Genomic DNA, 144,179 nt, shown 5'->3' with positions numbered 1-144,179 from the left:
TTATTCAAAATATTATCCAGATTTCGAGAATCCAAACATGTGGCTAGGAATGGAGAGGTGGGTCCCACCCCACCCCCCTCATATTCCGATCGGACCATGGGTTCCCCATTCCTTTTTCATTTTTTTTTTCTAAACAACATGGCAACATTCCATCTTTCTCTCCATAATTTCACTCAAAAACCCGAGTTTGTAGCAAGAAAACCGAGGTAAAAATCGAGTTATTTACGTTTCCATCTTCGTTTCTTTAGTTTATTTGCAAGAAAATGAGGTTTCAAGTGAAAAAGGGTGAAAAACCGAGATGAAAACCGATTCTTGCATGATCAAGTGATGTATACGGGTTATACAAGGGATCTTGGTCCAAGAAATGAGTTAAACGAACCAAAAACGAATTTTTACGGTTTAAACTTTAGTTTTGAAACAATAACCGAAACTATAGTGTAAGAGGCTTGATTGTGAGTGTAACTTGCTTGGTATTGTGGTATGATGGTTGTAGGTTCTGTATTTAGTGGTAGATAAGGCGGAAAGACGAGTTTGTAGCTTGTAGTGGCGGAAAACAAAAGGTATATTTGGTTTATGTTCGGTTATGGAATTTTGGACAGATTGTGGATGGTTTAGAGTTGGGTCATGAAATTTTACAGGGATGTTAAACACATGAAAATATGAGTTCTGTGAATTTTTGGTAATTTTTGGACAAAGGATGAATATTTGGTGAATTTAATGCCCGGTTTTGGCTAAAAATGGTGAAAAATAGTTAAATATCATGAAAAATTCTGGAAAATTTCAGATAAGTTTTTTATAACATTTATAAGTGACACACAAAATTTTAGGTCAGTTGGAGAAGTCTATGTAGGATTTTCGGTTAAACAAGTTCTAGGGTTTTCTAGCTCGGTTTTAGTGAAAATGGCATATAAAAAGAGATTTTGGTTCTGGAAAAATTACAGGGAACTATGGGGATGGCAGGGGTCATCTAGGAAAAATTGGGATTTTTCTAAGATCGTTTAGTATTTACGACATATTTAGTGTTTAAATGGTGTTTAAAAATAGATAATAAATTTTAAATATAAGAATTAATTCTGGAAATATTTTTATAAAATTCCCCACTGTCAAAAAGTGATTTGTGCAAAATTTCAAGATTCGGGATTAAACGGATAATTATTTGTGCTAAAAAGAAAATAAAAACAAACTTTAAAAGCTTAAAACGCATAAACCGGTAAAGTTCGCATAAACAAGCTGACCGGTGTATAAAAACCCTAAAAATGAACTATTTTCATTTAACTAAGTTAAACAAATAAAAAAAAATCATCCGAAAATAATTCGGATGATTTGGATAATTTTAGCCGATTAAACAGTTTCCGGTACGCCAAACACGGAAACGGGACCCGCGGCCAATCGGGGCGTCTAAACCGAGCCCTAATTTCACATCTTTACTTAAATTATCAGTCAACCACTATTTTCGGGTCGTGTGTGACCAAACTCATTTTTGAAACGTAAAAACGGATAACCGTGCTAGGCACGCAAAACGGGGAAACGAACTAATGTTAATTTTGACTATTGAACTCTAAACGAAATCACAATCTGAGTCCGGAGAAGTGTTCTGGGTTAACATTGCCCCCGGAACGAGTACAGTACTGGGTTAACAGTGTCCCTAGATGTACCGGTTGATACGGTTAAAGATTATATAAACTATAATTGTATAATAATGATCGTATGGATCATATTACAGATTGGACGTGTTAACTAATAATGACTGTTGTTACCTGCTTGCATGTGCTAAGGTGAGTTTCACTAGCCCCTTTTTCTGAATTGTTTTTAAATATTTTCCCGGGGCGGAAAGCATGTTACTATTAAAATGTTTAAGTACATACTGAACGCATGGATTTGCGTGTATTTATAAATATTTGATTGTACGGGAATCGTACGGAATGGGTACAGTACTGGGTTAACAATGTCCCCAGATGTCCCTAGAAGTGTTTCTGGGTTAACATTGCCCCCGGAATGGGTACAGTACTGAGTTAACAGTGTCCCCAGATGTCCCTAGAAGTGTTTCTGGGTTAACATTGCCCCCGGAATGGGTACTGTACTGGGTTAACAGTGTCCCCAGATGTCCCTAGAAGTGTTTCTGGGTTAACATTGCCCCCGGAACGGGTACAGTACTGGGTTAACAGAGGTTTCACTTGTGGGCTCAGCATAATTACATCGATAATATTATATTTTGATATGGATTTATCATGGTTTACTCAAATTGTGAAACTCACCAACTATTCGTAGTTGACCCGTTTTCTCACATGCTTTTCAGGTACAATTAAGATGAAGTGATTGTTTACGTGCTAGGTGCTTGATGTGTGTAAGATTTGCATGCGGGATCTTAGGATACATTATATTAAATAGAATTATGTATCGTATTGTATGATGTGTGTATCACCTAGACGGTAATGAAATATGAGATTATGTAATTTTGAAATATGCTAATGTATTCAGTTTTCTTTATAAACAATGTGGTTGATATCAGAGGTGTCTGTTGCATCCCGGTTACGTTTCCGCTGCGGTTACGGGGTGTTACAGAAGTTGGTATCAGAGCCATTGGTTATAAAGATTTAGGAGGTCTTTAAAAGATACCTAAAATATAACCAGTAGCTCAAGTATTATAGGATCTGAATATCAACTAATAATATATAGTGACGAGTATCGGGATGAACTCGGTCGGACAAGTGAGTTATTATGGTCCGGAACATAATAACAGACTTGTCTGCACGAGGGAATTCAGGGGAAGTCACTGGGTACATTAATAGGTAAAAATGGCAACATATGTGTAAAGTATATAATATTATTTATACGTGCTAATGTGTATATATATATATGTACATATCTTGTGGGTACATGTATTGGGAAATAGGACTCGGATGAGGAGCCGGGGGATGAAATAATAAAAGTACCGAGGATGCTGAAATTTCTAGAGCATCGGTTGATGATAAGTCTGACTTATCGGGCCATAGTTATGATAGTACCAAATTAGATCTCTCGTTTGACATTAACCAGAAATATCTATTAACCGTCACTCCCAACCAAAATTGATAAATCCCTTACCCTACCAATACCGGTACCGTATATCCTAATAACCCCCTATGTTCGCCCGAACCGACGACCCTCACGTACGGACGGACCTGTACCTGAACCCATTCTTATTCCATTAAGGTAAATAAATAAATAAATAAAATAAAAATAATAATAATAATAATAATAATAATAATAATAATAAATTTGATAATAAATGAGCAGATAAAATAATATATAGAAATATATATGTGTATTTCTCACTCTTAAACATATGAGACATACCACCTCCAGATCGAGAATTACCGATTTTAGCGAACCTAGAACGCCTGAGTACATTGACTGAGCAAGTGATAGACTTTCCCATAATAGTAGTTGATAATATTTGAAGGCAACATGGGTTGAGCGATTACCTTGAACCTTGCAACTCCCTATGTTATTCTTACATCCGTTAGATGCCTATACCCATGTATACTCGAATAGAATGATTACCCATACACAAAGAGGTGTTGGAATCATTATAGCATAGTTGGTTGTTCGTTCGTAGGTGGTATACCGTGTATGCCGGATATACAAATAGACACGGATATTATAACTCCGTGGTACGTAATCGTTTGGTGCTCACGGTGAGCATGTATCGGTTATGCTGACATGCAGAAGGATATTGAAATCAAGCATATTAAACATTAATCTTTGTTGAGAAAGATCTATATGTCAGTTGGTGACAAGGGTTATGAAACATATTTAAACGTTAACCGACGTCAGGTTAAGTCCATATGTTATTATATTTGTGGGACATATATACTAGATACTGGTATGTGTAATATGTATGATAATATTTGGTGTGTATGTGTACCTGCTGTTATGATTGAGCTGGTAACGAGTTATACGGTGAGATTAGTATTGATTACTGCGTACGGGATGGGTACGGCAGAATGACATAAAAAGAATAACTCCAATGATGGAGATTGATATGAGTCAGTTGATTGCTCATAGATAGCAGATGATAATACCGAATGACGTATCACAGATCACTGCTAGTGTTGATGCAAATGTGATCGCAGAATTATGGATCGAGCAATCACATGAATAGAAATATTTCAATTCTTAGTGGTATTACTAAGAGTGATAATGTCCCACCGAATACTATTATGACTATAAGTATTAGTTATAAACTAAACATGAATAGTAGTCGTAATGAATTAGATCCGGTATGAAGGATATGTTTGTTGGTTGTGTTAAGGAAATTATTAATAGTTTGTTGATGGTAAAGGGAGGAATAGATTAGCGAGTGGATAGAAAAGATCGAAATGGTTAAGGATATTGGTAAGAGTCTAGAACATTGTGTAGTGGAATATGCTACAAATATGTTGGTAGATTATGTTGTATCGTGATGGAACACGATGGTACAAAATTATAGTTAGAAAATTATTACTCAGATGATATGGTCAGAATTTAAAATTCTTGTGCTAGAGCACTTTTATTCGAGTAATTGAGTTCAGAGATTGGAAACTGAGCTATGGAAGATATAAATGTTGTGTGCTGATCACTTAGAACACGCTAATCGTTTGAAGGAATTGTCATGTCTGGTAACATGGCTGATTACTCCTGAAACTAAGCGAAGTGAGCGCTATATTAGGGACTAACTCCATCGATAGGGAGTATAGTCCATCCTGTAAAATATACAACCTTTGGAAGGGTTGTGTCACAAGCCAGCATTGATATATTTGTGTCACACCCCGACTAGGTAGTTGCGGAAGCGTAATACGGGAATGTAACAGATAACACTGGTATCAACAACATTGTTTATAAAGAAGATTCAACAGCTAAATTACATCATATTACATTGGTAGGTACTATGTTTACAAACTAGGTGAAAGACACATAACCGATTTACGAGCTTCTTATACAGTATTATATCAGCGTCTATTCACAGCTATTCAACTTTCTTCCTAACACCAAGCATATAAGCAAATCATTCCACTTTTGCTTTACCTGAAAAGCACGTTAAAACGGGTCAACTACGTCTAGTTGGTGAGTTTCAAGTTTCACGAGTATCAATGAAATCAGTTCACGAGTTCGTAAAGTTTACAGTGTGTATGTATATATGTCTGTGTATGATGCATTATACTAAGCCACAAGTGAAACCGAAACGAGCTATACTGCATGGCCTCTCCTGCCCATGCGCTCCCGTTGGCATTTAACAGCCATTTTGCCCCAAGTATGTACTATGTCTAACACCACATAGCAGTATGTAAATATATAATGACAATGTGCAACTGGTTTTACATATGTTCCGGCTTACCCCACCGGCTCTGTCACAGTTGGGTTTGTCAAACCGATAGTACTATCCACACGCCACCGGCACGAAGTTAATCACTTGTGTTTGTGGGGACTTGTCAAGTGTTAGTACTTAGATAATCCACATCATCTCACGTTTTCAAGTATATCAGTATATGTAAACATGCTTTTCACCCCAAAAGTTCGTAAAACAGTTTAGAAAATGGGGGTCGTGAAACTCACCTTATCGTAGTTCGCACAGAAATCACGTATCAATAAGTCAGATGCCCCGTTTATAGCCTGATTCCTATAAACGGTATCGTATCGTTATTACTAGTACAGTGTTCAAGCTAAGTCGGGCTGTATAGATAATCTGGGTATAGCTGTTAGGCCCAGAACATGACCATAGTCTTAGTTTGTGACGTTGTATACTATGAAATGTTTAAAACTGGATTTGGCTCAGTTTCACCGTTTTCCGAGCCTAGCTCAGTTGATCGTTTATACGTTTCGGGATTAGGTAAGATCACATAAAACTTAAGTAAATATATTGATTGATAAAATAATTTGATTTATGAAAGAATTTTAAGGTTTCGGTGTCTGGTTTGATTGCAGGGTTCGTTTCCGTTTTTACACGGGTTTGATTATACAAAACGCGCACAATCCACCCGAATTGTCCGGAATTCTCGTAAAAAGTTCGTTTTTATCAATATCATTCAAAAATATGATCTTTGACCACTTTTGACATTTTGACATACCAGTCAGTCCGTTAAACACAAAACTGCCGGTTTCGTTAAAACAATTATAATTTAATTCTTTGATTAATCATAACTAAATATGTACTTATATATAAATTATGTAAATTTTTATAAAAATACATTAAGACATGGAAAATTTTATAAAAATATTTTCAGAAATTTTATGATTATTTATTTATTTATAAAAATTCATTTTATAGGTTATAATCGTGTAATAAATGGCCCGTTTATATCAAACGACCTCCGAAAAATCCGATAATTTTTACCAATGGCCTCAATGTCATTACATAGCCCCTGCAAAATTTCCAGAACCTAAATCTTTTGACAAAATGCCTTTTTGTGCGTTTTTCGGCTGTTAAAATTCGGTTAAGCCATGATCACACAAACCATACTTAGACATTTCCAATGATTCCCAAACTTTACCAGTGATCTTAACATCACATATTAAACTCCAAAACCAAGTTTCATAATTTTTCAATATGTTTAGCTATTTTTCCCAAATAAACGCTCATAAACGGGAATAAATTCACCAAATATTCTCCGTTTATCGAAAAATTACCAAATTTGAACAGGGACTCATTTATATGATTCCTAATGTCCCTGCAAGTTTTCACAAGCTAACAACAAGCACGTCACAACCTAATACTAAACAGCCCCTAAACGAGTATTACGGGTTTACCTTGTCGGTTTTCGATGAATTTTGCTAGTTTAAACGACTTTCCGGGTCTTGGGTTGCAAACTCAGTATATCTACATATCATATAACATCAAACCAAGCATAAATCATCCATGTAACAGCCTTGATAATTAGGGTTTCGGTTTTGGGTTCAAACCGAACTTTCTAACCGTAAAAACGTTGTATTCATGTTCTAATCCGTGTTTTTGACCAAAAAAGTATATGTTCCTGGTTTGTAAACATGTTTTACATCAAAACATAATTTTACTTGATTTTTAGGGTTTTTGGATGGTTAAACATGTTTAAAACTAACTAAAACATGTTTATATGTTAATTATATGAATCAAACTTGGTTAAATCTTTGTAAAATTTGATCTTACCTTAGGGTTTTGAAAGGGAGTTGAGAGAACAGGGGTTAGAGCTGCTTGGACTTCAAAATTCAGTATGTTGGAATGAATAACAAGTCTTAGGGTGTAAGTTATATTAAAAGGTGTGATGTTTGGTGGAAAAAGGTTCCGATCGGAACTCTATATTGGCCCTTAATGGGCTGTTTTGGCCCATTACTCTAATTATACAAGCCCAAACTTGAAAAGCCCACTTTAAATTTAGTTCGGGTTCGGTTTTTCGCAAGAAAATTAATTCGGGTGTGAGAAATAGCGCAAAAACGAGTGTTTTTCAGCTTATTTTTGTAAAATAAGAAAAACGTACTGACTCGTTGTAAAATTCCAAAATACTTTCACGGATTGCTTAGAACATGTCATATAAGTGTTTTATAAATCTTTTTCGGCTTAACGGATGCTACAATGCTTGTTTTGATATTAACGATTGCGTTTAAGCTTATAGCGTATCAATAAACGAAACCTTTTTCGTTTAAAGAGTTTTTAACGTACTAAGGCCTAAATATCAATATGTTAGCCTCTATAACATATGTATAACTCGTATATGACCCCTCAGCATGTATACGGGTCATAATTAGTATCGGTCGGTTACTCGTTTAAGCACTACGAATTAACCGATTTATCGTTTACTTGTTACGTAATGAATATAGTATACCTTTTTTTGTCATGAATGTCACATTCTCCCCCCGTTAAGAAATTTCGTCCTCGAAATTTAATGTGTCATCGGTTTTCTAGGGAACAGGTGTGGGTATTTCTTTCGGAATTCGTCCTTTCGTTCCCAAGTATATTCGGGTCCTTGTTTTGAATTCCACCGAACTTTTACCAAGGAAATTTTGTTATGTCGTAACTGTTTGGTTTTCCCGTCTACAATTTCTACCGGTTCCTCTACAAAGTTGAGCTTTTCGTTGATCTGAACATCTTCCAGTGGTACTATTGTCGTTTCATCAGTCAAACACTTTTTCAAATTCGATACATGAAACACGTCGTGAATAGTGCTCAGTTCTAAGGGTAGTTTTAATCGGTAAGCTACGGGACCAATTTTTGCGACAATCTCAAAAGGTCCGATGTATCTCGGGGCTAGTTTACCAGTCTTTCCAAATCTTATAACACCTTTCCATGGCGATACTTTTAAAAATACCTTATCACCTATTTCAAAAGATAACGGTTTTCTGCGAACATCGGCATAACTCTTTTGTCGGTCGCGGGCAGCTTTCAATTTTTGCTTAATCTGGTGAATTTTATCGGTGGTTTCCTGAATTAAATCGGATCTTGAAATTTGAGTATCACCCACTTCTGTCCAACATAGTGGTGATCTACATTTTCGCCCGTATAGAGCTTCATAAGGTGCTGCTTGTATACTACTGTGATAACTGTTATTGTAAGAGAATTCAATGAGCAGGAGGTGTTGATCCCAATTCCCTTTGAAGTCCAGTACACAAGCACGAAGTAAATCTTCTAAATTTTGGATGGTTCGTTCGGATTGACCATCAGTCTGGGGATGGTAAGCCGTACTTAGGTCGATTCGGGTTCCTAAGGCTTCTTTTACTGCATGCCAGAAATGTGAAGTAAAGTGACTGTCTCGATCGGAAATAATCGAAAGAGGTACTCCATGTCGAGATACTATTTCATCAATGTAAATTTGAGCGAGTTTTTCGGTGGTGTAGTTGTTACGGATGGGAATAAAGTGTGCGGATTTGGTTAATCGGTCCACAATTACCCAAATTGCGTTGTGTCCTCGAGAGGTTTTAGGAAGGTGTGTCACAAAGTCCATGGTAATTTGTTCCCATTTCCATTGTGGGATTTCGGGTTGTTGTAACATTCCCGAAGGTTTTTGATATTCCGTCTTTACCCTTGCACATGTTGCACATTTACTTACATACACGGCTATATCCTTTTTCATACCAGGCCACCAGTAAAATTCTTTAACATCCTTATACATCTTATCAGTACCTGGATGTATAGAATATTTGGATTTGTGTGCTTCATCAAGAATCAGCTTTCGAAGTTTATGAAGTGTTGGAATCCAGACCCGGTTTTTGTAATAATATACTTCATCAATTTTCTTCTCAAAATTCCTTTCATTTCCATGTAGTTCTTCTTTTTCTAGCTGGTCTGCCTTCAAGGCCTCATCTTGTGCAACGCGAACTTGTTCGGTTAGGCTACTTTGAACAATCATTCCGAGTGCTCGTACCCTTAATGGTCTGATTCTGTCTTTTCGGCTTAAAGCATCAGCTACTACGTTGGCCTTACCCGGATGGTATTTAATCTCACAATCATAATCATTTAACAGTTCTACCCATCTCCTTTGTCTCATGTTTAGCTCTTTCTGATCAAATATGTGTTGTAGGCTTTTGTGATCAGTATAGATGGTACATTTAGTGCCATACAAGTAATGTCTCCAAATCTTCAATGCAAAGATAACTGCTCCCAATTCCAAATCATGGGTCGTATAATTCTTTTCATGTACTTTTAATTGTCGGGAAGCATATGCTATTACTTTCTTTCTTTGCATCAGTACGCATCCTAAACCTTTACGAGATGCGTCACAATATACCACCAATTCATCAGTTCCATCTGGAAGGCTTAATATTGGAGCCTCACATAACTTCTGTTTTAACATTTGGAAGGCCATTTCTTGTTCTTCTCCCCATTCATATGCTCGATCTTTTTGAGTTGTTGTGCAATACTTGAAAAGTTTTCAATGAATCTTCTATAATATCCGGCTAGTCCTAAGAATTGACGAATTTCTCTTGGTGACTTAGGCACTTGCCAATTCTTAATGGCCTCAATTTTACTTGGGTCTACTTGGATTCCTTGATGGTTCACAATGTGTCCCAAAAACTGTACTTCTTGTAGCCAAAACTCACATTTGGACAACTTTGCGTATAACTTCTCTTGCCTCATAATTTTAAGATTTCCCGCAAATGTTGTTCGTGTTCCTCCTTACTTCTCGAATATATCAAAATGTCATCGATAAACACTATCACGAACTTGTCAAGGTAAGGTTTGCAAATTCGGTTCATGAGGTCCATAACACTGCGGTGCATTTGTCAACCTAAACGGCATAACCAGAAATTCATAGTGACCATACCGAGTTCGGAAAGCTGTTTTTGGTATGTCTTCTTCCTGAATTCTTACTTGATGATAACCAGATCTAAGATCAATTTTTGAAAAATACTTCGCACCTTGAAGCTGATCAAACAAGTCATCAATTCGAGGTAAGGGGTATCTATTCTTTATAGTCACTTTATTCAATTCCCGATAATCAATACACATTCGAAAACTCCCATCTTTCTTCTTTACAAACAACACTGGTGCTCCCCACGGTGAGTAACTAGGGCGAATAAAACCCCTGTCCAGTAATTCTTGTAACTGGTTGGACAGTTCTTGCATTTCAGAAGATGCAAGTCTATAAGGTGCCTTAGCAATAGGTGCTGCTCCCGGTATCAAGTCAATAAGGAATTCAACTTGTCGGGTCGGTGGTAAACCAGGAAACTCATCGGGGAATACATCTGAATACTCGTGTACAACTGGGATGTCTTCCATTCGTTTTTCCTCGGGTTCCTTAACTGTTACACTCGCCAAGTATAAAGTACAACCTTGGCGTGAATATCTCAATGCCATAAGTTGAGATATGAGAGGCAGTACCGTACCAGATTTTTCACCTTGAACAATCATAGCTTCATCATTCGAAAGAGGTATTCTAACGATCTTATCCTTACAGACAATTTCAGCTTTATACTTAGATAGCCAGTCCATACCGACTATAACATCGAAACTTCCCAATTCCACTGGAAGTAAATCAATAAGGAATGGGTGGTCGTTTAGGATAAGGGAACAGTCTCGGACTATTCGGTTAACAAGTATAGACTTACCGTTAGCGAGTTCTATAGTATATGGTTTTGTTAGTTCACTAACCGGCATATTTTCTAAAGGTAAGAAATTAACAGATACGAAACTTCTATCGGCGCCCGTATCAAACAAAACTGAAGCATACTGACCCGAAACTAAGAATGTACCTGTCACCACATTCGGATCATGACGCGCTTCACCCGGTCCTAATACAAACGCGCGTCCCTTAGCTGTGTTGGAGGTTGATGCTTGTACTTGGTTCTGCTTTCTCACTGTACCCGGGTTCAAATTAGGGCAGTGTCTCCTAAAGTGTTTCCTACTACCGCATTTATAACATGTATGAGGGTTCATTGTAGATGGAGTTTGCTGATTAGATTGTTGTCGGATTGGTTGGTGACTAGGTGTTTGTGAACGACGAGGTTGGGTTGTTTGAAACTGTCGGTTTGAAGTATTCATTATTGTTCTACCACTTGGGGCATTATGCCCAATATTTCCGCTTCTCTGACATATGATCGTTCGACAATTTCCAGTATGATGAAAATTACACTTTCCACACTTCGGAAATGACCCCTTGTATGTATCATGTTTCATGTCGAAACTGGTCATATCATAGTCCTGAGTTGTAGGGCATATTCGTTTATTCTGAGATTTCACTTGTGTTCTAGAGGTATAACTAGTTCGTTTCAAACTGGATGATTCTCCTGGAACTTTTAATACACCATTTCTTGTAAGGTCAAAAGTAACGACGCTGGCTTGTAACACGGCACTCTCTAAAGTTGGGTGGGCTGCGGAATAGACTATACTTCTCACAGCTGGGGTCAGTCCCCAAATATAACGTTCAATGCGCTTGGATTCCGGAATAATTGACCATGGTACCAAACGAGTCAATTCATTGAAACGATTTGTGTAACTTAAATGATCAGTGCCTCTCATTTCCAAATTCCAAAGTTCGTGTTCTAATTTCAGGATCTCATCTTTTGGGCAAAATTGTTCTAATACGAGGGTTTTTAATTCAGTCCATGACATACGATTAATGGCATCTTGTCCCCTTATTTGGACTACCGTGTTCCACCACATCAGCGCTTGGTCTAGAAACATACTGGTAACAAATTTGACCACGCGGTTCGGTGGACACTTACTGATATTAATTACTAATTCGGTCTTTTCTATCCATTTGACCAGTTCGCCAGGTCCTTCAATACCCTTAAACTCAATCGGTTTACATGATGTAAATTGTTTGTATGAGTACTCCTGACGCGGGGGTTCTCGGTTATTATTATTGTTAGTTGTGTTAACAACCGGTACAGGGTTCGGGATATTATCAGGGTGCACAACAGGTTCTGGGTTCCCAGTGACATTCATAGTTGGGAGAGTGTTATTATTATTTATGACATTATCAGTATTCACCGGGGTAGTAACACCCGGGGCTACATTAGTGTCCGGCGGAGGTGTATTAACAGTGGCCGTGGTGGTGCTCGTAGGTTGATTAACAGTATTGTTAGCACGTATGCCTGCAGTGACTTGTGTTACAATTGTTGGTATCACTGCTTGTAGTTGACGAGCAATCATTGCGGCCACTTCCGCCTCAGACAAAGGGTTTGTTTTCTTCGGGGCCATTCTATAGAATAATCAATATCGTTTCACTATGATCAACACAACTTTACGATATTACACCTTCACAACACATAACTATGCCAAAGAAAACACGTTTGTATTAATTATAATCATTACTGTACATATGCATCCAAAATTAGCGCATAGGCTTAACCTGGTATAGGCCAGCGCTTGTATATGCGTATCAACATTTGTCACCAAGTGACATGTAGACTTAACCTGATAAGGGCCAGTGCTTGAAATAGTACTAAACCACAAACAACTCCCAAGTCAGCCCAACATACTGTAAGAAAATGCTGCTTGGGATATCAAAAAACTATGTACATACGGCTAAACTACTATGTCCTATCCATTCTTGGTAATATGAAGCCACAACCAAACAACAGCAGCCACTAGGGCCGCATTAACTGCTAACCATACCCCCAGTAGTATCATCGCTCGATCCTGACGCCCGTGGCTGTGAGCACTGGATCTTTGCACAATTCTGATTTCTTGCTGCATGTATCGCATGTGATCTTGCATATCATATCTATGCAGGTTTAAGTTATTTATAGAATGTGAGTGGTCTAAAAGCTGATCAGTTGCTAAACCAAACCATGCTGAATCAGAATGACGAGGTGGCTCGGGTACCGGGGCGGGTAAACCCCAAGTAGGAATAGGTATCTCAGTGACCTGGACACGTGATGTTTCTCCCCTATGGTACGTAGATCGAGGTGGGAGAGAAGTGTGCTCAGGTGGACGCACTGAAATACGAGCAGTCTGACGGTTTCTAATAGTGGGTGGGGGTACTGGTGTATGCTGTACAGGTAGAGTAGGGGATCTGGGTGCTCTAACAGGTGAATGATAAGCACTAGTAGCTCCCTGTCATGCAACATTCCTAGGGGATTCCCTAGGGGGGTAGGTGTCACAACGGTAACCCGATAAGTCGGGTTGATCTGGGGGTACCTCGCGAGGAATTACCGCATCTGCACCTTCTCCTATTTCCTCTGGTTCCTCCTCCGTTTCTTCTTCCGGATCCTCCTCCTCCTCCTCCTCAGGCCTTGTTGGTAGGGTATTAGGTACACGATCAGTAGATCTTGACATATTCCTGCACAATTGTTAGTGATAAGAATAATAACCTTCTATATTAATCATAGTAAGATACGTGCAGGTATTTATACACATAAGCACAAATAATCGTTTATATACACAAATATTTATCTATTATTATATTTTATACACATATGTTGCTGTTTTTACCTATTCGATTGTTTATCGACTTCTTCTCGAATTTCCTCGTACAAACAAGTCTGTTATTACGTTACGGACCATAATAACCCACTTGCCCATTCGCGTTCATCACGAGAATCATTCGTGTATATTATTTAATATTATTTTATTCCCAGAGTTACTCGAGCCTACGGTTATCATAGGGTATCCTAAGGGACATCCTAATTCTTTATAACCAATGGCTCTGATACCAACTTCTGTCACACCCCGACTAGGTAGTTGCGGAAGCGTAATACGGGAATGTAACAGATAACACTGGTATCAACAACATTGTTTATAAAAAAGATTCAACAGCTAAATTACATCATATTACATTGGTAGGTACTATGTTTACAAACTAGGTGAAAGACACATAACCGGTTTACGAGCTTCTTATACAGTATTATATCAGCGTCTATTCACAGCTATTCAACTTTCTTCCTAACACCAAGCATATAAGCAAATCATTCCACTTTTGCTTTACCTGAAAAGCACGTTAAAACGGGTCAACTACGTCTAGTTGGTGAGTTTCAAGTTTCACGAGTATCAATGAAATCAGTTCACGAGTTCGTAAAGTTTACAGTGTGTATGTATATATGTCTGTGTATGATGCATTATACTAAGCCACAAGTGAAACCGAAACGAGCTATACTGCATGGCCTCTCCTGCCCATGCGCTCCCTTTGGCATTTAACAGCCATTTTGCCCCAAGTATGTACTATGTCTAACACCACATAGCAGTATGTAAATATATAATGACAATGTGCAACTGGTTTTACATATGTTCCGGCTTACCCCACCGGCTCTGTCACAGTTGGGTTTGTCAAACCGATAGTACTATCCACACGCCACCGGCACGAAGTTAATCACTTGTGTTTGTGGGGACTTGTCAAGTGTTAGTACATAGATAATCCACATCATCACACGTTTTCAAGTATATCAGTATATGTAAACATGCTTTTCACCCCAAAAGTTCGTAAAACAGTTTAGAAAGTGGGGGTCGTGAAACTCACCTTATCGTAGTTCGCACAGAAATCACGTATCAATAAGTCAGATGCCCCGTTTATAGCCTGATTCCTATAAACGGTATCGTATCGTTATTACTAGTACAGTGTTCAAGCTAAGTCGGGCTGTATAGATAATCTGGGTATAGCTGTTAGGCCCAGAACATGACCATAGTCTTAGATTGTGACGTTGTATACTATGAAATGTTTAAAACTGGATTTGGCTCAGTTTCACTGTTTTCCGAGCCTAGCTCAGTTGATCGTTTATACGTTTCGGGATTAGGTAAGATCACATAAAACTTAAGTAAATATATTGATTGATAAAATAATTTGATTTATGAAAGAATTTTAAGGTTTCGGTGTCTGGTTTGATTGCAGGGTTCGTTTCCGTTTTTACATGGGTTTGATTATACAAAACGCGCACAATCCACCCGAATTGTCCGGAATTCTCGTAAAAAGTTCGTTTTTATCAATATCATTCAAAAATATGATCTTTGACCACTTTTGACATTTTGACATACCAGTCAGTCCGTTAAACACAAAACTGCCGGTTTCGTTAAAACAATTATAATTTAATTCTTTGATTAATCATAACTAAATATGTACTTATATATAAATTATGTAAATTTTTGTAAAAATACATTAAGACATGGAGAATTTTATAAAAATATTTTCAGAAATTTTATGATTATTTATTTATTTATAAAAATTCATTTTATAGGTTATAATCGTGTAATAAATGGCCCGTTTATATCAAACGACCTCCGAAAAATCCGATAATTTTTACCAATGGCCTCAATGTCATTACATAGCCCCTGCAAAATTTCCAGAACCTAACTCTTTTGACAAAATGCCTTTTTGTGCGTTTTTCGGCTGTTAAAATTCGGTTAAGCCATGATCACACAAAACATACTTAGACATTTCCAATGATTCCCAAACTTTACCAGTGATCTTAACATCACATATTAAACTCCAAAACCAAGTTTCATAATTTTTCAATATGTTTAGCTATTTTTCCCAAATAAACGCTCATAAACGGGAATAAATTCACCAAATATTCTCCGTTTATCGAAAAATTACCAAATTTGAACAGGGACTCATTTATATGATTCCTAATGTCCCTGCAAGTTTTCACAAGCTAACAACAAGCACGTCACAACCTAATACTAAACAGCCCCTAAACGAGTATTACGGGTTTACCTTGTCGGTTTTCGATGAATTTTGCTAGTTTAAACGACTTTCCGGGTCTTGGGTTGCAAACTCAGTATATCTACATATCATATAACATCAAACCAAGCATAAATCATCCATGTAACAGCCTTGATAATTAGGGTTTCGGTTTTGGGTTCAAACCGAACTTTCTAACCGTAAAAACGTTGTATTCATGTTCTAATCCGTGTTTTTGACCAAAAAAGTATATGTTCCTGGTTTGTAAACATGTTTTACATCAAAACGTAATTTTACTTGATTTTTAGGGTTTTTGGATGGTTAAACATGTTTAAAACTAACTAAAACATGTTTATATGTTAATTATATGAATCAAACTTGGTTAAATCTTTGTAAAATTTGATCTTACCTTAGGGTTTTGAAAGGGAGTTGAGAGAACAGGGGTTAGAGCTGCTTGGACTTCAAAATTCAGTATGTTGGAATGAATAACAAGTCTTAGGGTGTAAGTTATATTAAAAGGTGTGATGTTTGGTGGAAAAAGGTTCCGATCGGAACTCTATATTGGCCCTTAATGGGCTGTTTTGGCCCATTACTCTAATTATACAAGCCCAAACTTGAAAAGCCAACTTTAAATTTAGTTCGGGTTCGGTTTTTCGCAAGAAAATTAATTCGGGTGTGAGAAATAGCGCAAAAACGAGTGTTTTTCAGCTTATTTTTGTAAAATAAGAAAAACGTACTGACTCGTTGTAAAATTCCAAAATACTTTCACGGATTGCTTATAAAATGTCATATAAGTGTTTTATAAATCTTTTTCGGCTTAACGGATGCTACAATGCTTGTTTTGATATTAACGATTGCGTTTAAGCTTATAGCGTATCAATAAACGAAACCTTTTTCGTTTAAAGAGTTTTTAACGTACTAAGGCCTAAATATCAATATGTTAGCCTCTATAACATATGTATAACTCGTATATGACCCCTCAGCATGTATACGGGTCATAATTAGTATCGGTCGGTTACTCGTTTAAGCACTACGAATTAACCTATTTATCGTTTACTTGTTACGTAATGAATATAGTATACCTCGTTTTGTCATGAATGTCACAATTTGACTCTATGGGAAGCGGACTGGAAGGACGTTAGGTGAGATGTCGAATGTTAAAGAAGTGAAATGATAAAGGTATAGTGCAAGATATGATTTTGAATAAGTAGGTATGTCCTACAACCCAGAATTATACTAAGACTAGTTCTGGTGTGAAAACATGAACCGCATGAAGGGTCCTTCCCTAAATGTGGAAAATATGGTTATCGGCAGGAAGAAGAATGTCGAGTAATAGTAGGCCACAGGTGTGGTAAAGATGGACGTAATGCCCCAATTGTAGAACCCATTTGAAGCCATGTGAACCGGCAACCCCAACCCATTCGTGTACAACCACTCCGAACCCAACAGCTTCAATAACAATCCATCCAAAGAAATCAAATTATGCCAAACAGTTGTACTTGCTATGAATGTGGCAGTACAGAACATTTCAAGAAGAAATTTCCCAAAGTTGAACCAAGGGGTCGTTGGAAGATGAACCTCATGACAAGCATCAACCTCTGATCAAGCAAGGAGCCGTGCTTTTGTGAGTAATTCGAATAGAGCACGTCATGATCCAAAGGTGGTATTAAGTATGTTGTAGTTTTAAATCAATAGGCTTCAATGATATTTTTACGGTCGCCGATAGAAGTTAGTTCCTGTTAACCTCCTACCATTTGGAAAGTTACCGATTAGTGAAACTATAGAACCCTATACTGTAGAATCGCTAACGGTAAATCCCTGATGGTTAACTAAATTGTTCGGAATTGTCCTGTTATTCTGAACGATTAACCTTTCCTTATTGACCTGCGACCAGTAAAGTTAAGAAGTTTTGACGTAATAGTTAACATGGATTGGCTAACTCAACATGAAGCTGAAATCAAATATGAAAAGAAGATGATTAGAAGCTCTCTCACGGACGATGAAGCGATTAGATACAGAGAAAAGTATTTAAAAGGAAACATATAGAAGATGTTCCGATGATACGTAAATATCCACAAGTTTTCCTAGAAGAACTTCCTGGATTACCGCCAACCCGACAGGTCGAATTCAGGATCGATTTAATACCTCAAGCTGGCCCTGTTGCTAAAACACCCTACCGACTTGCACCGTCCGAGATGCAAGAATTATCCTATCAGTTGCAAGAATTGTTGGATAAAGGATTCATACGACCTAGTTAGTCACCATGGGGTGCGCCAGTGTTATTTGGGAAATGAAGGACGGAAGTGTTAGGATATGTATTGATTAGGGAGAATTGAATAAAGTGACGATCAAAAATAGGCATTCACTTCTTTGAAGTAAATGATCTATTTAACCAACTGCAAGGGGCGATTTATTTATTTATTTTTTTAAGAAGATTGATCTTAGATATAGTTATCACCAAATGAAAAATCCAAGAGGAGGACGTTGCAACAACAGCGTTTCGGACTCTTTACGGCAATTATGAATTCTTATTTTTGCCGTTCGGGCTAACAAATGCGCCGGCAGTGTTCATGGAACTCATGAACCGAGTCTGTAAACTTTATTTTGACAAATTTGTCATAGCATTCATTGATGATATTTTGATATATTTGCAACGTAAAGAAGAGCACGAACGACGTTTAAGGAAAATTGTGGAAGTGTTAAAGCAAGAGGAGTTGTACGAGAAGTTTTCGAAATGTGATTTTGAACACAGAAAGCATAATCCTTTGGTCATGTTGTAAAGCAACAAGGATTTCACATAGATCCAAATAAGATAGAGACCATTAAAAATTGGCAGTCACCCAAGGCGCCAAAGGAAATGCGCCAATTTTTAGGACTAGCCGGAGACTATCAGCGGTTTATCGAAGAATTTTTAGCATTACCCAACTCATAATCCTTTGTACGACGCAATTGTACAAATTTTATAGATGATAAGAGACCGCAGTCTCATATTCAACGAAGATGGGTCGAGTTGTTAAGCGATTATGACTTTGACATCCGTTATCACCCCGGCAAGGCTAACGTCGTAGCCGATGCCTTGAGTAGGAAGATCGGGTTAAGCCATTGCAAGTGCGAGCGCTGGGGGTGATAGTCCAGTCGAACCTTTCGGACCTGATTCGAGTCGCTCAACGGAGGCGTTGAAAGAGGGACAATTGGAAAAGGAGGGACTTTACGGCAATGAGAAGAATTTCGAACAGCGCGTGGACGAAATTCTCTACTTCCAAAAATCGGGTTTGGATCCCGACCCTCCATGACCTTCGTGATTTAATCATGGACGAAGCGCATAGATCGAAATATTCCATACATCCGGGATCAGATTAGACTATTGATGATACGAATATCTGAAAGGATTTTATTAATGGCCGAGTTTGGAGAAAGATATGGTTACGTATGTTGGTGAATATTTAAGTCATGCAAGAGATAAGGCTGCACACCGAAAACCCTAGGGAACGCCACAACGACAGAAAATTCACCAATGATAGTGGGAATAAATTACAATGGATTTCGGGAAGCAAATTCCCATGATATATCAAAGGCATGATGTAAATTGGGTAATCGCGGATCGATTAACCAATCCTCGCATTTCATCCCAATCCATGACGATTACCACAATGAATTCTCGCCCAAATTCATGATGGTGGAATGATATTTCGTCGTGGAGTACCATTTTCAATTATCTCAGATCGAAATGGGCATCCTACTTCCATTATTGGAAGGCGGGGAAGGAAGCATCGAGAGCTTGAAGCTTTCTATGGGTGAAGTAATTATCACCAATTTGTTAAATTGAAAATGGGCGTCACTCAAGCCATAAGATTTGAATCGATTCGAGAATCAACCAATCGGATTTATAATATTTAAGATAAGTTGAAAGCAGCGCGAGTTTGGCAAAGGATTTATGCCAACATTCAAAGAAAACCATTGTCACTGGAAAGAGGTGACAAGGCATTTTTTTTAAGGCATCACCTTAGAGAAGTGATATGAGGTTTGGCAAAACCGAAAATAGCTCCTTGATATATTGGACCTCATGAGACTATCTCCATGATTGGTCATTTAGTTTATCGATTAAAGTACTCCAGGGGCTAAGTACTATACATGATGTATTGCCATGTATACGGATTGAAAAGTACCTAAGCGATGAGGCAACGAAAGTACTAGTAATGGAGGTACTCATAGAAGACATGCTTGATATCATAAATAATTCCGTAGAGATAGTAGACGGGAAAACTAAACAGTTTGGACACACCAAGCTTTATTGATTAAGATTAAGTGCAATTCACAGCGAGGACCAGATTATACCTGGTAACGCGAGGGTGAATTCTGAAAGTAAAACCCCCACCTTTCTCTCGGAAGGGGATAGTGGGCGTGTAAAATTTCGAGTACGAAATTTCTTAACGGGGGAGAATGTAACGATTCCGACGAAACCAGGTATACCTTAACCGGTAGACAATAGTTACGTTATATTTAATGTCGGGTACACGAATTACCATAGTAATTATACGAGAATACATGGTTCACTGTATTCATTGTACGTGAATATATAATTCATCGTATTGAATATGCGATTAATCGATCGATAGCTAGTGAAACCCGAACGAATCGAGGTTTCAATTATAGACGAGATATATGGTATTTAGTGATGTTTACGAAGTATTAAAGCTTCGGGATAAGTGAATGAGAGCACGGAAAAAGAATTTTCGATTTAATGGTACGTCGGTACATTAAACGAAACCTTCAATACCAAACCGAGCAAGAGACGATCGATCAAGCCGAAAAAGATGCGCAATTATTAATAATATGATGTTTTAAGTCAATAAATGTCATGGTTTAACTTTTTAAAGTTTTTAAATCGGTTTTATATAAATTTCATTTTTTAAGCCGAAAACGACCGTTTTAGCCTCGTTTTAAACCGAATAAGACATTTAACCGAAAAACGAACTGAACCAGATTATCCAAAACATTATCCGGATTTCGAGAATCCAAACATGTGGCTAGGAATGGAGAGGTGGGTCCCACCCCACCCCCCTCATATTCCGATCGGACCATGGGTTCCCCATTCCTTTATCATTTTTTTTTCTAAACAACATGGCAATATTCCATCTTTCTCTCCACAATTTCACTCAAAAACCCGAGTTTGTAGCAAGAAAACCGAGGTAAAAATCGAGTTATTTACGTTTCCATCTTCGTTTCTTTAGTTTATTTGCAAGAAAATGAGGTTTCAAGTGAAAAAGGGTGAAAACCCGAGATGAAAACCGATTCTTGCATGATCAAGTGATGTATACGGGTTATACAAGGGATCTTGGTCCAAGAAATGAGTTAAACGAACCAAAAACGAATTTTTACGGTTTAAACTTTAGTTTTGAAACAATAACCGAAACTATAGTGTAAGAGGCTTGATTGTGAGTGTAACTTGCTTGGTATTGTGGTATGATGGTTGTAGGTTCTGTATTTAGTGGTAGATAAGGCGGAAAGACGAGTTTGTAGCTTGTAGTGGCGGAAAACAAAAGGTATATTCGGTTTATGTTCGGTTATGGAATTTTGGACAGATTGTGGATGGTTTAGAGTTGGGTCATGAAATTTTACAGGGATGTTATACACATGAAAATATGAGTTCTGTGAATATTTGGTAATTTTTGGACAAAGGATGAATATTTGGTGAATTTAATGCCCGGTTTTGGCTAAAAATGGTGAAAAATAGTTAAATATCATGAAAAATTCTGGAAAATTGCAGATAATTTTTTTATAACATGTATAAGTCACACACAAAATTTTAGGTCAGTTGGAGAAGTCTATGTAGGCTTTTCAGTTAAACGAGTTCTAGGGTTTTCTAGCTCGGTTTTAGTGAAAATGGCATATAAAAAGAGATTTTGGTTCTGTAAAAATTACAGGGGACTATGGGGATGGCAGGGGTCATCCAGGAAAAATTTGGGATTTTTCTAAGATCGTTTAGTATTTACGACATATTTAGTGTTTAAATGGTGTTTAAAAATAGATAATAAATTTTAAATATTAGAATTAATTCTGGAAATATTTTTATAAAATTCCCCACTGTCAAAAAGTGATTTGTGCAAAATTTCAAGATCCGGGATTAAACGGATAATTATTTGTGCTAAAAAGAAAATAAAAACAAACTTTAAAAGCTTAAAAAGCATAAACCGGTAAAGTTCGCATAAACGAGCTGACCGGTGTATAAAAACCCTAAAAATGAACTAGTTTCATTTAACTAAGATAAACAAGTAAAAATAAATAATCCGAAAATAATTCGGATGATTTGGATAATTTTAGCCGATTAAACAGTTTCCGGTACGCCAAACACGGAAACGGGTCCCGCGGCCAATCGGGGCGTTTAAACCGAGCCCTAATTTCACATCTTTACTTAAATTATCAGTCAACCACTATTTTCGGGTCTTGTGTGACCAAACTCATTTTTGAAATGTAAAAACGGATAACCGTGCTAGGTACGCAAAACGGGGAAACGAACTAATATTAATTTTGACTGTTGAACTCTAAACGAAATCACAATCTGAGTCCGGAAAAGTGTTCTGGGTTAACATTGCCCCCGGAACGGGTACAGTACTGGGTTAACAGTGTCCCCAGATGTACCGGTTGATACGGTTAAGGATTATATAAACTATAATTGTATAATAACGATCGTAGGGATCATATTACAGATTGGACGTGTTAACTAATAATGACTGTTGTTACCTGCTTGCATGTGCTAAGGTAAGTTTCACGAGCCCCTTTTTCTGAATTGTTTTTAAATATTTTCCCGGGGCGGAAAGCATGTTACTATTAAAATGTTTAAGTACATACTGAACGCATGGATTTGCGTGTATTTATAAATATTTGATTGTACGGGAATCGTACGGAATGGGTACAGTACTGGGTTAACAGTGTCCCCAGATGTCCCTAAAAGTGTTTCTGGGTTAACATTGCCCCCGGAATGGGTACAGTACTGGGTTAACAGTGTCCCCAGATGTCCCTAGAAGTGTTTCTGGGTTAACATTGCCCCCGGAATGGGTACTGTACTGGGTTAACAGTGTCCCCAGATGTCCCTAGAAGTGTTTCTGGGTTAACATTGCCCCCGAAACTGGTACAGTACTGGGTTAACAGAGGTTTCACTTGTGGGCTCAGCATAATTACATCGATAATATTATATTTTGATATGGATTTATCATGGTTTACTCAAATTGTGAAACTCACCAACTATTCGTAGTTGACCCGTTTTCTCACATGCTTTTCAGGTATAATTAAGATGAAGTGATTGCTTACGTGCTAAATGCTTGATGTGTATAAGATTTGCATGCGGGATCTTAGGATACATTATATTAAATAGAATTATGTATCGTATTGTATGATGTGTGTATCACCTAGACGGTAATGAAATATGAGATTATGTAATTTTGAAATATGCTAATGTATTCAGTTTTCTTTATAAACAATGTGGTTGATATCAGAGGTGTCTGTTGCATCCCGGTTACGTTTCCGCTGCGGTTACGGGGTGTTACACCGAAACCCACTTTGACATGATCCTCACTATAACTATCATCTATCCTAATATCTTGAATTTGAGGATCCAAAATGCTTCTAAGTTTTAAATAACTGTTGGCCATAGGCTGTAAATGCTTGCAAAGATCACTATAAGAAGATAGTGAGCCAGATGAGTGACAGCCTTTCGGGGATGGGAAGTGCAGTGGTCGCAAAGGATAAAGCCATGGCTTAGCTCACTAAGAACAAGAAGCGGTTGGAGGATCGGTTATCCACCGCAGAAGCCCAACACCAAGAAGATGTGAAGTAGGCCACTGAGGAGACAAAAATGTGGGCTGCCAGGTTGGTGCTGCAGGCAAGGATCAAGAAGGCGACAGAGGCCAGTGATCCTGCTTTTGACAAACCTGCTTGGGATGTGAATAAGTGGAAGGTGGCTCTGGTGGCTCTTGGTAGTAAAGAGGATGTGGAGATGCCGGATGGGACCGAAGCTGGAACTAGTGGAGCCAAGGAGGTGGTCGGGACCGTGGAAGGAAAGGATGCAGCAGAAGGTTAGGAGGCTACTTGAACGGGCGATGAAGGATATCAAAGACAAGGCCAGAGCCCGGTTTTTATTTTGTTTTGATTATCTTTTCATGGATAATGGTTTGTAATGGAAAATAGTAATTAGGTTGAAGGATCGGTGATCCTCAAGACAATTTCAATGGGTAGCAAAGGTGGATGGATCCTCTGTTTATGGGGATGAAGCCTTTAGTGCCCCTGACTTTTAGTTTCCTGCACTTAGTTAAACTGTTAGTAACAACTTACTTTAACCCGGATGGATGGGCCATCTTTTAAATGTAGAAATCCTGGTTAACTTTTGGTAACTTTAAGTAAGTTTTTAATAAATATTATCTTTTTATTATTTGTCTGTTACTTGTTATATTGAAAGTTTGTTTTATATAGCTTTAGCCTTATTGAATGTTTTAAGAAAGGATTTTGGGTAAGAATTTCAGGATAGAATATCCTTGTAAAAATGACTTAAAGACTTCAGATCCTTATAGAAACCATACCATAAGGTCTAATTAGGCCTAAGTTACCATGAGTAGTGACCCTTTCATGATCCTTGTAGAAATAAGTTAAGGATTTTGAACCCACAAGTCTTGATTCTCGTCATTAAACTTAGAACATCTGTCGTAAAGAACTTATAAGATTAATTAGGGTTAGACCCATCAAATTGGGGACAAGCCCGTGCAACTGGGGACAAGCCCGTGAACTGGGGACAGGACCGTGAACTGGGGAAAAGCACAAACTGGGGACAAGCCTAAACTGGGGACTGGCCCAATGATACAGATGTTAACTGGGGACTTTCCCAACACGGGATTTAGCCCAAACTTGAGATTATATGAAAATGTTATAAACCAGTGGAATGGTACGTTTACCAAAAATCGTAGGATCCTTAATATAGCCGAAGCCAACGAAATTGTCAGGCACTAATCTTATACTGGTCCCGCTGCCCTGGACTATACGTTGGATAGGGTGCACTTCAGGCGAGAGTGTAGAAACTCTAATTTATAAAAAATGTGAAAACCTTTAAACCTTGGAAGATATGACCATCGGGGGTCATACCTTAATCGTGGGCTAGGCCAAGGGAAATAGTAAAGTACCTTAAATGTAAAGGAGAGGTAGCCAACCTCTTGATCATTGAATATCTTACTAATATCTTGCATTGTTACTTAAAACTTGGAAAATACAAATGTTAAGAATATGTTGTCCTTAAACTAATAAAAATCATAAACGAATAAGTAATCAGATAGATATTACCCATTTCAGGATCCTAGATCCTATAAGGATACTCGATCCTCAGAGGATACGTTATCCTGATCAGAAAAAGTACTTCTTGAGGTGGATAGCATTCCAAGCTCTTGGTAACCTATTGCCTTCCATAGTGAGCAAATGATATGCCCCCTTTCCAGCGTCCGACTCGATCAGATAAGGGCCTTCCCACTTGGGTGCTAGCTTTCCATCTACCGGATTGGTTGTATTCTGGAAGGCTTTCCTCAAGACTATATCTCCTTCTTGAAATCTTCTGATCCTTATACTTTTGTTGTATACTTCAGCTACCCTTTGTTGATAAGCCGCCATTCTGATCTTGGCTAGGTCTCTGAGTTCTTCCAAAGTGTCCAAGTCTTCGAGAAGGATTTCTCTATTGGCCTCAGGATCACAGATGTTTGTTCTGGCTGTAGGAACCACCATCTCTGTAGGGATTACTGCTTCTGATCCAAACACCAATGAGAAGGGTGTTTGGAATGTTGCATTCTTGGGTGTTGTCCTGTCAGCCCAAGAACATAAGGTAGCTCTTTGGCCCCCTTGCCTTTCTTGGATCCTAGTTTCTTCTTCTAATTGTTGATGATTATTTTTTTAGTTGATTCTACCTGGCCATTAGCTTGGGGATGAATCGGTGTAGAAGTAATCATCTTGATGCCCCAACTATCACAAAAGTTAGTGGTTTTTTTCACGATAAACTAGGATCCATTGTCACAAATAATTTATGAAGGGATGCCAAATCTTGTAATAATATTTCTTTTAATGAAAGATATCACCACTTTTTCACGGACCTGAACAAAAGATTCAGCTTCTATCCACTTTGAAAAGTGGTCAGTCACTGCAAGCATGAATACTTTTCCGCCTGGTGCCTTTAATAGCTTGCCAACAATATCCATTCCCCATTTCATGAAAGGCCATGAAGAGGATATAGGATACATCGGTTCTGCTGGTTGATGAAGAATGTTTTTTTTTATTTAACGTGTATATACTCAACTTCAAGTAGAAAATAACTGCAAGTCCCGAATCTGGATCACTGCAGCGTCTTGACACGCTATCTTCACGGGAATCAGAACACTCACGGGCTCGTGTATGACTGGGTAATCGCTTTTCTGCCTATCATTCGGAAAGATATGTATGAAGACATGCACAACTCTTTAGGAGTTTCCACGTAAAATCGAGTAGATTTAGTTAGTATCACTTCTACTTTTACGCACCATAAAAAGCTACCATGACATACAATGACTGTTCTAAAGTCTTTTAGGCCTAATAACTTCACTAGTTAAGCACACAGAATCAGTATATCTATCACTTTCCAAGGTTGGATCAATTTTCTGTTAATCATAGTAAAGTAACTTCTTACGAAGTAGTAGACTTGAAAAATAATTTCATCTCCCATAAAGAAAAATTTTAACATCAATCGCCTCGACCAAATCAAAGTCTTCAGGTGAACGGCTATCCCGAAGATCCAATGGATCTGCTGGATCGACCACATACTATTATGTGTCCTTCTAACTAAGTATGATCGACTAATTTTCAGCGAAAGAATGAAAACACATCATAAACCGCCCCGGTCACTTTCAGTCATCTGGTTAATGGCTATCCTCATATTCTACAAGTAGAAATGTGGACCAAACATATCCGAAGACATGTCCTTCAAACTGAGGCAACCGACATAATTCGAAGCGATAGTGACGTTTTTTTTAACCAAAAAAAAAAAAAAACGTAAACATAGTGTGTTTTTTTTTTTTTTTTTTTTTTTTTTTTACCAAAAAAAACATAAAGCATGGTTACTCGGGATTGATCATCCCATTCAGCTCAACAAGGTTTTGAAATCTAGTTTTGTCAAACGCTTTCGTGAACAAGTCAGCGAAATTATCTAACGTGTCAACCTTTTCGAGCTCAATCAGTTTCTTCTCAGTACAATCCCGTATAAAATGATGACGTATGTCAACATGTTTAGTTTTACTGTGCTTCACGGGATTGTTAGTTACTGAGATAGCAGCAGTGTTATCAATGCAAATAGGAGTAAGTGAGAAATTCAGACCATAATCGCGCAACTGTTGTTGAATCCAAAGAACCTGGGAGCAGCAGTTGGATGCTGCCATGTATTCTGCTTCACAGGTTGAAATTGCGACTGAGGTCTGCTTCTTGCATTGCCATGACACTAGTCTGCCACCAAGAAACTGACATCCACCAGTTGTAGACTTCCGACCCTGATTGCACCCTCCATAATCAGAATCTGTGTAAGCGACTAGCTCCAAGTCTCCTCCTCTCGAGTACCACAACCCCAGCTTCGGCTTGCCTTTGAGATACCGCAGTATCCTCTTCGCACCCTTCAAATGAGATTCTTTTGGGTTTGCCTGAAAGCTTGCACAAAGAAAAACAGCAAACATTATATCAGGCCTAGAAGCAGTTAAGTACATTAAAGAACCTATAATTGCCCGATATTGGGTTGGGTCCACGTCTGCATCGTTGTCTGAATCAGCACCCAATTTGTGATTGACGCAGACTGGAGTATCATATGGAGTGCTGTCCTCCATCTTGAAGCGTTTGAGAACATCATGGACATACTTCGTCTGATGAATGAACATCCCGTCTTTTTTCTGATCAACCTGTAATCCTAAAAAGAAGGTTAGTTCACCCATAGCACTCATTTCAAATCTCTTCTTTATGACGGCCTCAAAATCCTGACACATGGCGACCTTTGATGCAGCAAAGATAATGTCGTCCACGTAGACTTGCACCAGCAGAAAGTCGCTACCTTTTCTCTTGAAGAACAATGTGCTATCAATTTTACCTCTTTCAAACTCATTCTCAAGCAAGTAATCTGATAAGGTTGAATACCAGGCACGAGGTGCCTGATGTAGTCCATACAGCGCTTTACTTAGCTTGTACACGTGATCGAGAAAGTCAGGGTCAGGAAAACCCGGAGGTTGCTCAACATACACAACCTCGTCGACTTTACCGTTTAGGAACGCACCCTTCACATCCAACTGAAAAACCTTCATCTCCTTATGAGCAGCAAATGCTAAAAACAGCCGAATGGCTTCCAATCTTGCCACAGGAGCAAACACCTCATTGTAATCAATCCCCTCTTGCTGATTAAAGCCTTTAACAACCAGCCTCGCCTTGTTCCTGATAACAATCCCTTTCTCATCTCTCTTACATTTGAAGACCCATTTCGTGCCAATCGCATGCACATTTCTTGGTTTTTCAACCAAGTTCCATACTTCCATTTTCTTAAACCGAGCTAACTCTTCTTGCATGGCTTCGACCCACGAGCTGTCCTTAAGAGCCATTTGATAGTTCTTTGGTTCAATCTGGCTGATAAAGCAGGTGTACAAGCACTCGTTGATTATGCCTGATTCTTTAATGCTTGTGTAAACACAGGTGTGCTCATTCAAGCTTTGTCTTGTTTGTACACCGGCTGACAGATCACCTATCACATTCTCCAAAGGATGATCTTTGTGAATTCTCGTAGTCGGAACCGAACTGACATTCAGATTATCTTCCAAGTTCGAAGATAGCTCATCAATGGGTGATTGATGTTGAGAGTGAAACGGATTGATGAATTCCTCTTCAGTAGAGGCAGCAGGGGTATTGACAGCATTTGACGAGGAAGGCTGACATTCATCATACTGTGGTCGTTGCACCAAAGTGTCTTCCTCATCGCATATCATCTTCGTAGCAATTCTTTCCTCAACTTCTGCAAAATCCAGATAAGGTATGTTAAAAGATTTAAAAAGTCTATCATAGTCGAAAACCCCAGCGGGTCCCGAGCTTGGTTTTGGTGATTTGTAACTTGTGATATCAGTGTTGCACACCACCTCAACCTTGATGTTTGATGTATTAAAGACCCGTCTGTTGGGAGTCCCAACAACGTATCCGACTAAGATTCCTTCGTCGGCTACTTCACCAAATTTAGAATTGGTCTTTAATATCGAACATGGGGACCCGAATGGTTCAAGACCACTCAAGTTGGGCTTTCTCCCATGCATAAGTTCATAACAGGTTTTATTTAAACTTTTAATAGTTAACACTCTATTAAGGATATAACAGGCTGTTGCAACAGCTTCAGCCCATAACACCACGGGAAGTTTCGAATCAGCCAGCATGGTTCTGGCTCCTTCAATTAAGGTTCTGTTCTTCCTCTCAGCCACTCCATTTTATTGCGGTGTATACGGTGCGCTGTATTGGTGTTCTATCCCCTTCTGTAAGCAGAAGATCTCCATCTCATAGTTCTTGAACTCAGTTCCATTGTCACTCCTGATGAATTTAACCCGTTTCCCCATGATATTCTCAACCTTGGTAATCAAATTCTTTACCATCTGCACTGTTTCATCCTTTGACTTCAGGAAATATATCCAGGAATATCGAGAGAAATCATCAGTGATCACCAAGCAATACGATGTTCCTCCTAGACTTCTTAAATTCACGGGACCGAAGAGATCCATGTGAAGTAATTCTAGGGTACTGACAATTGAATTGACCTTCTTGGTTAGATGGGATTTCTTGTGTTGCTTTCCCTTTTTGCATGATAAGCATTTGTCTTCAAAGTTGAAATTCTTCAAGGGAACACCCAGCACAAGCCCATTTTTGACAAGGTAGTTCATTTTCCGAAGATGAATGTGCCCCATTCTCCTATGCCACAACTCGGACTCCGATTCAGTTGCTTTTGACAGAAGACACGATTCTTCTGTGGCCATCTCTGTCGATCTCATATCCATGATATACGTATTCTTCACTCTTGGAGCCTTCATAACAATCCAATCCTCTTGTATCTTAAAACCAGGATACAACACAATCGCTTCATTCTTTGTAAAATATATGGTGTAGTCTTTGTCACAAATCTGCGAAACACTCAGCAGATTGTGCTTCAGTTCTTCAACAAAATTTACTTTCTCCAAAGTCATCTTTCCATTCGACACCGTCCCTATTCCTGTAATCCTTCCACCGCTCTCTCCTGCGAAACTCACTCTTCCTCCTTGAACAGGTTTCAAGTCGTGTAACAATTTCTTGTTACCCGTCATGTGCCGGGAACAGCCGCTATCCACAACCCATTGATTGTTGGCAGCCCTGTTCAACTGTTCCTGCACGATTAAAGCAGATGATTAAAATCTGGGGACCCAAGACCGATTGGTCTTGGGTCGATACATTCCGTACCTTGGCTGTCCAAAGTTAGTATCATAATAATTTCTGTGAGTCCTAACAGGATACCTTCTTGTGGATTGACTATGAGGCCATCCAAACCTTCGTGAATTAAAAGAATTATTACTTAAGGTTTGGTTGTTAGCAGTGAAAAACTGAGATCTATTTCTTTGAAAACCTGGATTAGTCCATTTTCTGAAATTTGATGGGTTTTCATTTTTACCATTATATTGATTACCGTTAGTTCTTTTCTCAGATTTTGAAGTCCTCACACCTCTGAATTTCCGCTTCAGAAGGCAATCAGCAACAAGGTGTCCTATTTGATTACATCTAAAACAACTCTTGTGTTCAACTTTCTTATCAATAGTTGTCTTAGATGTTGAGGCTGTATTACTGCCCGTTTGTCTCACATATGGCGGGACATACGGGTTTAGTGGAGACTTCTTTTCAGGTGTTTTCTTTTTCTCTCCACTTTTTGGTAACACTTCCTCTTGTTTTGTCTCACTCGACTCAGAAGACTTGTCTGAGTTAGATGAGATAGGACTCGGAGCAGAAATCTTAAAACTTGCAACAGGCTTACTAACTTCTGGTTCTTTAATCGTTACTTTAACCGGAACTGTCTGACCATAGTCAACATCGACAGATTTCTGATTACTAGGGTCATAAGTGTAATTATGATTGAAAGGTGGTGGAACTTCATGATAACCAATTCCTCCCCTTTTTGGAGAACCTTGATCACTAACAAGGTGATCAAGTATAGCGGAGGAATTTCTGAATTGCTCAAGTTTCCGGTTAAGTTCCACCACTTTTACCTGGTGATCAGCTATCTGTTTTTCCCTTTCAGCTATTTGTTTGGTTTTCTCTTCTAGAACTTCATAGCTAAGATCAATCACTTGAATTTTTTCAGCAAGCTTTGCTTTAAGACTTTTAATATCTTTCTCACTAGCTTTAATTTTTACTTTGTAACTATTTTCTCTAGCTTTAGTGAAATGATGATCTTCTTTTAAAGTTTTAAATTGCGCATCCAAACTAACAAACTGATCAGTTATAGTTGTCAGTTGTTCAGACAGATGTTCACACTTAGTATAAGGGAGTTCGGTACTTACCTCGGAGAGCTGGTCTGCCACATCTGCCATGTAAGCTTCATTTTCGCCAGTTTCCTTCTCACTATCTGCAGTTTCGATTTTTGCCAAATTGGCCTGTTCAAATACTTCTTCAACATGCAGATTCCAGTTGTACTCCTCGTTCTGTCTGGAAATCATGGCTCTATAGTCATTACCACTACCACTAAGCTGTGTAGATCTGTTTTGACTGCGTTCTACACGTTCATTTTTGCACTCTTTTGCAAAGTGGCCATTCTGCTGACAGTTGTAACAGCGTACCTTCGACTTATGAAACCCTGGCCTCTCTCCGACAAACTTCCTGCCAGTCTTCTTCATGTACCTCTTAACTCTTCTGACAATCATAGCCATCTGCCACTGCAGATCCATCTCCTCCAGATCATCAGCATCGATCTGATCATAGTCTTCATCCAAAATTGCAGGATCAACAATCTTACCCTGAATATAGTTCTCATACGAAGCAATAAAAGATGCATAGAGAGCAAACTGCTGTTCAGCAGATTTAACACTCATGGGCATCTTCGAGTAGTTGTTGTTTGACACACTTGGGGAAAAACTACTCTTGGTCGCTTGAGGTTGAGAAGCATTTGATCCTCCAGCTACAAAGCACACATCACCGTTCATGTTGAGAGATAAATGTCCTTCGTGTGTTGAGTTAGCGCCTGACTCTCCCTTAGAGTAATAAGCAGATGATTCAGTTTTCGAACTTGATCCAGAGTTAACCTTTTCACCATACATACCCGGATCTTGAACCTGATCGGTAGGTGTCTCCTTTCGTACCATGTTCAGTTCAAACGTTCTTAGCTTGTTAACTGCTGTCTCCAGGTCATAGTCAGCAAAGTCTTTGTCTTCTCTCATCAACACAGTATACATCTCCCATTTCGGTGGGAGAGCATCAAGAAGCTTTTCAACAATCTCATCTTCTTTGTAAACAATTGAATAGTTGTTGAGTTCAGTCATCAGATGATAATATCTAGTGATGATATCATCAAGTGATTCGTTCTTCAGATACTTGAAAACCGAGAATTGGGTTTTTAGAAGTTTAATTTTCGAGGCACGAATTCCCACATTGCCCTCAAACCGGTTCTCAAGTGCTTCCCAAAGCTCTCTAGCAGTTTTATACTTTCGGAAGGTGTGAAGTATCTCTTGTGGAAAAGCCATTGTAATTGCTGCATGAGCTTTGCTTTCGGCCTCATACATTTTCTTCTCCTCTTCTTCCATCTCTTTGTATTTCTTGATCTGATCACGACCCTCATACTCAGCAGTAGGTGGAATGTAACCATCTTGTATGCACACCCACATCTTGGCATCTTGATACTTGACATATTGTTCAAAACGATCTTTCCACGCTACATAATCAGTTTTCTTAAGCATCTTAGGTGCCTTTGTAGCCGAACCCGCTTCTACTTCCATCTTTACCAGTTCGGTAATGTTTATCGAAGACATCTTTCACAAAAACTCAAAGAAATCCGAAAATCAAAAATTTTATTTTCAAACAGCACTGTAGGCGAAGTTGTGGATAACTTCGCTTAAAGCTTAACTTCGCGTGAATTTGTAACTTCGCTCACTTTCTTAAATTCGCCGGATTGGCGAACTTGAGAATAACTTCGCTTAAGTTGAGCGAACTTGGGAGGTAGGCGAAGTTGTGGGTAACTTCGCTTGAGGTAAGCGAACTTGAAGAGGTAGGCGAAGTTGTAGATAACTTCGCTTAACCTTATATCTTCGCCGAAACCCTACTAACAGTGACGGCAACTTCGCCTGATGAACACGAACTTTCTGCAGATTAGATTTCTGGTTTTTTTTCGAGGTTTGTGAAGGTGTTATGGGTTGTTTATGATTGTAGGAGGAGAGTATACCACAAAAACTCAGAAAACTCGTCCCGCGAATAGTCGAACGGAACGATTTCTATACCCGCATGATAATCCCGAACCACACAATCGAGCAAAAGCTCTGATACCAATTGTAGGTTCCCAGCCGGATCTACACGAGATATCGCGTTCTACGTAGGTGCGGAATCCCTACGTAAGACGTTACGAGTATATAAAACAATACGAGCTAACACACGATACGATAACCAAACACACGTTGTGTTCCAACCGTAAACACGTGATACTATGATCACTGAATACAAAACTCTCTGACTCGAATACACGAATAAACTTTGATTTTTTTAATAAACCGTATACAAGATAGCTTATATAGACGACAACTTCGCCTGGCATGTTCAGGCGAAGTTGTCCCTAACTTCGCTTTTCTAACAAGTTCGCCCATATAAGCGAACTTGTTAGCAACTTCGCTTACATACAAAACTCAATTCTAACTAACACGATTACAGACACTCGACACTGAACTACTGACATCATGCACCAACAGACTCCCCCTTGGCAGTAGCTTCATCTCTTTAGCTTCAAACACGTGTCTAGTAATCTTCAATCTTCTATCTTCAAGCATGCACTCCTTCTCGAACACAAACCGAGACAACTCTTTGATATTTCCTCGCTTCGTCTTTCCAAGCAGGAATATAAAATATCTTCTTGTCATTCAACACCTGCAAATCAGCTTGCGATAAGTTTACCAAGTGCATCGGATCGTACACTCTAAGCAGCTCTTGTTCATCTTCGTCTTCCATCACTGCCTCAGCTGTCTCACAAACTACAAACCACCACTTCAGGTCTTTAAGCACATCCTTGGGAATTAGCTTCATCGGTACTTCTTTCAAACACCGGATCGGTTTATACTTCATAATCATCCAAGCCTTTCCGTCTGCTCTTAAACCTCTATCCTTGTCTTCAACAAGTTTTCCCTTTTGTGGCTTCAACAGCTCAAATTTCTTCTCTTTTATACTCTCTTTCCACACAATCTTCCCAATGACTCTAGCCATATTATCGTCACTTCTGTTTATCAATCCCAATCTGGCTAAGTCTTTCACTTCACATTCTGGCAGTGTATTCAACGATCTCAACATCCTTTTAAAGTACTGAACACCGTCATACCTTTTAATCACGAAGAGCCTCAACTGCTCATCATATATCCAACAAATAATTCCTTTCTTCGCTTCAGCATAGCCTTTAATGTTGTAACTCTTCTTAAACATTGTAGGAACCGCTGGTTTCTTCGTTTTGACGAACCACTGAGCATAGCCTTCCTTCCATCTAGGCTGCTCTTCCCATTCAGACTCATCACTTGCCATCTCTTTACTCATATCTGCTTTCTCAACATCTGGAATGTCATGCTCAATATTTTCCTCAACTATCTCTCCCTCTTCTATCTCTGTATCAATCACAATCTCTTCACCAATCTTCTCTATCACATCACTCGGTAGTACATCATCATCACCAACCAAAAAATCATCCATCTCCTCTACATCCACCACCACCACATCATCACCACCAGCTGTAGTTGTCGACTCCCCCTGAGTTGTGGAAGTTCCAAGAGCTTGATAAGTTCTTGGCAACTCACCACCTGCATCTTTCGATGCATTGGGATCATCGTCTCTATCATTTCGTCTCTTGGTCCTCAACTCATAATGTTAATGATTATCAATCAAGACGCAAGAAGGTGAACGGGAAGCAGAGTCTAAGATCGAAGAGTAATTACTACTTAATCAGACACTACGGGTCGAGATCAATTCGGGGTGACTTGGGGAAAGCCAAATACGCCTTGAGAATAGATAGGAGGCATCATAATCTCTGAGTTGTTGGCCACTTAAGTTTTGAGCTTAATTGAACCTAACCCGTATCACTGAAACAATGAAAACCATTTTAAGTAGTTTACCTGCGTAAAACCTGTTTCTTTATGTCATAATACAGCTGAACACGGATCTGTGTGACAGTCACGAAATTAGTATGATTCCTGTTCGGATCTTTTCTAAAACATGGTAGTCCCTGTCGAGACTGAAATTTGATCCCGTGTACTTTAATTTTTCAAATTTTCGTTACTTATGTAGTTGTATGATTTTATACGTGGTTACTTGGTCTTGATCGTATCATTTAACGCTTTAAAGGATGTTTTTAAAACTTTATTGAAAATTGTTAAAAGTATAGGGGTTAGTTTTGTAAATACAGGCGAACTTGTTCATAACTTCGCCTGGAATAGGCGAAGTTATCGATAACTTCGCCTGTACTAACTTTGACCCTATATAAAGAAGTTTATAGGTCAAACAGTTTCATTATTTCAAATTCAGCGAACTTATACTCTCTGTAAACCTTAGCGAACTTATCAATCAAAATCATCTGTGTTCTTATTTCGATTCCCTTCCGTGATTAAAGGTGTGTAGGGTTCGATTATCATATTATCATTGTCTATTGAGGTTAATCATCGGTCGTTTCGACTCGATTCTCGACCTCGTCTTTCGAAACCTTAAACACCCGATTTCAAACATGTTTTTACGTGATAGTAAACTACTTGAACGTCTAAAACTTCATAAAATCATGTATTTCGGAGTCCTCAATCTCCGAAATCATCATCTACACGTCGTTCGTAAATCCTAACTGTTGCCGATTCGAATTCGGCGAAGTTACAGTTTAGGCGAAGTTATCCGTAACTTCGCCTGAGGTTTAACTTCGCCTGATTATTGATTTTGAAACAGTTTATGAGGCGATGTTGTGATTAGGCGAAGTTATCATTAACTTCGCCTGGACCATTTTACTTAACTATTATCAGACGAAGTTCAAGTTGAAGCGAAGTTGTTTCCCAACTTCGCCCCACCTTTAACTTCGCCTATACAGAATTGATCACAACTTCGCTCATGGTAACAGGCGAACTTGTGATTCGCTTTGATGTTTATCTAACTTAACCTGTTTGTTGCAGATATGGCTGCTGTTGCTGGAGCAGGTGGTGCAGGCGGTGATGACGGAGGTGATCACCAGAGACAGTTCTTCCCGGGTCACAACATGTACATAACATTAGACCCGGAGGCGAGCGGAGTTGATGATTTCCGCGAAATCATCACATTTCTTTTACGCTCGAGGATATTCCACGCGATTACAACAACTCTGCCAATATCCTTGCCCAATATTGAGGATTTTTGGCAGACCGTGGAATACGACTGCAGAGTCGAGCCCCCGGTGATGCGCGCAACAGTCAACAATCAGATTGTTCAGTTCTCTTCTGAACAAATCCGGGCGGCATTACGATTTGGGAATGAGACAAGGGATGACCCGACAGAGTTTTTCGCTCCTTTCCGTGATGGAGCGTTTTTGAGAATGGGATACTCTGGTCCCTTGGGGGATACGCAGAGGAGGAAAGGCGTTTTACTTGACCAGTGGCGCTTTCTCATGCATGTTATGATCGTTTGCATGTCAGGGAGAAAGGCGGGCATTGATGGCATGGGCGCGACCATGCAGTCAGCGATGACTGCTCTGACTTACAACAAGCGATTCAGCTTTAGTCAGATGGTCTTTTATGAGATTGATCGTCAAAGAAGAGCGATGGCGCGTGAGCGATTTATCATGTATCCAAGATTTCTTCAAATGATCTTAAATCATGTTGCTCCAACGCTTCCTCAGCGCCGTCCGATCCGATACGTTGAGAGTGTGAACAAACGGATCTTCGCCCAATGTAGATCCTCCAGTGCGAGGAGCAAACCTGAGCTCCGTCCTCGGCATACTCCACTCTTTGGGTACTTGATCAACCCGGGGTATGTGCCTGCTCGTGGGGACTAGTTTAGGGACCCGGCACCACAACAGGCAGGAGCACCTCAAGTTATACCTGCTGCACCTGTTGTGTCACCGGAGGAGAACGTGGACCTTGATGCAGAATTTGGTGGTCAAGGCTTCTTTGATATGGATCGGGTGGATCCAGAGGAGAACGTACAGGTCCCGGTTGAACGTGCTTCGACTGTGAATGTTACTAGGACAGCTGCTACGGTGGCTGGTTCTGATTCTGATGATGAAGTGGCAGAGGCAAGAAGGATTATGGTAACTCGAGAAAGACTACATGGGAAAAGAAAGAGAACAGATGATGACAGCGAGTCTAATTATGAGGAAGAGGTACAACAGTTGATCCGGAGGTCAAGAAGGGAACGGATAGGTGCAGGATCGGGAGCCGGTGAGAGCTCTAGGGTGGTACGTTTCACTCCACCAGCACTATCCGGTATGACAATGGTTCCCTCATCACTACAGGTTACAAGGCCAAGCGCTACGGTTGTTCCCGTGGTGGCTACCTCATCTACATTTGGCCTCCCACCCACTACTTTCCAACTTTCGACTCCTGAGATCGTTTCATTGCCGCCTCCGACTGTTACTCCATCGGAGGTCCTGGCACAATTTATTGAGTCGACTGTTGTGGCCACTGTAAGGCTATCGGTGACGATACCACCTGCGGTTACGTCTATTTCTACTTCTGAGGTCCCGGTGACATCGGAAATCCCTCCTCAGTACACTAAAGATATATCACCTATGAGGTTCGATTTCGATGCAACCCTATCAGACTCTAAACGAATAGCAGCACTTGAACGGGTCGTGGCAGAGCAGTCAAGGATTAATCTTATCCAGACCCAGGCTATTCAACGCCTAGTTGCAGAGAATCAGATGCAGTCGTCCCTGCTGGTTGAACATGGCAAAATCATAGATGCTTTCAAGGAGTTCTTGGCATCTCAGGGGGAGACGAGCTGTAAAGGCGATGAGTTGAGGACCAAGAGACGAAATGATAGAGACGATGATCCCAATGCATCGAAAGATGCAGGTGGTGAGTTGCCAAGAACTGATCAAGCTCTTGGAACTTCCACAACTCAGGGGGAGTCGACAACTGCAGCTGGTGGTGATGATGTGGTGGTGGTGGATGTAGAGGAGATGGATGATGTTTTGGTTGGTGATGATGATGTACTACCGAGTGATGTGATAGAGAAGATTGGTGAAGATATTGTGATTGATACAGAGATAGAAGAGGGAGAGATAGCTGAGGAAAATATTGAGCATGACATTCCAGATGTTGAGAAAGCAGATATGAGTAAAGAGATGGCAAGTGATGAGTCTGAATGGGAAGAGCAGCCTAGATGGAAGGAAGGCTATGCTCAGTGGTTCGTCAAAACGAAGAAACCAGCGGTTCCTACAATGTTTAAGAAGAGTTACAACATTAAAGGCTATGCTGAAGCGAAGAAAGGAATTATTTGCTGGATATATGATGAGTAGTTGAGGCTCTTCGTGATTAAAAGGTATGACGGTGTTCGGTACTTTAAAAGGATGTTGAGATCGTTGAATACACTGCCAGAATGTGAAGTGAAAGACTTAGCCAGATTGGGATTGATAAACAGAAGTGACGATAATATGGCTAGAGTCATTGGGAAGATTGTGTGGAAAGAGAGTATAAAAGAGAAGAAATTTGAGCTGTTGAAGCCACAAAAGGGAAAACTTGTTGAAGACAAGGATAGAGGTTTGAGAGCAGACGGAAAGGCTTGGATGATTATGAAGTATAAACCGATCCGGTGTTTGAAAGAAGTACCGATGAAGCTAATGCCCATGGATGTGCTTAAAGACCTGAAGTGGTGGTTTGTAGTTTGTGAGACAGCTGAGGCAGTGATGGAAGACGAAGATGAACAAGAGCTGCTTAGAGTGTACGATCCGATGCACTTGGTAAACTTATCGCAAGCTGATTTGCAGGTGTTGAATGACAAGAAGATATTTTATATTCCTGCTTGGAAAGACGAAGCGAGGAAATATCAAAGAGTTTTCTCGGTTTGTGTTCGAGAAGGAGTGCATGCTTGAAGATAGAAGATTAAAGATTACTAGACACGTGTTTGAAGCTAAAGAGATGAAGCTACTGCCAAGGGGGAGTCTGTTGGTGCATGATGTCAGTAGTTCAGTGTCGAGTGTCTGTAATCGTGTTAGTTAGATTTAAGTTTTGTATGTAAGCGAAGTTGCTAACAAGTTCGCTTATATGGGCGAACTTGTTAGACAAGCGAAGTTAGGGACAACTTCGCCTGAACATGCCAGGCGAAGTTGTCGTGTCTATATAAGCTATCTTGTATACGGCTTATTAAAAAAATCAGAGTTTATTCGTGTATTCGAGTCAGAGAGTTTTGTATTCAGTGATCATAGTATCACGTGTTTACGGTTGGAATACAACGTGTGTTTGGTTATCGTATCGTGTGTTAGCTCGTATTGTTTTCTATACTCGTAACGTCTTACGTAGGGATTCCGCACCTACGTAGAACGCGATATCTCGTGTAGATCCGGCTGGGAACCTATAGTTTGCATGCCTTTGACAAATATCACACTTCTTTGAATACTCCATGGTGTCTCTCTTCATGGTTAGCATGAAGTATCCTGTTCTTAGAATCCTAGAAAACAGAGCTCTACCTCTAGTGTGATTACCACAATCTCCTTCGTGAAAGTCTTTGAGCACATCTTGAATTTCAGGATCTTCGATGCACCTCAAGTATGGTCCAGCAAGAGATTTCCTATACAGAATATCATGTAATAAAATGTATTGTGATACCTTTAGTTTGAAGCACTTTGGATTCTCAGTGGCTGGAATTTCTCCATCTTGGATGTATTTTTTGATTGGGAGGATCAAGGATCCTTGAGTGTTTGAGGATAAGGGATCCCAAAGTACAATTTGTTTTTGTCAGTTGTTATCTCCCCAACTTCTTGTTCTTCTATTGCTGGCGAAAGTATATGGATGATTGGGATCTTCGTATCTTCTGGAATTTTCAAAGATGAGGCAAAATTTGCCAAAGCATCTACCCCAGCATTCTCTTCCCATGGTACCTGATCAATACTAAACAAGTCGAAGGATTTTTCTATTTCTTTCACAACATCTAGATATTTGATTAGTTTTTCACCTTTAAAGCATATGAGCCATTAAAGTGGTTAGCTATAAATAATGAATCTATATATATTTGACGATACCTGATCCTCATGCGTTTAGCTAATTCCAAACCTACGATCAGAGCTTCATATTCTGCCTCATTATTTGTTGCTTGGAACTCACAGTCTATAGACTGGGGTAATATGTCCCCATATGACGATTTCAGTAGGATACCCAATCCTGTTCCTCTTACATTGGATGATCTATTTGTGAAGAGGATCCAAGGATCCTTGGTTTCTTCTAGTTGTTGGACTTCTAAATCAGCTTCCTTTTGCATGTCACTGCTGAAATCAGACATAAAGTCTGCTAGTGCTTGCGATTTATAGCTGTTCTGGGCTCATACTGAATATCATAGGCACTCAGCTTCACAGCCTACTTAGCCATCCTTCCTGACAATTCTGTTTTTCTAAGCACATTTTTAACAGGATAATTAGTTCTCAAAATAATAGTATGCGTTTCAAACTAATGTCTCAATTTAGTAGAAGCCATTATAAGTGCAAGAATTAATTTTTCTAAATGAGAATACCTGGCTTCCGCATCTAAAAGACTTTTACTTACATAATAAACGGGATGCTGTTCACCTTCGTGATACTTTACCAGGACAGCACATACTTCATTTCCTGAAACAGCTAGGTACAGATATAAGGATTCTCCATCCACATGTTTCATTAAAGCTGGTGCTGAGGATAAGTAATCCTTTAAGGCTTTTAGGGCAGCTTCATGCTTCTCTGTCCATTTGAACTTCTTGTTTTTCCTAAGGATGTCGTAGAAATCTTTGCACTTCTCGGATGATCTGGAAATTAATCTTTTGGCACAGCTATTCTTCCCATCAATCTCTGGACATCTTTAGCATTCACAAGGGATTTTAGATTGATTATGGCTTCTAACTGTTCGGGGCTCGCTTCTATTCCTCTTTTGGTCACCATGTATCCTAGGAACTTCCAGCTTTGACACCAGAATGGCATTTTGATGGGTCTAACTTCATATTATACTGATCTAGGATGTTGAAAGCTTCTTCTAGATCATTGAGGTGATCATCTGCCCTTTTTGATTTTACCACCATGTTATCTATGTAGACCTCCAGAGTCTTGCCTAACTGATCCTTGAACATAATGTTGATAACTCTTTGATATGTTGCCCCTGCATTTCTTAGTCTGAACGGCATACCAATACAACAATATATGTCGGTAGGATTCATGAATACTGTATCCTCTTGATCAGATGGTTCCATCTGAATTTGTTGAAATCTAGAGGAAGCATTCATAAAGGTGTGCATCTCATGTCCTGCCGTCGCATCCACTGTGGAGTCTATATGTGGTAACAGGAAAGGAACCTTGGGGCAGGCCTTGTTTAAATCAGTGAAATCGACACACACCCTCCACTTTCCATTTTTTTTAGAAACTGCAACCACATTAGCTAACCATCGAGGATACTTAACATCTCTGATCATACCGGCCTTAAGAAGTTTTCCAACTTCTTCTTGTATGATCGCGTTTCTCTCAGGAGCTAATTTTCTTCGCTTCTGATGGACGGGTTTAACAGATAAATCAAGTCCTAATATCTGAGTAATTACTTCCTTAGAAATACCTGTCATGTCTGAATTTTTGAAAGCAAACGTGGACTTTCTTCGCTTTAGGAAGAATATTATATCCTCCTCGATCTCACTAGGAATACTGGATCCTTGGAACACTTTCACATCTAGATCCTCAGGATCCAAGGACACCTCTTTTATGCCTTTCTCCCGAGCTTCCAGCACGTCCCTAGGATGCTGCTGTCATTGCTATGCAATCATTTTTTAATTGTTGGCTTCATAGATGAAGAATATTAGTTCTTGGCCTCCACCTGATCACCATCTATCCTTACAACTCCCCAAGGGGTCAGTAGTTTGATGCATTGATGGTAAGTAGAGGCTACTGCCTTCATCCATTGTAGCCAAGGCCTGCCCAAAATAACATTGCAACAAGATAGGTTATCAATAACACATAACAATCAAACCGTCTTGTTGTGGATCCTGGATGTTTGATTTATCTTCTTCATCGAAGAAGATCCTTTTTTGTCAGTCGTCAAAGTGGTGGATATAACCGATCGTTCCCCGTTATCCAACTTGGTCTCCTTGGCGAGCCTCTTAGCTGCGGAGAAGGAAGTTCCACATATGTTTGAGCAACCGGAAATGAAGTTGATCACTTGAGCATCTGGTGGGGGTGGAGTTGCTTTTTGAGGAACCTCTTCAGGATCTTGGATCCTTGACTCTTTTCTTCCCAACAGTTCCTTAAAGTGGCCCTTGCTTAGGAGGTAGCCAATTTCTCTCCACAAACCGATGCAATCGTCCGTCATGTGGCCAAAATGTGAAACCCCTATCAGATCTCAGATCTAAGGATTTAATTAACGATAAACAAATCTATTTCTTATTACTCTTATACATTATATATATATTATTAGTTGTATTAGGTGTATATAGTATATATTAGATGGAATAGATTAAGAGAATGAAGTTTGGATCGAGAGGAAACTTGGGCAGAGGTTCAATACGTTAAATCTCAAACTTAAATTAAGCAGAGGATGAACCTCTATATATAGAAAGATGGGTCTAGTTCGTTACACATTCCGTAACGAACTAGCCTCCCACTTCGTTACAATATACTAAATAAACAAACATAACGAAACACCCCCTGATTCGTTAAACATCCTTAACGAATCAGGAGATAACTTAACTTATGGTCTAGTTCGTTAAACTTCCTTAATGAACTAGACTGATCCTCTAACGAACTAGCTTAATTAATAATATTTTTTACATTAAATTAAATGATAAATACAATACGATAATTACAAACACTCGAGACGCAAAACCGTGTACAAACAGACACCCCCTCGTCTTGAGCTCTTTGTCTTTAATTTAATTGAATCGTATTGTCCGCCAATCTCTGCAGCTGTGAATACCATGTTCATGACACACACGAACAACACGTTGAAACTGCATTGCTCGGTCATAGCCTTCACGACGCTCAGTTAATATCTTATTCTTGAATAGCACGTCAATGTCGGTCTCTGTCAAATTCACGAGCCACATCGGATCAATGATCTTTATCATCTCGGTCTTTAAGCCTTTACCCAACACAATAACGGCCTCGCCAGTTCGGTTGTCGTAATACCAGCGGTTGAAAGATAAATACATATGTTGGTTCAGCGTCTTCACCGGTACACGCTTCATAGTTCTTGGCGGCTTTACCTTAAGTACCAACTTCCTCCAACCTGTCCTTGGATCAATCTCATCGATACGCTTACGGATTGGAATCTGAGGTTTAAAAAATTTGAACCCGTGATTGCCCTCAAACAGTAGATGTTTGTGAAACCAATCTGCATGTTGAACTCCCCCACGGTTCATAAATGATCGACACGCGGGGGTCCGTACGTCCCAACGCGGTAATGAGAGAACATCAGTAATCTATTCATAATACTGAATTCCGTTCTCCCATTTAACAATACAGACCTTTAAATCGGAATCATAAAGCCATGAAATAATGTCACCTCGCACTTTAGATACGGCCTTAAAGGATGTCATCTGATTAGCTTGAGCACGAGCAACAACTTCAACTTTCTGCTCTTGATCGACGTATCGAAATGCAACAATAATCTTACGAGCTTTCTTGTCCCGATACGCAAAGCATCTCTGAATGTCAGCAACAGACGGATCGGGCTTTGAATCGAATCTTGTATCAACAACGTTCTTGCCCTTTGATACCTTATCCAGATGGTCTTCGACTTCTCTAATGTTTTCTTCTGTAAATACCGGAGCACCCTGATTAACGTTAGAGTGTTGAAATAAGTCAGGATACTCATCAGCCGTTACATCCTCAATATCCACCTCCTTGTACTCATAGATAAACTAACTATTCATCTGAACATTCGGATCATCAAAGACCTCTTCATCATTCATGACCTCCACATCATCCTCAGCCTCTAACACGGTTAACTCATCATCATTCAGACCAAGAAAAACCAAAATCTGCTCTCGTGTTAGGGACCTCTCAACTAACTGCCCAACCTCAATCTCATGTGCATTAACAATACTTCTAACAACCCCCGTACCATCAACAAAGATAACAGTATTTGCCTTGATCATATCAATGTGTGTAGCAGCTGTATGATCATGATGAACAATTATCTGCTTTTCCGAATCACTAACTGCACTTGTACCAGCACCAGAAGCCGAGCCATGAGTTTGTTTAGGCTCACTTCCTCCAGTACCCAAAGCATCTGGATCTTCATCATCATTTTTAATCTTCATCAGTTCATCTTCCTTGCATGTTAGCTGCAAGATAAGATCCTCTTGTTCTTTTATTTTCACCCCCCGAGACTCAACAATCTCACGGAGGGCTTTTGTTTCCTTTTAGCAGAAGGATACATAACTCACCAGCTGCTTTTGGTTCTCCAACATACGTTCTTGAGTCATTCGGTCAGCAGACATTTGATTTTCATACAAATGGAGTAAACTCAAGACCATGTTAATCTGTTGATCATGAGACATAGCAAGAAACGAAGAAGGGATTGGTTGAACAGGACCTTGAGGTCTGTTAAGCCTCAAAAATGAATTATCCATCGGTGGTGGAGGCATCATCATTGGTGTACGAGAAACCATCGAAGTAGCAGTCGTAGGTCTTGGTAAATTAGATAGAATAGATTGAGGAATCATACCAAGCCTAGGATCAGATGTGAGCGTAGTCGTCAGAGTAAGTTCCGTGGTGCTAGTAGTAAGCGGTACCGCAAGTCTTTGAGGAATAGACGACCTTGGAGGTTGAAATCCAAATGAAATACCCGCTCCAGCAGTCACCCGATGCTTCTGGGACCCTTCACCTGCCACCGCTTTTTCTTTCCTTTTACGTTCAGGAGCTTCGACAACGGCTGCCTCAGTCTCAACATTATGTTGTTGAGCTGGATTATCACCATCACCACCATCATCATCATCATTGTCATCACCCTCGTTCCCACCTGCTCCTTCCTCACGCTCAGAATATGAGTCATCATGGATCCAGTGATCATCGGGAGGACATACATAATCTGGATTCACCAGATGACCAATCAATCTTTTGAATCTTGGAGGAGTTTCTTGACGGTACTGCTTCATCCTCCTCATAGTATCCGCTTTCATATGATCCAACGTAAATTTATCCTCAATTTGAGTTGGATCAATCACCAGATCATGTATAGCATCTTGAACGAACAATTGGTGAAGCGAGGATACATCAAGAACTTTGTGCGTCGTTTCACAGTAAGACAATTCTCTTTTAGATGATCGAAGATCATCTCAGAGAAGTTGAAAGGCTTATTCAACACTAAAGCAACGAACACCGATTGTAGCATGATACGACATTCGTCAAACCCTCCCTTCTGTCCACCAAGGCAGTGTATAAGAACGTATAGTAAATACTTGTATGAAGGACACACTTATGCCTTGTTATACATGGACTCATAGAGATTACCAGAATAGAATACTCTTCCAAACAACACTTTGATCAGCTCTTTGTGGTACTCGCTCAGATCATCAACAGTGTCATCGAACCTTAGCACCCTTCGAACAGTCTAAATGGATACTACAACCGGTCTCGCATTAACTTCAGCAGAATGTGGTTTTCTATTTCCACATATCTTGCTGTATTCCAAAATTTAAGAACGATGCTGAATCGGACGTCAGGATTAGCAGTGATAGAATAATGAATACGCGAGCGACGTAAGAACTCCAATATCCCACTAACAATGTTCTCGTCAGCAAAGTTTGTACCAACGAAGGCACAAACGTTGTGTCTTTTGTCATACGACAGTAAGGGAATATCTTGTGCTTGTTTTTGTTGTTGAGGTGCATCAACGGGAGGATCTTGATCCATGTTATAAGCCATTGCACTATATAAACAAACCCGAGAATCAGTTATAATGAATAATAATAATCATATCATATAATTAAACTTATAAAAGTGAACTAATAAATTAACTTTTAATTTAAAATAATATTTAAAATATTAAAATAATTAGTCATTTGAACTTATTTAATATGTGATTCGTTAAAAAATCTTGTTCGTTATAACGAATTGGTGATTCGTTATAACGAATTACTGCTTCTCTATCTAGTATATAATTAACGAATTAGGTTTAACGAATCACTAATAAAAGTTAACGAATTCTGGTCTAATTCGTTATAAATAACGAATGACAATCTGATTCGTTATAATGTATGATTCGTTATCCTGATTCGTGTGATTTGTATAACGAATTGGACACGAATGAGTTCCAATTCGTTAAACAAAAACGAATGGCCAATTAAGCATAATGTTTAACTAAACAGGTCAATGTCAAAATTACCAAGAACATGAAAAGTCAAATTTTCAATCGGAAATCAATACACCCACAATCAACAACATAAGACCAAATCAATGATCACAAGGTTCTCGGAATCATATTGTGATTATAATGGTATCTATTTGTTGTCCCAAAACGTGGTATAAAGTGGTTAAATTAAGGTTTATCGAACACTCAAAAAACCGATAACAAAATCAACCAATTAACCCATCAAACATTTATCAAATGTGACGAAAATCATCACGTTATGATCATGTTTACCTTGTGAATAAGAATATATAATCAAAACACGCAATAACGATGATCAAGGAATCTGAAAAATTTTGCCATAGTAACAGTAAGTATAGGGAAGAAGAAAGTGAACAGTGAAACGAAACGCCTTCACGACTCCCTATATAGTCTGATACGACACATTTTTCGATGTAACGAATCATCTGATTCGTTTGAATTTTGAAATAACAAATTAGGTGATTCGTTATCTTAAATTAAACACGTGGCATAACGAATTACAAGTAATTCGTGAAAATCTTAACGAATTTGAAGCCATTCGTTATAGAGTGGCGAAAGCGAATTAAAGAGTAACATATTGGAGCTCAATTCGTTACAAATGGCCTTAATTCGTTAAATTTAACGAATTACGTTTAACGAATTAATTTATGTAATTTTAAATTTTAATAATTAAATTTAAATAAGTTAATTAAATAAATTAATTAAATCCATTAAAATTAAATAATTAATTAAATATTCGTACCAATTAACTTAAGTAAATCAAAGAGAACCCATATCTCGATGAGCGAATACCTTAACGTGTTTTACGTTTTGAAACACTTAACTTAAAAAGTAATAAATAATAGTAAAAGAAAACTAAAATATTTTTGGTATTTTAAATTTTTTACGTAAAATATTTACAAAATAAATATCTGAAAATAAAAACATAGAATAGAAAATGTTTTTGTGTTTTTGTATGGTTTTTCCAAAGTAGTACATATTTTTGGATTTTTAGTGAGTTTGAGCAGAGAATCATATTAACCAAATTTCTCTTCCATCACAGTTTTATATTTCAGCGATATTATGACTGGTGTTAAGTCGGTCATTGATATTGTTGTCCATTTAAATCTTATAAGAAACTTTCAAGCGTTTTTGTGATATGATTAATGATTCAATTTAGAGCACAAAATATCAGAAACTATCAGCCTCTAATCTCAGTTCAAGCTTAATTTGATTTTTGCCATATCACCCCAACTTGACTTAAACCATTATATTGCTGATCAAAATTTGAATTTTATAGAAATTTATGAGCAATGCATTGAGTTTCCTTTACAATGAGTGGATATACACAAGTCCATCTTTCGGCTTACATACACTGTATCCCCTGTGGTCCATTTCTTAATGGTATTGAGACGCGCGCAAGGGAGGAACAAATGTATGACTAACAACGGATTTTTATCAAGTCAGTAATTTAAGTTGTACGAGGTATAACAGTGATCAAGTTTAATGACTTTGGGTTTGCTCTAAAAGCAGAAGAAATATTCATGCATATGAATACCCAGATGATTAAGCCGCATAAAGACTCACAGTGTCCAGAACCTCAACGCTTGTTATTTGCTTTATTTTATTTTTGGGTGATCAAACAAATATAAGGCTTGAGTATGACACGTTATTACATTTTTGCCATCCTCACCGAGGTTTTTGCTAGAGACTAACACCTCTTTCAATTTGGCATTTCTTTATGTTTATATCACATACTTTACTCTAATAGCTTGTTTAAGACCTACCAATGCACCAATGCAATTAAGCACTCAGTCTTTTAAGCTTATTTCTTGCTGGATATGGGGTCAAAACAGTCAATGTACTATCATTTTCTCTTTTTGCTTTAAAACTCAAAATTTTGAGGAGCATAAAACAAAATGAATTTAATCTTCCCAGTTACATTAAGTCTATAGATTAATGGCTATTCTATCAATTCAACAAGTGAATAATAGGACCAAGACATGCAAGCATGCTCCACAAACTTAAATAACTGACATAATTTTCAGCGAGAAAATAAAGTAAAACACATAACAAACGCCCCAACTTCTTTCCATTGTCAGGTAAATGGCTATCCCAAACATTTATTAGTAAATATCAGGACAAAACATGTTCAAGTAAATGCCCTTCAAATATGAGTAATTGATATACTTTTCAGCGAACGTGTGTAAAAATCTTTTTGGTTTTCTCTTTACATACATAAAACACAATCTTTTTGTCTTTTTCAATTTTCTTAAAAATTTCACAATCTTTTTGGATTTTCGGATTTTTCTATACAAACTGAAAACACAATATTTTTTTGGTTTTTCAAGATTTTAAACTGTTTTTGGATTTTCAAAATATTTAAAAAAAAAAAACATAAAATACAAGAAAAAACAAAATATTTTTGTTTTTTCAAATTTTTTTAATGTTTATTTTTTTTGGGGTTTTAAATTTTTCAATGTTGTTGGATTTTATCTATACAAACAAAAAGCACAATATTTTTGTATAATCTATTTTTCATCACCTAAAATCCAAAACCAAAATAAAATTTAAATGTAAAATTAAACCAAAAATAAAGATAGTTATCCTTGTTTCAGGATATCAGCAAGGGTCTTCAATCCATTTAAAACAAGCAAAAATTGAAATAGAGTTTTGCAAAGGCTTTGGTAAATAGATGGCTTTTTGAAAATCGGTATGTGTTTTCTCAAGGTCGATTAATTTCTTTTCAAAACAATCCCGTATGAAATGATATCGAATTTTGATATGTTTCGTTTTAGAATGTTGTACGGGATTTTTGGTGATGCTAATGGCAACAGAGTTATCAATTAAAACCTGGGAACAGCAACTCGAAGCTACAACATATTCTGCCTCAACGGTTGAAGTGGAGACCGTCGCCTGCTTCTTACAATGCAAGGAAACAAGCAGGCTTCCTAAGATTGACACCCTGCCGTAGTCGATTTGAAGTTAATCTTGCACCCTCCGTAGTCTAAGTCAGAAAAGGCGGTAAGTTCAAAGTTATCGTCCTTGGGGTACCATAACCCGATGTCTGGATTTCCCCTCAGATATTGAAGAATAAGTTTGACCGTTGACAGGTGAGTCACTCGGGGACTAGCTTGGTACCTAGCACATAAAGAAACTTCAAGCATAATGTCAGGGCGGGAAGCCGTTAATTACATTAAAGATCCGATCATAGCACGATAGAGAGTAGGATCAACGGTGTCCTTCAATTCATCCGGTGATAAATTGTGACCCACGGGGAGAGGAGTTGAAGGGATTTTTCCGACAGATATCTTGAATCGGCTCAAGACATCGTTCACATACTTAGTCTGGTTTATAAAGATTCCATTTGTAGACTGGTGAACTTGCAACCCTAAGAAAAAGTTCATCTCTCCCATCAAGCTCATCTCGAACTTTGTTTGCATTGACTTCTCAAAATCCTAACATAACGTGTCGTTTATAGACATAAAGATAATGTCGTCGACATAAATTTGAACGAGGAGAAGATCATCACCAATATTCTTATAAAATAAAGTGCAGTCGACAGTCCCTCGCTTGAAGTCGTTATCAGTCAGATGGTCGGCAAGTGTCTCATACCAAGCTCTCGAGGTTTGATATAGACCATACAGGGCCTTGTTTAATTGGTAAACTCGCTCCTGATAATAAGGATCTTCAAAGCCAGGAGGCTGTAAAACAAACACTTCCTCGTGTAGTTCACCATTGAGAAAAGCACTTTTAACATCCATTTGATAGACTTTTATATTCTTGTAAGCTACATACGCCAGAAAGATTCGTATAGACTCCAATCTTACAACCGGAGCATATACCTCAGTGTAGTCTACACCCTCTTGCTGATGAAAACCTTGCACCACTAGCGGTGCTTTGTTTCTCACGATCACACCACGATCGTCCTTTTTGCATTTAAATACCCACTTAGTCAGAATAGGCTTCCTGACTCGAGCAGGTTTATCAATAAGGTGCCAAACACCCAAACATGCAAACCGCTGCAATTCTTCTTGCATAGCTTCTACCCAAGAAGGATCTTCGAGTGCCTTACGAGTCGTCTTCGGCTCCACTTGGGATAGAAAGCAAGTGAATTTGACAACATTTAAAACTCCAGAAGAATGTAAATCTACATAAGCACACAATATATTATTCTTATTCGACGAAGCAACTTGATGACGTGTTTGAATGCCCACATCAAGTTCTCCAATGATATTTTCCTTTGGATGATAATTATGAATCCGAAGAGTGGGATTCTAAGGAACATCAACATTGTCGAATAAGTTAGTATAATGTTCTCCCAGCTAATATGAATAATCACTTTCAACTGCATCAGCAACATCAGGATTATCATCAGAATAAGTAGAAACATTATCAGAAGAAGCTGGAGGATCATCACATGGATCTTTAGTTGTAGCTACAGTTGGAGCTTCAACATCATTAGAACTTGAAAACGACGGAATTACCAATTGATCTTCAAAGTATGCACGAACCAGGTCTTCATTTGGTTGCTCAGTTGATGGAGTAAATGAATTAAACAAACCATCATAATCAAACATCCAGTCGAGACCTTTCCCTTGAGGAGGTGTGGTGTACTTTTGACAGTCCACATGGTACCATTCGTCAACACAACTAGAAGTAAAGTTAAATACTCATTTCTTTGGAGAAGCATATCCCAAGAAATACCCCCTCGATGTATTTTTCTTCAAATTAACCCACATCCTTCTTCAAAATCGTACAAGGACATCCAAATGGTTCCAAGTACTTTAAGTTAGGATTTCGGTTGTTCAAAAGCTCATAACTTGTCTTCTTGAGCCTCTTAACAGTTAGAACTCGATTAACCGTATAACAAGCAGTATTCACAACCTCGTTCCAAAATTGGACAGGAAGCTTAGTATCGGCTAGCATAGTTCTAGCAGCTTCAATCAAAGATCTGTTTTTCCTTTCGGCAACATCGTTCTGTTGTAGTACATAAGGTGCACTATATTCCTGGTGAATTCCTCTTTGAATGCAAAAGAAATCCAATACAGTGTTCTAAAATTCTGTAGCATTATCACTTCGAATTCTCCTCACTTTTTGTTTGTATAATGATTCGATCTTAGTGATTAAGTTTTGTACCAGAACAGGTGTTTGATATTTTTAACTCATATATAAAACCCATGAGTATCTTGAATAATCATCGGTAACCACAAGACAATACCAATCTCCAGCGGTACTAGCACGATTCACGGGACCAAAAATATCCATGTGAAGTCGTTCAAGAGGAGTATCAATGGAATTCAATAACTTAGCCGGATGTGAGTTTTTCTTCTGTTTGCCTTTCTTACAAGCAACACAGTGGTAAGATAATTTAAATTTCTTTAGCGAAACACCCTCGACCAAGTCATTCGCCATTAAATAATTCATCTTGCTCAAATGAATATGACCCATCCTACGATGCCATATAATAGAGTCTTTTTCAGTTGCTTTCGAAATGAGACACGTTTCCACGGAAGTTGATGCCATAGAAGACATATTCAAGACACAAATATCATTCGATCGAGGGGATCGCATGACAACCATGTCCTCGGGAATGACATATCCCGGTTTTAAAATCAGACATTCTTTATCAGTAAATATGGTTGTGTACTTTATGTCACAGATTTGCGACACACTCAATAAATTATGATCAACTTTGTCACAATAATTGACTTTCTCAAATGTAATGTGACCATTTGAAACTTAACCTTCTTGTGTTATCATACCCATAGAATTCCCAGCAAAAGCCATATAACTCCCTTGAATATTTCTCACATTTGTTAAGAGGTTGAGATTTCCAGTAATATGACTAGAACATCCACTATTCATTATCCAGTTTTCACCAGACACGGTCTTGGATGTACCCTACAAACAAAGTAAAAGTGATTAGTTCAAAAAGGCAGCCCAGGCCTCAGTCTTGGGCACCTTTGAGTTTCTCTTGGAAGATTAACTTTAACAGAATTCAACTGTTGTTCAGCAACTTAAGAATAAGTTACAGTCCTCTTAGACTTTCATTTTAAATAAGAAGCTTGAACAACATTTGATTTCACGTTCTTGCAGATTGGCTTAGTTGGAATAAATTTTGGTTTTACCTGACCATATGTTTCGTTCACATGAATGACCTTACGTGGGTTCACGTTTGAAAACATGATGCGAGTGTCATCATCACACGACAAAGGTTGTTTCAGAATCTCATTTATCACAGGAACCGGTTTCGATTGGTCCTTGACAAACGGATGATGATTCTGAGATTTCTTCGGTCCACAGTTTCTCACCACATGACCTTGTTGTCCACACAGAAAACAACTTCTCATGTCCAACTTCTCATGTCCACACGATCATGTTGAGATTTGGAAAAAACCGAAGACACCGAAGGTTGATGACTCACATTCTTAGTAAAACTCTTGGCCAAACCATCAGACGACACAGATTTCTTTTTCATATAGAAATCGAGATTAGAACAGTTGGAAAAACTTTTCAATCTGTCAGTTCCAGTTGATTTCACAAAATGAACCTTTGTAGCAGTTTTTAACAATTGCTTTGCCTTAATCAATGGGTCTGATGTATTTGATGTTTTGGCACTAGCATATCGACGTTCAAGATCTTGTATCTTGGAAGTTTCATTGTGAAAGACACTTTCGATTAGTTCTGGTTTTATAATGCTAATCGAATGTCTTTCTCAGTGAACATCGTGTCTATTCCTTTCAATTTAAACACACGACCAGTTGATGGCTTAGAAACAGTAGGATTGATAAAATGCATCAAATCCTCATCAGAAACTTTGGGTTTTTTCAGATTTCTTCGCCTTCACCGGTTTAACCTTAACTTGTTCTTAATTTTTAACTTGAGATGATATGTGAACCATACACAGCCTCCTCAAATTCATGAGGTTCACATAGAATGTGATTAGAACTTGGAATGTTTTGGTTTTCGTGTATAACCTCAGGTTCAAACACATCCTCAATTATCACCTTCTCAACATTTTCTACAAATACTTTATTGCTTTCGACTTGATGTTTTTGAATTGGTGGTTGGGCTTTGACATTTTCAGATTTAACTTGTTTAGATTTGTCAGAAACAACGGGTTCTTTCACAAGCATTTCTTCTTCTTTCCTAGCAAAAGGATTTGATCTATAATCGTTTTGAAAAGGTGGTGGTATTTCAACAAAACCTATACCCTTTTTCGAATCTTTTTGCTTACCAGATACTTCGATTATTTAATTTAGAAAAAAGGAAGAGTTTCTAAACTTGCCTAAATTGTTCTTCAACTCAAGAACCTCATTCTCAAACTCGGTTATCTTCGAACGATGTTTCAAAATTTCTTGAAAGTTTTGATCGTTGATAGTCATTTTAACATATAACTCATCTTTGAGATCATGATTACTTGTCAACAATGCTTCAATTTTCTCCCTAGATCTCATTTGAGAATCTAAAGATTGTAGATAAGTATTTTTTAGTGAAGCAATTTCTCTCACTAAACAATCATTGTGATTTTTCAAAGACTCTAACTTAGGTTTTTTTTTCTCACATTCAACACAAGCCATTTAGCAGACACATTAGGAGAGATAGGAACTGAAGAACTAACCTCAGCCATGCAAGAAAAAGTGGTTGGAAACTTGTCACATGAATCATCATAATCCGATTCAGTATCATTATTAGAAGACAGCTCACTTCCGATGGTATCTTGAAAAACTTCGGTTGTCCTGAACATAACCAAATTGGATTCATTATCATTACACAAAAGTCTTTGGGACCACTCAGTTCCATCCAAGTTAGTCAGCACAGCTTGTGACCCAGAAGAAGATGATGTGGTTCTAGAAGTCTTAACATCATCATTCCCATTTTTACTTGATGAACTTCGATCTTGATTTCTAGGACCAGTATACTCCTTCTTCGGCTTTTCACACTCCTTTGCAAAATGGCCGAACCCTTTGCAGTTATAACATTTAACCTTTAGTTTATCGAATCCAACCTTCTTATTTAAGGCAGGAATATCTTTTCAGGTTCGTTGCATAATCATTTTATCCTTTCGAATAATCATCGCCATCTTTAATTTCAAATCCATAAGCTCTAACTCATCCAGATCAATTTGATTGTAATCTTCATTAGTCAAATCACTAGTAGCAATCTTACTACTTACCAGATTTTCACATGAGGTCATGAAGCAGACAAGAAAGCAAAGTTTTGTTCAGCTTCCTTCATGTTTACATTCGATGAAGATGAGAATGGACTTGCAGTGCATGAATTTCCAGATCCACTAGATGAACCAGAAGCACCAGGTGATCCAGAACTTTCGGCATAATAGAAACATTCTCTTGGATCACTATAGATAGTTGTCGCATTCTCACTTGCACTTTGTGTAAGAAATGCAGTGATTGGAGAGATTATCGAACTCAAAGGCATGCTTCCACCATAAAATGCCGGGTCTTAACTATCCTTAGAAGACTTCTGACATCGAAGGTCATATTCACGAGCATCGATTTTTTGTATGAACTTAGTTGCAGTCAGATCTTCATTACTGAAGTAGTTGTTTTCTTTCAATACCATTAAAAATGTGGAATAAGAACTCGGTAATGCACTATTGAGTGTATTAATCTTATCAATCTCAGTAGGTTCCAACTTCATCTTGTCCATTTCGGCTATCATATGATTAAACCTTGTTGTCATCTCCTTGACAGTCTCACCCTTAAGTAAATTAAAGTTTCTAAATTGAAACTTTAGCATTACTTTCTTGCTTTCAACGGTGTTACCCATACTCCTCATACGAATTTGTTGGAATAATGAGGCATAAATCATGCTAACAACCTGATGAAAGATTTTTTCGGGCAAAGCCATTGTAAAAGTAGAGTATGCTTTTGTTTCAATCTCTAATGCTTTCTTTTCTTTTTGGGAGTATTGTGAGATGGCCTCGGGTGTAAATCCGATAGTCTCATCTCCAATCTTCGGAACGGTATATACCTCATCCAAGAAATATGAACAATCAGGGTGAACCGACCCTTGATGAGCACGGAAACGGGGTTCCCACATAGCAAAATCGCTAAATTTTATTAAATGTGAACCGATCTCGGTGTCAAGTTGCAACACTTTTTGCATAAGCATATTTTGGAAAGCTAATGCATACATACGAGCCATTTTTGAAAAATGACAAGACAATCAAATTTCAAGGGTTGAATTTAAAAATATCTCAAACGAACTAGGAACAGTAAGTTTAACGAATAGTGAACAGTAGTTAACGAATTAGTTATAACGAATTAAAACTAGTTTGTGTAAAGAATCTTGAGCAGTGTCACACGAACTGAGTAAACGAATCAGGTCACCTTTGACGAATCTGGTTGACGAATTAGATTAACGAGTCAGATTAAAGAATCTGAAATCAACGTGACAAAATAAGATAACGAATCACGAAGTTCACTTAACGAATCAAGTAACGAATCAATAAGTGAAATCTTAGCGAATCAAGGTAACGAATTGCCGAGTTACCTTAACGAATTAATAAGTGAAGCTTAACGAATCACAAACTCAACTTAACAAATTAAGATAACGAGCTTGCTACAGTTGATAACGAATCAAGTTGTTATAGTAGTTATAACACACTCTGACAACTTTTGCCACGTGGCAAAAGTTTGTTAGATTCGAGTTTATCGAATCAGACACGTGTCTGATGAATTGGAAACAAGAAATTAGATTGATGACGAACTAGGTAATGAACTTGATGACAAATTAAGTTAACGAAGAAGAATCTTCAACAAGTGATGAAGATCTTCAAATCTTCATCACCATTTTTCATATTTCTGGAAAACTAAGAACACCAACAACCAAACTCAAATCTGTAATACCAACTCGTTACTACACCAAATTGCACAAATAACCTATCAATATACTCGCAACATCATCGCGAATCCAAATCTAACCATTCCTTAAACCAATTAACCTTAACACAAAACCAATTGTACCAAAAACATTACCCTGTTTTGGCCAAACTCAGATCCAAACCAAACAACAACACGAACCAATCCAATTTCCAATTCCAAACCACTAATCCTTCCTTATACCTTAACAATCACAAATAAAATCCAATTCAATCCATATCCAATCAAAATCACTCTGAATATTATCAAAATCAGACCGAACATAAAACAATACTAAAAATATACTAATATGTTCTTAATTAACGAATTAAAAACAATATTCAAGAGCAATCGAATCCACGAAAGCTCTGATAGCACTTGTGAAACCCCTATCAGATCTCAGATCTAAGGATTTAATTAACGATAAACGGATCTAGTTCTTATTACTCTTATACGTTATATGTATATATTATTGGTTGTATTAGGTGTATATAGTATATATTAGATTGAATAGATTAAGAGAATGAAGTTTGGATCGAGAGGAAACTTGGCAGAGGTTCAATACGTTAAATCTCAAACTTAAATTAAGCAGGGGATGAGCCTCTATATATAGGAATATGGGTCTTGTTCGTTACACATTCCGTAACGAACAAGCCTCCCACTTCGTTACAATACATTAAATAAACAAACACAACGAAACACCCTCTGATTCTTTAAACATCCTTAACGAATCAGAAGATAACTTAACTTATGGTCTAGTTCGTTAAACATCCTTAACAAACTAGACTGATCCTCTAACGAACTAGTTTAATTAATAAAATCTTTTACATTAAATTAAACGATAAATACAAAATGATAATTACAAAGAATCGAGACGCAAAACCGTGTACTAACACAAAATCCCCATGGAAAGCGCACCATTTGGATTTATCTTTGAAGGCCGTTGACTTCTCGTTCTTTTGGGGCCACCTTGCCTTCTCTCCTAGATCCTTCATGGCACAAATCAAGCCATGAGAATCCACAGAGAAGAAGTATTTTGAGATGCTGGGGTAATCTTCATCATCATCTATTTCTTCAACCGCTCGGACATTTTGATTGTTGAATTTGGAGTATGGCTTCGAGTTATTGTTTCTGAACGAGGGTCCTTGATTCTTGTCAGGAGATTCATGCTTCGTTTGAGCCCCCAACCGTTCTTGGATCCTTTTGTCATCTTCCAGTCATATGAACCTCAGTGATCTGTTCCTCATTTCATCTAAAGACTTGGAATGAGTTATCACAAGATCATCATAATTGGGGAGCCCCTATTTAGCCCCATCTTGAAGGCTTCTACATCCGTAGCCATGTCAAGATTTGGGATTTCTATGGCCTCCCTGCCAAACCTCGTGACAAAATCCCTAAGAGATTCATCATTAGGTTGGACTACTCTATATAAGTCACTAGTTAACTTTTCAAATTTCCTACTACAAGAAAACTGTCTATTGAACAAGTTTATTAACTAAATGTGAGAACAAAAAGAGACTGCTGCAAGCATGAAGGTTTCAAGTTTTGCTTCACCTATATGTGATGCTGAAATTCCAAGTGCTTCCAAACCCCCAACATTAAGCACTATGATGGAACAACCGACCCTGAAGAACATGGGCTCAATACAAAGAAAGGATGGAATTCATACTCATTTCCTGATCTATATAAAGCATGCTTATGCAAGGGCTTTAGATCAATACTTACACCATTAGCCTTAAAATGGCTACTGAGTATCCATCCGAACTCAATTACTTCTTTTTCTCATGTCATTAATTTATTAAATAACCAGTTTTCTTGTAGCAGGTCATTTGATAGGTTAACTAATGATTTGTACAGGATCACCCAAAAACATGAGGGATATTTCAGAGATTATGTTGGCAGGTTCAGAAGAGAAGCAATGGATATCCCATATATTGACATGGCTACAACAGTTCAAGCATTCAAGATGGGATTGAAGAGTGGTTTGCCATTCTATAAGGATTTAGTCTTGGATCCTTGCAGGAACTTAGATTAAGTCAAGAACCGGGCTCAAAGGATCCTGGAGAGAATCAATGCACCAATATATAGCTACGACCATACCAACCGGAAATTAGGAGCTTCATCCCAATCTTCATTCAAATCGAAGCCTTAAACGAGGCCTATCAATAATAAATTTAATTTTGTGCAGGTTGAAGATGATAGTAAAGAAGAATATCCAAGGATCAATGATTATTATTTTCCTTTGAAATGTCTGCATTAATTTTTGCCATGCAGGATCATGGAGACAAAGCTTGTTGGCCGATGAAGAATGAAAAAGTCTCATCGAGGAAGGATGAGTCCAAGTTGTGTGCTTATCATGAATACTTTGGCCATACAACTGAAAATTGCGTCGCATTGAGGAAGGAAATAAGACATCTTTTGAGAAAGGGATACTTGAAGGATCTCTTAGGGAGGAAAGAGAATAAAATGCATGAGGATAAATAGCCTGCCACAAGAGCACCGTCTCCTCCTCCAGGAGCAAGAATAGTCAACCTCATATCAGGAGGATCCGACATCTGTGGTACATCCTACTCTACAACCAAAAGAAATGCTAAAGAATTCAAGTCCGAAAAAGAAACCCAGGCGTGCCAGAACAACAATCCTTGATGATAAACATATTATAACTTTAGAAGAAGAGGCCAAAGAAAATATTTTGGATCCTCATCATGATGGTCTTGTAATCACATTATACATGGCCAATACTAATGTTCGAAGGATCGTGGTTGATGGAGGAAGTTTAGTTAACATTATCCAGCTTGAAACCTTGAAGAAAATGAACATTCTAGAAGATGAAATTTTGAAGATATCCACAATGTTGGTAGAACGTAGTAGGGAAGTAAAGAAAATTGTTGGAGAAATTAAGCTGCCTATCTACATAGAAGGGGTAAACTCGATCCAAAGATTTTGTGCATGGATTCATTATCCTATTATAGTGCAATTTTTGGAAGACCATGGATCCATAGCATGAAAGCAGTACCTTTTACATATCATCAATGTATCAAGATACCAACAGCGTGGGGAGTGGTTAAGATAGCCAAATATTGTTACATATCCTCCATGAAACCATCCGTAAAGTCAAAGCAAGCATAACAATTAAAGAAAAAAGATCCCGAGGTCTTAGAAGAAAACAAACAAGATGTAAAATAATTTATCCCAAGTCTCAAGGATCCTAACAAAAAGATACTCTCAGGATCCTGTATCCTTTAAAGTAATGAATCAGGGATCCTGGAGTTTCTAAAAGAAAGAAGATCTACATTTGCCTGTAATATGAAGATATGGCAAGTATTTCTAAAAACATTATTACTCATAAACTTTATGTAGATAACAGTTTCAGGCCTATACAACATTAAAAGAAAGAAAGTAAGCACCCGAGAAGAATGTGATCATACAAGCAGAGGTTCAAAGGTTACTAAAAACGGGAATGATAAGAGAATAAAGTATCCTCGATGGATCGCCATCATGATAGTAGTTCCGAATAAAAATGGAAAATGGAGGGTTTGTGTGGATTTCACTGATCTCAACAAACATGCCCGAAGGATCTTTTCCCCTTGCTTCATATATACTCAATGGTGGATGCAACAACAAGTCATGAAATGTTATCCTTTATGGATGCCTCTTTAGGATACAAGCAAATCCAGATGGAATCGTCAGATCAAGAGGATACATCCTTCATGACACCACATGCATTTATTCTTATAATGCCATGTCCTTTGGTATTAATAATGCAGGTGCAACCAATAAGAGGCTTATCAACATGATGTTCAAAGACAAGCTAGGGACACAATGGATACATATTTTGACGACATGGTGGTTAAGTCCAAGAAAGTTGAGGATCACCTTAAGGATCAGGAAGCATTTGATATCTTAGACAAATTCAATGTGAAGTTAAATCCTTCAAATTGCCATTTCGGTGTAGAGTCAGGAAAATTCTTGGGTTATTTGGTCACCAAAAGAGGGATAAAAGCATGTCCAGAGCGGATCAAAGAGGTCCTCAACTTGAAATCCCCCACAAATAGTAAGTATGTTCAAAGATTAATAGGGAGAGTAGCAACACTCAACGGGTTCATTTCAAGATCCTCCAAAAGATGCAAAGAATTCTTTGATATCCCAAGAAAAGAAATAAAAGATTCGAATGGGGCGCACAACATGAGAAAGCATTCAAAGAGCTAAAAACATATCTATTCTCAACACCATTATTAAAGAATCTGGAAAACAATGAGCCATGATCCTTGTATCTAGCGATATCCAGGACCATCAAAAGTGTTGTTCTTGTCAGGATCGTGAAGGTGAACAAGATCCCGTATACAATGTAAGTAAAAGTTTATTAGACGGAAACCAGGTATTCTCATCTTGAAAAATTAATCCTTGCATTAGTCATGGCATCAACTAAACTTAGACATTATTGTGAGATACATGCTATAAATAATAAAACTAATTATCCTATTATGTGTGTTTTGAGAAAGCCAGAAATGTCACGCATGATGGCTAACTGCCCTGTGAATCTTAGTGCTAATAACTTGATATATGAACAAAGAACGACAATCAAATCACATGCTTTAGCAGACTTTGTGGCTAATTTCAGTAGTGATATTCAACAAGAAGCAGATGTAGAGGTCCAACAATTGGATGAAACATATGAGGAATGGATCCTATTCACAAATGGAGCATCCAACATAAGATGATCAGGGATGGAATCATACTAAAATCGCCACAGGGGGGCATCATAACCCAATCATGAGTTGTAGATTTCAAGCAACCAATAATGAAGCAGAATATGAAGCTTTGATTGCAGGATTATAACTGGCTAAGGATATGAAAATCAAGAATCTAAAGGTGCATGGCGATTTATTGTAAACTAACCATTTCAATGGATCTTATGCAGTAAAAGGTGAAATATTGGCTATATACTTACAAAGAGTAAAGAATTTGGCAAAAGAATTCACGATCATCAACATATAACAGGTTCCAAGAGAGGATAATGCTAAAGATGATGCCTTAGAAAATCTCCGATCAAATCTCAAGATACCAACAAATTGAAATATCCCAATTATTCATATCCTTACTTCAACCATTGATTCAGTTGATCTTGAAGCCACAGAAGGATCCTTTGAAAGCTTTGAAATTCATGCCGGTCAAGACATCTTTGAAGACTGGAGAAATCTCAGCTAACGAAAACAACCATAGATCCTTGCGAATGAAAGTGTCTCATTTTATTTTTTTACATAATTCTTTGTATAGAATATCATTAACAGGTCATTATATTAGATGTCTTGAGGATCCTAAGAACCAAGAAGTATTAAAAGATATTCATGAAGGAGATTGTGGAAACCGCATTGGGGGCGGATCACTCTACTCCAAAGTATTAAGAACATAATATATGTGACAATGGATCTCAATTCATTGGAAAGAGAACAACACATTTTTGTGCTAGTTGGGGGATTTGGATGATAACTTCAACTCCTGTTCTTCGTCAAGCTAATAGAAAAGCCGAATCCAGCAACAAGATCATCATCAGTGTTGGGATGAGAAAATGACTAAGAAAGATTGGAATCTTCTCAACCTCCTTGGAAAATGGCTAAGTATGGAAACCGAGGAATCTTAGACACCCGAGCTAGCTTAAACTTAGTCAATCAAGGTATTTTTCCTAAATGAGCAAGGTTTTCTTATGGAATCTTCAACGTGTTAGTTCAATCAAGCTACAATTCATCGAGCAAGGTTGTTTTTCAAGTCAATCAAGATTGGTTTAAGAGGAAACCCTTGACTAAACCAAGCTAAAACCATGTAATTTGGTGGATCGAGCAAGGTTTGTTAATAAACAGTGGTCCAAGCAAACTTGAAGGATGTTAATGGAGATATTACTCTAAGGACTTCTAACGAGAAATGTTCAACCTCGAGCAAGCTACAGTGTCAGGTCCCCGATTGTTGGTAGATCGTTAACAAATTAAGTCATAACTCACACAATAATGTGATGACAATAGAGTTAATGACGGGTTGCTATTTTTAGATAGATAACCGTTTGATATAGGCGGAATCAATAACAAACGATTTAGTTGCTGAACAATTAATCAAAGGTAACTAACACATAAGATTCACTCAAAAGATTTCCATTTATATAATATTAATCATACAAACGATAATCTATCTAGGGTTTCTTCATGGGAAAGTTATGTCCGTACGATTCTAAGAACAACCGACATTCACAAATATTCTCTCTCATTTCATATTCAGCCGTTTTCCTATAGGTGTGCCCTAAACATTCCTTTTATAGGCCTGACACCTCTGGACGTGTCATTCCTTCTAGAAACCCAAAATATAACGTACATATTCAAAGCTATGCTAAGTGTAAAATAAGTCTTCCGGGTAGGCTTTGTCTTCTCCGAGTAGACTTTGTACTCTTCCTTCCTTGGTAGACTTGGTAACCTTGAAGTATGTTTGGAAATAGTTTCCGGGTAGACTTTTAACTTTCACCGGGTAGACTTCAATCTTCTTGATCTTATCAGAATTTGCCGGGTAAGATCTTACGACCAACCTTGTTCTTCCATGGTCCTTAAACTCCATGCTATGAAACAGCTTATTTAGCAAAGTATGCCCAGTAGCACTGTACTCTGCTAGAGTTAAACCCTGCCCGATGTTACTTGGAATATATCAGTACTCACATCAAGCTTACTCCGACCACTATTATTGATGAATACCTTGCCCGGTCTTCCAATCACTTGGTTTCATGAGCTTGGTTAGCCAAGATCTTACCCGGTGTAAGCCTTACTCGGCTATGAAGAAAAAACTTGCTATATATAGTGAACCCTGCCAGGGTATACACTAACTTGTGAACCTTGCTCGGGTATTCACTAAAGAAGACTACTTAAAGATAACCTTGCCCGGTAGGAAAGATATCATGCACGGCTAAGTAAAACCTTGCTCAGATGTCTCAGGTTTGCCCAATTCCATACTTAGCAATTTCTGAGGAGGTTGAGAAAATTCCAATCTTCCTTATGATCATTTTCAGGTCAAATCTTGACTCAACAATCTCCCCTTAGATTGGAACACCTCAAGTGTCCCAAAACACCTCTACGGTTACTTACACATAATTAAATTACACATCAAATCAAAAATTACATATTCATTACATAATCAAAGGATTACATATTCAAAGACTGCCCGATGACATTACACAATAAATCCTATTCAACAGATCATTGTCTTCTTCTTATTGCATCGTAGTAGGCTTGTCTTCTATTCACAATTACAGTTTCTGCCCTTTGCCTAAACATATCAAGGACTTGTTAATGAGTGTGACCTTCAGGAATGACCAAATCCCTAATATCTCTCAGATATTCAAAGTGCAAGTTGGTCAGATCTTAATCTCTTCTAATTATTCCCAAAATAAGCCCTTCTGAGTTTCGAAGAACAAAGTGACCTGTATTTTCTTTGTATTCAATCTCTGCAATGATCCCATTCTTCTACACAGTGTAATTTGGTCTTGTCATTCTTCTTTCCAGTCTTATGCAGGCATTCATGTTTGATAGAGGATTCTTGTCTTTGGCATTCATCTGATAATACAGTTCAGCTTAGGCTATATTTCTCAACTTGTCAGCCCTTCTTGATTTAATCCTCTTTGTCAAATTCTAGCTTTTCTTCTCCTTTAAAAATGGGAATCCCTTGTCAGCTTCGTCCTTCAAGAACTTGGAGAGATCATTCTGTTGTCTTCCTGCCAACCTGCTTGTATCACGATAATCATAAAGATCAAGTGTGGCCATTTTCTCCAACTGATCTTGAGTATACTCATTAGAATCTTCTTTCATAATAATGTCTCTCAATTGTTTGCTTTCCATTATCACTTTCAGAGACTGAGAGACTGAGTCAAAGTAGAGTCTTCTTGGTAGATCCACATTTGATTGTGGTCTTTTGTTCTTTGCAATTCAGCTTCACTTGATTCACCTCTATGTGTTGTTGGTTGTTGCCTTGATGTAGATGGCCCTGTTTGTGTAGACATCATTGGTTGACTAGGCCCCTCTACTTCAAATCTTTTCTTGTACCAACTTACAATCATTTCAGCAGGAAGATTGACTAACTCTTCCAAATTTTCTCCTCCTTCACTGAACAATCTTGCAATCATTTCTTTAATTGCATCATCATGTAGTAAAACAGCAGATACAAATTTTCCTCCAATAAAACTTCTGGATTTGCTCCCTGCAGCAACACCTTCTCCTACTCAGCCTTTTGCAAATAGAATAGTTCTTTAATCTCATCTTTATTCAGTGCATTGAAGGCATCAACATCCATTCCTTTTTGAGTTGTCATAACCCCTCTCAAGATATCAATAATTTCATCATTTTCCCAAGGAACAATAGGTTCTTCAACAGGTTCAGGCTTTACTTCCTCTGGGATTGGGGTTTCATGAGTTTCATTTTCTTTGGTCTCTTTTCAGCATCTTTCTTCCTCAATGTCATTAGTTTTCTCTTCTTTTTAGGGGGCTCAGACTGTCCTTCTTTTATCTCTTTCTGAATTTTCCTTGTCAAAAACCTGTATTCATGTTCAACCATCTCTTGGGACATTGATTCAACATCATTCAGTGTTCTCCCATGCTCAATCAGAAATCTGCACTTTCCCCCATATTTGTTGTAAATCTTTTCAAGTCTTTACTTCTCACTAACAGTTTTCAGCTTAGCTTTCTCAAACTCCTTTTCCTTTTCAGATTCTTTGGTTTTATGATAGAGATCACTGAGTTGCTCATAATTACAGTTTTTCAAATCAGCTTTAGAGTGGTTGTGCAACTTCAGATACTCTATGAATCTTTGCCTTTCTTGTTCTTTCTTTGATCCCTTTTGTTTAACATTGGATATTTTAGTTTGTAGCAACTCTTTCAATTTTTTTTTCCTTTTCATTTTGTTATAGAGTGCTTCAACTGCATCCTTTTCTAAGAAATCAATCATGCTGGGCTTTATCCCTCTCTCCAGCAGATATCCACATTTTCCATCAAATTTCTCATTCAAAGCTTCAATCTTTTCAGCTTCCTCATTTTCTTTAACATTTTTTTCTTTTATTTCTTCCCTTGTGCTTTCATAGGCTTCTTTCAGCTTGTCAACATTGAAATGGCTCAGATCTTTTTCAGAATACCCATGTTTTCTTAAATATTCTCTGTATTTTTGGGCATCCATGTTCTTCTGCTGTATTAACCTCTCAATTGTGTCCCTTTCTTTGTTCAATCTTTTCTCCAGTTCATCATCATTCATATCAGCTAAGCTTTCAAAGCTTATGCCATAACTTCTCAATTTCACAATCAAAGGATTTTTTCTTTTAGCATCCAACAGACTTTGCTCAATGCTTGTCCTCTGTTCATCAGTTACTGTAACGTGTGGCGACATAACATTAGCAGTTTCAGCACCTTCTCCCTTATCTTCATCATCATCGTTTTCATCTTCATCAGAATCATCCTCCTCCTCAGTTGTTTCATTTACTGCATCAATCTTGGGTTCATCAAGAGTTGGATTCTTAGGGATTGGTACATTAGGCACTCCTTGCATATGTTCATCTGGCCTTAAAGTTTACAAAGGAATTGCCCTTATGGGACTTGCTTCATCATCAGGGGTTTCTACAAAGTAATTGTTCTTATCACCCCATTTCCCCTTTTTGGCATTCAAATCATCTTTCATACCCTGATCAGTGGCTTTCCTTTTTCTTGAATAAGTCTTTGCAAATCTGCCAACATTCTCATGTATCTTTGAGGCTTTAGCCAACATCTCTTCAATTGATTCTTCATTTTGTTTTTCAGGTTCTTGCTGAGACTGGCTTGTTGTTTGAGCAAACATACTTACTACCAGGGCTAGGGAGTTATCAACTTCCTCAACCCTTTTCAGCTTAATCAGTGCTTCAATAACATTTTGATCATCAGCCTCTTCTTCATTTATCATCTTGGCAACATTGGCTTGATTGATCAAGGTTTCCTGCTCTGCCAACTCCAAATGATCCATGGTTCGGGCAATGCGTTCCCTTTCCCATGTTTCATAAATGTCTTGTTGCATTCTTCTAGCAGCAGCAGTAGCATTATCTTCTTCCTTTTCATCAGTCAATTTCTCTTTCACAAGATTTGCCTTAACAGGCTCTTCATCATAAACCTTTGCCTTTCCTTTCTCCAATCTTCTCTGTACATCTTCTTCATTTTCAGACTGTTGATAGTCATCAATCTCCTTTTCAAGTGCTTTCAGGTTGTTCAGTTTCAGTAATTGGCTCCTCAGCAGCAGTATTCCCTTCATTGAGTAAATCATTTTGGGTTTCAGTCTGATTGTCAGTTAAAACATTAGTGACCACATCAGTGGTAGCCACATTTTCTTCATCATTTGTCTTTTCAATTCCATCCCCTGTCTCCTCTTCATCATCATCCTCCTCACTCCATACAACATTCATTACTTCATCATTCACATCATAATTTTCTTCTTCAACATCAGATTTATCACCTTCATACTCTTCATCCACCATCCTCCTTTCTTCACTCTCTTCCTCATCATCATAAGCATTTAAAATACTTGTCAATCCATCAATACTTTCACCTGAAACCCTCATCACTACATCATCATTAGCATCTAAAATACTTGTCAATCCCTCAATACTTTCACCTGCAACCTTCATAACTACATCATCATTAGCATCAGTTGGCATATTAACATTCTCCCCTTGTTTTGGGGCAGCTGAGGTCTTCTCAACCTCCTGCTTCATGGATTGAATTTTCATCATTGCCCGGGCCAACTGATCTAGTAGCTTCACATTCTCTTTTTTTACCTCTTCATTTCGTTCCTTTAACTTTGCATTTTCCACCATTAGATCAAGGTTTCTTTGAAACAAAAGGTTTTCAGCAGGAGGGGTTATTGGTGGTGAGGTAGAGAAAAGGTCAGGTTCAGATTGGTCTTGGTTAGTGGTTTGAGTGATGGTGTGGGTATGGATAGGTGCAGGATGGGTTGATGGAATTGTTTGGGGTGGTGATTGGGTATGGGGTAGGCTAGGAACAAAAGTGTCTGTGTGTATTGAGCTGTTGTTTGGTGGTGGTTGTGGTGGTGGGGATGTTTGTGTTGATGTTTCAGGCTGGCTTTGGGTCAAGGTTTGGGTTGGGGATTGGTTGGTTTGGTCTTTTGGATATGTGATTGGTTTAGGGTGGGTGATGGTAATTGTGGTGGTGATTGTGGTATCGGTTGGTTCTCCCTCCTGATCAAGTGCATCAACAATCATGGCTCCTCCAGCCCCTCTTTCATTTCCATCATCATCTGAACTATCATTAACTTCATCATTCTCACCCTCTCCAGCAACCTCCGCATCTTCAGATAACACCACATTTTGTTGTGGAATCAAAATGTCATCAATCATCAACCATGGCAGCACCTCAAACACCTGCTCTGGATCAAATCTGCTAGTGGTAGCCAGATTTTCTATTCTCTTGAATGTATCAGGATTTTATAGGACATGTGTGATGCCTGTAGTTGGTAAGTTCTCCAACTCTTGATTGAAAATAATTTGCAGGAATCTTGGATATGCCAGAAACTTCTGCTTGATTGGCTTCTCTAAATTTTGAACTAATCCTTCAAATATCATTTGTGAAAAATTGAAAGGACAAATAAACAATATTGCAACTATGGCATTTGCCAAATCAATGCTCATAAAGGTCCAAGACCCTTTCCTTGGTGCAAACCCCTGTATTATGTGATGAATCAAAAATCTGTACAGGGTAGGGAACATGCCCTTTTGGAATTTTCCATCCTTTGTGTGTCCCTGATAGCCTATACATATTACAAAAATCGTGTACAGTTAAGCAGTTGTCAGATGGATTGGATTAGGATTGTTATCATTCATTTGTAGACATCTTCTGATCACAGCTTCATTTACTCGTATTTCATGACTAGCAATAGTGGGTTCGATCCATCGACCATTTTCATCTTCCATCAACGTTGCCGAGTTCCAGAAATCCAAAGAGTGGTTCCGGTATATTATAGGATTCTATGTTGGAGAAAACCGGATATTGGAACGTTCCAACCACTGTATATTTGGGGAAGCTTCTTCATTGGCTGGTGTGACTTGCAAAAGAGCGCACATATTGTGCTTTTGTTCGAAGAAATATCTCTGAATTTCTTGGTCAGCCATTTCTGCAAAACACAATTAAACATACTCAAAGTGAAATTAGTCCAAAAGTTCTTTACTTTAAGCAATTTCAAGTTATAAAATTGAAGAAGAAAGAGAGAAATATCATCAAGAACCTGTTGTTCGACAAGTTTATAACCTAAACACAAAAACAGAGTGTTAGCATATAAATACATAATCAAAGCCCATTATCGTCTAACCGTGATCGGAAAACACATTATTATTGCTTACCGAGTCGGAACTAGAGGGCTGGTAATATTAGGGTTTAGATTAAAGCGAATGTGATAAGTCGGTTAGGAGTTCTTAATGTAATCAGTGGAAGGAGAGAGAGAGGGGGAAAATAATGTTGAAAAATATCTCTCACTCCCTTTTATATACCTTTTGAAAGTGGGTTTTAAATGAATTTTCTCGTGTAGTGAGTCATTAGCTGTCATACATTTAAAAAAGTATCAATTCAAATTTTATCAAATTTCAAGTTTCAAACCTTGCCCGGAATGAAATTGACAAGGTTTGCCCGGTACCTTCCACTTACAAAGCTTGCTCGGTCAATGTAGGTTCCCAACCGGATCTACACAGGAGTATCTCGTAACACGAGGGTGCGGAATCCCCTACGTATACGATACGAGTGTTTACACGAGCAATACGTAAATGACACGCAAAACACACAAACGCAAGGAATACTTGTTGTATTGCAATATCGATAACCAAAGACACCAAACATGTAACACCAAAATGTCACTAATACAACCGTCAAGAGATAAACCAAATGAGCCGAAGTTAGGGAATATATACAACGACAACTTCGCCTAACATGCTAGGCGAAGTTGTCCCTAACTTCGCTATCACACAAGTTCGCTTGACACCAAAAGCAAACTAACAAGTTCAACCAAATAAGAACAATGTAACGATTACAGACACGATAAACAGGAGATAAATGAACTACTGGCATGATGCACCAACAGACTCCCCCTTGGCAGTAGCTTCATATCTCTAACATCTTTCCCGTGTCTTGTAACCAAAAAATCACGCACCCACCATCTTCAAGCATGAACTCCCTGTCTCACGCAGACAGAGACCACCCTGGCACTTCTTTGCTTCGTCTTCCCTGCAGGAATATAGAAAATCTTCTTATCATTGAGTACCCGCAAATCAGCTTGAGACAAATTAACCAAGTGCATTGGATCATACACTCTCAAGATCTCCTGTTCTTCTACCTCTTCCATCACAGCTTTAGCAGTTTGACAATCAACATACCGCCACTTGAGATCCTTCAACACATCCTGGGGCATAAGCTTCATATGAACCTCTTTCAAACAACGAATCGGCTTGTACTTCATCACCATCCTGGGCTTGCCATCGGCACGCATACCTCGTTCCTTATCTTCAATCTGCTTCCCCTTTTGAGGCTTCAAAAGCTCAAACTTTTTCTCCTTAATACTCTCCTTCCTCACTATCTTTCCAACCCATCTCACAAAATCATCATCACTTCTATCTATCAATATCAACCGAGCCAAAAATTTCACTTCACACTCAGGCAAAGTGTTAAGCGATCTCAATGCCTTAGAAAAATACTGAACCCCATCATATCACTTTATCACAAACAACTTTAACTGTTCATCATACAACCAGCAAATAATACCTTTCTTCGATTCAGAATAACCCTTGATATTGTAACTTTTCTTGAACATTGCAGCTACCACTGGCTTCTTCGTCTTGACGAACCATTAAGCACAACCTTCTTTCCATCTTGGCTGCTCTTCCCATTCAGAATCACCCGACACATTTTCATCATGAACCACATTTTCTTGATCAACACTTGGATTATCAGGCTCAACACTATCATCAATTATCTCTCTTTCCTCTAACACACTGTCAATCTCTATCTGTTCACCAATTTTCTCAATCTCACAAATAGTCAGCACATCGTCACCCAACTCATCCTCATCATCATCAACAACCACTATCTCACCACCTGCACTACCTGACGGACCAGCAGACTCCCCTGAGATGTGGAAGCCCCAAGAGTTGGTTGAGTTCTTGGCAGCTCACCACCTGCATCTTTAGATGCATTGGGATCATCGTCCCTGTCCTGTCTTTTCTTCGTTCTTAGCTAATCACCTTTGCAACTAGTCTCCCCCTGAGATGTAAAAACTGCTTCAGCTTATCAAACAACTTACCATGCTCAACAAGAAGTGCAGTCTGAAGTTGATTCTCTTTCACCAGACATTAATAGCTTGAGCGTGAATAACATTCACCCTTGACTGTTCAGCAACCACCCTTTCAAGAGCTGCAATCCTCTCAGAATCTGACAAAGTGGGGTCAAAATCGAAAGACATGTGCGAAGTATCCTATGCATATGGTGGTGGAATTCCCAAACTCACTGGAATAGCAGACATAGATGGTGTAGTAAGTGTAGGTGAAACAGATCTAGATACCCCAGCAGTAGCTACCAGTGTGGACTCCACAAACATTGCAACCATCTCCGATGGAGTAACAGCAGGAGGTGGTAGAGAAACAATCTCCGATGCTGGCATCTGTACCGTAGAAGGGGCTATACCAGATAGTGCAGATACGGCCACCATTGGTACAGTTGAGGTTACTAGCAATGGATCAGATGACGACGTAGGTAACATAGACATACCCGATAACGATGGTGGGGAAAAGTGGACAACACTTGAACTCTCTCCAGCTCTGGCCCTCTTTTATCTATGTACAAGTCGATACATCTCATCCTCAAAATCAGACTCACTATCATTAGAATCCTTCTTTCATTTTCCTTGGATTCTTTCTTGGGCAACAAGTACACGATGTTCTAACACAGCGTCATCGGTGGAAGAATCAGATAAAGTTTCCTCTAAATCCTCCACGGAGGCAATAGACGGACCCACAGATGGACCAACTGTAGAAGCATGCATAGCAGTAACATCACTCGCTGAGGCTTGAATTTCAGCAGGATCAACCCTATCCAAATCAAAGAAACTTTCCTTCCAAAGGCAACCTCAAGATCAACCTATTCTGCTGGAGCTGCAACAGGATCAACAATAGGATTTTCTTGAATAACCGGTGGTGGTGGAACCACAGGAGGTGGTTGAGGAATATCAACTTGTTGCGGAGCCGGATCATTGAACTCATCCTCTGGCGGAGCAACGTAAGCAGGGTTTACAAGATACCCAAATAAGGCATTGTGCCTTGGACGAAGTTCCGGTTTGCTACGAGCACTATATTACCCGCACTGTACAAAAATTCTCCTGTTGATGCTTTCCACAAAGGAGATAGGCCGACGTTGTGGCAGATTGGGAGCAACATTGTAACGATTACGGCAAATTCAGGTATACCCTAGCCGGTATATACTATTTATGTGTTATTTAATAATGAATATATGAATTATAATGCGTTTATACGAGTATGTAAGATTCACTTTACGGATTATACTCGATTATACAGTTAATCGTATTGGAAATACGATTAGCCGATTAACGGTTATTGAAGCCCGAACGATCGGGGATTTCATTATAGACGAAATATATAATAATTAGTGATGTTTACGAAGTATTAAAGCTTCGGGATAAGTGAATTAAAGCACAGAAAAAGGATCTTCGATTTAATGGTACGTCGGTACATTAAACGAAACCTTTAATACCAAACCGAGCAAGAGACAATCGATCGAGCCGAAAAAGATGCGCAATTACTAATAATATGATGTTTTAAGTTAATGAAAGTCATGGTTTAAGTTTTTAAAGTTTTTAAATTGGTTCTATATAAATTTCATTTTTAAGCCGAAAAACGACCGTTTTAGCCTCGTTTTAAGCCGAACTAAACAATTAACCGAAAAACGAACTGAACCAGATTATACAAAACATTATCCGGATTACGAGAATCTGAATATGTGGCTTAAAATGGAGATGTGGGTCCCACCCCACCCTCCAAATGATCCGATCGGACCACCACTCCCCAAACCTCACTTCATTTTCTTTTTTTCACAAACACATTCATCAATCTTTCAACTCTCTCTCCACATATGAACTAAAAACCGGGTTGTGAAGCAAGAAAAACAAGGTAATGATCGTGTTATGTACGTGTTTATCTTCGTTTCTTGAGTGTTCTTGCAAGAAAAATGAGGTTTCCAAGTGAAAAAGGGTGAAAACCCGAGATGGAACCGATTCTTGCATGATCAAGTGATGTATACGGGTTATACAAGGGATCTTGGTCCAAGAAAGGAGTTAAACGAACCAAAAACAAATTTTTACGGTTAAATCTTTGTTTTTATATCATAACCGAAACCATGAAAGAAATGGCTTGATTGTGGGTGTAACTTGCTTGGTGTGGTGTTATTGTGCTTGTAGGTGTTGTATCTAGTTGATAGCATAGGCTAGAAAGCGAGATTCTTGCGATTTGAAGCTAGAAACTCAAGGTAGTTTGGTTTTTGTGTGATGATTAAGTTTTGGACAGATTGTGACTCGTTTAGAGTTAGGTCATGAAATTTTACAGAGGTGTTAGATATATGAAAATATGAGTTCTGTGAATATTTGGTAATTTTTGGACAAAGGATAAATATTTGGTGAATTTAATGCTCGGTTTTGGCCAAAAATGGTGAAAAATAGTTAAATATCATGAAAAATTCTGGAAAATTTCAGATAAGCTTTTTATATCATGTATAAGTCACACACAAAATTTGAGTTCAGTTGGAGAAGTCTAAGTAGGCTTTTCGGTTAAACGAGTTCTAGGGTTTTCTAGCTCGGTTTTAGTGAAAATGGCATTTAAAGAGGGATATTTGGTTCTTGAAAAATTACAGGGAACTATGGAGATGGCAGGGGTCATCCAGGAAAAATTTGGGATTTTTCTAAGATTGTTTGGTATTTACGACATAATTAATGTTTAAATGGTGTTTAAAAATAGATAAATAAATTTTAAATATAAAAATTAATTCTGGAAATATTTTTATAAAAATCCCCACTGTCAAAAAGTTATTTGTGCAAAATTTCAAGATCCGAGATTAAACGGATATTTATTTGTGCTAAAAAGAAGATAAAAACAAACTTTTAAAGCTTAAAACGCGTAAACCGGTAAAGTTCGCATAAGCGAGCTGACTGGTGTATAAAAACCCTAAAAATGGACTATTTTCATATAAATAAGCTAAACAAGTAAAAATAAATCATCCGAAAATAATTCGGATGATTTGAGTAATTTTTAACCAATTTGACAGTTTCCGGTACGCCAAAGACGGAAACGGGTCCCACGGCCAATCGGGGCGTCTAAACCGAGCTCTAAATTCACAACTTTACTTAAATTATCAATCAACAACTATTTTCGGGTCGTGTGTGACCAAACTCATTTTTGAAACGTAAAAACGGATAACCGTGCTAGGCACGCAAAACGGAAAAACGACTAGTAGTAATTTTGACTAGTGAACTCTAAACGATATCATAATCTGAGTCCTGAGAAGTGTTTCTGGGTTAACATTGCCCCCGGAACGGGTACAGTACTGGGTTAACAGTGTCCCCAGATGTACCGGTTAACACGATTAAAATTATATAAATAGTGAATGTATAGTAACGAATTTAGGGATCGTATTACAGATCCGGATTAATAGCTCACGTACTGTGTTACTGCTTGCGATAAGGTGAGTTTCACGAGCCCCTTTTTCTGAACTGTTTTTAAATATTTTACCGGGGCGGAAAGCATGTTATTATTGAAATGTTTAAGTACATACTGAACGCATGGATTTGCGTGTATTTATATATGTTTTATTGTACGGGAATCGTACGGAAATGTACTAAGATGGTAATTGTCTGAGTTGCTAACATTCTAAGGCCCCGGAACAGGAGTGATTAACTGAAAGCCGGTAGAGTGTGGATAGTACTATTGATCTGACAAACCCAACTGGTCCGGCATGGATTTGCTGATGTTTCCCAGCCAGTTGCACATGTCTATTTTGTTGTTATATATATTTTGCTATGTAATGTTAGACATAGCGGTTTGGGGCAGGTCCGTGGGCGGGGGATATGCCACGGGGGTTGTGTGTGATAGTCAGAGGTTTCACTTGTGGGCTCAGCATAATTACATCGCTAATATATGATTTATCATAATGAATTGTCAATGTTTATTTAAATCAGTGAAACTCACCAACTATTCGTAGTTGACCCGTTTTCTTTCCATGCTTTCTAGGTACTCCCAAACTGGAATAAGTGCCACCTTCTTGATGATGCGTGTTTTTGTGGAAGCTTAGTGATCATTTTGTATTAATTATGTTAATGTAGTATTGGTAAAACTTATGTGCTATCGCCTAGACGGTAACTAAACTCGGAACAATGTAATATGATGTAAATTAATGTAGTGGTGTTTTCTTTATAGGCAATGCTGTTGATATCAGATGTGTCTGTTGCATCCCGTTTACGTTTCCGCTGCGGTTACGGGGTGTTACAGAACTTGGTATCAGAGTCATTGGTTATAAAGAATTAGGATGTCTTTAAAAGATACCTAAAATATAACCAGTAGCTCAAGTATTATAGGATCTGAATATCAACTAATAATATATACTGACGAGATCTGGATGAACTTGGATGGACAAGTGAGTTATTATGGTCCGGAACATAATAACAGACTTGTCCGCACGTGGGAATTCAGGGGAAGTCACGGGGAACATTAATAGGTAAAATCTGCAACATATGTGTAAGTATATGATAATATTTTTATGTGACAAGGTTGTATAAGTGTGTGTATATTAATTTAATGATGATTTACATTATGGAAGGAGCTATATGTTTGCTAACTTGTGTACAGGTAAGGATGTCGAGGTCTCGAAGTTTGTCCATGGAAGAGGACCCGGAGGAGGCCAGTTCCGGGAACTCTAGGAGTTTAAGCTTAGCTTCCAGCACTGAGCCTACTGAGACTAGCCATATGAGTGCTAGCTTGTCCTCCCCTGCTAGGGTTGCCAGATCCCCCACCCCACCCGCACCACAGGTCACCCTTACCCCTCCCAGACCCGGTCCCCGCCTCACGGCGCGGATCAGTGCCCCTTATGTTCCACCTACCTTTACCCCACCCAGACCCACTTACCACAGGGGCGAGTCCTCCCGCCTCCAGCCTGAGCCTGTGCCTCCACCCTTGTGGGGTACCCCTAGGCCGGAGAGGGATGAGCGTCCCTCCTCCGTGGCTGCATGGCTTCGAGTGCTCTATGACCAGGTGGTTGATCACACCGTCGCTTTGACGGTGGGTATTCAGAAAAGGAATAACTTGGCAGACTGCGTACTGGACAGCCAGTACGCGATTGGCCAGCTGAGGAGGGAGGGTGCATACTCCCAGTGGATGATTGACCGGATGGAGACACGGATCCGGGGTTTGATGGCGGTGTTAGTGGTGATGGTGGCAGTGATGGTGTGGTTGGTATACCACCATGTTTAGTCATGTTAGGGTGGTAGTAGTCAAGGTCCACTTTTTGATACTCTGTGTAAGCAGTTAGTGGCGATGCTAACATAGAGTGAATCTTGGGTAGTTATAGTACAGCCACTAGTCCATAGGGGGTCTTTTTTTGGGAATATCATTGTAGATACTTTTGGTGTATCATTCAAGCACTGACCCATAGCGGGTTATGTCGAAATGATGCCGATGTAGGACCGATGTATGAAAACTTGATCTATGGGCTGATGTTTATTAATGAATGGAATATGTGTTGTGTATCGAGATTGGAATTTGTATTAATTAAATGTACTTTCTTAATGTTGTGTAGAATGGCACCAAAGCGGTCAGCTCAAATGTCAGAAGTGGATGTGAGTCGTCTGATTGCTCGACAGTTAGAGGCGGCGATACCGGATATAGTATCGCGCATCGCCGCCAGTATTAACATGACGACCAATCCAGACCCTGCGAGCAATCAAACGACCACCAATAATGTTGGGGAACAAAATGTTAATCCTCCACCGAACGGTAACCCGATTCCGAGTAATGACGCGCCGCCTAGGGTGGTCGTTACAGACAGTAATGGCCCTATTCCCAGTGTAGAAACGAACCGCACTGAACCGACTCCTGCAACAAGGGGATGTTCAATTATAGATTTTATGTTGTGCAAACCCCTAGAATTTAGCGGGTCTGAGGGACCCAATGGATTGGTTAAGTGGATTGAGAAAATATAGTCGGTTGTGAACATCAGTAACTGCCCTGAGGATTATGTTGTTAAGTATGCTACCTGCACATTCACGGACCATGCCTTGACATGGTGGAACACAATAGTGCAGACTCGCGGTCAGGCAACGACAAACCGCATGACCTGGGCAGAATTCAAGGCCCTTGTGCTGGAACATTTCTGCCCGAAAAACGAACTGCATAAGTTAGAAAACGAATTGTGGAACCTGGAGATGCAGGGGGTAGACCACTTGGGTTATACGAACCGATTTAATGAGTTGTCACGATTGGTGCCATGGTTGGTCACCCCGGAGTCAAAGAGAGTTGAGCGTTATATATGGGGACTAACCTCAGTAGTAAGGAGTATAGTCAACGCTGGGGGACACCAGACGTTTGAGGGTGCGGTGACGCAAGCTGGTATTGTCACATACGATTTCGTGAGGAGTGGGTCACTGAAGGTGGCAGGAGAGTCTGCTGGGGGAAAGCGAGGTACGTATGATAATAGGACCCAGGGGAAGCAGCAAGATAAACGTGCTAGGCCCGCTGCCCAGAACTACGCCATGACTGGTTCAGGCGGAAGGCAGGAACCGCAGACAAGGACGTTTCCTAGGTGTGGGAAATGCGGTTACCAGCATGGTGGCGAGTGCAGGGGGGTAGTGTGCCATCGGTGTGGCAGGAATGGGCACTACGCACCGAGTTGTAGGACAAACCTGAACAATCTGAATCGACAACCGCAACCTATCCGTGCGCAGCCTTTTAGGACCCAACCAGCCCGACAACAATACCCACAAGGAAACCAAATGATGACCACCAGCCGTGCTTGCTTTGAATGCGGCAGCACAGATCACTTCAAGAAAAACTGTCCGAAACTGAACCAGGGAGGAAATGGAAGGCAAACCGTGGGTCAGGCATCGTTGTCCAATCCGGCGAGAGGCCGAGCATTCGTGATGGGGGTGAACGAAGCACGCCAGGACCCCAGCGTAGTGACAGGTACATTCCTCGTCTCTGATCATTACGCTTCTGTATTATTTGATACAGGCGCCGATAGAAGTTTTGTTTCTGTTAAATTCCTATCGATAGCAAACCTTCCGATTAGTGAACCCATATAACCTTATACCGTAAAAGTCGCTAACGGTAAAACCATGATAGTTAATCAGATAGTTCGGAATTGCCCTTTTATTCTGAATGATCAATCCTTTCTGATTGACTTATTACCGGTAGAATTAGGTAGTTTTGACGTGATAGTGGTAATGGATTGGTTAGCACATAACAAAGTAGAAATAAACTGTGAAAAGAAAATCGTCAAGATCCGGATGTCGGATGACGAAGAGGTGTTAGTGCAAGGAGAGAATGTCACACCCTCAAAATCCACTAACGGAGTTTTACCGTCAGAGGGTGTGAACTAACAGGATCGGAATCATCAGTTATAATCAAACCATAAAAACGTTTAAATGAAAATAAGTGCGGAAGCGTAAAACCATAGAAACAATGTTACGTCACGCAGGACGATTTAAAACCAATGATAACAGTTAAAAGTAAGTTTGCATAGTTAAAAGTTTTTCAAGCAATGCATGTTCCTAAACCGCGCGCCCGCCTCGGCTACCTGAGAATAACATACTAAAAGTGTCAACACAAGGTTGGTGAGTTCACAAGTTATATAAAAATAAATCGTTTAGCGTTTGCGTTCAGCGTTACAGCGTTTTGCGTTACAGCGTTTTGTGTTACAGCGTTACAGCGTTTTGCGTTACAGATAGTGTTATGTCAATTATATATCGATAGGTAGCTAGTCTATACAACAAGTATTACTAAGTGTTCGACACCGAAGCTGACTCGTTTATTAAGTGCCTTGTCACCAGGTCCTCCAGACCATGGTACGTGTTAGCCAAAATTACACCCGCTCGACCTCCAGTCGAGTTTAGCGTTGGGTGGGGTTTGTCAAACCCAGTAGTACTACTCAACAGTGACTCGCTATTCAAAATATTAACCGGTTCGACGTGTAGGACTTCAAATGTTTCGTTTGCCACTTAGCCTTTACAAGTGATATATAATTTATAACAAAATCTTAAATGCGTTGTGGAGTATGTTATCTCCCCCAAGTGAAAAGCGTTTGAAAACAGTTTAAAGAGGGGAAAGTGAAACTCACTGTTTGCGAAGAATTTCCCAAATTAAATCACCAAGATGCGCGTCACCGAAAAACCCTCTCTAGCGTTCTAAAACAATAAAGAGATTTTTCTAAGTGTCGGAATATTATCGAGTCTCTAGACCCGGCACATAATACCTATGCACATAACATGTTTCGTGTTTCGTTTGTGAATCGTGTGTGACTTTAACCAGCGTATTTGTGACACGTTACAAGTGTAAGCAATCATAAACGTGTCATATATTCATAAAGTACCTCACTATCAATTATTCCGCGTAAGGGCATTTTGGTCAACAAATAACAATTAACTAGCCATTATTCCCCATGAGGGCAATTTGGTCAAATCATGGAAATCAATTAGCAATTATTCCCCGCAAGGGTATTTTGGTCAAAACATAACAATTATATAGCAAGTATCATGTTTCATGCATTTTTACACAACTCAGCAGCTAGTTTCACCGAGACAGAAATCCTACTAGAAAGATTGTACTATTTCACCGATCATAGCATTTCAATTAATTTACCAAAAATCATCACAGAAGCACATATGTCTTAGGTTTCCATAACATATTTTATTATATTTTTATTCCATATAGTTTTCTCACAATCATAAAATCATTACAGCAAACTCATAACAGTCAAATTCATGCGTAACAGAATGTTATTTGCAATTCCCGTTAAACGAAAAATCCAATAAATGCAAGACCACTTGGGTTAGGTTCCTAACTCAATAAGTCAACTTCCAGGAGTGGAACCAACCCAATTGGTCCCGTAGTTCATGAGATATAACATTTACAAAACAACCTAACAGCAGATCTAACATTTCAGCTTTGCACAACGTTTTTGTAAAATCATAAAAGTTAACTTCTACTTGTCCAAAAATTACAAATTTATACTTTATAGAAACTAGACCCAACCTAGTTTACTGTAGTACCAATAATCGCAACCAATTTTAACGTTTACACTTCGTTACAGTCACTTAAACATCATATACACATTCTGTCCAGAAACTGTTTGCATCCAAACTCAACATAATAACAATCTATGAACTATCATGCATTCATATAACCCTCTAGACTCCATAAACACCATCCATGCACATCAATTACACATTACATACAAGATTAGGGTTTTTGTTTGAACTCAAATCAAAGACACAACAATCAACATGTTACAAGATCAATTCCACTTATCAAATCATTACTCAATCAACAACAATCATATTGATTACATGTATTCATGAAATCGGCAGCTTAGGGTTTACAATTAACCCAACAAACATCAAAATCAAGTAACAAGGATGTAAAGGATGATCAATTATACCTTCCTAGCACCTAGTTCTTCAATCAAACACTTGATTTCTTGCTTGTATGTGTGTGTATAGTGGACGGCAGCCAAGGGAGCAAGGGAGGGAGGGGCCGATCGGACTTGTGGGGTTAATAATAATGAGTTAGGGTTGATTGTTAAGGATATATATATAAACATACAAGTTACACTCAAGTCCCTCTACTTTCAATTGTTGTTTTTCTAACTTAACTAACTAGTATACATCTTGAGTTAATGTTCATAACCATGTTATCACGTAACACATAAGTCTAACACATAATTATCACATAATTACTGTTTTGACGTTTTTCGTTTATTCATCAATCGTTTGCGTCAACTCATTTGCGTTTCGGTGCAAATCCCGAAAGTCTACACATGTAGTAAGTGTTAAGCGTCATTTAAACCCTAGTTTAAATGTAATGAAGTGTGCGTTATAGATTTAGTGATCTTAAGTTTGAATTGACGGAGTTGAGTTAACGAAGTTAACCTGAAATTGACGATTGTCACAGAGAAGTCGGGCACAATGATACCAATTATATCCCACCTCAAAGTGTTAAAATATATACGACAGGGATGCGTGGCGTATCTAGCGAGTTTGATGGCCACAGATTCTGAGGAGAAACGGGTGGATGATATCCCCGTGGTACGCGAATTTCCACAAGTTTTCCCAGAAGAACTTCCTGGATTACCGCCAACCCGACAGGTCGAATTCAAAATCGATTTATTACCTCAAGCTGGCCCTGTTGCTAAAGCACCCTACCGACTTGCACCTTCCGAGATGCAAGAATTATCCAATCAGCTGCAAGAATTGTTGGATAAAGGATTTATACGTCCTAGTCATTCCCCGTGGGGTGCGCCTGTATTATTCGTGAAAAAGAAGGACGGGAGCCTTAGAATGTGCATTGATTACAGGGAGTTGAACAAGTTAACAATCAAAAATAGATACCCTCATCCTCGAATTGATGACCTGTTTGACCAGCTGCAAGGGGCGAGCTATTTCTCAAAAATCGATCTTAGATCGGGATACCATCAGGTTAGAATCAGGAAGAGGATATCCCAAAAAACCGCATTCCGGACTCGCTACGGCCATTACGAGTTCTTAGTTATGCCTTTCGGGCTAACAAATGCGCCGGCAGTGTTCATGGACCTCATGAATCGAGTCTGTAAACCCTACCTCGACAAATTCGTCATCGTGTTTATTGACGACATTCTGATTTACTCAAAAAGTAAAGAAGAGCACGAGCAACACTTAAGAATAATTTTAGAGCTTCTGGATCAGGAGAAGTTGTATGCAAAATACTCCAAGTGTAACTTCTGGTTACAGGAAGTGCAGTTCCTCGGTCACGTTGTAAACCATCAAGGAATACACGTTGATCCGAGTAAAATTGAAGCAATTAAGAATTGGCAAGCGCCTAAAACGCCAAAGGAAATCCGCCAATTCTTAGGCTTAGCTGGATATTATCGTCGATTCATAGAGAACTTTTCCAGCATCGCCCAACCATTAACTCTCCTGACTCAAAAGGATCGAAAGTATGAATGGGGATAAAAGCAGGAGATGGCGTTTCAAACGTTAAAGCAAAAATTGTGCCAAGCGCCGATTTTAAGTCTCCCCGATGGAAACGATGGTTTTGTCGCGTATTGCGACGCATCGCGTAGAGGGTTAGGATGCGTGTTGATGCAAAATAATAAGGTTATAGCCTATGCTTCCCGACAGTTAAAAGTACACGAGAAAAATTACACTACTCACGACTTAGAACTGGGAGCGGTTATCTTCGCACTTAAAATCTGGAGACATTATCTCTACGATACGAAGTGCACCATCTTCACCGATCATAAAAGTTTGCAGCACATATTCGATCAGAAAGAACTGAATATGAGGCAACGAAGATGGGTCGAGTTGTTAAGCGATTATGACTGTGACATCCGTTATCACCCCGGCAAGGCTAACGTCGTAGCCGATGCCTTGAGTAGGAAAGATCGAATTAAGCCATTGCGAGTGCGAGCACTGGGGATGATAGTCCAGTCGAACCTTTCGGACCTGATCCGAGTCGCTCAACGTGAGGCGTTGAAAGAGGAACAATTGGAGAAGGAGGGACTTTACGGTAATGAGAAGAATTTCGAACAGCGCGTGGACGAATATCTCTATTTCAAAAATCGGATTTGGATCCCGACCCTCCATGACCTTCGTGAATTAATCTTGGACGAAGCGCATAGATCGAAATATTCCATACATCCGGGATCGGATAAGATGTACAAAGATGTGAAGGAGTTCTACTGGTGGCCGGGTATGAAAAAGGATATCGCAACGTATGTCGGTAAATGTACGACTTGTGCGAGAGTTAAGGCAGAGCACCAGAAACCCTCGGGAATGTTACAACAACCGGAAATTCCCGAATGGAAGTGGGAGCAAATCACGATGGATTTTGTGACACATCTTCCTAAAACGTCCCGAGGACATGATACAATTTGGGTAATCGTGGATCGATTAACCAAATCGGCACATTTTATCCCGATTAGAAATAATTATAACACTGAGAAACTTGCGCAGATTTATATAAATGAAATTGTGTCTCGTCATGGGATACCCATCTCGATCATCTCCGATCGGGATAGCCATTTCACCTCCAATCTTTGGCAAGCTGTGCAAGAAGCGCTGGGAACGCGCATTGATTTAAGCACAGCCTACCACCCTCAGACCGATGGTCAGTCTGAGCGGACCATCCAAACCCTGGAGGATTTGCTTCGTGCATGCGTACTGGATTTTAAGGGAAATTGGGATCAACATCTCCCACTCATTGAATTTTCCTATAATAACAGTTACCATAGCAGTATAAAGGCAGCGCCTTACGAAGCATTGTATGGTCGGAAGTGCCGATCACCACTCTGTTGGACTGAAGTGGCGACACTCAGGTTATTAGATCAGACCTGGTCCAGGAAACGACCAGCAAAGTCCTTGAAATTAGGAACAATCTGAAGGCCGCGCGGGATCGGCAGAAGAGTTATGCCGATACCCGTAGAAAACCGTTGTCGTTTGAGAAAGGTGATAAGATTTATTTGAAAGTATCACCTTGGAAGGGTGTAGTCAGATTTGGAAAGGCTGGGAAGTTAGCCCCGAGATATATTGGACCATTCAATATTACTGCAAAAATCGGTCCTGTAGCATACCGATTAGAACTACCCGATGAACTGAGTGCAGTTCACAACGTGTTTCACGTATCGAATTTGAAAAGATGTCTGGCGGATGAGACATCGGTGTTAACTTTAGAGGGTGTCCAAATAAATGATAAGCTCAATTTCGTAGAGGAACCCATAGAAATAGTAGACGGGAAAATCAAGCAACTTAGACACAACAAGATTTCGTTAGTCAAAGTTAGATGGAATTCGCATCGAGGCCCAGAATATACATGGGAATGAAAGGACGAATTCCGGAAGAAATACCCCTATCTATTTCCTCAAAAGGAAGTAGTCGACGCGTAAAATTTCGAGGACGAAATTTCTTTTACGGGGGGAGAATGTAACGATTCCGGCAAATTTAGGTATACCCTAGCCGGTATATACTATTTATGTGTTATTTAATAATGAATATATGAATTAATGCGTTTATATGAGTATGTAAGATTTACTTTACGGATTATACTCGATTAGACAGTTAATCGTATTGGAAATACGATTAGCCGATTAACAGTTATTAAAGCCCGAACGATCGGGGCTTTCATTATAGACAAAATATATAATAATTAGTGATGTTTACGAAGTATTAAAGCTTCGGGATAAGTGAATTAAAGCACAGAAAAAGGATCTTCGATTTAATGGTACGTCGGTACATTAAACGAAACCTTTAATACCAAACCGAGCAAGAGACAATCGATCAAGCCGAAAAAGGTGCGCAATTATTAATAAAATGATGTTTTAAGTTATTGAAAGTCATGGTTTAAGTTTTTAAAGTTTTTAAATTGGTTCTATATAAATTTCATTTTTAAGCCGAAAAACGACCGTTTTAGCCTCGTTTTAAGCCGAATTAAACATTTAACCGAAAAACGAACTGAACCAGATTATTCAAAACATTATCCGGATTACGAGAATCTGAATATGTGGCTTAAAATGGAGATGTGGGTCCCACCCCACCCTCCAAATGATCCGATCGGACCACCACTCCCCAAACCTCACTTCATTTTCTTTTTTTCACAAACACATTCATCAATCTTTCAACTCTCTCTCCAGCTATGAACTAAAAACCGGGTTGTGAAGCAAGAAAAACAAGGTAATGATCGTTTTATGTACGTGTTTATCTTCGTTTCTTGAGTGTTCTTGCAAGAAAATGAGGTTTCCAAGTGAAAAAGGGTGAAAACCCGAGATGGAACCGATTCTTGCATGATCAAGTGATGTATACGGGTTATACAAGGGATCTTGGTCCAAGAAAGGAGTTAAACGAACCAAAAACGAATTTTTACGGTTAAATCTTTTTTTTATATCATAACCGAAACCATGAAAGAAATGGCTTGATTGTGGGTGTAACTTGCTTGGTGTGGTGTTATTGTGCTTGTAGGTGTTGTATCTAGTTGATAGCAAAGGCTAGAAAGCGAGATTCTTGCGATTTGAAGCTAGAAACTCAAGGTAGTTCGGTTTTTGTGTGATGATTAAGTTTTGGACAGATTGTGACTCGTTTAGAGTTAGGTCATGAAATTTTACAGAGGTGTTAGATATATGAAAATATGAGTTCTGTGAATATTTGGTAATTTTTGGACAAAGGATGAATATTTGGTGAATTTAATGCTCGGTTTTGGCCAAAATGGTGAAAAATAGTTAAATATCATGAAAAATTCTGGAAAATTTCAGATAAGCTTTTTATATCATGTATAAGTCACACACAAAATTTGAGGTCAGTTGGAGAAGTCTAAGTAGGCTTTTCGGTTAAAACGAGTTCTAGGGTTTTCTAGCTTGGTTTTAGTGAAAATGGCATCTAAAGAGGGATTTTTGGTTCTGGAAAAATTACAGTGGACTATGGAGATGGCAGGGGTCATCCAGGAAAAATTTGGGATTTTTCTAAGATTTTTTGGTATTTACGACATAATTAGTGTTTAAATGGTGTTTAAAAATAGATAAATAAATTTAAATATAAAAATTAATTCTGGAAATATTTTTATTAAAATCCCCACTATCAAAAAGTGATTTGTGCAAAATTTCAAGATCCGAGGTTAAACGGATATTTATTTGTGCTAAAAAGAAGATAAAAACAAACTTTTAAAGCTTAAAACGCGTAAGCCGGTAAAGTTCGCATAAGCGAGCTGACTGGTGTATAAAAACCCTAAAAATGGACTATTTTCATATAACTAAGCTAAACAAGTAAAAATAAATCATCCGAAAATAATTCGGATGATTTGAGTAATTTTTAACCAATTTGACAGTTTCCGGTACGCCAAAGACGGAAACGGGTCCCACGGCTAATCAGGGCGTCTAAACCGAGCTCTAAATTCACAACTTTACTTAAATTATCAATCAACAACTATTTTCGGGTCGTGTGTGACCAAACTCATTTTTGAAACGTAAAAACGGATAACCGTGCTAGGCACGCAAAACGGAAATACGACTAGTAGTAATTTTGACTAGTGAACTCTAAACGATATCACAATCTGAGTCCTGAGAAGTGTTTCTGGGTTAACATTGCCCCCGGAACGGGTACAGTACTGGGTTAACAGTGTCCCCAGATGTACCGGTTAACACGATTAAAATTATATAAATAGTGAATGTATAGTAACGAATTTAGGGATCGTATTACAGATCCGGATTAATAGCTCACGTACTGTGTTACTGCTTGCGATAAGGTGAGTTTCACGTGCCCCTTTTTCTGAACTGTTTTTAAATATTTTCCCGGGGCGGAAAGCATGTATTATTGAAATGTTTAAGTACATACTGAACGCATGGATTTGCGTGTATTTATATATGTTTTATTGTACGGGAATCGTACGAAAATGTACTAAGATGGTAATTGTCTGAGTTGCTAACATTCTAAGGCCCCGGAACACGAGTGATTAACTGAAAGCCGGTAGAGTGTGGATAGTACTATTGGTCTGACAAACCCAACTGGTCCGGCATGGATTTGCTGATGTTTCCCAGCCAGTTGCACATGTCTATTTTGTTGTTATATATATTTTGCTATGTAATGTTAGACATAGCGGTTTGGGGCAGGTCCGTGGGCGGGGGATATGCCACGGGGGTTGTGTGTGATAGTCAGAGGTTTCACTTGTGGGCTCAGCATAATTACATCGCTAATATATGATTTATCATAATGAATTGTCAATGTTTATTTAAATCAGTGAAACTCACCAACTATTCGTAGTTGACCCGTTTTCTTTCCATGCTTTCTAGGTACTCCCAAACTGGAATAAGTGCTACCTGCTTGATGATGCGTGTTTTTTTGGAAGCTTAGTGATCATTTTGTATTAATTATGTTAATGTAATATTGGTAAAACTTATGTGCTATCGCCTAGACGGTAACTAAACTCGGAACAATGTAATATGATGTAAATTAATGTAGTGGTGTTTTCTTTATAAGCAATGTTGTTGATATCAGATGTGTCTGTTGCATCCCGTTACGTTTCCGCTGCGGTTACGGGGTGTTACAAACATAATTGAGAATCATCTGTAAGAATCTTGGGTACATCAAGAACCGTTCCCGTGCCACTACTTGTCGCTGATGATCAATCTCATAAAGTACAATCTGACTGAAACTATAAGGCTTATTATAAGTCAATGCAGCCATTGCAGATTGCATCTTCGCACCCATACCATCAGAACCAGCCTTGCAACCAGACATGCACACTATCATCACGTGCATCAAGAAACGCCATTGGTCCAATAGAAACCCCTTTCTCCTTTGAGAATCGTCCAACGTACCTGAATACCCCATACGAAGAAACGCTCCAGTCCTGAAAGAAGCTAAAAACTCAGTAGGATCTTGAGTGGTTTCAACCCTGAACTGTAAAGCTTCCCTGATTTGATTTGCCGAGAACTGCACCACTTGATTGTTCACAGTAGCACGCATCACTGGTGGTTCAACTCGGCAGTCACAATCCATCGTTCTCTAGAAGTCTTCAATGTTTGGTAAAGATATCGGTAGAGTAGTTGTAATGGCATGAAATATACGTGAACGAATGAGAAATGAGATGATCTCACGAAAGTCATCAGCTCCACGACTACCTGGATCCAAAGTGACATACATGTTGTGACTCGAAAAGAACTGTCTCTTATCACCGTCACCTTCGTCACCACCTGCACCACCAGCACCAGCCACAACAGTCGTATCTGAACAACAAAACTAACTAAGTTAGGTAACTGGTGCATACAGTTTAGAACTTCGCTGAATTGACAGGGGCGAAGTTGTGGCATTGGCGAAGTTGTTATCTTCGATGGGGACAGATCTTCACTTGTATGCAACACATCATAATAGGCAGGTAACAGATAATAAACTAATTATGGCCTCAACAGACAAGCTTAGTAGCGAAGATAGACTAAAGGGCAGGTGACCATGCAGCGAAGTTGTCTTAAGGGCGAATGATGTGTTGTAAAACACACTTACTTTTCCTATCTTTTTTATCTTGTTTTAAGTGCTTAATCGTATAATAAATAATAATTATGCCTTGTTTTTATATGATCTTACAAAGTTTATTATTTTGTGTAGGTGACGTGTTTTAAAAGAGAAAGGGTTCGGGTTTTTGAAGATATTGGAGGCCTTTATGATCAAGTTAACAAGACCAAAGCTCAAAGCCCGACCCGAGCCCGCTAGAGAAAGCCTTACATGTCTTAATATATAATATAACTTAAAAAAAAATAAAACCCTAAGCACCCAAGTTGGCAGCTCACTTTTCCGATGAGGGATTATAAAAAAAAAACATAAGTTTGTTGTTTGTTTGTGTTGAGGTGGTCGATGTTTTGTTTAAGGAGAAAAACCATATATTTTGATTTGTGTGGCTGGATCATTACTCACGGAAGCAGCACAACTAATATATTATATATTAAAACTAACCAAATACCCTAACAGCTCCCAACATACTGCCGATCGCAACTGTGGACAGCAAAGGAAGAGAAGAAAAAACTTTTTTGTGGGGTTAATGGCAGCTAGTAAAGGAAGAATAACGTTAATGGAGACTTGTTACAGCAGCTACGGGTCAATATACATCCATAAACTCAGCCATAATCATTAAGTATCACTCATAAACTTTGTGTTTTTGTTCAAGATACTTAACTAGATAAGTTTGATCTTTTATGTTGGATTGTTTTGCAAGTAACTTAGAGATTGACTTGTGTTTGATTGTTCTTGATTATTGAATGAGTTTTATTATGTTTATAATGTTTAAATCCATTGTTTGCTGCTGTCCAAAAATCATGTTAGGCCAAACTAGTTAGTTCTACCTAGGTTAGTATTATTGTTAGGTTTTAGTAAGTAGTTTGGATTGTTGATTATCATGACTTGAATTGTTAATGAAAAGTTTTGTTTAACATTGAATTAGGTTGTGTTTAGTGGCTGTGAATTTATTAATTATACTCATATACCTCTTGCTTTGATTAATTGAATGAGTTTTGATTGATTGTTGCTTGTTAGAACTCTTTACTTGGTGTTTAGGGTTTGTTTGCGGGAAGTACAACCGTAGGGTTTAAGTGAGTGTATTAATTGAATATAATCAGCGGGTAGGCACCTTCTTAGAGACTGAGAGGTGATAGAAAGTAAATTCGTCTCATAGCTTTTACTTGTTAGGATTAGGATCGCGCGAGAGCGGGTTCAGTTCTTGTCGGGTTTGGGCTTGTGAGCGATTAGTTGACCTAGTTTAAGTTGAAATAAATTGTTCCTCTATCCTTGGTTGCGTAGTATTCGTCTCCATTAGGGTAGTTTGTTGGTGAGACCGAGAGGAGAGTCAGCATTAGAGCACTTTAACAATTCGTCACCCTGTTAGTTCTTAAAATCAACTAAGTGTAGGTTAGGGTTTGTTAGTGAGACCGAGAGGTAATCTAGCTTCCTGAGTGAACCTTAGTTGTGTCATTCCTTAGGAACCGGTGTCGTGAGATTCTACAATCCAATAGCTTATTATACCTTCAATAGGATTCTTACCTAGGTAGACGTTTTCCCATTGATAAATCTTATTTTCACAGTTTCGTCTAGTTTTCTTAATTTAAGTCATTTAAGTTAAAGTAAGTTAGGTTAAATAGTTAATAATATAAAAAATCATTTAAAAATATATTATTCTTAGGTGAGTCTTATTTAGGGTTAAGTATTAAGTACGTTTTCTCGTGTCCTTGTGTTCGACACTCGGACTTCCTTAGTGTGGCTAAAGGGTACAGGCATTAGTTGTTGGCCTTCGGCCATATGAAAAAAGACTGGTCGTAGGCCTTTAGCCACACACATTTGGTTCAGGTCATATGTGGCCAAGGTCGCGACACCATGGGTATGGTATGGCCACACACAGTTTTTAGTGGCCTTATGTGGTAATAAGTGTGGCTAAAGGGTACATGCATTAGTTGTTGGCCATCAAGAAGCCTCTCCAATAAGTGTGGCTAAACGGCAGAAAATGGCCACATGACTATTTACTATGAGTGACCATTGCACGTATAGAGCCACCTGAATTAATGATTCAGCCACATGAATTTTATAATAATGTGGCCAATAGGGTTGTCTTAAGCATGCATTGTGACCTATACCGTGTGGATATAGCAAAAAAATGGCCACTTAAATTTAATAATAGAGCAGCTAATTATATGATATAGACACTGGATATTACATTAAAAGTGGCTAAATATGTTCACTTGCCACTCAAACACTCCTTTGTAGATTATAGTGTGACTATTGTCTTACCGTTTGTCACACATAATGCTTTTCTTAATTTAAAGTGTGGCTATTGTCAAACTTTTCGTCACACATAGTGAGGTACTGTGTGGCTTATCATATCATATAGACACTAGAGGTTATTGTCAATGTGGCTAAATATGTGAACTTGCTAGTCAAAAACTCTTTTGTAGTTTGTGGTGTGGCCATTGTCTTACCGTTTGTCACACATAATGCTATTCGTAATTTAAAGTGTGGTTATTGTCAAACTTTTCGTCACACATAGTGAGGTACTGTGTGGCTAATCATATCTTCTATACACTGGAGTTTATTGTCAATGTCGCTAAAAATGTGAACTTGCCAGTCATACACTCTTTTGTAGTTTGTGGTGTGACTATTGTCTTACCGTTTGTCACACATAATACTTTTCCTAATTTAAAGTGTGGCTAATGTCAAACTTTTCGTCACACAAAGTGATGTATTTTGTGGACAATCATATCATATAGACACTGGAGGTTATTGTCAATGTGGCTAAAATGTAGCTAAACACATTAGCATAAATTCAAAACATGTTTTCCATAAGTTTAACAAACCCAACAATATAAATTCAAAATAGGTTTACATTACCAAACATTCACTAATAAGTTATAAATTCAAAATATTTGAAACTACTACAAATTACTACCGACCTCAAACTTTCTCAAAAGATCATCAGATTGTTTTTGCCTCCTTTCTTCATTTTCCTTACGTTCTTTTACCATTTGTTCCATTCGTTGCTCGTTCTTCCAACTCGTTTCTTGACATCCTTTTATTTTCTAGTTCTTTTTCCATTTCGGCTCTAACTTTTTGAACCTAAAATTGTTAAAAATATTAGCATCATAACTAACAAAGGGTTAATGTAAGGCGAAACCTCAAAGCCGAGTAGGGGTGTTCACGGTCCGGTTTTCGCGGTTTTTTGTCAAACAATAAACCAAACCGTTGGTAACAGTTTTAATTTATGTAAACCAAAACCAAACCGTATAACTTTTAAACCGAACCAAACCAAACCATTACTAACGGTTTGGTTCCGGTTTGATTTCATGGACCTGAACCCGAACCGAACCCGTTTATATATTACACCCACAAAATCAGTATGTAATATTCATTTAAGTGTTTAGTTATAAACCGAACCAACCCGTTTATGAGTATACCACATGTATATTAAATTATAGTGTTAGCAGTTTTTTGTGTTACCACATGTATATTAAATATGAAACGGTCTATTGCATTTGCTCGCCCCTGGTTGATATGTTATACTTAATTATATAACAAAACGAAAAATGATAAAGATAACTTACAAATGCGTGTTCTGACTTTTCCATACAAATATCAAATCCAACAAGGCTATTAATGTTGATCTCGCCCACCCAATACTTTTTCTTTCTTTCTTTGCTGAGGTGGGTATCTAAGAATACTTCAATCCACTTAACTTTTCGACCATGTTCTTTTTTCTAATAAGAAGTAATGTAATAAACGTTAAAGCACAAACAATTATAATTTTTGACCTAATTTTTTAAGATTAAATTTACAAATAAAACTAGCTTACCAAGCGGATACGATGCTCATCAAACCCTATTGAACCGCCCGTATGCTGAGATACACTGCCATCATTACCCTCTTTCGTGCGGTTGTCTCTCCCGCTCGCGGACTTCTTTAGCCATTTTTCTGTGTTCCAACCCTATAAAGAGAGAAAAATATATGATACATATATAGAGAATAATATAAAAATAAAAACTTGAATCGACGCATAGGACAACGACCTTCACGCACAATCACATTAGACAACTGTACTAAAAAGTCCTAACATGTATTCCCACATCGTATCATGGTAAATCAACCAAACATTTATCATACAACTTAACTTATGATCACCTAGTTCACGAGACAGATTATAACATGTACAAACTGATTTTATTCACTATGAAAAGATGAAGTATGAATTCTACAAAATTTACCACAGTAAAATATTTGAATTAGGTTTCTCAAACAATTTTTATTATATTTTTCTCATGCATACAAAACTCACAATAATTCAAGCATTAAAGATATGTACCAACAATTCAGCAGATTGCACAACAAACACTTTTTTAATAGTTCTATCAACTCATTAATCCAAATTATGCAAGACCAATTGGGTTGTCTTCAAAGCTCATAATAATAATTTTTAGAACTGGAACCAACCCGTTTGGTTTTGTCATTAGGGAGTTATGGTGTCGGAAAGACAGACCAAAATATAACTCCCCAAATCAGCTTTGACCAATGTTTTTGTAAAATTATAAAAACTATTCAAAACTCGTCCAAAAATTACAAACTTTACCTTTCTGAAAACTAGACTCGAAGTACTATATCCTAGTATCACAATCGTTCAATAATCATCGTTTAACATCAAGTTACATACCAATAAATAAACAAAAACGAATCTGTCAGCAATGAAAGAAGATGTACTAAGCTTCAATTACAAGTGAAATACATACCTTTTTAGCGATGAAAGAAGATGTACTAAGCTTCAATTACAAGAAATAACACTTAAAATTGAAAATCCCCAAACTTGGTTCTTAGGGTTCTTCACACTCAACACGAATCCGGCAAAAAACGAGATAGAATTGATGGAAACCGACACCATACGTGAATCCTCTCGCAAAAATAATAAGATTAGAGCCCTGAATTAATTGGTTAAAAATTGAGTGAGTTAGAGAATTAAAGATGAAAGATGGTGGGTGTAGAGAGAAGAAGAAGAAGAAGAAGAAGAAGAAGAAGAAGAAGAAATGAAGAGATAGGAAAAAAATAGGTTAATTTGAAATTAGATTTAAGAATGAGAGGGTAATTCAAAATTTTTTAAAGAAAAGAGGGGGTGAATTTAATTTGAAATTTTGAGAGAAGTAAAATTAATAGGAAATAAATAGAATTAAATATTTTTATTTTTAATTAAAATAAAGAGTTGTTAGTGTGTGTGTGTGTGTGTGTATATATAACAACTAATGAAACCTTAAATAATATAACAAATTGTATATTAAATATAAAGAAATATAAAATAACTAAAAGAGATATTTATAGTTGCTATAAAAGAGTTGTATAATAGTGTAGTAATCAGTTTTAACGCCCAATAATAAACCATACGCTTATTAGTGGGTCGTACTAGTTCTTGATCGGTGTTAGTGTCTCATTATAGCATCTATCATGTCACAGTTGCTCTAAAAAAGTTGTATTGGAGTGTCATTAGTCATGGTTAGGTGTTAACGCCCGAAACACACCATACATTCGTCAATAGGCCTTATTTGGCTATCATTAGTCATAGGCTCATAGTTAGATATTAGTGTTCCTTGGTTACGTCATAGTTGCTTTAAGAAGTTTGTATATGACTATAATTAGTTATACTTAGATGTTAACGCCCAAAACATGTCATACATTCATCAATGGGCCTTGAATGGTACTAGTGGCCATTAGAGAATCTATCATGTCCTGGTTGCAACAAGAGGGTTGTATATGAGTGTAGTGAGCCATAGGCATAGTTGGTCATCATACTTTGCATTAATGGGCCGTCTTGGGCCATGATTGTTGTTAGTGACCCATTGTATTCTCTATCATATCATAGTTGCTCTAAAAGGGTTGAATATGAGTTTAGTGAGTCATAGTTTGCTTAACGCCCAACAAAATGTCTTTCTTTCGTCAATGGGCCTTATTGGACCTTAACTGGTGTTTGTGGCCCATTATAGCCTTTATCACATCATAGCTACAATAAGAATGTGTATAGGAATGTCATTAGTCATAGTTAGATGTTAATGGCCGATAACATGTGATACTTTCTTCATAGGTATTATTGGGCCTTGTTGGTGTTAGTGGCCCATTATAGCCTTTTTCATGTCATAGTCGTTCTAATGGGTCATGTTAGGGATTGAAATCTCTTTGTGGTCTATTATGGCATGTGATATGTAACATTAGTTATTTAAGGGTTATATCGTGTTATAGGGAGTCATATTAGACCATAATACATAAAAACAACTCATACATGTCCTAATGGATCATATTGGGCCTTGAAATCTCTAATGGCCCATTATGCATATAATTTTAAATTGTGTCTTAAGAGGTACAACTCGAATAACACGTCAATATACATTAAACATAGGGGTGGAAAATGGGTTGGATTGGGTCAAAACGGGTCAATTAAAAAAAGGGGTTGTTATGGTTCGGGTCGGAATGGATCAGGGTCAAAAGGTTTGGGTCATAACGGGTCCGGGTCAAAATGGGTCAAGGTCAGAACGGGTCAAAACGGGTTTCGGGTCGATTTTTTTTTTGAACAAGGACAACGGAGGAAATGTTTTTGTTTTTTTTTTTTACTTTTTCTGTTTTTTATTTATAATTTGACTTATGATTTTTTTATTATTATTTTTGAATATTTTTTTAAATTCTGTCTTAAGAAGTACAACTCGCCTAACCCGTCAATATACATTAAACATAGGGGTGGCAAATGGGTTGGGTTGGGTCGAAATGGGTTATGGGTCGGAATGGGTCAGGGTTGAAACAGGTCAGGGTTGGAACGACTGAATTAAAAAAAAATGGTTGGTGATAATAAGTAATGTCAACTGTACCAAAAGTCCTAACATGTATCCGCACATCACGTATAATATCCGAATATCACGTATAATATCCGTAGGAACTTGTCTAATCAAAGATAGTACATATTTTAAAACTTATTCATAATTCATTATCAATATTAGAAACTTGCACTTTGATGTGTATTGGTGTCCAAATCCGAGCACTTGATCTTCGGCTTTTCGCTTCCATTTGTGGGCTTCGCCTAAAGCAATCCAATACCAAATATTAGTTATTGCCAATATTTAAATATTATATATAAATAAGATATTAAACCCGGAGTAACATTAGTCAAAATATTAAGCCAAACCAGGTCCAGCGTAGTCTATGCCGGCTACCGTTATGCAACTCCAAAGATTCAATTTATTATGTATCTTAAGTCGCCCGATTGATCATAAGCTTCGCGTACCTGTTTATAATCATCATGATTATAACCCATCAACATAATTACAACCCATTTAAATTAATCTTAATGCTATTTCATGTCTCAACTGAAATTCAACTTTAGAAACGGTTACAACTTTTCAACGTATTATTTACAACCCGTCTAAACAACTTAACGAATCATTTCTTTAATTAAATCATGCTACTAATTTAATATTCACCAACGAGTCAAATCTTCATCTAGTTACTATATTATTATTATAATCGACAAGCTGGTCCGAAACCCAAATCAAACCGTACTACACAATTCTAGTACTATTTGTATTCTAGACACGAGTAATTCCCCCCTTAGAGATTTGGTAGGGTAAACTTCAAACTATAACGAGTTAAAACAACAAAGTATAGTCAAAAGAATCAACTTGCAAATAATGGGTCAAGGCGGCCCGTATCCATTTGATATTCATAATAAATCAAAACATACTAATAAGACTTGTAACTTCTTAAAATATATGTAAGATAAACTTACCTTTGTTCGTAAGAGCTTGATTACACTTCGTCCATTTGACTCATTGGCTTCCAAGCTTCAACATACCTAGCTTGTTAAAGTCAACTTTCAACAAGTTAGAATACATAATGTGGACACTCGGCATTAGTATTCTTTATATTTTCATACCACTCTCATTCATACCGAATAATTAACAAGCCAAGAATCATCAATGTGTTCATCAAGTTATCAGTTAAACATTTTCAAGTCGTTTATCCACTTCCCCCGTTTTAATGGTTAACTCAGTACATATACGACTAGGCTTTACTTAGCAACTTCATACATTATGACATTAATTTACATTAAAGCAGTTATGTCATAATCTCTTCTAAACAAGTGCGCACACCATTTATTATTATGAAAAAAAAACTATTTTCAGTACTGCACCTTTTGTGCAACACCTATTCACCTCAACTTTTGACCAGTTAAAAGTCAAAACTAACTTAATATGCTCAAAAGTAAAATGTAGTAAACTCACAGAGGTTTCCAAGCATATAAAGTTCACCTTTATCGGAGCTATGGTTTATTATATGTGATTTTTAGCAAAACAGGTCAGCAACCTATTTTCTATCAAAACTGTATGCTGAATCTGCTGTATTGCTCTAGAAACTAACTGTTTTGAACAATATTTCATCCGAAACAGCTTTTCATGTTTACATATAAAACGTAGTAGACTCAAGGATCTTTTCAAGAATATAAAATACATCTTTCTTGGATTTTTATACTATTTTATATGATTATTCAAAGAACAGGACAGCAACATAATTTAACTTCAAACAACATGCTGTCATCATTTTAATCTACTGTTTTGATCTGTTTTAAGTCTGAATTAGCTTATCGTGTTCAAAAAGGTTTTCAAGCATGTATAATACACATTAACCCGATTTTTCTATGATTTTATACGAACTTCATTGACAGCAGTAATATGAATTTCACATCTTAATAACTCTTTTAATTCCTTGTTGGTTGAGACATTTTCACAAACACCTTGTGTGCATTCATTTGAAATCATTACTTTAAATCTCTACGCACGATCTGAAATGCCTATTTGCTCACACATTTTAACAATGACCTCTTATATTTGATGCATTACAACAATCAACTTATGTGTACAGATTATAATCATATAACAACATCCATAAAAGATCTCTAATTTATCAACTGTGTTCATCAAATATGGTATACTCTTGAACATAGTTTGACACTACTATGATAGAATCAACAATTATAACTAGTAATAGATCACATTATCAATATTATCACTATCAGTTCATCAATAATCACATAAAACACGTACTAGATCATCATGCATGAAGTGTAGATAACAAAGCCCCAACTTTAGGGTTAGAAACACTTACCCAATAATCGATCTACTAGACGATGATTATGTATTTTCTAATGCTCGATTTGATAATCGATTTGAGAAGTGAAATCATCTGTTCTCCTTCTTGCTCGTTCTCTTCTTCTTGCTTGTTTTCTTCTTCTGTCCACACACACATCTAGAACATCCAAAAATATACATCACCCACTCTTTTGTTTTATTTCCTCTTTGACCCCTCTTTGGTTTAAAATCCATATTTATAAAAATCTTGAAATTTGGGATGTTACATAATCGTTGTTTAACATCAAGTTATAGACCAATCAATAAACGAGAACGAATCTGTCAACCAACTGATCTCAACAAAATTCAAAGCCTAACATTTTTTGACATCTCCAGGGTCCTAATTAATCATGTTAAAAACCCCCGTTAGATTTGATCGCAGGATGGTTGATGAAGTTTGGAGCAAGAATTAAAGTGATGAAGAAGAGTAATGAGTTTCAATCGATGTTTATAGATTAGGTTTGTATATGGGAGGAGGTGAAGGTGATGGTACTTAGGAAAAATAAAGCGTTTTAGCCATGTAAAACTAAACTACTCTTTGGTCACACAACATCGTATAAGTGGCCATATATTTTAAGAGTTTTAGCCACATTACAAATAAATACAATGGTTGTTCGTCATATTTCGTCACATTATTAAAAATGTGGCAAACAAATGTGACATTAGGCCACACAACGTAATATAAATGGCTATATCTTTTACCTTTTAGACACATCTCTTATCAATACAGTAGCCATTCGTCACATTTGGCCACACTATTAAAACATGTGGCTAGTTAAATGTCACAGTTTGTGGCTAATGCATGTGTTTTTGGTCACATGTATCAAAGATCAAACAAACTATGACTGTAGGTCACATTTCGCCACACGTTTTTATAATGTGGCTAGATTTTGTCACAGTTTTTTTCAAAGTGTGGCGAAAAGTACTTGAGTAGGTATAGAATGGTCACATGAAGAATAACATGTGTGACCAAAACATTCTGGAAGGTTTTCAAACATGGTCAAAGACCTTTTAGCCACATATTTAAGCTGAAGTGTGGCAAATCGCCCAGACCACATGTGTGGCTAAAAGTCGATATTCACGTAGTGTTAAACAATATAGCAACTGTGGCATTTGCCAAATCTATGCTCATAAGGGTCCAAAACCCTTTCCTTGGTGCAAACGCCTGTATTATGTGTTGAATCAAAAATCTGTACAGGGTAGGGAACATGCCCTTTTGGAATTGTCCATCCTTTGTGTGTCCCTGATAGCCCATACATATTACAAAAATCGTGTACAGTTGAGCAGTTGTCCAATGGATCGGATTAGGATTGTTGTCATTCAGTTGTAGACATCTTCTGATCACAGCTTCATCCACTCGTATTTCATGACTAGCAACAGTGGCTTCGATCCATCGACCATTTTCATCTTCCATCAACGTTGCCGAGTTCAAGAAATCGAAAGAGTGGTTCCGGTATATTATAGGATTCTCTGTTAGAGAAAACCGAATATTGGAACGTTCCAACCACTGTATATTTGGGGCAACTTCTTCATTGGCTGGTGTGACTTGCAAAAGAACGCACATATTGTGCTTTTGCTCGAAGAAATATCTCGGAATTTCTTTGTCAGCCATTTCTACAAAACACAAATAAACATATTCAAAGTGAAATTAGTCCAAAAGTTCTTTACTTTAAGCAATTTCAAGTTATAAAATTGAAGAAGAAAGAGAGAAATATCGTCAAGAACCTGTTCTTCGACAAGTTTATAAACTAAACACAAAAACAGAGTGTTAGCATATAAATACATAATCAAAGCCCATTATCGTCTAATCGTGATCGGAAAACACATTATTATTGCTTACCGAGTCGGAATTAGAGGGCTGGTAATATTAGGGTTTGGATTAAAGCGAATGTGATAAGTCGGTTAGGAGTTCTTAGAGTAATCAGTGGAAGGAGAGAGAGAGAGAGAGAAAATAATGTTGAAAAATATCTCTCACTCCCTTTTATATACCTTTTGAAAGTGGGTTTTAAATGAATTTTTTCTTGTAGTGAGTCATTAACTGTCATACATTTAAAAACGTATCCATTCAAATTTTATCTAAGTTCAAGTTTTAAACCTTGCCCGGTATGAAATTGACAAGGTTAGCCCGGTACCTTCCACTTACTAAGCTTGCTCGGTCAATGTAGGTTCCCAGCCGGATCTACACATGAGTATCTCGTAACACGAGGGTGCGGAATCCCCTAAGTATACGATACGAATGTTTACACGTGCAATATGTAAATGACACGCAAAACACACAAACACAAGGAATACTTGTTGTATTGCAATATCGATAACCAAAGACACCAAACACGTAACACCAAAATGTCACTAATACAGCCGTCAAGAGATAAACCAAATGAGCCGAATTTAGGGAATATATACAACGACAACTTCGCCTAACATGCTAGGCGAAGTTGTCCCTAACTTCGCTATCCCACAAGTTCGCCTGACACCAAAAGCAAACTAACAAGTTCAACCAAATAAGAACAATGTAACAATTACAGACACGATAAACAGGAGATAAATGAACTACTGGCATGATGCACCAACAGACACCCCCTTGGCAGTAGCATCATATCTCTAACATCTTTCCCGTGTCTTGTAACCCAAAAATCATGTACCCACCATCTTCAAGCATGAACTCCCTGTCTCACGCAGACAGAGACCACCCTCTGGCACTTCTTTGCTTCGTCTTTCCCTGCAGGAATATAGAAAATCTTCTTGTCATTGAGTACCCGCAAATCAGCTTGAGACAAATTAACCAAGTGCATTGGATCATACACTCTCAAGATCTCCTGTTCTTCTACATCTTCCATCACAGCTTTAGCAGTTTGACAATCAACATACCACCACTTGAGATCCTTCAACACATCCTGGGGCATAAGCTTCATAGGAACCTCTTTCAAACAACGAATCGGCTTGTACTTCATCACCATCCAGGGCTTGCCATCGGCACGCATACCTCGTTCCTTATCTTCAATCAGCTTCCCCTTTTGAGGCTTCAAAAGCTCAAACTTTTTCTCCTTAATACTCTCCTTCCACACTATCTTTCCAACCCATCTCACAAAATCATCATCACTTCTATCTATCAATATCAACCGAGCCAAATATTTCACTTCACACTCAGGCAAAGTGTTAAGCGATCACAATGCTTTAGAAAAATATTGAACCCCATCATATCGCTTTATCACAAACAACTTTAAATGTTCATCATACAACCAGCAAATAATACCTTTCTTCGATTCAGAATAACCCTTGATATTGTAACTTTTCTTGAACATTGCAGCTACCACTGGCTTCTTTGTCTTGACGAACCATTGAGCACAGCCTTCTTTCCATCTTGGCTACTCTTCCCATTCAGAATCACCCGACACATTTTCATCATGAACCACATTTTCTTGATCAACACTTGGATTATCAGGCTCAACACTATCATCAATTATCTCTCTTTCCTCTAACACACTGTCAATCTCTATCTTTTTACCAATTTTCTCAATCTCACAAATAGTCAGCACATCGTCACCCAACTCATCCTCATCATCATCAACAACCACTATCTCACCACCTGCACTGCCTGACGGACCAGCAGACTCCCCTGAGATGTGGAAGCCCCAAGAGTTGGTTGAGTTCTTGGTAGCTCACCACCTGCATCTTTAGATGCATTGGGATCATCGTCCCTGTCCTGTCTTTTCTTCGTTCTTAGATAATCACCTTTGCAACTAGTCCCCCCTGAGATGTAAAAACTGCTTCATCTTATCAAACAACTTACCATGCTCAACAAGAAGTGCAGTCTGAAGTTGATTCTCTGCCACCAGACGATTAATAGCTTGAGTGTGAATAACATTCACCCTTGACTGTTCAGCAACCACCCTTTCAAGAGCTGCAATCCTCTCAGAATCTGACAAAGTGGGGTCAAAATCGAAAGACTTGTGCGAAGTATCCTATGCATATGGTGGTGGAATTCCCAAACTCACTGGAATAGCAGACGTAGATGGTGTAGTAAGTGTAGGTGAAACAGATCTAGATACCCCAGCAGTAGCTACCAGTGTGGACTCCACAAATATTGCAACCATCTCCGATTGTGTAACAGCAGGAGGTGGTAGAGAAACAATCTCCGATGCTGGCATCTGTACCGTAGAAGGGGCTATACCAGATAGTGCAGATACGGCCACCATTGGTACAGTTGAGGTTACTAGCAATGGATCAGACGACGACGTAGGTAACATAGACATACTCGATAACTATGGTGGGGAAAAGTGGACAACTCTTGAACTCTCTCCAGATCTGGCCCTCTTTTATCTACGTACAAGTCGATACATCTCATCCTCAAAATCAGACTCACTATCATTAGAATCCTTCATTCATTTTCCTTGGATTCTTTCTTGGGAAACAAGAACATGATGTTCTTCCACAGCGTCATCAGTGGAAGAATCAGATAAAGTTTCCTCTAAATCCTCCACGGAGGCAATAGGCGGACCCACAGATGGACCAACTGTAGAAGCATGCATAGCAGTAACATCACTCGCTGAGGCTTGAATTTCAGCAGGATCAACCCTATCCATATCAAAGAAACTTTCCCTCCAAAGGCAACCTCAAGATCAACCTATTCTGCTGGAGCTGCAACAGGATCAACAATAGGAATTCCTTGAATAACCGGTGGTGGTGGAACCACAGGAGGTGGTTGAGGAATATCAACTTGTTGCGGAGCCGGATAATTGAACTCATCCTCTGGCGGAGCAACGTAAGCAGGGTTTACAAGATACCCAAATAAGGCAGTGTGCCTTTGACGAAGTTCAGGTTTGCTACGAGCACTAGATTACCTTCACTGTGCAAAAATTCTCTTGTTGATGCTTTCCACAAAGGAGATAGGCCGACGTTGTGGCAGATTGGGAGCAACATAATTGAGAATTATCTAAAAGAATCTTGGGTACATCAAGAACCGTTCCCGTGCCACTGCTCGTCGCTGACGATCAATCTCATAAAATATCATCTGACTGAAACTATAAGGCTTATTGTAAGTCAATGCAGCCATTGCAGATTGCATCGTCGCACCCATACCATTAGAACCTGCCTTGCGACCAGACATGCACACTATCATCATGTGCATCAAGAAACGCCACTGGTCCAATAGAAACCCCTTTCTCCTTTGAGAATCGTCCAACGTACCTGAATACCCCATACGAAGAAACGCTCCAATCCTGAAAGAAGCTAAAAACTCAGTAGGATCTTGAGTGGTTTCAACCCTGAACTGTAACGCTTCCCTGATTTGATTTGCCAAGAACTGCATCACTTGATTGTTCACAGTAGCACGCATCACTGGTGGTTCAACCCAGCAGTCACATTCCACCGTTCTCCAGAAGTCTTCAATGTTTGTTTAAGATATCGGTAGAGTAGTTGTAATGGCATGAAATATACGTGAACGAATGAGAAACGAGATGATCTCACGAAAGTCATAAGCTCCACGACTACCTGGATCCAAAGTGACATACATGTTGTGACCCAGAAAGAACTGTCTCTTATCATTGTCACCTTCGTCACCACCTGTACCACCAGCACCAGCCACAACAGCCGTACCTGAACAACAAAACGAGCTAAGTTAGGTAACTGGTGCATACAGTTTAGAACTTCTTTGAATTGACAGGGGCGAAGTTGTGGCATTGGCGAAGTTGTTATCTTCGCTGGGGATAGATCTTCGCTAGTATGCAACACATCATAATAGGCAGGTAATAGATAATAAACTAATTATGGCCTCAACAGACAAGCATAGTAGCGAAGATAGACTAAAGGACAGGTGACCATGCAGCGAAGTTGTCTTAAGGGCGAATGATGTGTTGTAAAACACACTTACTTTTCATATCCTTTTTATCTTATTTTAAGTGCTTAATCGTATAATAAATAATAATTATGGCTTGTTTTTATATGATCTTACAAAGTTTATTATGTTGTGTAGGTGACGTGTTTTAAAAGAGAAAAGGTTCGGGTTTTTGAAGATATTGGAGGCCTTTATGATCAAGTTAACAAGACCAAAGCTCAAAGCCCGACCCGAGCCCGCTAGAGAAATCCTTACATGTATTAATATATAATATAACTTAAAAAAAAAAACACCCTAAGCACCCAAGTTGGCAGCTCACTTTTCCAATCGGGGATTATCAAAAACAAAAACATAAGTTTGTTGTTTGTTTGTGTTGAGGTGGTCGATGTTTTGTTCAAGGGGAAAAACCATATCTTTTAATTTGTGTGGCTGGATCATTACTCACAGAAGCAAACCAACTAATATATTATATATTGAAACTAACCAAATACCCTAACAGCTCCCAACATACTGTCGATCGCAACTGTGGACAGCAAAGGAAGAGAAGAAAAATCTTTTTTGTGGGGTTATTGGCAGCTAGTAAAGGAAGAAGAACGTTAAGGGAGACTTGGTACAGCAGCTACGGGTCAATATACATCCATAAACTCAGCCATAATCATTAATTAATCACTCATAAACTTTGTTTTTTTGTTCAAGATACTTAACTAGATAAGTTTGATCTTTTATGTTGGATTGTTTTGCAAGTAACTTAGAGATTGACTTGTGTTTGATTGTTCTTGAATATTGAAAGAGTTTTATTATGTTTATGATGTTTAAATCCATTGTTTGCTGCTGTTCAAAAATCATGTTAGGCTAAACTTGTTAGTTCTACCTAGGTTAGATGATTATTGTTAGGTTTTAGTAAGTAGTTTGGATTGTTGATTATCATGACTTGAATTGTTAATGAAAAGTTTGGTTTAACATTGAATTAGGTTGTGTTTAGTGGCTGTAAATTTATTAATTATACTCATATACCCCTTGCTTTGATTAATTGAATGAGTTTTGATAGATTGTTGCTTGTTAGAACTCTTTACTTGGTGTTTAGGGTTTGTTTGCGGGAAGTACAACCGTAGGATTTAAGTGAGTGTATTAATTGAATATAATCAGTGGGTAGGCTCCTTCTTAGATACCGAGAGGTGATAGGAAATAAATTTGTCTCATAGCTTTTACTTGTTAGGATTAGGATCTCGCGAGAGCGGGTTCAGTTCTTGTCGGGTTTGGGCTTGTGAGCGATTAGTTGACCTAGTTTAAGTTGAAATAAATTGTTCCTCTATCCTTGGTTGCGTAGTATTCGTCTCCATTAGGGTAGTGTGTCGGTGAGACCGAGAGGAGAGTCGGCATTAGAGCACTTTAACAATTCGTCACCCGGTTAGTTCATAAAATCATCTAAGTGTAGGTTAGGGTTTGTTAGTGAGACCGAGAGATAATCTAGCTTCCTGAGTGAACCTTAGTTGTGTCATTCCTTAGGAACCGGTGTCATGAGATTCTACAATCCAATAGCTTATTATACCTTCAATAGGATTCTTACCTAGGTAGACGTTTTCCCATTGATAAATCTTATTTTCACAATTTCGTCTAGTTTTCTTAATTTAAGTCTTTTAAGTTAATTTAAGTTAGGTTAAATAGTTAATAATATAAAAAATCATTTAAAAAATATATTATTCTTAGGTGAGTCTTATTTAGGGTTAAGTATTAAGTACGTTTTCTCGTGTCCGTGTGTTCGACACTCAGACTTCCTTAGTGCTATACTATTAGTGATCGGTACACTTGCCGGTTTTGTGTGGCTTCTTTAGGCTTTTCGTTTAATAAATTTAAAGCTTAGTTGTGTGAGCATCATTTTACACAAATCAAGTTTTTTGGTGCCGTTGCCGGGGACACGGTTAGAGGCGTATTATGAACGACTCGAGCTAGGACTTACTTGTTTACTACTTGTTTTTCTTATTTGTTTTGTTTGTTAGTTTAAAAGAGTTTAGCTAATTTTATTTATTTTGTTTATTTTAATAGTTGTATGCGGCGTACTCGATCTCTAGGACCACTAGAAACCGAAGGATTTTCCGAACCAGAGAGAGAGCTTCGTGAGAGACGTCGTATAAAACCGTCTTCCAGTTCATCTACATCCGTCGGTAATACATTCTCTTCTCCTACTTTTTCTGAACCCGTCATTAGGGATAGGATTATGGGCGACGCGAATCCACCACCGAGGAGGAAAGTTGCAGACTGGGCCCATCCTGTTGACGCTGGCGTGGGATCCAGCATTGCTCCCCCAGCTATCAGAGTTCTCACGACTTAGCAAATTCTATCTAATATTCTGACCTCGATTGCTCATTCTTCTCAATTTCACGGGTTGCTTCATGAGAACCCACATGCTCATCTCACTCGCATTACACGAATTTGCGACACGTTTCATCTTGTTGGCGTATTCGAAGACGCTATCAAACTCCACATCTTTTTGTTCTCACTCGTTGATCATGCAAGTCTGTGGCTTGACTCCCCCCCACAGGGATCCATTGCTACTTGGGCTGCCATGCAGACCCAGTTTCTCGAAAAATACGATCCTCCGGCTAAGGCCGCTCGTTTGCGTAACCAAATTCATTCATTCCAGATGGAGGACACCGAGAGCTTCTACGAGGCGTGGAAGAGATTTAAAAATCTACTTGCTTTATGTCCGAACCACGGCCTACAAGACTGGGCGGTTGTTGAGAAGTTCTACAACGGAGTGACGTACGCGACTCAGAGTATGCTCGACACGGCTGCAGGAGGTAACCTATTGACAACGAAGGATACGGATGAGTGCATTAATCTGTTTAACGGGTTAGCCATGAGTGGATACCAGCGACCACCAGCTAAGAGTACCAAAACCGTCGACTCCTTATCACGCTGCATGCATTCGGTCGACAAGAGCACCGCACTTACAGCACAGGTAGAGGCGTTGGCAAAGATCGTGAAAGAATTGCAGGTGAAAAGTAAGTTATTCGAGATCTGTAGAGGGGGCATGATACCGTTCAGTGCCCCGTAGGTTTCCAGGAGGAGGCAGTCGACTTCGTTAATAATCCAAACCAAAATCAAAACTCTTTCAATTCTTATAATTTGGGGTGGAGGGGTAACATACAAGCATAGTAGCGAAGATAGACTAAAGGGCAGGTGACCATGCAGCGAAGTTGTCTTAAGGGCGAAGTTAGGGTGAACTTCGCCAGACCTAACTTCGCTGCTTAAACAGCTTAAATCCAGACCCTATATGATGAAAAAAATGGACAATCAGACATTGATCGCTTTTATAGGATAATTCGATTCAGGTTCCGAACATCCATTTATCCTCAAAACAATCTTTAATTTATCAGAAATAGTGTCAATAGGGTTTGTTAATAAGACTGATTAAAACATGACATTGTGGAACATATTAACAACCAAAAGATATGAATTTTGACACAACAAAGGCCGACGAACCTTAATATTAGACGAGAAACTGATAAAAAGAAGTTTGAATCAAAGGGTAAGTTCGCCGAGGGTTTAAGAAATAATGGTTTGACCGATTTTGACCATATGTTCACCTTTTATAGTTTTTGAAAAAAAAAACCCCAGTGGCAAAGTTAAGTTAACTTCGCACTATTGTTAAGTTCGCCAGGGATATAAGTTCGCTAGAAAGACAACTTCGCCACAGCGAAGTTAGTTAAGTCGATCAAAACAAGTAACCAAGATTTTTATGAGAAAAACCATAAGACAAACTACAAAACAAAGGTTAAATAAAAAGGACGGGATCAAATTTCAGTCTTGCAGAAACCCATCACGTTTTTAGAAAAGATCCGAACAGGAATCATATGGATTAAGAGGCTGTCACACAGATTCATGTTCAGCGTTATTATGACATAGAGAAACAGGTTGTAGGCAGGTATAAAACTTAGTATGGTTTTCATTGCTTCTGTGATACGGATTAAGGTCAATTAAGCTCAAAATTTAGATGGACATCACTTGAGAAATTGTGATGCCTCCTATATATTCTCAAGGCGTATTTGGCTTTCCCCAGATCACCCTGAGTTGACTTTGACCCGTAGTGTCAGATCAATCAATATTCGAGTGTCGACTTTCTGATCTTTCTGATACTTTGAATATGCTCCCTATACTCAGTCGATGCCTCTTCCTTAATATTTGTGAACAGATAATCATCGTAAGACTTAACGATATTAGGTTTTTTTTATCAAAACTGATGACTGCAAGTATGACCGGGTAATCACTTTTCTGCCTATCATTCGGAGAGATATATGTGCAGACATGCACATTTCAAAATGACTCTCCACAGTAAATCGAGTAGATTTAGTTTGTATCACCTCTACTTTTACGCACCATAGAAAGCTACCATAACATACAATGACTATTCTAGAGTCTTTTAGGCCTAATAACTTCACCGGTTAGGCACCCAAAACCAGATTATCTATCATTTTCCAAGGTTGGATCAATTTTCACATTTAACATCAATTTTAAAACTTCTTGCGAAGTTGTAGACTGAAAAAGTATATCATTTCTCAAAGAAAAGTTTTGAGATGCCCTGATAAATTCGAAGTCTTTAGGTAAACAGCTATCCTAAAGATCCAGTGGATTAGCAGGACCAACCACATACGAGTATGTGTCCCTCCGACTAAGTATAATCGACATAATTTTCAGCGAAGGAATAAAAATTCATCATAACCGCCTCGGTTGCTTTCAATTATTACGTTAATGGCTATCCTTATAGTCTACAAGTAGATGTAAGGACCAAACATATTCAAGAATATGTACTTCAAACTTAAGCTACCGACATAATTTTTAGCGATAGTGATGTTTTTTTTAAACACAGGAAAAACAAGGTTACTCGGGATTGATCATCCCATTAAGCTCAACAAGGTTTTGAAAACGGGATCGGTCAAACGCTTTTGTAAAAAGATCGGCAAAATTATCCAGTGAATCAACCTTTTCAAGCACATTTAATTTCTTCTCAGCACAATCCCGTATAAAATGATGACGAATGACAATATGTTTAGTTTTAATATGTTTAACGGGATTATTAGTTACCGAGATTGCAGTAGTGTTATCAATGCAAATAGGAGTTTGAGTGAAATTCATACCATAATCGCGCATTTGTTGTTGTATCCATAAAACCTGGGAGCAACAGTTCGATGCTGACATGTATTCTGCTTCGCAGGTGGATATGGATACTGAGGTTTGGTTCTTGCACTGCCATGACACCAATCTTCCTCCAAGAAACTGACATCCACATGTTGTTGATTTCCTGTTCTGATTGCATCCTCTATAGTCGGAGTCGGTGTATGCTACCAGATCCTGATCTCCTCCTTTTCGGTGTATGCTACCAGACCCAACTTGGGTTTTCCTTTAATATACCGCAAAATCCTCTTCACTCCCTTCATGTGTGATTCCTTGGGCTTGGCATGAAAATGAGCACAAAGACAAACAGCAAACATAATATCAGGTCTAGACGCAGTTAAATATATTAAAGAACCTATAATTACTCGATACTGAGTGGGATCCACATCTTCATCACTTTCTGAATCAGCACCCAGTTTTTGATTGACACAGATTGGAGTGTCAAACGGGGTGGAGTCGTCCATCTTAAAACGCTTGAGGACATCGTGAACATATTTAGTTTGATGAATGAACATGCCATCCTTCTTCTGATCTACCTATAAACCCAAAAAGAAAGTTAATTCCCCCATGGCACTCATCTCAAACCTTTTCTTCATGAATGTTTCAAACTCCTGACACATAGAGATTTTTGAGGCAGCAAATATGATGTCGTCCACATACACCTGGACAAGAAGAAAGTCACTCCCATTCCTCTTTACAAACAATGTGATGTCGATCTTTCCTCTCTCAAACCCATTTTCCAGCAAATAATCTGACAGAGTTGCGTACCAAGCTCGTGGGGCCTGATGTAGGCCATATAATGCTTTACTGAGCTTGTACACATGATCAGAGAAGTCTGGGTTAGGAAAACCCAAAGGTTGCTCGACATACACCATTTCATCGACTTTTCCATTTAGAAACGCACTTTTAACATCCAACTGAAACACTTTCATCTCTTTGTGTGTAGCAAAGGCCAGAAACAGTCGGATTGCCTTCAATCTTACCACATGAGCAAATACTTCATTGTAGTCCATCCCTTCCTGCTGGTTAACTCCTTTGACAACTAATCTTGCCTTGCTACGAATGATGGCCCCTTTCTCATATCTCTTGCATTTGAAAACCCACTTAGTACCAATTGCAGTCACATCTCGTGGTTTTTCAACCAACCGCCATACTTCCATTTTGTCAAACTGTGCCAGTTCTTCTTGCATGGCTTCTACCCACGAAATTTTCCTTCTCCAACTTTATTCTTCCATTTGTAACCATACCGATGCCAGTAATTTTTCCTCCACTTTCTCTTGCAAAACTCACCCTTCCTCCTTAAACAGCTTTCCAATCACGTAACAATTTCTTGTTACCAGTTATGTGCCGGGAACAGCCACTGTTGACAACCCACATGTTGTTTACAACCCTGTTCGACTGTTCCTGCACAATTAAAGAAACGAATTAAAAAGGAGGGACCCAAGACCTGCTGGTCTTGGGTTGATCAAATCTGTTAAACGGTATCCAACTCCTTGGCTGTCCAAAGTTCCTTTGAGGGAAGTTTCTATTTGAGTTGAATGGAGGATATCTACAGAATTGGTTATGAGGCCATCCAAACATTCTTGAGTTTCTAGCATTCTTGAATTCAAAATTACCTAATCTGTGGTTTCTTTAAAAAAATTGAGGTTGGTTTCTTTGATCCTGAATTTGTCCAACGCTTAAAGTTGAAGGCATTAGTATTATTACCATCATCAGTTTTAATGTGTATTTTATTCTCAGTTTTTGTTGGCCTCATATTTCTAGAATTTTTCTTTTTCAGAGGACAGTCATTTACAAGGTGTCCTATCTTGTTACACCTAAAGCAACTCTGTTAGGACAACTAGTGTCCATATGAACATTTGTTTCGGAAGTTGTAGCAGAAAATGATGCTGTGTTACTGACAGGTTGTCTAACATAGGGGGGACAAATGGATTTAAAGAAGATTCTTTTCATTAAAAACATAACTCTCCCCCCATTTTAGTAACACAAATTCATCATCTATGTTGACAGAGTCGACTGACTTTTCAGGGTTTGAACATTGACTTGTGACAGGAGAATTTGTCTGACCAGATTCGTTAGTATTGCCTTTATTGACTTTAACGAGTACTGTGTTGACTTTCACATTACCCGTTACAGTCTGATCAGTTTCAAGACTCTCAGATGGCTGATTACAAGGATTATAAGTATAATTATTATTGAAAGGTGGTGGAACCTCATTATATCCAATTCCCCCTTTGTTGATAGGGGAACGTTGAACACTTAGGGCATGATCAAGCATCATGGAGGAATTCCTAAAGTGTTCAAGCTTCCTATTTAATTCCACCACTTTTACTTGGTAATCAACTATCTGTTTATCCTTTTCAGCTAAAAGTTTAGTTTTTCTTCCACAACTTCATATCTCAAATCGATGACTTGAATTTTCTCAGCAAGTGTGGTCTAAAGGCTTCTTTATATCTTTTTCACTAGCTTTTATTTTTACAAAGAAACTATTTTCTTTATTTTTAGAATAGTGATGTTCCTCTTTTAACATTTTTAATTCTTTATCCAAGTGAACATACTGATCAGTTAAAGCATTTAATTGTTCAGACAATTTCTCACATTGTTCACATGAGATTCCGAACATACCTCTGAGAGCTGATCATTCACTTCTGCAATGTATGCTTGATTCTCCACTGACTCTTTTTCACAACTATCACTCTCGATGTTCACCAAAATTGCTTGTTCAATTACCTCCTCAACTTGTATATTCCAATTATACCCACCGTTTTGTTGAGATACCATGGCCTTGACTTCATTTCCACTTCCATTCTGTTGAGTAGACCTGTTCTGACTTCGTTCGACTCTTTCATTTGTACACTCTCTAGAGAAGTGTCCATTCTTTTGACAGTTGTAGCAGCGAACCTTTGACTTGTCGAACCCCGGTCTCACTCCAACGAACTTTCTACCAGTCTTCTTCAAAAGCCTTTTCACCCTTCTTACAATCATTGCCATTTGCCACTACAGATCCATTTCTTCCATGTCATCAGCATCTATCTAATCATAGTCCTCATCTAAGGTTGCAGGGTCAACTATCTTTCCTTTGATGTAATTCTCATATAAGGCGATGAAAGAGGCATAAAGAGCAAATTGATGTTCAGCTGATTTCACACTCATAGGCATCTGTGAGTAATTCTTACTAGAGGCACTGGCTGAGGAGTTACCAGCTGAGGACTGAGGTTTTGACGAGCTACTTCCACCCGCTACAAAGCATATGTCACCATCCATATTCATCACCATATGACCATCTTGATTAGAGTTTAGTTCACCTCCTGAGTAATACGCAGTTGATTCTGACTTAGAGCTTGAGTTTGGAGACCCTTTTGAACCATACATTCCCGGATCCTGAACCTGATCAGTAGGGGTCTCTTTCCTCATCATATTTAGCTCATAATTACGTAACTTGTTGACCACCATTTCTAAATCAAAAGTTTCAAACTCTTTATCTTCTCTCATCAAAACTGTGTATATATCCCATTTAGGTGGGAGAGCATCCAGAAGCTTTTCCATAATTTCAGGCTCTGTGTACTTCAAGGAGTAGTTATTTAGTTCTGTCATCAAGTGATAGTATCTTGTGATGATGTTACGAATCCTTTGAACACCGAGAATTGAGTTTTCAACAATTTTGACTTTGAGTTACGAATCCCGACATTACCTTCATAGCGATTCTCTAATGCTTCCCATAATTCTCTGGCAGACTTGTACTTTCTGAAAGTATGAAGAATCTCTTGAGGTAGTTCCATGGTGATTGCAGCTAATGCTTTACTTTCAGCCTCATACATTTTCTTTTCATCATCCTCCATCTTATTGTACTTCTTAAGCTGCTCTCGACCTTCAAATATAGCTGTTGGAGGGATGTACCCATCTTGATTGCAGACCCACATTTTTGCATCTTGATATTTCACATACTGCTCGAACCTATCTTTCCACGCAACAAAATCAGTTCCTTTAAGTAGCTTTGGATCTTTAGTTGCTGAACCAGCTTCAACTTCCATCTTTACCAGTTCTGTGATGTTTATCGAATTCATACTTGAACGAAACGAAACCTAGAATCCAAATACAATATTCTGTGAACAGTGAACAGCAAACTTATCAGAACTTCGCCTGGGTCCCAACTTCGCCTTGGCCCAACTTCACTTGATCTCAACTTCGTTGTATTCCCAACTTCGCTAACAATTATATCTTTGCCGACCTTATAACTTCGCTGAAACCCTATATCTTCACTGAAACCCTAAGCTTGATGATGGCAACTTCACCTGATGATGGCTTAATTTTTCAGTCTAATTATGTTGATTTGGAGGGTTGTGGGGGTAGCAGAAGAGAGCGATTGAAGTGTATTGAAGAGAAACGAACAAAAGAACGGTGTTTCAACGTACAACGATTCCGTGAAAAGTCTAACGGAACCGTTTTAACACTCATGTGATAATCCCGAACCACACAATCACGAGCAAAATGCTCTGATACCAATTGTAGGTTCCAAGCCGGATCTACACAGGAGTATCTCGTAACATGAGGGTGCAGAATCCCCTACGTATATGATACGAGTGTTTACACGAGCAATACGTAAATGACACGCAAAGCACACAAACTCAAGGAATACTAGTTGTATTGCAATATCTATAACCAAAGACACAAAACACGTAACACCAAAATGTCACTAATACAGCCATCAAGAGATAAACCAAATGAGCCGAAGTTAGGGAATATATACAACGACAAATTGGCCTAACATGCTAGGCGAAGTTGTCCCTAACTTCGCTATCCCACAAGTTCGCCTGACACCAAAAGCAAACTAACAAGTTCAACCAAATAAGAACAATGTAACGATTACAGACACGATAAACACGAGATATATGAACTACTGGCATGCACCAACAGTCAAGATAATTTAAAGTCAAATGATAATGAAGAAAGCTTACCCGAAATACCAGATTTCTTGAGAACCAAATCACAAGATAGATAATCAAGTATAAAACTATCAAATAAGCTATCTTTCTAGGAATCAATTAAGATACCCATATGCATTTCTCAATTTTAAATTAAAAAGCTTAATCTAGCATAAAACCTATCAGAATAACACATTCAATCAAGCATACTTTGATGTAAAGTGTTCCCAAGCAACCATCATAAAAGTACAAAGTGTTCCTGAACATCCTTCCTATGCAAAGTATACCCGAACAACCTTCCTAGAGTACAAGGTATGCCCGGAAAAAGAGATCTAGCAGACAGTGTACCCAGAAAGTCAAATTTTGAAATTACCAAGTATATTTAGGGAACAAAGTGTGCCTGGAATATAAAGTGTGCCCGGAGAGCAAGGTCTGCCCGGAAATGCTTGTAATATCAAGTAATCGTAATCACACCTAACACATAGCTTGCTCAGAATGAAACTAAACATTAAAACACCTAAGTGTGCTAGTCTAATATCACTAGAGCTTGCTCGGTACATCATGCAGCATATACTCTGCAAAGCTTGCACGTAACAAGAAATATCTTGTTGAAGGCTTGCTTGATCACATATTTAAAGACTTCAAGCCTTCTCTGGAATTTAGTATAGTAAGTGTGCTCTACCAAGAAAGTGTACAAACTTTAAAGCATGCACAAAAATCATAAACTAAGATCAAAATGACTAAGCTTGCCCAGAAAGGTTATAAGACATCAAACCTTACCCGGAAATACTTATTCAACTGTTGTGTGCCCGGGAAGGTTTGAAAACATCAAACCTTGCCCGAAAATACATATTTAACCTTTTAGAGGCAAAATGCAACTCTTTTTGACTTAAACCACTAGTCATGACATTTGTCAATTATATTTCATTAGAGATCATAGTTTAAGAGCAAATGGTGCATTTAGAGATCAAATTTCAGTCTTTGTTCCTTTCAAAACAATTTCTTTCTTTTGTTGAAAAGATATCAATAATGGGATCATACTGACTAAGTAGCTTTCTCAATACTTCATTCTCAGCATTATTAGGACAACATAGACAGCTCAACAACAGGTCTATACTTAACATGAATTTCATTTCTTTGGTGATATGATTAAGTTTCATTTAATATGCATGATTCTTAATAGATAACACATGATGTTTTCTGATGCTCCTTATCTATTCTCAAGGCTTATTTGGCTTTATCCAGATCACCCCAATTTGACTTTGACCCTTTGGATATGGTCAAAACTTTTAATGACAGAACAATTTTTGTAGAAAATTTTGAGTTTCTTTTCAAATTTACAAACATATGTGAGGTTAAACATTGGACTTACATGCCACGCATTTCGGACTTACAGGCCTTTCATTTAAGATGTTTAAAGGACTTATATGATTGCCTCCACCCCTGTAGTTCTAGAATTAACCCTCATGTTTGCATTTTCTTTCCAAATGTGTTGTGAACATCAATCAACTTTTGGTTGATAAAATATTTAAAAATTATGTTGTTCACAGTTGTTCTGAGTCATTCTTTTTAAATCAGACATTTCATTTTATTGACCAAATACCAACAGGCTTGTGTATGACTGGATAATCACTTTTCTGCCTATCATTTGGAAAGATATATATAGGAACATGCATAGATATCAATGTAACTCCACATAAGATATAGCAGTTTCTTTGTGTTTATATCACCTTAGATTTTACACATAATGAGAAAGCAACCATACATGTTAATGACTAAACTAAGTGCCCTTTTGGCCCATTAAATCCATATGATTGGCTAAGCAGTCAATGTGCTATCATTTCCCATAATTAAACAGTTTTAAGTTCAAACACCCCAATATCTCTTATTTGACTGGTAAATGGCTAGCCTGTTTGACCACAAGTGGTCAACAGGACCAAACATACATGTGAACATATGTCCTTTCAAAGTCAGAGTTATTAACAAGATTTTAAGTGAATGAACAGAAAACAAGTTATTATTGCCCCAAGTGCTTACAGTTTTCTGGTTACTAGCTATCCTTTAAATCTATGCAGATTATAGGACCAAACATACATAAGTGTATGTCCTTTCAACTTGGCAAATGACATAGTTTTCAGCAAGAATAACTACTTGAGAATTTTCATTGAAAATTTCTCCTTTTAAGCTTATTTAAAGCTTGAACTAAATAGTATTATCGTATCTCGGCACCATTAACAACTTGCTCATGTTTGATCAAAATTCTTGTGATTATGCAAAAGTTCATTGGAAGATTCATTTTATCATTTAATTTTGACATAAAAACTAATTTTGACATAAACAGTTGTAACATATTCAAATCTTAATCATAATAAACATCATCAAGACAAGCTGACGGGACTAATATTCAAGGTCTATCCTATCCTAATAACATCATATGATTAGATAAAACACACAATCAAACAACAAATCATGATATTAGATAAGCATTTAATCAGTTTAGACAATTCAAACTACTTACCATAACATCAAAACAGTTAACTAACAAGCAATTATAAGCATCAATGACACCTAAGTTGCACGAATAATCATTTAAGCAGATATCAGTTAACACAAAGCAAGTAACATATGCAAACATATTCAATCAACATTTAGTGTGTGACCTCAAACAATATAATCAATCAGCATATAGAGACACATACTAAGCACATATCCTCAATCAGACCTCATCTGAGTTGATCATCCCAGGGCTTTCAAAAGAAAGTTGAACCTGGTTCTGTCAAGTGGCTTGGTGAATAGATCAGCCAAGTTGTCACTTGTATCAACTCTTTTCATTTCAATCAAACCTTTTTCACTGCAATCTCTTATAAAGTGATGTCTGATTTCAATATGCTTAGTTTTTTAATGTTGAACTGGATTTTTAACAATAAAATATGCAGCAGTATTATCAATAAAAATAGGAGTGTTCAGAAAATTCAAACCATAGTCTAGCATTTGGTTCTGAATCCAGAAAACTTGGGCACAACAAGTAGATGCAGCAATGTATTCAGCTTCTGCAGTTGATATGGACACAGTGGTCTGCTTCTTGCATTGCCATGACACCAGCCTGTCTCCCAGAAATTGACATCCACCTGAGGTTGACTTCCTGCTCATGTTACACCCATCATAATCACTGTCTGTGTAGGCTATCAAATCAAAAGACTGGTTCTTTGGATACCAAATCCCCAAGTCTGATCTTCCCTTCAAGTATCTAAAAATTCTCTTGACAGCATTCATGTGGGAGACTTTTGGACTTGATTGGAATCTTACACAAACACACACAGCATACATAATGTCAGGTCTTATAGCAGTTAGGTATATCAGGGATACAATTTTGGCTCTATATTCATGTTTATCCACAGGCTCCCCCTTTTCATCAACAATCATCTTTTCTTTTGTGTCAATTGGAGTTGAAGTTGTTTTGAATTCATGACATTTGAACTTATTCAAAATGTTCTACACATATTTAGTTTGGTAAATGAAAATTCCCTCAGCTTTCTGTTAAACTTGCAGTCCAAGAAAGAAATTCATTTCTCTCATATAGCTCATGCTGTATTTGGATTTCATTACCCCTTCAATCTCCTACACATTTGTTTATTTGTTGAACCAAATATGATATCATCTACATAGACTTGTAACAGCAGCAAGTCTGATCCCTTTCTTTTGTAGAAGAGAGTCTTGTCAATGGCTCCCCTTTGGAAACCATTTTCAAGAAGATGATTTGACAGCTCATCATACCATGCTCTAGGAGCCTGATGCAATCCATATAGGGCTTTGTTTAACTTATACACCCTGTTTGGATACATTGGATCCTCAAAACCTGGAGGTTGAGCAACATACACCTATTCATCAATCTTTCCATTAAGGAATGCAGACTTGACATCAAGACCCTAATGTTCTTTGAGGTAGCATATGCAAGAAAAATCCTGATTGCCTCAAGTCTATTCCTTCTTCTTGAAGGCATCCCAGTGCCACAACTCTAGCTTTATTCTTAATCACAATACCCCTCTCATCCCTTTTGTTTCTAAAAACCCATTTTGTTCCAATTGCATATCTGTTTCTTGGTCTATCTACAAGATCCTAGACATGTAGATCTCTGAATTGTGCTAACTCCTCTTGCATAGCTTCTACCCAACTGTTGTCCTTAAGAGCTTGAACAATGTTCTTTGGTTCTATTTGGGAAAGAAAGCAGGAGTACAAACAGATGTTTGCAGATTCAGAATGACTTCTTGTTACTCTTTCATATATATCTCCAATGATGTAATAAGAAGGATGATTCTTTTAAACATAAGGGGTTTGAACTATCATATCTGCAGACATATTTATGTCAAGATTTGATTCATTCAGTTCTGGTTCTTCAATGATCAATTCTGTTTCAGCATCATGAAACTCTAGTGCTTCTTCATTGTTCTGTCTTGAAGTGGATGCACCATTGTTTCCTATATTCAACCTTTCAAATAAGTCTTGAAATCTTGCTGTTGTTACAACTTCTTCTTCAATTGTTTGGTTGCTTGGGTTTCCTTCATCCTGAACTTGATCAATATTCACTTCTTCATTGTCTTGATTGACATCTGCATGATCTTGTTCTGGACTGTGATTGTTCTCTTGATCATTGTCTTGAACTTGTTCTCTTGTAAATGTATACTCCCTTTTCTTGACTAGCAACCTTCTTCCACAACTTTTCTAAATCCAAAGTCTTCTTCTCTTTCTCTTCAATCACACTTGTCTTGTAAAATGAAACATCAAAGTCTTCACGATAAATCTTGAAAGACCTTATCAATTTCTCATGATCAAACAGCCATGCTGCACCATCAACTGTGTTGAACTGATTTTCATTAAAGACAATGTCAGATGATTCAATAACACTCAAATGATCTTTCACATATACTCTAGATGCTTTTGAGTGTGTAGAGTAACCAACAAAGAAGCAGTCCAAGGATTTTATTTGAAACTTGTTCAAGTAATCCCTGGTGTTGAAAAGAAAACATTTACATCCAAAAGGCTTGAAAAACTTGATGTAAGGCTTTCTATTATAGAAAATTTCATATGGTGTCTTTTCATGACTTTTGTTGACAAGTACCATGTTCTAAACATAGCGGCAGTATTAATGGCTTCAGCCCAAAATGTAACTGGTAGGTTTGCATCTGCTAGCATGGTTCTTGCAGCTTCAATAAGTGTTCTGTTTCTTCTTTCTGCAAAACCATTCTGTTCAGGAGTTCTAGGAGCTGAGAATTGCTGAAATATTCCTTTTTCTGTACAAAATTCTTCCATGACTCCATTTTTGAACTCTATACCATTATAACTTCTCATTGTTTTAACTTTCTTATTTAATTTGTTCTCAATCATTGTCACACATCCCTTAATCAGCTCAGCAATCTCATCCTTTGTACTTAGGAAATAAACCCAAGTGTATCTTGAGTAATCATCAATGATCACCAGACAATATCTTTTCTTCACAGGACCAAAAAGATCCATGTGAAGTAATTCAAGTATTTGATCAATTGAGTTGATGAGCTTTGTCTTATGAGAGAATTTGTGCTGCTTGCCTTTCTGGCATGAACTACAATGATCTTCCAATTTGAACTCTCTTGTAGGTAAGCCAATGACATGCTCACCTTTAACAAGTCTGTTCATATTCTTCAGATTCACATGACATAGTTTCCTGTGCCACAATTTTGACTCATTCTCAATGGCTTTGGAAACAAAACATGTACCACCCCTTGAAACAGCTTCCTTCATGTTATGCTCATATAGGTTGCCATTTCTTGGGGCCATCATCATATTAATTTCAGGTGGGATTACAAATTCAGGTTTTAAGTTGAAACAATGTGAGTCATCAAAACCAACTTTGTAACCCTTATCACACATTTGTGATATGCTTAACATATTATATTGGAGACCTCAACATGAAACACATTATCAAATGAAACCTTTCCATTTCCAACAATCTTTCCACCATTCTCATCACTTACAAATGCCACAGGACCTTCAAAATTTTCTTCATAATTAACAAGTGACCTCCTATTACAAGTCATGTGCCTAGAACATCCACTATCCATGTACCATATGTCATTCAGTGGAGTGAATTGTTCCTACACAAAAGAAAGAGTTTGATTAGTTGAGTGATGAAGTGCAAGCTATTTCAACTTGCAGCTCATCAGTTTCAATTTCAGTGGCAGCAATGGAAGTGAGTGTTGTTGGTTCAGGATCTTCATAAGTGACTTCAAGATTATCTGAGTTGTCAGTTTCATATCCACACTCTCTTGGAGTTTTCACAAATGAAGTAGTGTTCTTGAATTCATCAGATGCATTGTCAGCTTCTTGCACAACATAATTTTTCTCATTTGAGAAATCTCTCACATCAACAGTCTTTATCACTTTGGTTTCAACCTTGGGTTTCCAAAGAAAACCTTGAGGTTCATAACCATGTTTCAAAAGATAGTTTTCATCACCAGTGAGCTCAGTTGGTTTCTTTCTAGGAAAGATATCCCTGTTTCTTGTTTTCTCAATTCTTGGTGATCCTTGAGACTCATCAGACTTCATATATTGTGTATCCTTGTTGGGGATAATTCTCAAGGGTTGAACACCTTTTTTTAGAACCTTCTCAGACTTCTTAGGAGACATGCTTCTTCTTGCTGATTTTGTCACAGGTTTTTTTGTCTTGACTTCAGTATTCTTTTTTTTTCTTGTCTCCTTAGCTGATTTCAAACTGTTCTCACTTATGATTTCATTTCCACACACCTTTCCTTTTCCCAGGTATGCATCATACTTTTGTTTGTACAAAACAAAGTCTTGTCCATATTTTGTCTCATCTGGGACATGAAAAGGTTTGAAGTTGAATCTCTCATTACATGAGTCAGTGTGATGACCATACTCATCACACTTCTTACACCAAACCTTTCCTTTGTATTTTTTATGTTCACTTGCTTTCTTGAAGCTTTCACTTGGTTTAGGTTCTTTGACTCCAAGTGTCTTTTGAGTCTTCAGACTATCATAATCATTTGAAAAAGGAACAAATTCCTCAACCTTGAAATCTTGTCTTTCTGTCTTGCTTTTGACAAAGACAATCTTTTCCATAATCATCGGTTCCTCATCTTGACTTTCTCTATGTCTTGACTGTCTTTTCTCATATTCTTCCATGGTTTCCACCTCTCCAATGTCAAACACCTCATGACTGGAGAAAACAGGGTAAACTGGAATAAAATTTTCAACATCAACAGTTTCAGTCACTTTTTTGTTGTTTTTCTTTATCCTTTCCAACACAGCTTTGCTTGGAGGCCTCACTAGATTGTAACTTATCTTCTTCCTTTCACAAATGTCAAAACACACATGTTCTCTTTTCATTCTTTCATTCTGCTTCTTCATTCTTAGTGTGACAGGTGGGTACAATGAAAGTTTGTCAATTGATTCAGGTTTCTTCACTCTTCTTCCTCTATTAGCAACCTTGATCTCTTCATCAGTTATTTGATCACTTAATTCACTAAAATCATCTTGATTAAGATCATCAGAATCAAAGTCATCTTCAGAGACTTGCACTCCAATTGATTTTTCTTCTTTCACCTCTTCCTTACCCACAAACTCACCTTCTTCATTCACCCCAACATTCTTGTACAAATCAACAAATTCTTCTTTGTCATGAAAGACATTTCTAAATTGTTGTAGATATGCATCTTTTTTCTCTTTATCAACTTTTGGCATAAAGTTGTTGTTGAATGGTGGTGGAACTGCTTTGTATTTATCTTTCTCACTTACTTGGTTTAGAATACCACATATGTTTCTTGTGGAGACCAAGTTCTTCAAAATTCATTCTCAACTTGCAGTTTTGTGTTCTGCACCTTTTCCAGAACAATCATCTTCTTTAACCCATCAATCTCAGTGGTATATCTTTTCTGAGCTCTGTAACTACTTATGCATTCATCTTCTAAACTTTTAATCTTTTCTTCACTTATCAACTCACTTGCCTCATATCCATTTATGATACTTTGCTTCCTATAACACTCACTTTCTAGCTTGCCTACTTTTGTTTTTAGATCATTGATATTTTCATTTAAATCAACAGTATGAGCAGAGTGTACCTGAGAAGATGATCCACCTTATTTCTCAATCAAGGCCATGAATGCCACATTTGCTCTCTTAATGTCATCTGCAATGTCTTCTTCATGATTGCTCCACTCAAAATTACCCTCATGCTGTGTGGTTACAGCCACATTCCCTTGATTTCTGGGTTGATTTTGATTAGTTGGGACTGAGTTGTTTGGAATAGTTTGAAGGTTTTGATTGTTGTTTCTTTGAATGTTTTGATTTTAAGGCACAACTTGATGATTATTGTTCATTTGAGGCTGTTGAAAGTTGTTGAAGTTGGAATTATAGTTGTTGAAGTTGTTGTTGTTGGGATTGTTGATTCTCTGCTGATTCTGCTGATATTGATGCTGCTGATTTCTTGACTGGTTTTGGTACTGGTTCATCTGAAAATTTGTTCGCATGTTACATTCTCTGGCAAAATGACCAGGTTGTTGACAATTATAGAAAATGGATTTTGACTTATCAAAACCAATTCTTTCATTAGGCCCTGATAGGAGTGATCTACCAATCCTGTTGTATAGACTTTTGCTTCTAAGAGCCAACATGGTTGCTTGCTATTTCAAATCCATATCTTCCAAATCATCAAAATCTATCTGTTTAAGGTCATCCTAGATGACACTGGTAAGAATCAAATTTTTTGCTACAAAAGCATTGTATGATTCAATAAACATAGAGAGTAAAGCCTGTGTTTTACTTCCTTGGCCACTTCCTCCACTAGTGTAAGGTACATGTCCACTAGCCATTGAGGCAAAATCAGTATCATCCATCAGTTGGATATTGAACCTTTGCTGGTTTCCATGATGACTTGTACTACCACCAACAAAAGATTTAGGTGTATCCACACCATGCTCAACTGGTTCTTCAATGATAGGAATCTATTGTTTATTTTTGGTTAATAAGTTGCCCATTGGTGCAATGAGAGTATTAGTGACCTAGAAACATGGCTTCTCTTCTTTAATCATTTCATTTTCAATCATTTCAATTTCAGCAGCCTGAAGGAAGCACACTACATCATCCACTTTCAAATCATTGAAATTGGGCTTTTGGAGAATGAATTTGCAGTCAGTGTACCATTTCTTAGGCATTGAGTTAAGCAGCTTGGTATTCAAGTCAAAATCAGTCATGACATAGTCAGTGGTTCTTAGCTCATTCACAATTGCTAAGAATCTTTCCAGGATTTTCAGCCGCTCTCCTAGAGGTGTGCCCTAAATATTCCTTTTATAGGCCTGACGCCTCTGGACAGCTGTCATTCCTTCTAGAAACCCTAGATATAACGTACATATTCAAATTACGTATTCAAAGCTATGCTAAGTGTAAAATAAGTCTTCCGGGTAGGCTTTATCTTCTCCGAGTAGACTTTGTACTCTGCCTTCCTTGGTAGACTTGGTAACCTTGAAGTATGTTCGAAAACAGTTTCCGAGTATACTTTTAACTTTCACCGGGTAGACTTCAATCTTCTTGATCTTATCAGACTTTGCCCGGTAAGATCTTACGAGAAACCTTGTTCTTCCATGGTCCTTTAACTCATTGCTATGAAATAGGTTATTTAGCAAAGTATGCCCGGTAGCAATGTACTCTGCTAGAGTTAAACCCCGCCTGATGTTACTTGGAATATATCATTACTCACATCAAGCTTACTCGGACCACTATTATTAATGAATACCTTTCCCGGTCTTCCAATCACTTGGTTTCATTAGCTTGGTTATCCAAGAACATACCCGGGGTAAACCTTACTCGACTATGAAGAACAAACTTGCTAGATATAGTGAACCCTGCCCGGGTATACACTAACTTGTGAACCATGCTCGGGTATTCACTAAAGAAGACTACTTGAAGATAACCTTACCCGGTAGACAAGATATCATGCCCGGCTAAGTAAAACCTTACTCGGATGTCTCAGGTGTGCCTTGGTATCAGAGCTGGTCACTGCTATTTTAGTAAGAAATTGTTGCTGATTTAAGATTTGAAGAACAATGACGTAAGCAGAACACTGTTCCATTAAAGAGTGACGTCAGCTGCTATGTTCTTCATTTCAGTCCAGATCTACAACTTTCTGGTGTTTTCTCTTCCTTATTTCAATTAAAGTTTAAATCTTTATTACTTAATCTTGCTCTAATCGAACCAGAAACATAAGATCTGTAGATCCGGTTCTCAGATCTGATAATTTTCAAACCTTGTATTCACTAATTAACTGATTTTGATTTTCAAGATGTCTGGTTACGAAGAACAAGAGGTGTCTACTAATAAGATTCGTAGACTATATCGACAGGAAAACTTCACAAAATGGAAGGTCTTATTTGAAGCAGCCGTTTGCTATAATGATGTGGATATGTGGAATTCAATCAAGAATGGTCCACAAGACACTACTAAAGGTGCTAATGCAACTGCTGCTGTAAGAGACAGAATGAGGAAAGTGGATGACCGGAACTTAGCCATGATAAAGCTAGGTCTGTCATGGGAAATATTGACCAAGGTTGCACATCACACCACAGCTAAGGCTATGTATGATGCAATCCTTGAAATGTTTGAGGGAAACACTGAATTGAAGAACATCAAAAAGCAAAGGCTCAAGCAACAGCTAGAAAGATTTAAATACAAGGATGGAGAGAGAATATTTGTGAGTGTCGGCTGTTCTTAGAATCGTACGGACATAACTTTCCCATCAAGAAACCCTAGATAGATTATCGTTTGTATGATTAATATTATATAAATGGAAATCTTTTGAGTGAATCTTGTGTGTTAGTTACCTTTGATTAATTGTTCAGCAACTAAATCGTTTGTTATTGATTCCGCCTTTATCAAACGGTTTTCTTTCTAAAAATAGCAACATGTCATTAACTCTCTTGTCAACGCATTATTGTGTGAGTTATGACTAAATTTGTTAACGATCTACCAACAATCGGGGACCTGACATACAGTGTCACCAACACACTTGAACTTGTTTAATAGGTTAAAGACTAAGGTTGAAGGGACCCAAGAAGCACAAGTTTTCTCGTAGGATATATATCGAGAAAAGTCTGATACTATTATGAAGATTGAAGTCTGCTTGATGAATATTTTCTAAGGAAAATATTAAAAGTAAAACTTACTCGGAGAACTGTTCCAAGCACTTAATGGTTACCAGGTTTGCTCGACAAGGACAAAAGCTTACAAGCTCACTCGAGGACATGTTTACACTTGTAATATTTTGTAATATATTTGAATATGTTAAGAATCAATTATTAGGGTTTCTAGAAGGTGTCAGGGCAGGCCTATTTAAGGAAACTTTAGGGAACTTCTTTGACAACGGACACAGAGCGAATATTGTAATTCGATGGCTGTCTTTATCTTGTACGGAAAAACTGCCACATATACGAACATTCCACCTTCAAACCCTAATTGATTTTCATTGTATCCTTCACATTATTAATGGAAATCTTTTGAGTTACTTTGTGTGTTTGTTACATTTCGGTCCGTTAAGCAATATTTTGAGTATTATTGATTCTGCCTTTAATACTCTTTGGTTTTTCACAAAAGCAGTATTTTTGTAACCTTCTTGTCGACATGTTCGTATGGGTTATGAAAGTAATTAGCGAGTGATTAAGTGAGTTAATACGGAACCGAAAAGTGGTATCGGAGCAAGTGTTGATGCATTCTTGAAGAACTATTGCTGATTTATTGCTGAAAACTTTTGATATTGAAGATGAAGAATGACGTCAACTGACAACTGTTCCATTGATTTGTGACGTCGCTGCCCTGGTTTTCATTTTTCTCGGATCTATTGTTTTATTGATTTCTTTCCTTGTCTGTCCAGATCTTGTTATTATCCATCCAAAATTAAAAACATATCTGAGGATTTATTTCATAGGTCTGATTGTTTTTCAAAATTTTCAAAAGTCTCTTAAATTTTAAGTATTTTTTTCATTTCAAAAACACTTTTAAAATACCAAAAATATGTCTAGAGTTGTGGATGAACAAAATGTGTCTAATAACAAAATTCCAAGATTGATAGGACAAGAAAACTATATCAACTGGAATATTATGTTTGAGGCTGTCGTGTGCTATAATGATGTGTAAATGTGGAACTCAATAAAAAATGGACCATATGTCCCAGATGGCACAAACAATAACCAAATTCTTGAAAGACAAAATGAAGAAGAAAGATGATAGAGCACTGTCTATGCTGAAACTTGGTCTGTCTTGGGAGATTTTGACTAGTGTGACTCATCACACTACTTCAAATGCTATGTTTGATGCAATTGTTGAAATTTTTGAAGGAAACACTAAGCTTAAAGACATCAAGAAGGACAAACTGAAGCAATAGTTGGACATATTCAAATTCCAAGAAGGAGAAAGTTTGAAGTCTGTTTTGCAGAGGTTTGTTGCTATTTTCAATGAAATTAGAACCACTAACCTGGCAATAACAGACTTTGATCTTAACAAGAAGCTATATTCATATTTGTCTGGAGAGTGGTACACTACAAACAAGTTCATCAAGGAAAAAGCTAATTTTCAAACTTTCAAGCTTGCTGATGTTACATGCTTTTTGCAAGCTGTTGACGATGAGATGATAAAGAACAACATGATTAAGGAAGACAAGCCAAGCTTCCAAGTGGCTAATGCTCTTATTGCACCTATGGGGAATCTGTCTACTAAGAATAACCAAGTGAGTATGGTCGTGAAAAACCAAGAGTGTTTGTTGCTGGTCAGCCAAGCAATCAAAATTGATAGTTAGGATTCAATGTTCAATTGATTGATGATAGTGATACTTCATCAATGGCTAGTTGACATGCACCATAAGTTGCTGGAAATATCAATCGTGGAAATGAATATCAAGCTCTCTTCTCTATGTTCACTGAGTCCTATAATGCATTTGTAGCAAAGAATCTAATTCATACAAGTGTTGTGCCAGAAAACCTTGAGTAGATTGATGCTGATATTTAGAAGACATGGATCTTAAATGGCAAGCTACAATGTTAGCCTTAAGGAGTAAGAAACTGTACAATAGAACTAGAAGGTCTTTGGTCTCTGGTCCAAGTGACAAAATAGGCTTTGACAAATCAAAATCAATTTGCTATAACTGTCAACAACCAGGACCCTTTGCTAGAGAATGTAATCAGCAAAGGCAATTCTAGAACAAGAATCCACAAAGAAATCAGTTTCAATATCAAAATCAGAATCAAGGTCAACAAAGATATTTCAACAATAACTTTCAACAGAATCATCAACAAGTGATCCCACAACAACAACCCTTTCAGTGAAACCAACAAGTCCCTCCACATGCTCCTGCCAATCAAAACAGAAATAATACCAATCAACCAAGAAATCAAGGGAATGTTGCTCTAGCTCAACCACAACAAGATAGTGTGTATGATTGGAGTAACCATGCTAAAGATATTGAGAAGAAAATGTGGATTCATGGCAAAGATTGAAAATTAAGCTGAGTCCTCTTCATCTCAGGTACATTCAAAACCCACAAATCTTGAATTACTTGAAATGAATGATTCTTTGAGAAAGACAATTGCTAAATTACAAAATGAATGTTTCAATAAACAAAGCATGTGTCGGTCCTCCAATATAATGATCGATTCATCACTGTCGTAACCCACACCGTAAGGTGTTGACAAGATAGGTTAACGACTTGCTATTTTAAGGTAAGAAAGATATCATGTTAATGGCGGAATCACCAATAGTATATGTATTGCTTGAAAATAAAAAGGTAAACAAAACACAGTCTGTTACTCAATAGATTTCCATTTATAGTAATATTAATACAAACAGGAATCGATTAGGGTATAGAAATGGAATGTTTTTTCAGGTCGTATTCAAAGGGCGACCGTCAATATCAATGTCAGGAATAATATGTCTACGCCCGTCCCATTTTAAGCATGCCCTAATTATTCCTTATATAGGCCTACCTAACAGCTGTCATTCCTTCTAGAAAACCCTAATTAATGATACATATTCAGTAAATCCCATTACAAAATGTTCTAAGTGTAAATCAGGTCTTCGGGTAGGTTTTGGAGCATTTGTCTTCTTCGAGTAGACCTGGTAACCAAAGTGTGTTGGGGAACAGTTCTCTGGATAGACTTTACTTAGAATATTTTCCTTAGGGAATATTCACCTAGAAGATTTCAATCTTCTTGACCATAGCAAACTTTGCTCGATATGGTCCTATGAGTAAACTGTTCTTCATGGATCCCTTCAACTCTTTGTTAATGAATAACTTATAAAGCAAACTGAAAGTGTGTTGGTAACCCTGTAGCTTGCTATGAGTTGAACCTTGTTAGAGAAAGTCCTTAGAATATTTCTTGATCAACTTTCTACAAGCATACTCGAACCAATGTTTATTAATGAATAACCTTGCTAGATATCCCAAATACTCGGGATCAAAGCTTGGTTAGCCAAGAGCTTACACGGAAGCAAACCTTGCTTGGATTTGAAGAACAACCTTGCTAGACATAGTGAACCCTGCTCGAATTGACACTAAAGAAGACTTCAAGAAGATAACTTTGCCCGGAAAGCAAAATACCTTGCTAGGCTTGAGAAAAAGCTTGCTCGGATGTCCAAGTGTGCTTGATGTCCATACTTAGCCATTTTTCAGAGAGGTTGAGAAGATTCCAATCTTCCTTAATCCATTTTCTCATCCCAATAGCATGATAAATGTGTATGAAACAAGTGAATTGACCTATGAGAACCAAATCAAAAAAGAAATACTGTATGGAAAAAGAAAAGTGCTTACCTTTATCAATTCAGAGAGGTGTTTGAATATAGAAAGGAATTCATTGAAAATTTTAAGTTGGTTGATGTTGATGATAATAGAGAATTTGTGATGAAGGTTGTTGAGAAAAAAAAGTTGTAAATCTATTGGTATACATGTAACATTAGATGATGAGGACTGTGATCTATTGGATAAAGATGATTTAAGTGACTCAAGTGACAAAAGTTCAAGCAGTGAAAGATTAAGAGAAGAAGAAAGGTGAGAACTGAAGTCAAAGGGAAAGATCCCTTTGTTACCAAAGATCACTCCTAAAATGAAGAAACATCTTGAGAAAATAAGAAGAAAACATAGACCATTTGATCTATGTGGTAGATCAAAGGAAAAGAAGGACAGTAAGAATTCGACATACAAAGTGCCACAAAGAAGAGAAAGTGTCAAAGAAAGCAAGAAAGTTGAAGAAAATGTGAAGAATGATGATCTCTTTCTTCCTGTTTATCCAGTGTTCTCCAACCATGAGTTATTTGATGTTGTAGAAGTGGAAAGTGTGGATGATTACCTTATAAGATGGTCAAGATACAAAAGTGATAAACATGATACTCCAATTAGGTAAGAGGAGGTCAAATTTGTGAAATGCACTATGTCAAGACAAGAGACTAAGATTGAACAATTTCTGCCTTTTGAAATCAACTTCAATGGTTTAATTGCACATCAGAAAACTATTGATGTTGATCCACTTAGACCCAGTGAAAGATATAAAATGGGAAGGTTAGGTGTCAAATTCAAAGGTCAAGTTTGGTGCAAGATTTGTGATGTCTATAGTCATCACACTGACTCATGTCAGGAAAGACTCACTACTGAACCATTTCATCTTCCTGGCAGCATCAAGTTTGGTCAAGACTTTGGATTTTATGAGAAAAGATATAATGAGTACTTGAGCAAGGGTGAAAAAAAGGAAGAAGATCAAGTAAAGGTGAAGAAGAAAATGTGAAGAAAAGTGTTTTGAACAACAAGAAAAAGCTCCAAAGTTGAAGAAACTCAACAAATCACAATCTGTTAAGTCTCAAGCATCTGAAAAATCTGCTGACTCCAATAAGTAGTGGGAGAAAGGAAAAGAAAGCATGTGAAGAAACTTCTAACCAAAAAGAAATCAAATGCACTTAATGGTGATGAGAAGTTTCTGCATAAAATTGGTTTTGAACCACATGGATTTCTGTGGAAACCAAAGACTGAAGCACAAGTGACAATTAAGAAAAGATGAATTTGTCATTGAAGAATGCACAAGCATAGTCCCTTATGCTGCTTACTTATCTGAATTTGAATATGAAACTGATGATTCATGTGAACTTATCTATGAGGACCCCAAACCTACGCAACAAGTGTTAATGTTGATGATGATTTGCAAGCTGAGTCAGCTCGTATTTCATCACTTAACTGATTCATTTTTTTTAATATGTGCAGGAACAGTCCACCCTAATGAATGAAGTATGGTACTTAGACAGTGGATGTTCCAGGCACATTACTTGTGACAAGAGTTCATTCGTCAACCATGAAGAAAAATTTAAAGGACTAGTTGTATTTGGGAGTGATGAAAATGTAGGAAAGATTGTGAGGAAAGGCATTCTCACAAATGGCAAAGTGTCTTTTGACAATGTGTCCTATGTAGAATGATTAAAATATACCCTTTTGAGTATCTCTCAAATGTGTGATAAAGATTATAAGGTTGGATTTGGTGATTCACATTGTTTCATCCTCAAACCTGAATTTGTAATTCCTCCTAATATGATCATGATGGTTGCACCTAGAAATGGAAACTTATATGAACTGAGAATGAAATATTCCATTTCAAGAGGAGGAACCTGCTTTGTGTCAAAAGCCACAGAAAATGAAACCAAATTGTGGCACAGAAAGCTTTGTCATATCAATCTGAAAAATATGAACAAACTTGTTAAAGGTGAAGATGTCATTAGTTTACCTACAAGGGAGTTCAAATTGATTGACAAGTGCATTTCTTGTCAGAAGGTAAGGCAACATAAATCATCTCACAAAATAAAGTCATGAACTCAACTGATCAAATACTTGAAATGTTTCACGTGGATCTCTTTGGTCCTGTGAGTGTTCCCAGTATTGGAAAGAAAAGATACTGTTTGGTGATTATATATGATTTTTCAAGATATACTTGGGTTTATTTTCGAAACTCAAAGGATGAAGCTGCCAAGTTTATTAAGAGTTATGTAACAAGAATGGAGAATAAATTGGATGTAAGGGTGAAGGTAATGAGAAGTGATAATGGGACTGTGTTAAGAATGGGATAATGGATGAGTTATGCAAGACCAAAGGAATATTTCAACAATTCAGTGCTCCTAGAACTCCTAAACAAAATGGAGTTGCAGAAAGAAGAAACAGAACATTAATTGAAGCTGCAATTACCATGATAGCAGATGCTTATTTCCTGATAACATTTTGGAGAATCTATAAACATGGCTTGCTATGTTCAAAAGAAAACCCTACATCATGTTTCTCAAGCCTTTTGGATGCAAGTGCTCCTTGTTGAATACAAAAGACTATTTGAACAAGTTTTAGTCTAAATCCTTAGATTGTTTCTTTGTTGGATATTCCACACACTCAAAAGCTTACAAAGTCTATGTGAAAGACCATTTGAGTGTTATTGAATCTTCAGATGTGATCTTCAATAAAAATCAATACAACACTGTTGATGGAGAAACATGGCTATTTGATATAGAGAAGCTAATCAAATCGTTCAAGCTTTACCCTGATGATTTTGATGAAACTCTATACAAGACAAGTGTCCCTGAAGCAACATCAGAACACAATGTTGATTTGGATAAATTATTGTCTAAGATTGCTGAGAAGAACATTGAATATTCATTTACTAAAAAAGTAACCAATGTTGAATCTGAAGATGAAGTTGAACAAATTGACAATCTTGATCAGCCACAAGATCAAGAAAACATTGTCATGAATGATGTGCAAAATAAAGACCAACAAGATTAAGAACAGGCTGACACACAATCAACTTTGAAACCTTTTTTCAAAATTTGAACATTGGAAATGAAATTGCTTCAACATCACAACAGAATGTTGAAAAAGATGCTGGTTTGAACCAAACTGTTTCATGTGATTATTGAAGAACCTATTGTCAATGATTCAAATCTAGATTCTAAATTTCTTCATATCAAATTGTTCAAACTTCCTTTGTTGAAAGAAATCATCCTGCTGAAAACATCATTGGGAATATTCATGAAAGAGTTACAAGAAGTGCATCTAAATCATCCTGCTTTTCTAAGTATAATCGAGTAAGGTTAGTAATAATAAGGTATTCTAGTAAGTTTGACAAATTAGAAGTATCTCTAAGTTATTATTTTTGGATTCTTTATTGATTCCGAGTAAGGTTGCCTATTTGATGAATTATACATGATTATTTAACTTGTGATTTAGTTCTCAAGAAATCTAGTATATTCGAGTAAGCTTCCTACATCTTATCCACTTAGTTTATTTTTAATTACTTTAAAATAACCGAGCAAACTCTAGGATGAGCAAGCTTTGGAAATACATTTTATCGAGCAAGCTTAATACTGGTACATTTAAACTTGGATTTTTGGCAGTATTCATATGCAAAACGACAAAATTCATTAAATCCCCACTTTCAAATGTGAAAAGCGTACACTATAAGGGGGACTTAGAAAATTTTCATTTCACCTTTTTCCCTCTTTCTTACTTGCATTATTACCGACTTGCTCGCTACCCAGATTCTCAATCGTTTTCTAATAATCCTAACCTAAACTGCTCACCCAAATTAATCCGACTTCGAAAGCTTCAATTGAATGATTTCCGACACTCATTATATGGGTTTAGGGCTTCAATTTCATGTTTACTAACATCTCTGTTTTCTTTGTAGGTTATTAATTTGTCGAAGAACAGGTTGTTAAAGACTATCTTTCATTTCTTCTTTAAATATAACTCAATACATGTTAAAGCTTTAAACTTAAATGACTAATTGTGTCTTTAAATGTGTCCTTGTCTGTGTTTGTGCATATATGACGTATCCATTCGAGAAAAAGCATAACATGTGTGCCTTTCTCCAACTCACAGAGAAGAATATGCCGGTGGAGTTAATGATTAGATGGCTACTTCGTTCTAATATTCGCTTCTCATTAACGGAAAGCCCTATTATTTACAAATTCCACCACTTGGACTTCTGATCTCAGCCAAGTTGGAGAACGATGTAAACGGAAGACGGATTGAAGCCAAAGTGGCTGTGCGTGAGATTGAAATCACGGAGAACTTGATATGGGCTAGTCTCTAGTTACAAGATAATGTGGATGCTTCTATACACTTTACTACCCAAAGATTGTTGAGGATTTTCCAAGAGACAATGGGATATCAAGGAGACGTACATGAAGGACAATTCAAGAAGGGGATGTTTCCCATCTTGTATTGATTTTTGATACACCACATTGTACAAGGATTCAAACCAAGGAGGGGTACCTGGACCCTCATGAGCAGGGATATTGCAAATGCTACTGTTGCAATAGTATATAACTAGCCATTTAATTTTTCAAAACTGATATTTGAGGGGCTGGTGACTAATCTACGAAAGGAGAGGGATGCTAGATTTTTGGTTTGTCCCCGATTCTTACAAATCATATTTAAGATTGTGTTCCCTGATCTACTAACCATGGGCACAACCCATGTCTTGCAAGATCCAAATGTATACAGAAGAATTGCAAGGTTGGGGACCACAAGTATTTCTGATCCTGATGTGGAATATGACATTCTCCCGTGGCTAATTGAAAACAATATGGAGATAATAGAGGTTCCAGAATCACCAAGAGTGACTATTGAGGAGGATGAGAGTGAGGGTGATGATGATGGGACTGATTCTGATGAAGATAATGATTGTGGAGGAGATGATAATGTTGATCAAGATGTTATGCAGGAGGAGGAGATGGTGAATATGGATGATGTTATACATGTTGTGGTAACTGATGTAACAGATCAAGCTCAGGGGGAGACATCAACCTTTGACAACCCTATCTTTACACCACCCACCTCACCCAAAACCCAATCACCACCCCAATACCAAACCCATGACCCATACATTCCATCCCCACCAACTTCACCACAAACACAATACCGAACCCAAACTCAATCACCAACACAAACCCAAACCCAAATACGAGACCAACCTGAACATGAACCTTGCATACATGTATACATCCAAGTCCACCTTATAAACCAACCAAATACACCATACCAATCCCCAACACATTCCCAAACTTCTAACCAATAACATATTCCTACCTTACAAATCATACACACATATACACCTACAATCCAAACCATAAACCCAAAACCCTCAACCGTTGAAAACATAATAGAAAGCCCACCTCATGAGCCCCACCAAACCCAAATCCCTGATCTATTTCTAATATCACCAATCAACTCCCCTTCCTCTGATGATATAATGAGATTTCTTGACAGACACATGATTGTGCTCAATGAGAATTGTGATCTAAGGAGGGAAAATGGGGAGCTTAAAAAGAAAACTGTTGATTTACAATCCTAGTTGGAGCAGGCTTTACACCATATTCAAACCCTGGTCAGTGAGGTTGTGAAGACCTCAGCTGCACCAAAATAGGGGGAGAATCCATCTGTTGTCAATATGGCTGATGATGATTTATTGAAAAATCTTGCTGATGTATATGGAAGTGAGGAGGACGAGGATGAAGAGGAAGAGAGAAATAGGGATGGGTATGAGGCTGATATTTCTAAGGAGATTTTCCGCGAGTATAATGTAAATGATAAATATGATAAGGAGGCTTGGTTTTAAAAAGCGAGAGGTGAGGAAAAGCGACGGGGCTCAAAATAGAAGCGTGAAGCGTCAGGCGGAAAAGCGAGAGCTTTTTGTATACAAGGCGAAAATACTTATATAACTTTTATATATGTATATATCAAGGGTTTTTAGCATTCCGATCCATAATGTAGCTATATTTAAGCTTTATATATGATTTAATATATGAACTATATACACATACAACCTAAAAAAATATTGTACAACATTTAGAAGCTTAAAATCCACTTGTGTTCAAAAGGCGAGCGCCTCAGCTTCGATTTAGGTCTCTTTTCGCCTAAAAATCTCGCCTCAGGTTCGCCTTTTAAACATTGCTCGCCTTGAGTAACCTAAAGAGAAGAGGCCCTCGCCTTTGGTCGCCACTAGCCTCGGCTCGCCTCAGGTGCGCTTTTTTAAACCAAGTATGGAGGTGGAAAGAATTGAGGTGAATGAGGATGAGAAGGAGGTTAATAACAATGATATGTATATGAATGATGCAGAAGAAGGTGTGAATGATGAGGCTGATCTTGATATCCTGTATGGGGAGTTTGAAAATGTAGAATCTCCGTTGATGGTGAAAAAGGGGAAGGAGGCTGAAAAAGAAAAAGAAGTAGATGATGAGCTGAATGAATTGTTTGATGAAATTGATAATTTTCCCAATGAACCAACTTTGGTGAGGGAAGTAGGTCCATCTAGGCCTGAATCTATTGAAGATGAGAAGAGGGTGTTGAAAGGAACAACAGTGGCTGAACATGAGGGCCAACTGCAGCCATTAAAAATGAAAAAGATTCAGTCAAGTGATGAAGTTTTATTTGTTGATGAATCTTCTTAGGAGGCTATATAAAGACATAATGAAATTTTAGGTGAATGGATGCAGGGGGAGTTGATTACAAGGTTCTTATCTGACAAAGAACTTGAAGACTAAAAAAATAATGATGGAGGAAATTGAGTTAAAGAAAAACCTTGAAGAAGATAAGCGGAAGACTGAACAAGAAGTGATAGAGAGGTTGCCGAGGTTGCAGCAGACGGAGGAGGCTGGCAACTCACTTGCCATGGTTATATATAAATTCCAGCAACCCAAACCCCTGAACAAAATCAAAATCACATGTAACACCCCTTAACCGCAGCGGAAACGTAAACGGGATGCAACAGACACATCTGATATCAACAGCATTGCTTATAAAGAAAACACCACTACATTAATTCACACCATATTACATTGTTCTGAGTTTAGTTATCGTCTAGGCGATAGCACATAAGATTTACCAACACTACATTAACATAGTTAATACAAAAAGATCATTAAGCTTCCACAAAAAGCACGCATCATCAAGCATGTAGCAATTATTCCAGTTTGGGAGTACCTAAAAAGCATGTAAAGAAAACGGGTCAACTACGAATAGTTGGTGAGTTTCACTAATTTTAACAAAATGACAAATCATTATAATAATCATATATTAGCGATGTAATATGCTGAGCCCACAAGTGAAACCTCTGGGGACACTGTTAACCCAGTACTGTACCCATTCCGGGGGCAATGTTAACCCAGAAACACTCCTAGGGACTTCTGGGGACACTGTTAACCCAGTACGGTACACATTCCGGGGGCAATGTTAACCCAGAAACACTTCTAGAGATATCTGGGGACACTGTTAACCCAGCACTGTACCCATTCCGTACGAATCCCGTACAATCAAATATTTATAAATACACGCAAATCCATGCGTTCAGTATGTACTTAAACATTTCAATAATAATAACATGCTTTCCGCCCCGGGAAAATATTTAAAAACAGTTCAGAAAAAAGGGCTCGGGAAACTCACCTTATCGTAGGCAATTAGGTATCACAGTACACCAGCCATTGGTCCGGATCTGTAATACGATCCCTAAGTTCGTTACTATACATTCATTATTAACATAACTTTAACCGTGTTAACCGGTACATCTGGGGACACTGTTAACCCAGTACTGTAACCGTTCCGGGGGCAATGTTAACCCAGATGCACTTCTCCGGACTCAAATTGTGATATTGTTTAGAGTTCACTAGTCAAAATTACTATTAGTCGTTTTTCCCGTTTTGCGTGCCTAGCACGATTATCCATTTTTACGTTTCAAAAATGAGTTTGGTCACACACTACCCGAAAATAGTGGTTGACTGATAATTTAATTAAAGATGTGAAATTAGAGCTCGGTTTAGACGCCCCGATTGGCCGCGGGACCCGTTTCCGTCTTTAGCGTACCGGAAACTGTTAAAATTACTCAAATCATCTGAATTATTTTCGAATGATTTATTTTTACTTGTTTAACTTAGTTACATGAAAATAATCCATTTTTAGGGTTTTTATACACCAGTCAGCTCGCTATGCGAACTTTACCGGTTTACGCGTTTTAAGCTTTAAAAGTTTGTTTTTATCTTCTTTTTAGCACAAATAAATATCCGTTTAATCTCGAATCTTGAAATTTTGCACAAATCACTTTTTGACAGTGGGGATTTTTATAAAAATATTTCCAGAATTAATTTTTATATTTAAAATTTATTTATTTATTTTTAAACACCATTTAAACACTAAATACGTCGTAAATACCAAACAATCTTAGAAAAATCCCAAATTTTTCCTGGATGACGCCTGCCATCCACATAGTCCCCTGTAATTTTTCCAGAACTAAAATCTCATTTTACATGCCATTTTCACTAAAACCGAGCTAGAAAACCCTAGAACTCGTTTAACCGAAAGCCTACTTAGACTTTTTCGACTGACCTCAAATTTTGTGTGTGACTTAGACATGTTATAAAAAGCTTATCTGAAATTTTCCAGAATTCTTCATGATATTTAACTATTTTTCACCATTTTTGGCCAAAACCGAGCATTAAATTCACCAAATATTCATCCTTTGTCCAAATATTACCAAAAATTCACAGAATTCATATTTTCATATATATGTAACACCTCTGTAAAATTTCATGACCTAACTCTAAACGAGTCACAATCCGTCCAAAACTTAATCATCACACAAAAACCGAACTACCTTGTGTTTCTAGCTTCAAATCACAAGGATCTCGCTTTCTAGCCTTTGCTATCAACTAGATACAACACCTACAAGCACAATAACACCACACCAAGCAAGTTACACCCACAATCAAGCCATTTCTTTCATGGTTTCGGTTATGATATAAAAACAAAGATTTAACCGTAAAAATTCGTTTTTGGTTCGTTTAACCCCTTTCTTGGACCAAGATCCCTTGTATAACTCGTATATCTCACTTGATCATGCAAGAATAGGTTCCATCTCGGGTTTTCACCCTTTTTCACTTGGAAACCTCATTTTCTTGCAAGAACACTCAAGAAACGAAGATAACACGTACATAACACGATCTTTACCTCGTTGTTCTTGCTACAAAACTCGGTTTTTAGTTTATGATCTTGAGAGAATTGAAGATTGTTGAAGACTTGTTTTAGAAAAAAGAATAAAGGACTTGGGGGATATCCCCTATAGTCCGATCGGTTCAAGTGGGGGTGGGGTGGGACCCACCTCTCCATTCCTATCTACATATTTGGATTCTCGTAATCCGGATAATGTTTTGGATAATCTGGTTCAGTTCGTTTTTCGGTTAAATGTTTAATTCGGCTTAAAACGAGGCTAAAACGGTCGTTTTTCGGCTTAAAAATGAAATTTATATAAAACCGATTTAAAAACTTCAAAAACTTAAACCATGACATTTATTAACTTAAAGCATCATATTATTAATTATTGCGCATCTTTTTTTCGGCTTGATCGATTGTCTCTTGCTCGGTTTGGTATTAAAGGTTTCGTTTAACGTACCGACGTATCATTAAATCAAAAATTCTTTTTCTGTGCTTTAATTCACTTATCCCGAAGCTTTAATACTTCGTAAACATCACTAAATATCATATATCTCGTCTATAATGTATCCTCGATTCGTTCGAGCTTCAATAACCGTTATTCGGTTAATCGTATTTCCACTACGATTAACTGTATAATCGAGTATAATCCGTAATGTGAATCATACATACTCGTATAAACGCATTATAATTCATATATTCATTATTAAATAACACATAAATAGTATATACCGGCTAGGGTATACCTGAATTTGTCGGAATCGTTACATCACATGAGCCTAAACAAACCATTCCTACTGCGACTGTTGAAGTTGAAAAAGAAAATCCTGATAGGTAGTTGGTGTCTGACATTCATGATGCCAAAACCATTCAAAAATAAATTATAATGAGGTTCAGTGATATGATGAATCAAAGTCTGATTGATGAAGTTAGCAAAGATGATTAGAGCGAGCCATCTTATGTGATTAAATATGTCCGGAAGAGGAAGAGATATGTTGATAAATTTCCTGAAGAGGCAATGCCCTAAAAGAAAAAGAACCATATTCGGGCTGTGCCTCCGCAAGCTGTTAAGCTAACTAATCTTGATACTGAGCCCAAAGTTGATGAGCCAAAGATTAACGCACTAGTTGACTTATCTGATATAGAATATGAAGGGGCTGATTCTCCTTATGTGAACATGACTGAAGTTCACAGAGATAATATTCAAATCATGTTGAATGATGCAAAGAAGGAAGATCCTAAAATAATAAGTCTGATGCATCATGGATATCAATTTGATACCTTAGCAGTAATGACAAATGAAGAATTGGATGTTTTACTTGAAGAAAAGGTGAGAGATTTGAAGAAAATCAGGGAAAAGAAGAACAAAGACACTCAAAGGTTCCTAGTCTATCTAAGACTTCATGATTTCTCAGAAAAATAATTAAGTCATATGAGGTTTGAGGAACTGGAGAATGTCTACCATTCAACAAAAGAAAGAGTAAAGATGGAGGAGCGGGAAAGATTAAAGAAGAAAGTTGTTGACGAAAAGGACAAACATGAAAATATCATCATCATCATCATCGTACTCAGTATATCCCACCAATAGCAAAGCTATGTTAGGGTCTGAGGAGGGTAAGATGTAGACAGCCTTACCTCTACCCTATAGGGATAGAGAGGCTGCTTCCGGTGAGACCCCCGGGTCGATAGTAGTTTTGCATCAAGCCTTGGACATAAAGCACATAGCACTCAATCATCGGGATACCGGCTGATTGGTGCATGTACCCTCATCTTTCGGCTATCAACGCCACCACATGATGCCTGATTAACCTTCCGCCACTTTTAACGTTATTTTCACGAGATTAGTAAAATAACGTCAAAATTAGTGCAATTTCACTTTTGCCCACCCGAGGGTTTACACATATATACATAATATGCGCGCACCTCAAGCAGGGCGTGACAAACATGAAAATATATACAGCAAATTTGGGGGTAAATGAAAGTTTCTAATTGATCATGGTGTTTCCATTTAGCATGTTGAAAATATGAGCAAGAAATCTATGGAAGAAAGATTTAGAAAAATATCTGAGAAAATTCATGCTAAATCCAGTGCTACCAAAACAAAATCTATGACCTTAGCTGAAAAAGAGGAGAAGGCATGGGAAGATGAGAAGTTTGTGTTGTTGGAAAGATTGATGACAACAAGGGTTGAGGGGGAGAAAGCAAAGTAAATGAGAATCAAAGAAAAATTATCCCTCTATAAGTCTGAGATGGGGAAATTCAATGAAGAGAAGAAAGGCAAGTCGAAGCCCACTCAGACTCCTCATCTAGTTCAAGTAAAGGAATAACATGTTGAAAAAGTCAACTTTCTACCCTATGAAGAAGGAAACATATTCAAAACCTTGAAGGGTTTAATGTTGAGCAAGACATGGCTGAGAATGTGTTTGATAATCTTGGAAAACATCAACTGAATGAACTATTTTATACTGAGAAGGAGAAGTGGGAGAGGTTGGAGGAAGAGCAGAGGACACTGTTGTCATTCCGGTGTGGACCAAGGCGGGAGCCTATCCAGAGACTAAGATCAACCCCATCTGAGCCTTTTGATAAAGAAACCATGGAAATGACTACAACTCTTGCAAAAGAAGGGGAGATTATCTTAGGCTGGTGATGATGACAAAAGATCAAGTTGTGAAACTGTTTGAACAATCTGGACGTGTGAGAAGACCTGCTCCTAAAAAGAAATATACTCCAAGGGTCTCCACAATAAGTGTCTCAATACCAAAACAAGATCTACTTTGATGCAAGAACAAAAACCTTAAAAGTCATTATGTCCAGTGGAGATTTAAAGAACTTTGTTTTCAAGGATGACTTTCAAGATTTCAAAAGGGAACAAATTTAGAAGATGGCAAGGATGAATCTTTATGATTATCAAGACAGGAAAAGGTTTGCTAGGCAAAAAAGGAATGAGCTTTCCAAATATTTGAAAGAACAATCCTGGAAAGGATTTCCTTTATTAAACAAAAAGTGGAAGTTGGAACTCTCAAACTTTGAAAGAACCAAGAGGCAGAGGAAGATGTTGGATATAGTGCTGATTGAAGCTTCATACAAACAATAAAACCAGATGTTCCAATCCTCTTGCCAATATGAGAGAGTGCATAAGTATGACGCAGCAAATGACCAGGCCAAACTATGAAGTCCGGGAAAATGGCAGGATTTCTAAGATAGTCTTTGAACTAAAAGATCAATCTTTTATCTTAAGAAATTCTGAGGTACTGGCCCTGGGCATCATTGAACACAACACTGACTTGGAGTTTCAGGCCAAACTATGAAGTCCGGGAAAATGGCAGGATTTCTAAGATAGTCTTTGAACCAAAAGATCAATCTTTTATCTTAAGAAATTCTGAGGTACTGGCCCTGGGCATCATTGAACACAACACTGACTTGGAGTTTCTTCACATGGAGGATTTAGAGAAGATAATCAGATGGAATCTGCCTTCTCGACATCCACACCATAGGGAGATCTCTTTATTTAAAGAGAAGGCTGCTGCTGTGAGATTTGACAAAAAAAGATGTTGAAAGCTCTAGAAGATGAAGATTTTTTATATCTTTTGGTTAAATTTGCTTTGTAATGTCCTTGTGACAGAATTCTCATATGTAAATTTTTCATTAAGTAATGTAATTTTTGCTTTTTGAAAATTTGATGTGTATTTTGAATAGTGTATGTAACCAATAGATGTTTTGGTGCAGCTGAGAGTGTTCCAATCTAGAGGGAGATTGTTGGGATGAGAAAATGACTAGGGAAGATTGGAATCTTCTCAACCTCCTTGGAAAATGGCTAAGTATGGAAACCAAGCACACTTAGGCATCCGAGAAAGCTTAAACTTAGTCAAGAAAGGTATTTTGCTCTTCGAGCAAAGTTATCTTCTAGAATTCTTATTAAGTGTAAGTTCGAGCAAAATACACTTTATCAAGCAAGGTTGTTCTTCAAGTCAAGCAAGGTTTGTTTCAAAGAAAACTCTTGACTAAAACAAGATATAACCAAGTATTTTTGTGGATCGAGCAAGGTTTGATTATAAACAGTGGTCCAAGCAAAATTGAAGAAAGTTAATGAAGAAATTACTCTAAGGACTTTCAACGAGTAACGTTCAACCTCAAGCAAGCTACAGTGTCACCAGCACACTTGGATTTGTTCAAATAAGTTAAGTAACAAAAGGTTGAAGGGATCTCTGAAGAACAAGTTTGCTCATGGGGTATATATCGAGCAAAGTTTGATATTATCAGGAAGATTGCTTGATGAATATTTTCTAAGGAAAATATTCTAAGTAAAGCTCACTCGAAGAACTAATCCCAAGCACAGTTAATGATTACCAGGTCTGCTCGACAAAGACAAAAACTGCAAAGCTTACTCGAAGACCTGTTTACACTTAGTAACTTTTGTAATATGTTAAGAATCAATGATTAAGGTTTATAAAAGGTGTCAGGGTTGGCCTATTTAAGAAAACCTTAGGCCACGCCTATGACACAACGGATATTGAGCGAATTTTGTTATTTGACGGCTGTCTTTATCTTGTACGGATAGCTGCCAAAAATACAAACATTCCACCTAGAAACCCTAACTGATTTTTCATTTGTATCCTTCATAATATTAAATGGAAATCTTTTGAGTCTCTTTGTGAGTGTGACTTTTCTGTCCGTTTAGCAACTACTTAAGTATTAGTGTTTCCGCCATTAATACTTATTTGTTTTTCACAAAAGCAGTGTTTTGTAACCTTCTTGTCGACACGTTAGTGTGAGTTACGAGGTGATTATTGAGTGATTAAGTGTGATAATCGGGACCGACACAACGTGCGAGCAAGGTTGCAAGCAATCCAGGGGCAAGCTAATGATATGCGAACCACTATAATCCCGATCTATGATGACCCTAGTACCCGAGCATGTTGAGCTACGAATGTAAGACCTTCAAGCCTAGATATTACAAGCCCAAAGGACGTGAGCCAGTGGGCCAATTTGCTAGCCGATAGCCCACATGCGAGTCGGGTTGTGCGAGCACCACTATTAGAGCAGGCCTAGTGAAGCCCATATTACGAGCAAGGGTTTCGACTGGACCTTGGTGCACAATCCTCTGGCCATGGGTGAGTATTCTAGTATGGCCAACTAACTTGCTTTGGAATATGATTTGATTTAGTAGTTAACTATCTTAAGTGATAAACGTTATTAACGCTACTAGGTTAAGTTAAGTTAAGATAATTAGTCCTCGTTAAACCTAGTTGGCATAACTTGGCTATGTTGGATTAACCTAGTTAGACCAGCCCTACCACACAAATGGGCTAAAGTGACTGAACTTTGCAACCAACCAGAATGGTCACAAAGTTAGAGACCGTATCCGTGACCGAATTCAAAATGGCCGCAAAACTAGCGACTAAAACAAAATCGATCGTAAAATTAGCGGCAAAACAAAAATCATTCGTAAACTAGCAACTGAATTTTTCTGGTCGTTATTCGATCGCAAATGTAGCGACCAGAATTATTTCAGTTGTTAAAATCTCTAGTTTAAAATATAACAAAAACTAATTAAATAAAAATTAAATTGGTCGCAAAATTGGTCGTATCGTAAGTTTTCTGACCGAAAGTGTTTAGCCGATAAATTAGTGACCTAACAACATCGGTCGGGAAAATAGCAACTAAACATCTTCTGTCGTTAATCGGTCGCAAATGTTGCAACCGAAATTGTTTTGGTAGCAACTATGATTGCTAGCTTAAAAATTACAAAAAAAAACTATTAATGTTATTTTGGTTACAAAAACGGTTGCATTTTTCTCACCAAAATTTTTCAGGAGTAAAATTTGCAACCAATAAGTTTGGTTGCCAAATTAGCGGCCTACTTTTGCGGTTAATCGGTCGCTAATTTAAAGGTTGAAAAGATATTAAAATAAAATTAATCTGGCCACAAAAAGGGTCAATTTTTTCTAATAAAAATTTAATCCGTTGCAATGTGGCGACCGAAGTTGTTTCGGTTGCAAATATGGTCAGTTTTAAAAAAATAAAAAGTAATAAAATAATTAATGTGGTCGCAAAAGGTTGCAAAATTTTGACTGAAATTGTTCGGTGGAAACTTGACAACCGAAAATTTATCAAACAATATGGTCGGTAACTTTCAAAAATTTTAAACAAAAGTAATAATTTAAAAATTAAGCTGGTCTTTGTTAGCTCACACTTCAGTTCCATTATGGCCCCTATGACAGATTGCATGAAGGGAAAGACGTTTGTATGGACAAAGGAAGCAGAATTAGCTTTTCAGGTTATCAAGGAAAAGCTCACTACCGCACCAATTCTGGTATTGCCTAACTTTTCACAGGTTTTTGAACTTCATACTGATGCCTCGAAGGTTGGGATTGGCGGGGTCCTTAGTCAGGGGGGTCGACCAATTGCTTATTTTAGTGAAAACTTAACAGGGGCAAAGTTGAGATATAGTACTTATGACCTGGAGTTTTATGCAGTGGTCCAAGCTGTAAAGCATTGGCGTCACTATTTGTTTCATAAAGAGTTAGTTTTATTCACTGATCATGATTCTCTAAGGCATATTCGCACGCAAGACAAGATATCTCATAAGCACGGGCGTTGGTTAGCTTTTCTTGAAAAGTTTACTTTTGTGGTTAAACACAAAACTGGTGTTTCAAACCGTGTTTCTGATGCCTTGAGCAAGAGGGGGAATTTGCTTGTTGCAGTGAGAATTAATGTGCTAGGGTTGGATGTTATTCGTGAGCAGTTAACCACTGACCCGTATTTTTCAGTTGTGTTTGCAGGATGTGCAAGCGGGTCAGAAGTCAGATTTTCTTCTGCATGATGGGTTTTTGTTCAAAGGGAATCAGCTATGTATTCCTGACTCCAGTCTTCTGTTGATAATTATTCACGAGTTACATGGGGAGGGTCATGTTGGTCGTGACCGTACTTTACATTTGGTGCAGTCTTATTACTTTTGGCCTACTATGAGGAAAGAGGTAGATCGTTATGTCAAAAGGTGTCGAATTTGCCAAGTCTCAAAGGGCACTGCTACTAATGCGGGTCTCTATAAACCTT

The sequence above is a fragment of the Bidens hawaiensis genome, unplaced genomic scaffold, assembly GCF_021521415.1.
Source record: "Bidens hawaiensis isolate Kalapana, Puna unplaced genomic scaffold, B.hawaiensis_p1.1 tig00025599_1, whole genome shotgun sequence".
In the NCBI taxonomy this organism is placed as follows: domain Eukaryota; kingdom Viridiplantae; phylum Streptophyta; class Magnoliopsida; order Asterales; family Asteraceae; genus Bidens; species Bidens hawaiensis.
Note: the sequence above shows the minus strand (reverse complement) of the source record.